Consider the following 108,996-nt stretch of genomic DNA (forward strand, 5'->3'; position numbering starts at 1 on the left):
GCGCGGCACTTTTGTTTTTAATGGAAAGTTCCACAGCAACGTTGTGATACATTCAGCCGAGCCTGAGGCCAATATACAACGTGGAACAGTGTGGCTTTGATTGATTGATTTATTAATTTGACATTTTGTTATGATGATACATTTCTGCACCATAGTTAAAACGGAAGGTCGGGATAACACAACAACAATAAAGCCACAGGGCTTATTTCCATTGTGGTCCCTAAATACAACATCATGAGCCCCAAAAATCACAGTAGTCCAAGAGTTTAATACATACAGTAAATGTGCTATGATTGGTGTCTGAGCCATTTTTTCCAGTTCCTTTTTAACCCTTTCTGTACTGCTAACAGACTTTAGAGTTCTGGGTAAGCGATTCCACAAGATGGTTCCAACATACAAAAAAGATTATTTTCCCACATTACCCCATACTCTTAGGGGCACAAAGTCTGTCTCTAGTAGAGTACGTATGGACCTCATGTTCAAGAACGATCCTGTGGATGTTACACAGCTGTAACTGAGTGACTCGATCTTGTGCTTTTAACCATCCAATCATATCAAAATGGATAGAGTCTAGGTGGGTTCTCGTGGAGAGATTCAAAATTATTCTTATTGCCTTGTTTTGTGAAGTTTGAAGTCGATGTTTCAGGTTCATTGTAAGGCCATGGTACCATGAGTCACAGGCATAATAGATATATATGGCTGGATTAAAGCACCTGCCAGAGTCAGCATGGTTTTTTCATCCAGGAATCTTGATACTCTGGCCAAAAAACTGATGCTTTGATTCACTTTCATAAGAACCTTTTGAGCCTGACCAACTCCTGACAAGTGGTGATCTAACACACAACCCAAATAACTCACTGAGTCTTTGGCATTGATTTCAGTGTCTCTAACTAAGACCTTAAAAGTAGATGTCTCTGTTAATTTAATCTTGGATCCAAACAAGATTGATTCAGTTTTCCCTAGGTGAAGTGATAACCTATTGTCAGACATCCACTTGCTAACATTCGTGAGTTCAGCACTAAGTGTAAACTTTGTTGCTTTCTCTTACTTTTTCCACTCTCCCTTGTTTGCATGTCACATAACTAGAGCATAACAGCAGCCTGTGTGTTACAGAATTGACTTTTATCTTATCAAATATAATTGCAAAAGCAATCATTCAGTCCTATGTGCAAGTGATACTTTACTCACCTTTCATTTTAATGTCTACAGTTTTTTTCTTTCACATCACACCCTCTGTTAAAAATGCTGGCATATTGGTACATATTGATACACCTGTAAGCCATCTTGAACAATGGCCACCATGTTGAATTTTCTGAGTGGCCAGTACCTTTTTCCAAAAGAGTGACCCTGTGTGCCAAATTTAATGCTTGAATCTCAGAGTGAATGATTCTGATTTAAAAAAAATGCCATTAATCTTCTGCACTAAATAAGTTGTTGTTGAGTTCAGTACTTTATTTGTCAGAATCTCTTCTGTGAGAAAAAACTCCCGCACACTGTCATCACTTGCAGAGGTTTTATTGAGCAACAATCACTTGCAGAGGTTTTATTGAGCAACAATAAAATATTGAGTCCTCACGTGTCACGTGAGGACGCTGATTGGTTCCGAGGTTATTTATACCGCCTCCTCCCTCACACACACCTTTAGAACCTGACGAAGGTCTCAGGACCGAAACGTTGCTCAATAAAACCTCTGCAAGTGATGACAGTGTGCGGGAGTTTTTTCTCACGTTACTCAACCCCCAGGTCTTCTCCTACGCACCTGTCCGTCCGTGCCGGTGTGCACAAGTTTCAGCCTGGTTCAGAATCTCTTCTGAAATTTTTCTTGCGTCCAAGACATTTGTTTCTCATGACAAAAAACATTACAAAATATAACACAATATAACAACAACCAAATATCAGACCAAATGTCACATCAGACAATAACAAAAACATTCAAAAAATGTAACAGAATATAACACGTGCTATGTAACATCAAAGTGGCTGCAGTGCAGTGCCTCCAAGTCACGAACAGCTAACGAACCCAACTGATTCAACATTTTAACAGACTGAGGAATGAAAGAGTTCCTCAGTCTGCTTAATCTAGCTAATCTAATCTAGACTCTATATCTCCTGTTGGATAGCAGCAACTGGTATGTGGACCTGCTGGTCGCGCTAGAGCAACGGTCAGGGGATCACAGGCGGTAACACTTGAAACATTGCAAAATGGAGAACTTCTAAGCCAGTTTGTGCCAAAGAGAAGAATTCAGCTTTCAGGCATCATCGGTTTCTGTTGTGTATGTATTTCAGTGTGTTGTCCGTAGAGCCCTGGCTGTAGTTTGATTACAAAAGTACAGTTTCTGTCCTAATCTTCAGATGCAGCAGAGCATGCAGCGTGGGGATACGCTGCACAGCTGATGCAATGTTCAGATCAGATTGGTTTTTGGTTTTTTTGGACTGGACAGAGTGAAAGCAGCTCTGCCGTATTTCCTCAGAACTGTAGCCTATGAATACACACACTGTGTAGGTTTCTGTGCTTCTTGTGGTTGAAGGCACAGTGAGTAGTGGGATTTTTTTTCTTTCTTCCATGCAACAAAAAAGGGGCTCCATTTATGACTGATGGAGGGGAAGCATGAATTTCTCACACAGCTCAGACTCAGACCTCAGACTTCACACAGTCAAAATATTGTGGGTTATGGTTTTAAGCAAGCAGACCTCAACAACCACAACAACCTCTGAGACCCGGTGTAGTCGGACACCGGTGTTTACACAATAAGTGCACATTTCTGCGTGTGAGAGCTGCGTGGTGTGAACCTGTGCTTCTGGTCTGACCACCGGGTGTTAACCGAGCTGATGGTCTCATGACATTTCTTCAGGGGCGTGATGAAAGGATTCTTTCATGTGTTTACAGGAGGTGGTTGATTTTGTGTTTCTGTGTGACAGTCCCTTATTTAGTCATGTTCTGAGAAATGATATTTGTGCTGCTCCATTCACCAAAGTGAGAGCTTTGCTAATTAGGCGTAATATGAGCTGGACTAACCCTATATGTGCCTAACCCTCTTGACTCAATATAGAAGCTCTTCCTTCTGTTCATTCACACAGGTTTATCATCAGACCGGGTGAGTAACGTTGAGCTCAACTTTTACTTTACTGCTTTGTTTTCATTTCTCCTACTAACTGCGCAGTTTTCCCAGATTTGACATCTTCAAATCTAAACACAACAGAAGAGAGGATAAATTAATTGTGAGGTGAAATAACTAAACATTTAAGACAATTTTGCAAATCCACAAAAAAAAAAAACATTGTTTACTTTTTTAAATGATTTTAAATGACATAACAGTGAATCATTTTAACATTTATTTAAATGCATCAGATTATTGTATAACTAATTAAGCCTGAAAAGTGTGTCAATATTTATTTTTGCAGTTACACACTCCAGCCTCTGTATTTGTGGGAATTTATTATGTTGAGATAAGATAAGCTTTATTGATAGCACAGTGTTAAATCTAACCTGCACAGTAGCAGCAGCAGCAGCAGCAGCAGCAGCAGCAGCAGCAGCAGAGGAACAGTTAAGTGGATGACTATAAAAACTGGAAACTGGAAATAGGAAGTCAGTGGGATTGGAAGAACTAAAAATACATATTACTCAGACAACCAGGGTTACTTAAATAACCTCAAGTTTTGTGAACAGCAGTGTTATGGTGGTAAACACAGGCATCCAGAGGAAAAATGTTAGAATAAAAAAAGTACAGAGCTGCAGATTCTGCTGCAGTAGCTATATAAGATGCCACTGTAAAAAATAATTTTAAAAAAACTGTGCAAACAAGAAAGACAAGTTAAAGGCATCCATCCAGACAGCCATGTTCAGTTATTCACAGCAGATGGCCCTCTGCCTCTGCATGCACACAAATGTGTTGGCATTGTTTTGCACAATTTATTACCCAAGTCTGCAAATTCCCACTTGGCAGATAACTGCAGCTTGTTTCCAGCCACTGACATAACGGAGACGGCTCAGCTGATTTGGTTTAGTTGTTAGCAACTGTGCTAATCTCAGTGACTCAAGCTGCTCCAGCCTCAGTGGAAAAATACAGCAAGGAAGTAGACCTTGGACCTTTGTCAGAGCCAAACCCTGTTTCAAGTGAGACATGATGCTCTGCAGACCAATCCAACAGTATTTAGGTCATAGAGGAGCCAAGGGAAACCATAGCGACTTTGTTTCTTACTCTGGCTCTGCTCATGACATGTTTGTGTAGAGATGCTGCGGTGCACCCGGCTGAGAGGAATACTGATCAGTTTGCTGTTGCTGTAAGCAACTCTCGGGGGAGGGGTAAGTGCTTCACTGTGCTTTTTTGTTTTACACCAGACTGCTAAATGCATGACTTCTCTTTCTGGCATGTGCTCCAATAAGTGCAAGCTTTCTGATAAACACCTGCTGGTGAAAACTTTCCATTCCTCATAATCCGGCAAAGCTTAAAGTTCAACAAACAAATAAATAAATAAAGCTTGTGAGCAGAGCCAAATAATCAGCTGAGTACTTTTGTCTCTGTGCATAACTCTGAGCTCCACAGGTTTGAAAGACCTCGTCCTATAAATGTGGAGGAGGTGGAAGGACATTTCTGGACAGGTTTCATCTGTGATTAATCTAGGTTTCTGCCTTTGATCATCATGTCAAGGGACTTCCTCAAAGGAAACAGCCTCGAGATGCCCAGTCAAGATAACAGGCTGGTGACCAAGACGACCAAGACGCAGCTGTTGGACCGTGGCCAATGGGCGAACAAGTTGGAGTTCCTGCTGGCTGTGGCAGGGACCCTGGTCGGGCTTGGAAACCTCTGGAGGTTTCCATATCTGTGCTACAAAAATGGGGGAGGTAAGCAGGATGCCAGCTCCAGGAACATTTTTTAATTTTTATAGGCATTTTACTTTTGCAATCATTCCGCACAAGTCAAGCAACTGCACATAATCAAAATGAAAAGCCAACAAATGTGGAAAAATAACCTTGACTCCTCAAGAGATTGCAGTCATAAGCCACTGTTTTTTTGTTTTTTGTTTTGTTTTTTTTCTCTGTTCTCAAATGCAGCTCACAGAACAAAAGAGACCATTGTTTGTGAGCTTGGGATAGTCACTCAGTCATTGATTAATATTAATAAAACATGATCACTTCCTTTACAGCTGTGCCTCCCATTACTGTTAAAGCAGTGATGTGTGATGTGACCAGAGACTGAGTTCTTTAAAATGAAAAGCACAAACAATCTTTTTTGTAAAATCTTTGTCAACTTTCACTGAATGTGTTTTTCTCCATCATGAACGACTGTGCTCGATGCGTCTCAGGTGAACCCTGAGAGAACAGTGTTGTTCTCTGATCGTCACACTCATCGTGTTTCAGGTGCTTTTCTGGTTCCGTACGTCTTGTTTCTGCTCGCCTGCGGCATCCCCATGTTCCTCCTGGAGACGGCCATGGGCCAGTTCACATCTCAGGGATGTATCACGTGCTGGAGGCACTTCTGCCCTTTGTTTGAAGGTCAGTGTAAACAGAGCAGTATTATGTAATTAGCAGATTAGTGTATAAAGATACTCCTTCATCCCCCTCAGATTTCACTGACACACCTCTGTCCAGTATGTACAAACAGATATCTGTGTCATGCCCTCCAGGGTTTTCAGGGTGAAGTGTAACAATTCATACTAGAGGAAACTCCATACCTGTGTGCACAATGAATGTGCCATTGCAAGGCTGATTAGATGTCACAATGAACACATTTTCGTCGATACATCTGTGTACTTAGTCAGCATAGGAAATAATAATGTCATAATAAAGTACTGGCAATGTAAGAATACATTAGTATGAGCATATCTCAGGTTTGGCATCGAAATGATAGAACTGATGACTATATATGAATACCTCTTGCTGCTCTGATACTGTAAATATGGCATTGCCTAATTTGACCATGACTTTTTTTTAATGTGCTTATCTGGAACTGGCGTCAGTCCAACTGGACGTTTTGCAGACTTGTTGGTTTGTTTAGACTTGAGAACAATGAGGAACTTGTAGCTCACTTCATGTAGATTCAGCTGTGATAATCAACACGTGTGTGTGTATTTTAAAGGGATATTTCAACATTTTGGCAAATTCGCCTACTGCCATAATCCCTATAGTTTTAGGAGTAGGTTTATTACCTTTAATTGTCGGTGCAAGCTGTTTTTAGATCGGCGGGGCAGAGACGTGAGCTCTGCATGGCGTGTGGTATTTTCGCCTTTCCCTCATCAAATACACAACCCAACAACTTCAAAATGCTCTGGTAGACAGGTTTTGACCTGCACATTCACCACACTATGAAATAATCATGGAATGTTACGAGACAGAGTTGTTTTCAAGGCAAATGTGTAGCCGGAACTACGTACATTCACGGCTGCTGGGCGGAGTGACTTCAAAAGTGCACGTAGTTCCGAGTATTTGCTTCATGTGTCATAATGTGACATAATTATACGTTATTATTTTATAGCTTGGCGAATGTGCAGGTTACAACTTGTCCACGAGAGTGTTTTGGTTGAGTTGTTGGATTGTGTATTAGTTTGATGAGGGAAATGTGGAAATACCATGAGCCTCTGTTGCGTTAGCTGAGGAACTTGCGTCTCTGCCCCACTGATCTAAAAACAGCTTGCACCGACAATTAAAGGTAATGAACCTACTGCTAAAACTATAGGGATCATGGCAATAGGCGAATTTGCCAAAATGTTGAAATATCCCTTTGAGGATTGTGGTAACAAATTATATTAAGTACTATTACACTATTAAGCCTTAGTTAAGCATTAATAAATACTGAATTCTTCATTTATAACTCATGAATACTCATTAGTATCTAGTTTATAAATACAGTTAGTGCTTATTGTTTATAAACTGCATACTAATGAGTATTCATGTGTTATAAATGATGAATTCAGTATTTAAAGCTTAACTAATGCTTAATAGTGTTATTGTAACGTGTTACCAGGACTGTTTTCACACCTGAGAATGGATGCTCCTGTTCACCAGCCCTGTTAGAATTGTATTTGGCATAGTCATTGTCAGACCAAACTCTGTACAGTCTTTTAATAAGTGTTCAGGAGTCTATTCAAATGAAAAAATACATTGCCTTTCCCCTGAGGGCCTGATACTTAACCTTAATGTGGATCAACACCTTCCCATTCATCGAAGGCATTCATGTAATTATGCTGTCACGCACAGCAATAAATATCACTAAACTGATGGACAGACTTTGATGTGCAGGTTACATATTCTCACTCAGGAATGAATTATGGTTATATGAGCTGTTGTCATCCACGATGAATGTGCAGAGCTTCAGTCTGTTTCCATGTATCAACGGGAGCCAGGGCTTATTAGAGGTATTACCAGTCCATTAACCTTAGTGGTAGCAGGTTTGCCAGCTGGCATAGTGAGAAGAAACTCTACACCTTCAGTTGGTGTTTAAAGATCACTGTGCCATGCTACTATGTACGTAGGCAAGTCTGTCCCTACAGCAGCTGACATAACACATTCTTCTCATGTGTGTCCCACTGATACTGTGTCTGTAAGAATATAAATATTATACACGCTGCATTACATATTATTCATTTTCTGTTTTTTTGTCAATAATCAACACCAGCTGCACCTTGTCTGTCTCCACAGGGATTGGTTACGCTACCCAGGTGGTGATTGCATACGCTGCCGTGTCCTACATTGTCATCCAGGCATGGGCCTTCTTCTACCTCTTCTCATCTTTCAGTGCGGAAGTCCCCTGGGCCAGCTGCAGAAACAGCTGGAACACAGGTAAGAAAAGTCGACAGATACAAAATCCAGGTCACTTATATCAACACAAATGCAGGAAGAGAGAAAAGGCCGGAGAGCTTGAATTTGAATCAATATATAAACATGAGAATTACCAATAAATTGCTTGTATTCTTCATTATTGATTGATAGCTCAAGTCACACAGCCATACAGTGTTATTCAAGAGATTCTTCACATCTCAATTTAGTGTAAAATGGTTCCTTAGAATATAAACTATCATCGTTTGTTTTGTTTTTCTTCTCAGAATCTTGTGTTGAATTTGATAAAACGAATGGATCCTCCAACTGGACAGCGAATGCAACAACACCAGCAACAGAATTCTGGGAGTAAGTATGATTCCTACTGTAGAATCTCATTGGAATACATTAAATGACCATGACCTTTGTACACTGTTTTATGTGATGGTGGCCTGATCAGTTAAAGTAACATGCTGTTACCACCACAAAACTAATGCCCATTCAGAATTGGTGGCATATTCTTGAATTGTATTTAAATGTTGCCTAGCTCAGAACTGCTCAGTATTTGTCCGTGGTCTCTAAAATAGGCTAACCCTTGTCTGTGCATGAGAAGCAACACACTCACACTCAGTGACGATTTGAATGACATTGTTTGTTTTGTTTAGTTTGTCTTCATTAAAGTAAATAGCCTAAAGATCTGAGAAAACAGCATAGGACTGTTTGGTCAGTAGAACAACATCTCTCTACCCTCTCTCTCTCTTTCTCTCTCTCACTCAGTCACTCACTACACACACACACACACACACACACACACACACACACACACACACACACACACACACACACAAAAAAAAAAAACCACACCATCAACATTATTATTATTAGAACATTAATATCACAAAAAATAAATAATCTGATCATAAAAAAACTGCATTTTCCTTAGTACTTAATTCATTGATGCACTATCCATGTTCTGTGTTTCTAAGAAACTTGTTCTGTTTACTATTGTGATCAAAACCTGAAGCTCAATGCTGATGCTTGCAAAAGACCTCTGGCTGGGATACATTGATAATTGATCATCTGGCGGCCGCGGCCTGCTTCATGTCAAATGACGGACTGGGGAGAGAGAGAGAGCGAGAGAGAGAGAGAGAGAGTGAGTGTGTGTGTGGAAAAGTGTCAGCGGGCGGAGCTCACGTTTTTCCAGACTGGCCCAGGGTGAGGATAAGGAAGTACCGGGAGGTGGAGTCACTTGAGTTAGGTGCCTTGTGACGTCAAGCTGCACAGCACTTCCAATTCGCCTGTTTCGAGACACGATCTCAAAAAAGTGTAGCAATCAATTAAGGGAGTGAGCAGACTTTTTTCACCTCCCGGCATCATAGGGAACACATAGAACCGCTGGATTTTGCATAATATGGGCCCTCTAACTTTGAAACGAGGCAAATGATTTTGGCAGACATATTGAGCCATGTTTCCAAAATAAAACCGAAATTATTGAAAAACATTGAACTGATTTAATATTTAGTGGATTAGGGTCAAAGGTCAAGGTCCATTATGACCTAAAACACACTTCTCTGCCTGTCAAAGGTCACAGAAATACGACCTGTTAGTGGAGACAAATAACCTGGAGATGGGAGTGATTTGTTTTTCTTAATGTAAACTGCACATGACAGAATGTAAATATGAGTGGGAAGGAAAACAACCAGAGGAGTAGGAGTTGGTAATTTATGTTTTTCCGTGTTATATGAATTGCAAATAGTGGTATGTATGAACAAGGTACAACATGATACAGTATGGATGGCATCTTAAACTGTGTCATTAATTCTTGACATCGTTGTATTGATGAATTCAGCTGTCCAAAATATCTCAGCCACTCATTTTCACTTGAACTGAAATGTTACTATTGCAAGAACCTTTGATTTTTAACCCCAGTCACACTACTCAGTCATTCCTTCTGATGGTTTCGTCTTGTAACTATTTTACCATTGGCTTTTCCCCCCCCAGGAGGCGAGTCCTGGGTATATCCAAGGGGATTGATGAGATTGGAAGCCTGAGGTGGGAGCTGGCGCTGTGTCTCTTACTGGCATGGATCCTGTGCTACTTCTGTGTTTGGAAAGGAGTGAGATCCACCGGAAAGGTAGAGCTCCTTCAATAGAGGCCAACACTGAATTCTTTGTATGTTTTTGATGAGTGGTTCTTGCATGAGGCTCATTGACCAGTGATACCTCTGCCAATGCAAGATTCTTTAAGATTAAGATTAACTTTATTGTCCCACAATGTGAGAAATTTGTTCTGGGCCATTTGCCCATGCTGTAGCCACCATGTAGTGTTTGTCGCAATGGGAATTTGCTTTAAATGTGAAATATTTCAAGTGCAATACCTTTCTAGAACTTTTACACTTTTCTTTGTTTAAGTTAAAATGCTATTAATAAGCTGGTGTCACACTAAAATGTAAGAAAAATCCACCAGGGATAAAAACTCATCATTATTCCACTTTTGTATGGTTCTGAGAAAAGTCTGACCAATTATATCATTTGGTCCGAATGATACGATTGGACGAGCGATCTGAATGTGCTATGTATGAACTGAAATACACCAGGTAGGTTTATGTTTGTCAAATAGGATGTTTTTTTTCTGCTCTGCATTAAAAGCAATAACCTGTCTTCACCTCCTGTCGACAGGTAGTTTACTTTACAGCCACATTCCCCTACGTCATGCTGGTGGTTCTGCTGGCTCGTGGGCTCACTCTGCCCGGAGCTATGAACGGCTTAGCCTTCTACCTCTATCCTGACCCAACAAGGTTGGTGGACCCTCAAGTAAGTAAAGACTCAACTATTTCGCACACAGTAGAAAAGCTGTCACCTCAGTCTGAAGCCCAAATACAGTAGATCTTTATAATACACACACATCAGCACTTTAACCCAAAAAACATTACTGATGTTAATGTTTTGGAATGTGCTCAGGTTTGGATGGACGCAGGCGCACAGGTTCTTTTCTCTTTTGGGATTTGTCAGGGGAGTTTGACCGCCCTGGGTAGCTACAATCAGTATAACAATGATTGTTACAAGTAAGTCTTCTCTGCTTTTTGTCCTTTGTGCTATATTTAAATGCATTTGTAAAGCAGATACTGTACAGAAGGCTGGTCTATAATGTTCTAGCCATGAGATTTTCTCTTGTTCTCTATTATGGTTTGGTTTTTTTCCAAGTAGAATCTCAGATATTGTGAAATGTGCACTACACGTCAATGGTCACGTGGCAAACTGGATGTCTTGTGACAACAAAAACCAGCAAGTTCTAACAATCCAGAACCTGCACAAGTTTCTCAACTATTTCCTACAGTGTAGTCAGGGCAACACGTGATTCAGGGAAACGACAAGATCGTAACATGATAAGGCACAGTAAATCCTATCGTCTAAGTTTTTTTGGCAGGCATTATTATTTAAAAAATGTAGACTTGTTTCAACCTGTAGATTGATAATAACTCTTCAGTTAACAGTCCTTCCACACCCATCGTCGGTTATCAAAACATAATTTTATTCCACTGTAAGATGGCGTTTTTCACACGCAGCTAGTTTACAGATTTTCTTATTGCCATTGTGTTTTCTGCTGAGTGGGACAAATTGCTGAACAGGGTTGGTGTTTGTTTTCTCAGAGACACGTTTGTGCTTTGTTTGGTGAACGGCGGCTCCAGTTTCGTGGCAGGGTTTGCGATCTTTTCTGTTTTGGGCTTCATGTCCTATGAGCAAGGACTTCCAATATCTGAAGTGGCAGCTTCTGGTAAAATCACCACTACACAACTACACTCAGAGCGCTACATTAGATACACCTCTCAGAGGAGTTACCCGTCACTTGGTGCATATTCGCTTTGTCTTGGTCCCAATTCTTTAATACCCATTAAATAATTCATGGTATACAAAAATGTGTCACAATTCAATTATCTTACACTTTTACTTAGATTTTCTACATCATACCAATAACTCCAGATTGGTCAGGCCATGATTAAAGTTTAAAGTGTTGCCCATATTTACAGTAGCTTGAATGTTTTACGACGAGTTGGTTTTAGAAACACGATTAAATGTTAAACTTTAACACTGCTTCTTCCTGATTGCAAGGATGAAATAATAACGCCATTTGAGTCAAATGATATAGTGCCTGCGAAGTGATTTCAAACAACTGTTTAATCCATACCAAGAATGTCCTGTGACAGGATTCATCAGGAGCAGCAAGAACAAGTCATAAATACAACAGTGACATCACATCAACTTTTAAATTGATGTGGTAAACATTTTAGAGAACCGTTGCTTCATTACAAACCCAGCAGGTGTGAATCCACTCTCTTTTAGCTCTGTTTTGGGCTACACCAGCTCCTCCACTGTGTTCACCGGCAAGTCTCTACTGTAACTCTGTGCAGCTGTAGCTTGGTGCTGAAGCGGTGGACACAATTTTTAGTTGAAAACAGATGTCAGCTGTGGCCCAAAACATTGCTGTTAGATGAGTGAGTGAACCAGAACTCAGTAAAACCAAGTGGAGCAGCAGATTCAGATGATTCAACACAACTACTACAGCACATTGTCATGTTGTTGTAGTATCGATTATAGCCCCTTTAAAAACAACTATCAAATTAGTTTGATGGTAAATAAATAAATAAAGAAAGAAAGACAAAACATGTGAGTGGAATGAATCATAGAACTGGCATTAAATGAGTGAACATGTGTCTTGATGCAGGACCTGGCTTAGCATTTATTGCTTATCCACGTGCAGTAGCCATGATGCCTTTACCTCAGCTGTGGGCCATATGCTTCTTCGTCATGGTCATCTTGTTGGGGGCAGATACACAGGTGAGATATTTGTATATAACATATTTGCATTCTTTAACAATTAATTATTAATGTAGCATCAGATTGCTCACATTCAGTTTGCTCATTTGTTTCTGGCAGTTTGTGAGCCTTGAGTGCCTGATGACCTCGGTGACGGACATGTTCCCCACTGTGTTTCGGAGAGCTTACCGTCGAGAGCTGCTGCTGCTTTGTCTCTGCACTGTCTGCTTCTTCCTCGGCCTCCTGCTCGTCACAGAGGTGAGAGATCCAGTCGGTGTCTCCCAGAACTTTTCATTTTCATGGTCGATTTGTTTGCACTGAATGAAAACTAGCCTAAAATGTTAGTCAGTTGCTGAGCAGGAGAGCAGCTAACTGAATTTGTACAAAGGTGTGTTGTTTTCGCGTTGATGTGCAGTAACAATGGAGCCTCTGTCTTCTTGCAGGGTGGCTTGTATTTCCTTCAACTCTTCGACCATTATGTGTGTAGTGGGAACAACCTTCTTCTACTTTCAGTGTGTCAGTCCATAGCAATTGGATGGATATATGGTGAGTCACAATGATTATCCTGCATTAATCAACAATATACCAATAGGTTTATTGTGTGCATGTTGGGATTCTATTAAGTCACAAGGCTCCATCCAGATATTCTACTACCGCCAACCAAAAATGTTTAAATTGTTTTGGTTGAGCTGTCAGTACCTACCATGGGAAAGTGAATGAGTGAAATGGACCATGAAAGAATATCCAGGAAGTATCAATCCTTAGTTCAAGAGTGCCAAGGTGAGGAGGGACAGTCACGGGTAGTTGCTCATAGAAAAACAAAGTTGGCACCTGTTGTCATGTCTGTGGCTGGTTGATATGAGTCAGAAACAAGCAGCCTGCCTAAACTGGATGGAATAACAACTAACTTCTTGCTGGATATGGAATGAAAGAGGGAGGAGGGACTCACTAACCATCGCTGGTGTGAAAGCTGGTTCAAGGGATATTTCAACATTTTGGCAAATTCGCCCATTGCCATAATCCCTATAGTTTTAGGAGTAGGTTCATTACCTTTAATTGTCGGTGCAAGTTGTTTTTAGATCGGCGGGGCAGAGACGTGAGCTGCGCGGTATTTTCATGTTTGCCTCTTCAAACTAAATACACAATCCAACGACTCCAAAACGCTCTCGTGGACAAGTTGTGACCTGCACATTCACCATGCTATGGAATAATAACGTATAATTATGTAACATTACGACACATGAAGCAAATATTTGGAACTACTTGCTTTTGAAATCACTCTGCCGACCAGCCGTGTCTAGAATGTAGTTCCGGCTATGAATTTGCCTTGAAAACAACTCTGTCTCATAACGTTACATTATTATTTCATAGCGTGGTGAATGAGCAGGTCATAACTTGTCCACAAGAGCGTTTTGGAGTTGTTGGATTGTGTATTTGATGAGTTTAATGAGGGAGAGGCGAAAGTACCACACGCCGTGCAGAGATTGTGTCTCTGCCCCGCCGATCTAAAAACAGCTTGCACCGACAATCAAAGGTAATGAACTTACCTACTCCTAAGACTATAGGGATTATGGCAATAGGCAAATTTGCCAAAATATTGAACTATCCCTTTAAGGGCTGAAACACTCAGTGAATGTTGGGTTCAGCCTGATGACACCTCCTAGCCAGAGGCTGGTAAACTCATGAGGTGATGGAAATTCACCCAGGTCCATGTGAGTACGCACTCACGGTGCAGAAAACGCCTGCCATCCCTCCTCCTTCACTGTTGTGTCTAGTGTATAGAGTGATAAATTTTGGAGGACAAGCCTCTATCAGTGTTGCGGCACCAGGAGAGCTGATCAGCAAGGTCTCAATTTAAAACATACAATACAGATTTATTTTCATTTATCAGGTCAGAAAGTATTTGTTAGCAAGATCTGGGGCTGATCTCAGCTGTAGGGTTTTTATGACAGGAAAGGAAAAAGATTTGGCTCAACTGTGACATAGTGAAGAGGGTCAGGTTGGGGGGGGGGGGGGTTCTGTGTCTGCTTGTGTGTTCTGTGCTTTGTGCTTATCCACACATTCTTGTTTGGGTATGAGATACCCACAGCATGACGGGCGTTGGCACCGGGCCGCCTGGATCAGATTTAAATCAGTCTGTAGTTCCAAAAGATATTGAAAATGTCCATAAATGGATCCTGTAGGTAAACTACACCAGCGTCGGCCCTGTGTCCAGGCCAAGCCAAGGGCTCTGCTAAAAGACTTGATTCTTCTCCCTTAGGTTGTATTAAGGCTCAGATGAATACATGTTTTCTTTCAGGATCTCAGAGCTCAGCTTTCCTTTAGAGAATTTTAGAAGATGCAGCGTTGAGTTCAGTTTGTCTCAAAGGGCTTTACACAGCATCATAACAACATCCTCTGGCCTTAGAGCCTCACATCCACTGAGGAAAAACTCCATAGAAAAAACAAAAAACAGGAGAAAGCTCAGGGTGAGAGACAGAGGAGGGATCCCTCACCCACTCACTGTCAGCTCCCTGATAGAGCCTTTTTGCCATTTTACCTGTTTTGTCATAGAGTCTGTAATCACAACAGTGTGTTTGGTGTAGGAGTATGTTTCTTCTGATATTTCTTGTGTTCTTTTGAACCTTAATACTAATGCTCCCAGAGCTGGTACTGTCTCAGATTTGACTGTCTTTGTACACCTTCACCAGTCAGAGAAGCCGTGTCTGTAACTGCTTTGTTTGTTATAATTCTGATTCATCATGTCTTTCAAATATATTCTTCATTATGCAGTTGGACTATAGATGTAACCCACTATTGCTTTTTGGAGGGTTAGGGTTAAAAAGTTCAGAAAAGAAAAAGAAAAGTGCACATAGCACTATACACGGTGGCCTGAGGCTGCCTGGGCATCCTGTATCTATTCAACATCATGAATTATATCAAATTGATTTATTAGAAATTTAAAAATAAAATAAAACAAATAAATAAAAATTCCCCCAATTTTATGTAAGTCCATTTAAGCATCTTGTAGATCTGCAAAAACTGTTAGTAGGAGCTAAAGGAGCTACGTCACAGCACTAGTTGTTCATTAGTTTGATAAGAAAGTCACAAACCAAACCTTCTGCAGCAGTTTAATCTAATAGTTCTGCCGAAGGAACGTAAAGCTGTGAAAAATAAACCAGTCATACCTGAGAGGAAGCTTCATGATACCAGCTGTGTTGAAATATAAACTGAAGCTATAATGCCCAAAGTGATTGACAGGTCTCTTAATAAAGGGACATGCTTGAAGAAGAGTCTGAGTTGAGTCTGAGTTGTTTTTTTGTTTGTTGATTTTATCTCCTCCCATGCAGAGTATAGGAAGTGATGTGTCAACCAATGAGTGCCAAGAATTTCCAGAAAGAAAAAAAAAACTGGATCTAGTGACACCATTACATGGTTTGTCCACCAGAGAGCACTGACACATTTACTTTACTTTTCAGCTACACCATGCCGTGTTCTGTTTGTCATAAGATCTTGAACACCAAAACTGAAGGTATTATTACAGCATGGATTTATGTTTATGCCATGTCAAATCTGTAATGATATTAATAAACACGGTTGCCCATGAAGTTGGAATAAAATATATATTTTTTACCTGATTGTAACAATGATTGATTGTTAACATGTATATTTTCTCAAAACTTTATTGACCAATCTCTTCTAAACATCACTAATCACTGTGAAAATTAAACCACAATTAGGAATGTGTCTGAAAACAAAATTATTCCAACTTTATTGGCAACCGTGTATTAATAATGATATTAAATAATGTTAAAAATCCAGTTCTGCTCAGCTCTGATTTATCCTCATCTTAGGAGGGGCGGTTTGCAGTTACTCTAAACACAGTGATTTACAAACCACTGTTTTATTCTAGGTTGAAAACTGCTAGCTTTGTTTTACTGTTGATTTCCATGGTGTTTGAACCCTGTAAGTTGTTTACTCATCAAAGTTACTTCCCCCTTACCCACTTTGCATTCCTTGTTTTTCACTTCTGCCCAGTACCTCCCTCCCTCCTGTGGTGCTTCAACAGTTGATTTTGAGTGGATATTTTGTCCTCACATGTTCACTTTATTCCCTCCATTTCTCCTGTTTAAGCTTGATGGATATCAGATCCTCTTGAGGAGGGGTGTTGTGTTTCTTTGGCACTTCCCTTGAATGAGAATGAACACAAAAGATCTAAGAGAGCTCCATACACTCACTTTATAAAAACACATCATTCATCCTGCCCCCTCTTCTTCGCCGCCCCACCTCTTAGCAAAGGGGGATTTAAATTCTGCCGCACGGGGGGTTTGAGGTTAGGGTGAGAAACTACTATATGACTGTGGTGTTATTAACCTCAGCAAAGCTACCTTATGTTAAATATAAGTGTAGCAACCACAACAGCTACAAGCAAACTACATATCTAGCCTAATTGTCAGGTTGAAACCTGATGAAGATCAAAAACAGATCTTTATCTCGACATGAAATATATTAATGTAGGTCGGAGTGAAGAGTGAAGAGGCTCATGACACAACTCCTAAAAACATCACTTATGATTTATATGCGTCACATTGCATAGGCTCAATTATAAATCTGCCATTTATTAAGGGTATTTTATTATGCCTAACAGAAACAACTATAAATCTAACAGGTCATAACTGTTTGTGAAGGTTATAAATGACACAATTTTGTTTATCTCTGTATATTTTTATAACCTACACAGTTTTCTAATTGAATATGAAGCCAACCACTTCACACTACAGGTCTACATTTGACTAATGCATGATGTTTGATCTGTAACCTAAAAGTACAGTATATGTTAATTTTGTCCAGTATGAATTTTATTTTCTATATTTATTTTTAATTTCCAGGTGCCGACCGTCTCTATGACAACATTGAAGATATGGTTGGTTATCGCCCATCGGGGGTAATGAAGCTTTGCTGGCTATACGTTACCCCTACTGTCTGTCTGGTGAGTGGCATAAGAAGAAGAAGTAGCAGTTTGATTTATTTTCTGTGCCTTTTTTTCTCATGAGTAACATCAGATTAATTGATGTTTGGAGTCTCCTTCTGATTCTGCCTCTCACTCATTGCTGTATGGAAATGTAGCAAGATGAGGAAGAGATGTGAGTAAAGTTGGGATTTCTTTGTTTAAAACTCCCACACACTGCCTTTACTTGCAAAAGGAAAGTACAGTGCCATGAAAAAGTATTTGCCCCCTTCCTGATTTCTTAGTTTTTCATGAACTAGCCTAACTGTGATAAACCTAATTCTTTGGAAAGCCGAGTTCAATTTCACTAGTCACACCCTGGCCGGATCACTGCCAGACCTGTTGAATCAAGAAATCACTTTAAAAAAACCCTGTTTGCATGAAGTGAAGGAGGTTAAAAGATCACAAAAGCCAAAACATTATGCCGCGATCTAAAGAAATTCAAGATAAAAAAAAACAATCATCACTCAAAACAATCATTGACAAAGACATTTCTAAAGCTTTGGGACTCCAGTGAACCACAGTGAGAGCCTCCATCCACTAATGGAGAAACCCAAGAGCATTTGACCTTTAGGTCACAAACTGCTGGCCGGACGTTCTCCTTCAGGATTTTTTGATAGAGACCTCTGAACTCTCCCAATTAACCCTACCCCTAACGATCAGCAAACAAATTCGGATATTAGATAAAGATAATATAACAAGTAAATATAAAATGCAGTTTTTAAATGATGATTCCATTTTTTAAGGGAAAAAAGCTTTCCAAACCTACCTGACCATATGTGAAAAGGTAATTGCCCCCTTTGTTAAATCAAGAACTAACTGTGATAAACCTTTTTTGTTTTTGTTTTTTTTTTAAAGCTGACATCAATTTAACTATCCACACCCTGACCTGATGACTGCCAGACCTGTCAAATCAAGAAATAACTTTAATAGAACCTGTTTGAGTGAAGTGAAGTAGGCTGTGTGATCTCAAAAAGCATCATGCCACTATCTAAAGATTTTTTTTTTTAAAAAGAGGAAAAACAAAAACATTGACACCAGTCAGGAATGTGTTACAAATACATCTCTAAAGCTTTGGAACTCCAGCGAACCACAGTGAGAGCCTTCATCCACTAATGGAGAAACCCAGGAGCATTTGACCTTTAGGTCACAAACTGATGGCCAGATGTGACCTCTGAACTCTCCCATAGATAGAGTCTTTGCCCTGTCTCTCTCTCTCTCTGTGGTTGAATCATGAACAATGACCTTAGCTGAGCCAAGCGAGGCCTGCAGGTCTTAAGAGGTTGTTCTGAGGTCTTTTGTGACCTCCTGGATGAGTTGCTGCTGCGCTTTTGGACTATTTTGGTAGGGCAGCCATGCCATCTTGGGAAGGTTTTCACCACTGTTCCAAGATTTCTGCATTTGTTCATAATGACTTTCACTGTGGTTCACTGGAGTCCCAAAGCTTTAGAAATGTCTTTGTAACACATTCCTGACTGATAGACAGTGATTTTGTTTTTGAATTTCTTTAGATAGCAGCATGATGCTTTTTGAGATCGCTCAGCCTACTTCACTTCACTCAAACAGGTTCTATTGAAGTTATTTCTTGATTCGACAGGTCTGGCAGTCGTCAGGTCAGGGTGTGGATATTCAGCTTTAAAAAATATATAAGGTTTATCACAGTTCATGATTTACAGTAACAAGGGGGGCAATTACCTTTTCACATATGGCCAGGTAGGTTTGGAAAAAACTACATTTTATATTTACTTGTTATTATCTTTATATCCAAATTTGTTTGATGATTGTAAACATTTAAGTGTGACAAATATGCAAAAAACTAAGAAATCAGAAGGGGGCAAATCTGAATCCTCAGCCAGACATTGTAACAATTTTTTTTTTTGTTTTTTTGAAAACTCTCATACTAAGTAAACAGTAATAAATAAATAACCATTTACATGTCATCCTATAATAATTTCAAATACAGTAGGCCTACATATTCTTACACGTATAAATAAACAAACTGTAGTAGGTCATATAATGTGTAAAATGGACCTCACTTACTGTGTGACCATGTATAGAAAACATGTGTGGAAAAAATATCTGGAGCATATAAACTGAGCGTGTAGATCCAATAGGCCTCCCGTTGTTTGTCTCTCATGGTTGCGAGTGGAAGAGTAGAATTTAACAAATGTGAATTCCAAAGCGTGTCCTGAGAATTTCATATGGACAACCAGACTACTGTGAGGTGTGACTCTTTATTATTTGGGGTGAAAACAGGTGTAATTTTACAGTGGAAATATTCCCCATTGTGAGCTGATGCAGAGAGAGAATCACATGTCATATGTCTCCCTGGTCCTTGTGGTGGAGTATATTTGAGGAAACATAAGAGAGGATATTTACATTGAGCAGAACTAATATTGGGAAAAGGACATGGGAGTAAAGAAAAAAAATAACACCGCTGAGCACATGGATAAGGAAATAAAGTTTAATGGGTTTTAGTCCCATTCAGTTCCAACACTACTGTAAAACTATAAAGCTGGTTCAACATTTCTAAAACGCATTCAGGTGCTGTCCATACACAGATTTCAAAAGAACTATATGAAAATAATATTTAATTGTGTTGTTGTTGTTGTCAGGGTACCTTCATCTTTTCATTGGTGAAGTATAGGCCTCTCAAGTTCAACAAAACCTACATCTACCCGACCTGGGCCTACGCTTTGGGCTGGTCCCTCGGGCTGTTCTGCGTTCTCCTGGTTCCTCTGTGGATCGTCTTTAAAGTTACACAGATGAAAGGGACGATAGGGCAGGTGAGTGTATTTATTACATGTGTGTGTATGAATTCTTGTCCATTTGTCCCTTTTACCCCTTAACGCCCACTGGCCTGTGGTGACATGTTACTGGGCCTGCCAGACCATGGACGGGCCACTGGGTGTTAAGGGGTTAATATTGCTCATTGCTAATACCGGTCATTTTCTAAGTAACGCTCTACAGCTCTAGGTCCCAGAGTGCGACTATAGGAAAACATCAGAGAAAAATATGTCCAGACCGGTCCTAGCTCTCCTCCTGCTAGCTGCGCTACGCTGCAGTTAAACAGCAAAGTAATGGGGGCAGTTCTTCTAACCTGACTTTGGCCTCTATATAATGCTCAAAGTATCACTAGAAATGCTTTGCAACATCCACCAGTTCCTTACCACACAACACTGACTGTGCATAACTCCGTTAATATGAGAGAGCAGTGCTACATGTGTGTTGTTTTGGGAGCGTGCCTATGTTCCCTCAGCCCTGTGTTCCCACTGGACTCTCTTTACCTATCTGGACTCTATCTATCTGGCCTGTCTAGCCTCTACCTGGTCTTTTTACTAAACTTAACCAACTCCTTTCTTCATTGCCTAAACCCAACCAATGGTGGGACCAAAGGGCTGTGGGAACATAGGGCCTAATTTTCAGTGAGAACAAAAGTTAGAAATGTGGGAACATAGGGCTGTGGGAACATAGGAATAGGGTTGCCAACCGTCCCGGATTGTGCGGGACGTCCCGGGATATAGCCGGTTTTGATTTGTCCCGGACGGGACAGCCAACGTCCCGCACTCCAATCACAGCCCTCCCTTACACGCGTGGCGTGGTGTGCAAGCCAGTTTGTTGGTGCATGCAGAAGCGCCAACTCCTCAAAAAAAAAAAAAAAGATCAGCGGATATGTGCTCTGTATGTGCGGCTCTGCGACGCGCTCATACAGAGAGAGCAGACATCGGAGCAGCATTGCCTCTGCTCACAAATTGCCGAAGCGAGTGCAGCTGCAGGGACGGACTGGACACCTGTGTGTTCTGGAGAAGAACGGCCGGTAGCCCAGGACGGCCGGCGGCTAATTTGTAGTCACTGTTTTCTTTTTTTTCTAAATACCCTAGAGCCTGTTTATCTGTGATCAGGGCCGGCCCAAGCCTTCATGGGGCCCTAAGGGGCCCTCTATTAATGTCAGGCTACTGATTTTTGATCATTTACACACCTAGCTACTACAAACTAGTGTTGTCACGATACCAACTACAAACTAATTAAAAATGTTCTAATCTGTTGTTACGGATCATCATCCTAGCCTGGAATTTTTTTAGCCATCTATGGTTTTTAATCTGAAATTATGTCAAATTCAGCCAAGTGCAGCCTGGGGTTGATTTACACTTAATATTCGAAGTGATAGGCCTAGCACAAGATATCATATGGGCCTACTAAAAGTAACAAAATAAACCAATAGCCAATGCATTTGCTGTAAACATGTCATAATTTGTCTTTGGTTTTAAACCCCCCCCCCCCACTGCCGCCGCCGCGAAAAAATGGAGAGTCAGATTGTTGGCAACCCTACATAGGAATGACCCCGTTTTGTATCACGTAGCTCTGTTTACTCTAGCTTCCAAGGTAGACCTTATAGTCAACTGTTGAGCTCAGGACTGTTTCATCAACAAAGACAAAAATGCGAGGAAAACATGGGTTTAGGTGGGAAAAAATGATATTGGATGGGGAAAAAGTATCAATATGAATATAAGTGCTTGTTTTCCCATCCAATATCTTTTTTTTTTCCTGAAAATGACTGGAATTCTGTAGAAAATGACCAGAATTCTCCTTTTACAGTACAGTAGCTTAAAAGTGTTATTTCCGTTTCATGGCCTTACATCTTACTGTGACTGTACTCTATCCAAGAGCAGATGGTGATGAGAAGGGAACAGTCCCAGGGTGAGACAGAGGCTGCCTCTGTTGTTTCACCTCATTAGCTGCAAGCTTCCAACAGTGGAGCACGTCCAAAATAGATGCAGTTTCTGAAGTAGTTGCTGTGGGATTGTTGGCTGTCACTGAACTACATTGCTGGCTGCAACAAAAAAAAGAGGCTGAGGCTGACTTTCATTGTTGGAAATGGCAGCAACTAATTTGGGTAACACTTTATAATAAGTACACACTATTAAGCATTAGTTAAGCATTAATAAATACTGAATTCTTCATTTATGAATACTCATTAGTGTGTAGTTTATACAGTTAGTGTTTATCAATGATGAGTAAAACATTTTTAACTGTGTTTATAAATACATTCATGTGTTATATATGATGAATTCAGTATTTAAAGCTTAATTAATGCTTAATAGTGTGTACTTATTATAAAGTGCCACCCTAATTTGTATTGTTAGGAATCCATCAAATGCACCATACTGCTGAATGACTTCAGATTTGCCACCTTTCAAACATTCTTAAAGTCTAAATCTTGTCCAGACATATAGCTATTTGTGAGTGCATGCATGCAAGTCCGTCTGTGGTTGCATGTCATACTCCTGTCGTGCTAGAAGCTAGAGGGCATGCACTTCTGAACAAGAGAACTCAAGTACAATACAAATCCTCTGTATAAGAGCTACAAGTGCTGTTGTCTAACAAGCAGCATCAGAAAGTTTGGAGCTTGAAAAAGAAGAGGTGGTGTATGTTTGAAGCCCTCCAGATGGAGGAGCTGATTAAGTAGATACAGCTGCACATGCCTCTGCGCTCAGCAAAATAACTCAATTTGACACTAATGACACTTAAAAATGTGAGAAACTAGAGGTTAGAGGCTAGGCCTGTCTAATTCAGGTGCTATTACGTAAAAAAAAAAAAAAAAAACGTGTGCCTGTAAGTGTTTGAGTGCATTTACACAGGGACATATTGTCCCACCCTTTTGACAGGTAAATCTCTGGACATGCTAAATACCAATATTATTGAAAAGCAGGGCCTGTAACCATGCAATTATTTTAATTTCTGCAAATAACTAACTACTGTAATACTCCAACACTGTTCAGATACTGAATTTACTTGCACGTGAGAAAGAAAAACTATTTTAAACAGTGGAACTTGAAAGTTTCTCTTTTTCCCCCTGGAAATTGTTCAAACTGTTATTAGCATTGACAGGTAATTATTACAGTAATATTGGACTACTCAATTATCCCACTAATCATCCATCCATCCATTCATCCATCCATCCATCAGTTGTGTGTATACCATTTTTACCGTGAGGGCTGGGGCCAATCCCAGCTGACATAGTGTGAAGGCAGAGTACTGGACAGGTCTATCACAGGGCCACATAGAGACACACTACACTACAGACACACTCACGTTCAGATCTACAGACCATTTAGAGTCTCCACCTACACAGATCAGGCCTAACATTCTGACCACCACTGTTCCTTCCTTGGACCACTTTAGATAGATCCTAACCACTGCAGCCCACAAGAGCTGCAGCTGTTCACATGAGAGACCCAGTCGTCCTTAGAGAACTGGATCAGATCTTTACACTGAACATTTTTCCTGCTTCTAACACATGAACTCTGAGGACAACATGTTCACCTGCTACTAACAGGTGTCATGATGGAGTGTTGTTCACTGTTACTGTATTCACTTCACCTGTCTGTGTCATAATGTTGGGCGCAGCTCTTTGGACTGTGAGTGGAAGAACCTGGAGAGAACACCCACAGACATGGGGAGAACATCTCCACCCTGGAAACACTTAGGTCTGCAGTTACAGTAATCATTAGTTTTTCTCAATTGCTAAAACACTAAACCCTGTTGTCTGAACCAAATTCTCAGTTGCCTGAACCCACTGATTGAACCAGTCACTCTTTTGGCAAAACCATCAGCACTTTTCACCTGTTTAGACACAACTTGCCAACACATTGTGATGCACCTGTGTTGCATAATGCTGAGCACAAGTGGCAAAAGTCAAACACAACTAAAGCACAGGTTTCACCGATTGAACACAACAACTCAAAATTGATCACACTTGTGTCCAATGATGTGAGGGAACATATATAAACCAGTTCAGGATGAAGTCCTGTGGCCTGATCCAGTGCAGAGAAATGATGCTGTGGCTGAGTTACTGTATGCACTACTGTATGTATCTATATTTTTGTACTTTATTTTTACGCAGGCCTACTGTATACTGTAGTACAAGTGCTAAATGCACAAGATTTCTGTTTTTTGTACTCTAACCCTTTTTTTTTTTTTTTACTGTGGTACTATGTACAAGTGCTACAGTAAATGCACAGGTTTTTTGTTTTGCAACATGCATTTATGGAGGGAAAGGAGGAGGAGAGGAAGAGGAGAAGGTGAGAGACGACAGGGTGAAGGAAGAGAGGATGAGGGAGGGAGGAATGAACTGGGAAGAAAAAAGAAGAAGGAAGGAAAAGGGGATGAAATGGACATGGGGAGGGAGCGAGGAGGGTGAAAGAAAGGAAAGGAGAGAAGTGTAAATGCACAGGTTTTTTGTTTTGCAACATGCATTTAGCCTACAGTGAACAATAAACATTTATCTCTTCAGCTTCATGTTATGTCCTGAGCATTGTGTTTTCTATTTTTCTATGTAGTGTTTAGTGGCTGCTCAGTAGTGTTTTTAATTTTGATTGATTTGGGGCACGATTTGACAACATAGTTCAGTTTTGAGCACAGATTGAACTGTTTTGAGGTGAAAGTTTGGTTTTGCAAGAAGAGTCTGATGTTTTGTGAATGTAGCTTGAAAATTGGCGTTTGTGTTCACAGTTTAGAGAAAACGAGAGCAGCTTTCAAGAAATGTGTCTTAGCAATCAAGAAAAACTTGTATTTTCACTATCAAATGATCTGACATCATTTTTTTTAGATTACAGTAATTGTAAAACCTGAAAAAGGAACATGCACAACAGATGTTTAGTTTGTCCCAAAATCCTCACCCTGTGAGAATGAACATGAAACAAAAAAACGGTGGTCCAATAGTTTCACAAGTGTGTGCAGCATGAAAAATGCAAGGAATTATGTTGTGTTGTGTTGTGTTGTGTTGTGTTGTGTTGTGTTGTGTTGAGGATGCAGGACTGAACTTGAGCAGGTCAAGCAGTGACTATGAGGGAGTGATGTATAGTGGCATCTTGCTCTAGAAATAAATCCAAACAGAGACGGACGGCTGTGGCTCAGGAGGTAGAGCTCGTCGTCCACCAACCGAGAGGTCAAAGGTTTGATTCCCAGCTCCCGGCTCCCCCATGTTGAAGTGTCCTTGGGCAAGACACTGAAGCCACACTTGCCCTCCCATTTACAGTATCATCGGATGTATGAATGTGTGTGTGAAGTGCTTTGAGTAGTCCAAGTGACTAGAAAAGCATTATATAAGTGCAAGTCCAATGTCTGTCTATTATATCTCACTGGTAGAGATGCCCACTTATACCTTTTCAAATATAAGATGCAATGATGGGAAGAATAACTTGTCACATGGGGTTAGCCTGAAGTGCTGATCTCCGGTTCAATTTAAAAAAGAAAGAAGAAGAACTTGTCTCATGAATGTGAGGGTTAAGTGACAAACTGAATCCATGGGTTTTAGAGGTGTGTCTGTAGATGACATCACTGTCGTGTTAGTTTAACTCAAGTTTTCCACACATAGTCAAAAACCGCAGCTTATTCCAGTGTGACTGCTGCTATGGAAGCAGAGGATCCAGGAAATATGGAAGTTGAAATTACAGAATCTCACAGCAACATACATTCGCAAGAAAAAGTATGTGAACCCTTAGGAATTTCTTAGTTTTCTGCATTAATTGGTCATTTAATGTGATCCGATCTACATCTATAAACAAACACACGTGCTTAACCTAATACCACACAAACAATTATAATATTTAATGTCTTTATTGAATATATCTTTTAAACATTCACAGTGCAGGTGGAAAAAGGATTTAATAAGTGGTTGAATCTCCTTTAACCTCAACCAAACGTTTCCTGTAGCTGCAGATCACAACTGATCAACACTCAGGGCCCTAGTTTCTTAGACCAGGTGAAGTCTAACATCAGCGCAGCTTCGCCACGTCAACGGGGTGTGGCCCAGGTCCATTTCGCAAGATTGGTGGGCCGCGCAGTCAGACTTAGACCAGCGCAGCCCCTCCCCTCGTCCCTCCCACCGGCGCAAACGGCAAAGAGGGAGGAGAGAGGGCGGGAGGGAGACAGGAGGAGGAGAAGTGGGATTAACACAGCCGATTCGGATCTTCACCAATCAAAGGAGCTCCTCTCCTCACCTTTAACTGCGCGGCGGGTGATGCGCGCTGCAAGTTTGTCATTTTATACTTGGACATGGACGGAGGAAACAGCGACGCCAGAGGCCGAACCTCTCCCAGGAGGAAACAGCTGTTTTGGTCCGGAGGTCCGAGCTCAGAGTGACCAATAATGAGTTTACTAATATACTTAACCAGGATTGATCTGATACACTGAGAACCCCTGCACAATGTAAGAAACAACAACTAATAAACTAATAAAGAAACTCACATTTATTCAAACCCTGTGTAAGCAAGATGAGAGGTGTAGGCTACACTAATCACAACATAAACAAACACCATGAAATCAGCGTAAAGGACGCTCTCTCTCTCTCTCTCTCTCTCTCTCTCTCTGTCCGTCTCTTTTTTTCTCTTTTTTTCCTGTGATAGAGATGCTGAGTATACTGTAGTAGGCTATATACTGACTATCTGATACCGAGGCTGTTGTGGTGGACTAAGAGAGATGAAGATTTGTGTTTTGTTTTTCATTACGGCTGCGTGATGCGGTCGCTCGCGCTAATGAATTAATAAGTAAATAAATAAATAAAGCTATCATCACAAGGGCAGAGTGGTATCTCAACACGGCAGCAAAATGCAGTCATCCACCCTCAGTCCTGCTTTTGGGACATCCACAGCTGCTTTTCAGTGCCAGTTCGTCCCTGCGTTAATTCAGGTGGAGTTTCCTTTACGCACTGACAGCCTTTGATCTCTGCTTTGATCTGACGTCAGATGTGACGGGACAGTCTATATAGATATAAATTCACGTGTTGATTCCATTAGTTGCATTAAATAGTGGTTATTGTGGATATTTATTGCATTGAAATGTGCCTGGAACTGTGGAGATCTGCCTGTGAGGTCTTGGTGACGTGTGTGCACTGCAGGTCAGTCAGCCAAACTTGCACTGCACCTGCTGCGCTTCGCCCTGCGCTGAGATTAGACCTGGTTGGAGGTGGCGAGCTTTCAGCGCAACCTCGGCGGGACATTTTCGCACAAAACTTCCACTGCACCAAGCTGAATCTGTGACGCCTCCCCCTGCTGCGCGGCCACGCCTATCTCAGCGCAGCGCGATCTGCCAATCTTCCAAACTGACTTTGCGCTAGGCTGCGCTGGTCGAAACTTGCATTAGACCAGCTGGGTTACCTTGGGCCACCTGCGCTGCGCCAAGAAACTAGGGCCCTCAGGATGAATTCTGGACCACTGGTCCTTATACTGCTTCAGCTCAGCCATGTTGTTATTATAGAGAGCCTAAGCGGAAGCAGGAAGTAACGTCGCCATGGGACCTCAACTCTTAAAAACTATCCATGCAAGTGAACGGGACTGAAAGTTTTATTTCGTGATCCGATTGAATTGTGCCATGAGAAAAAAATATGTCCTCTACCTGTTTAAAACATCACGTTTCATCCGGAAAAAAAGCAGTTTATCGTAAAACGGCAACAGAAGAATGTATTTAGTGTGACGACGCTCTACGGACTACAGGTCCCACAAAAAATACGTCACCAACTGACACGGGAAAGGGCGGCATTTGGTGTGTGACGTCACCTACGCGACTTGTAGTCTTTCTGGTTACAGATTCTTCCGAATTTTATTCTACAATAGTTTTACGATAAACTGCTGATTTCTCTTCATGAAATGTGATGTTTTAATCAGGTAGAGGTCATATTTTTTTCTCATGGCGCAATTCAATCGGATCACGAAATCCCATGGTGAACGTTACTTCCTGCTTCCGCTTAGGCTCTCTATAGGATGTCTGGTGTGAATGGCTCTCTGGAGGTCATTCCACAGCATCCCTATTGGATTCAGGTCTGGGCTCTGACTGGGCCGCTCCTAAAGGTGGATCTTCTTTTGTTGAAGCTACTCTAGATGATCTAGATAGTAGATTTACTTCAATGTTTAGGCTCATTGTCCGGCTGCATCACACAACTTCTACTGACTTTCAGCTGGTGGACAGCCACCCTGACATTATCCTGTAGGAAGCCTGGATAAACTCTGGAAGTCATTTTGCCCTTGATGAGGTCAAACTGTCCTACTGTATAGTCTACAAAACATTTTACCATTAGTGTTGTGGAGTGGCAAACTTCAGGCCTGCAATGGAAAGAAAAGCAATTAATGCAGAAAAATAGGAAATTCCAAAGGGTTCACATACTTTTTCTTACGACTGTAATAAACCAAACCAGTCTCACGCCAGGCAAGACAAGACATGATAGCCCTAAACTCACCATTGGCAAGCCAGAGGGAGAGCACCATGAAAGCATCTTTCTAGATATTTAATAATGATGAAAAGACAGGGGATCATCAGAGATATTACAACTCATTCTGAGGGTTTCTCAACCAAATCTCATAACCAAATCCATCAGGTGGTGGAGACATTTCAATTGAACCACACATGTGAACCTCATTATGGTGCCAGAAGATAGGTTGTGATAGTTACACAAGATATACTGTATGTGTAACAGACAGGGAGGAGCACTGAGCTGGGATATCCAATGCACTGCACTGTTGTGAACTGACCCATCGCTGTCTGACCACCCTGTCTCCACAGAACCTCAGGCAGCTTTGTCGTCCTGAAAACAAGACACACAACACAGCAAAGCAGCCTGAGCAGTGTCCTCTGAACCCAGACAACACGCTCACTCCTGCTGCCAACGACTACAAGGGAAGTGGTGGATCAGAGATGGAGATGCAGGTGTGAGGCACTCAATGTTTTTGACAATGTTTTAAATATCATTTATTTTTTACCTGTAGGTCATTTTTAAAGAATTTGTAATGAGCAATAAACTCTGCCAGGTGTCTACATCAGGGCTGCATCCTGCACACTAAGCACAGAGTCTTGTGTATGCTGAAACCAACACACAGAATAGAGAGGACAACGTTTATAAAGTTTTTAAAAATCTATTTTCAATTAAAGCCAACCTTTGATATGTATGATCAAGGTAAATCACTATCTTTATGTTTCTGTACTCCTGTTCCTGATTCCCTCATTAGCTCCTGGTATTTCCATATTTACTGTGCCTTTGATTCTGTATCCTTTCCTAGCTGCATATTTTTTTAGTTGTTAGATTTTAGTTGTTCCCTGATCCTTTTATCTTGTGTTCCTTTCCTGTCAATGACAACAGTACACACACTAACCTCACCTGTTGTTTGTCCTTGTCCAATTTCTGTCTGCCGAGCCTTACGTAATAAAGTTGAACTGTTTTGAACCAATGTCTCTGAGTTGTGCTCAACTCTTTAAGCCTGAGTTCTCTAGAATAGATGGACAGACAGACAGACAGACAGACAGACAGACAGACAGACAGACAGACAGACAGACAGACAGACAGACAGACAGACAGATAGATAGATAGATAGATAGATAGATAGATAGATAGATAGATAGATAGATAGATAGATAGATAGATAGATAGATAGAAGAAGAAGAAGATAAGTCATTCACAATAAGAATATTGTCATTCACACCATAAAACATGAGAAAGGAGACATGTAGTAGGCTGCTCAGGAATTTATGTAAATTTTTACTTCCTGCTTTGCTTGAGTGCAGACACTTCACTCCTTTGCTCTCCGCTTCACTCTCTCTTTTTTCCCCCCATTGCAATCTTTTCCTTTTGAAATTAATTTGTATTTTTTCCTGGATACCTACATATCACTGGGAGCTTAACTTATGATAGTTACTGGAGGCTACGACTGTTTTTAAAAAAACTGTTTTACCCTGAGAGTGTGGCTTATCAGCAGCACAACCCGGCACTGTCGTGACCGGGATTGAGGAGCTCAGCTAACAGAAGCTAATTAGCAGCAAGATGCCTCCTTTTTCCACGGAGGACTACCACAAACTGCTCCAGAAGATAGCAGTACTGGAAACAAAAATTCATCGGCTTGACGTGAACGTGGAGATAAATGGACAATATGGGAATGATACTAGGCTACTCTGCCGATATTCCAAAACAGTGAAAGGGAGCAGGCTAACACAAAGCTAACGGGCACAACCAAGGCACGGCAGGAGCCAGGTGTAAATGGGAGTAAATCAAACAGTCCTCCCTGGAACTCTCTTGGTGCAAAGCCAAAGTACCACAAAATACCCCCTTCAAACATGGGAAGATGATTATCAGGCAGAACCCAGCACCCGGAGATTGATTATGACACTGCACTGCCATCACACAGGAATGTCTAGATGGTCAGAGGGCCGTAATCCTCTGGTCTGAGGGCCGAAATCCTCCGGTCTGAGGGCCGTAAACCTCATGGAAATAATAATAATAAGGTTCAAGACCTTATTCTAGTGGTTTGAGTCCACTAGATTTAGCGGTAAAAGGGAAAAAATAGGATTCAAGTCCTTATTCTTGTGGTTCGGGACCACTAGACTTAGAAGTATATTTGTTTGTCTGTTTTAGGTCGGCTTAACAATTTTGAAAAAATAAGAGTAAATTAAAGTTGGAATCTGTTAAATGAAAATAAAATAAAAATCCAAATTTAGTAGTACTATTTTCATGGTAAATTAATTAGTAATTAAAGAAAAGTAACCTAAATTTGTCTGTTTAAAACAAAATCATAAGTTGGAATCTGTTAAATGAAAATAAAATAAAAATCCAAATTTAGTAGTACTATTTTCATGGTAAATTAATTAGTAATTAAAGAAAAGTAACCTAAATTTGTCTGTTTAAAACAAAATCATAATTTAATAGTGACATTTTTTCTTATTACTATTAAAGGAGTGATAGTGAGTAAAAAAGTAAAATCTAAATTTGATTTCTTTTAAATAAAATTGCAAACGTCTGAGATAATATAATCATGGGAGCAGAGAATAGTAAACCCTCTGGAGGTAATCCATCCGAAGGACCAGATTATGAGGCCCCAAATGTAAAGTACATGATGATTAACTATGGGAAAGAAGCCGTAGCCCAATTAGATCTGTGGGTCAGAGAATTAAAATTTCCAAGAACAGGAAGCCTGAGCGTTAAACAGCTAGAGGTTCTACAAATTAGATTACAACTAATAGAGGAAGCGCAACTAAATAATAAAAAGAAAAAAGAAAAGGAAATTGAGGTAGATTGGAAAGCTTTTGACATGTGGATGAAAGAGGCAAAGCGTAGGCAGGCTCCCAAAGAAGCTGCGCCCCAGTGTGTGAAGCTGGATCCGGACCTGGACTCTGCACCACCTGCATCTCGACAGCCACAGCAGCACCAACCTCCACCTCCACCTCCACCTCCACCTCCACCCGAGGATCAGCCTGCACCTAGCCCTCAACCCCACCTCAGCTCCGCAACGCAGTGGGGCCTGGGGTTCAAGAACAACACAGACTCGGCCACGGCCGAATCAGGAGCTGAGGGACACGTGACAGCCCCCATGATTGAAGTGGCCGCAGGAGATGGGCAAGTACAACTGGTGTACAGGCCCTGGACCGGGTCTGACCTGGCTGATGCCAGCACGCACCTGCCACAGATATCAGAGGGAGGCGAGAAGTTTGCCAAAGCAATCCTGACATTGGTGGACTCACACAGACCAACGATCGATGAACTGAGACGGCTGCTGTCAATGCACCTGAAAGAGGACTGGCACAAAATTGCCCCCACAGTGCGTGGGGCAGATAATCTGAAACTGAAAAATTGCGACATAGCACATATCGACAATAACGCATACATGGCAATTGTCAGACCGCTATGTGAAAAGTTCAAAGAGTTGTTTCCCGTTGTTGTGGACTGGGACAAAGCCGCCATTGACCAAGGGGTTAACGAGACTGTCGCTGCATACCTCCATAAGCTGAAAACAGCTATGGTAACTCACGGGGGCATGACACCAGACGAGGCGGAAGGAAAAACAGGTGGAAAGTTCAGATCACAGGTCACCTCTGCTTTTGTGAATGGATTGAGATATGAACTCCGCGACCATGTGCAAAAGGTTTTCTTGCCATGGCGACACGCAAGCCTGGAGGTGAACGCCAGCTATGCACAGGGGGCAGAGCAGAACTTCAATAAGGCCAAGGAGAAAAGGTTGAGGGCTCAGAAAAGGGCAGGGGATAAAAAAATGAATAACATCATGGCATCGCTGGCTGCAATTCAAGCAGTTCAAGTCCAGCAACAGAAGAGAGAGAATGAACGTGACCGCGGCCCCCACAAAAGTAGATGGCAAAACAGAGGCCGCGGACGCGGAACAGCGAGCCGTGACGAAGAAGACGAGGACCGTTGTTGGCGGTGTGGGAAGAAAGGACACTTGGTGCGGGATTGCCGAAAGCCCAAGAAGGAGGAAAATTGACTAGATGGTGAGAGCGAGAGTCAGGACGGATCTAGTGGAGACACTGAGCCGGCTGGGAGCATGCTGGAAACACGTGAGAGCACCAACACTAACACACACTGATACACAGACACATGCTGCACGCCGTAACACTGATACTGCCACTGATTCTAGTTAAGCAGCTGTGAACTTGATAATAAATAGCTTAAACTCAGCGCCATGTATCAGCAGACAGTTGGTGTGGGAGGGAAATTTTTTAAAAGATACAAAGCTCCACTAAAATGCATTTGATCCTAATTTGGGAAAATGTTCAAACATTCCTATGACAGAAGTCCAGTTTTAAATTGGTGAAAAAGGATTGTAATTGTTTGTTAGGTTTTGATTTGTACACTAGACGGGGTATAAGTGAGATAAGGGTAGAAAACTATCAATGTTTTTCCACCACCCCGACACACAAATCATGCTGGGGGAAAGTACCCTCCCCCTGCTCTGTTGTGCTGCAGCTCTGAGCACACACACACATTGACGTCACATGCCTGCGCTGCAGTACACACATACACTCCTATTATAACAGTAAGAGTATCACTGATGAAATAATGCTAGGCGGGGATTGTTTGAATACAAATAGGTTATTTTGAAATAATGTTAAATGTATTGCCTCAACAATCTGAACCACACATCTCATTGGTGAATCCTGCATGTACAAACCTGGATAATTGAGTACAGAAGCTAAATGCTTCCTTAAACTAGACGGCTACAGCTGATCCTCAGGTGCACTTTAAAGAAGTCCTGAGGGCAAATTGCACATTGTCGAATAATGATGTTGAAGTTGGAAATAAGATCATATTTTCTTTGACTATCCCAATTTTCACATAGACAAGAAACTGTTTAAATCTGTTAAACAGATCTCGGCATTAAAAGGTATTCTCAGTCGTCTCGGGGCAAGAAGTAAACATTACGTTTTTTTTTCTTTTCTTTTTTTCTGATTAATTAAAAAATTGTGAGCCTGTGGTTATGACAATTTTATCACACTACAGGCCCTGTTGTGACTACTATCCTCTCAGACATGATGCAAGTGAAGGCATTAGGCCTGTGTATGATGCTTTGTTGAAAGCTGGTGTGATTGTGCCATGTGCTGGTTCTCCAGTGAGAACCCCCATTTTTTCTGGTGCATAAGATTCGACCTGAGGGCGAGCCTGTGGAGTGGAGATTTGTGCAAGACCTGCAGGCTGTCAATGTTGCTGTGCAGGCCAGGGCGCCGATGGTACAGAATCCATACACTATTTTGTTTTGAATTCCAACACATAGTATATGACTTTTTTAGTTGTTGATCTTTCAAACGCTTTCATGTAGTTTGACAGTCAATTTTGGTTTTGCCTTGTTGTTTTTTGGTGGGACGCTGTATGCGTTCGCTCGTTTTGCGTGAGGGTCAGTGTGAATCTTCAACGATTCATAACTGTGCTCTGAGGGACAGACTGGAGACTCTGGAGCGGCCAGAGGGGAGTGTTTTGGTTGCAGAATGTTGATGGTATTTGGATTGCATGTGAGACCAGAGAGAGATGCATTAAAGCTGCTCTGGCTCTTTTCACCCACCTGGCTGAACAGGGGCACTAGGCCAGCCTGTCCAAACTGCAGTTTGATGCCACAGAGGTCACATTTTGGGTCACGTGATCTCAGCAGAGGAAAAATCCCTCTCATTCAAGAAGAAAATTTCAATTCGGAGAATCTCCAAACCTTTTAAAGAAACAGGTATTATGATTTTCTTTGGCCATGGCAAGCAAGCAGAAAATGGGTTGTTCATTGTGCAGTAATTTAGGCACCATTAGCAGCAATTGCTCATGGGAAAGGCCTAAAAGCTCAAACCCTGTCACTTAGATGTGACACTGACGACTGTGGACACTGACAAAAGTTTTTCAGTGACTTTAAAGTAGTAGTAGAAAAACCTCCGACACTTGGATTACCTGACTGCTCATGACTTGGACCATAACTGTTGACGAGAAGGGTGGGACTATGATTTCTGACAAATACTGTTTTAACCCTGTTTCTCTCCTGCCAACTGTTGAAGCTGGAAAGCCACATGACCATGTGACCATCATAATGTCTGTTTGCTCCCACAGGCTAGACTTAAAGGATACTCCACTCAGTATTTGTTGTACATTGTTCATTTTCAGGATGTTGAACACATTGGGGTGAATGGAGACAACTTCAATGGAACTTAAATGATCAGCATTAGATGTTGTTTTTAGATGAAATTCTGATGCCAAACGAACACCTTGTTGTGCTACAGTCCACATTAACGACATTGACCCCTTTCCTCTTTAGGTCTTACCAGGACGAATGCAGCTGCACATGTAGCTTCAAGGCTATTTCTTGTCTCACAAATGTTGTGTCAGTTGTTTTGTGTGTGGATGAATGATGTGGTATTGTGCATTCTCGTTGTTGTCTGTTTGTTTTTTCCTGTTGTTTGTTTTTCGTATAAATTTTACCAACAGGTGAAGGTTGCCCTACAGGGCCAGCAGACACAGAGCTGTGTGACCGCAGGTCAGGCGACTACATCGTGGTGAACGACCATGACATCCCTGTAAGCAGCTCGGGTGCGGCCTAAGGGTGGCGACCAGTTTCCTGCTGGTTATCTCCATCACCGCGTGGCTGTCGGTGCTGTTACTGAAGGACATCTACAACCGCAGGACGAGCAACAACGTCATGACAGATTCACCTCACCCAGACCACAAATCTACACCACATGCTTTGCACTCTGGTGAAGACATCTGCTGTTACTGTGAGTAACACAACATCGAGTGGGAGGACAACGTTGGATGCAGGGCAGTGATGAGAGCTGCAAGGGTGCTGACCAACGCAAGATGCCGTGCTTGCGCTGCCCTGTCACATGAGAAAGGTAACTCTGTGCCGTTGAACACCTCTTCCTAAAATTCTGGGGGCAATGATTGCTTTTACCCAGAAAGAAATGGCCCTGCACTCGTAGCTCACAACCCGACAGAGGAACGGCTGAGGATTCAACGCAACTGTTGTGAGTTACGAGGGGCTGAAGGGTTGTTCCTGGAATGTTTCCACAGTTGTTTTGAGAACAACTCCACTTTTCCCAAAGGACCACAAATCCTACTACTCAGAGAAGCGCAGTTTGTTCACTGTTACACCCAGAGAGCAGTCTCTGGGTACATCAGCACGTGGATAACCTGTGATGGCGACAGGTAATGTGGGACGACAACTTGGACATCTTCAGATGTGACCTGATATGGTCGCAGGTTTCAATTCTCATAAACATTGACTTTAGGATCACTCTCACTCTCACAAGAACTACAGAGTTGCAGGATGAGCTCCTTTAAGTTTCCATATTCAGTGTTGATAATTTTTCACATTGAGTGATGTAACCAATAAAGTTGTTTTTTTTATTATGTTTTCAGTTTAGGATAATCACAAAACACCATGTTTGGTTTTCATGCATTGCTATATGTGTGGGTTTGATGTTTTTGCTTATCTTTAACAGTAGTATTTTATCATTGCTTGTGATTTTGTTTCTACTGCTGGACATGACGGTGATTACTGAAAGTCTGAATTTCACAAACACAGTTTTGATATCTCTGATTGTTTCATGTTTTTGGTTATTCGTACCATTGGTGACATCAGTGGTGGACTGGAATGTAGAGTGGGTTTCCCCCCCTTCTGGGGAGGACGATGAGTTGCTTTAACTTTGTATTTTGCCTTAATCATTCCTCACTGATGTGCAACTTATGTTTTATGCGTGTTGTTCTGAACTGTATTGGAGCTGTCATGTCCTGTTGATGTATGAGAGGGAATCAAGCATTAGCCTTGTCACGAAGGGTTAACTCATGGAGAACTGTGTGCCAGGACATGTGAAAAGAACTGTTACATTTTGGTTTTTTTTATTATTAGTCTAATTACGCTTGTGTAATCAATGTTAGTGATTTCTACTTATAGTTGAACAACGATCATGGTTTTTGGAGATGTTTGATTTATCAGCTTACACCGTGTTATGATTTTAATCTTTTTCCTTACGTTTTTTAGTCTCACAGTTTGATTTGATTTGTTTTGTGTTATTCTGGGTCTTCTGCATATTATTTGAAGTAGATTAGTTTAGTATTGATTATGGGATTTTTCCTCATCATATTCGAGGTTTTTCCCCTTTTATCTTAAGTTAAGAGCAGCTAGACGGATGAGTCTTTTACCCTCCTCTTGTAAAGTGAGGGGAGGGGTTTTGGCTCTTCTGTGCCTGTGAGCTGGGGTCCTCTGCCTGGGGTCTGTAAACTCCCGAGTTGGAGACTGGGGGTGCTGGCGTTTGGCTGGTGCGGGGCAGGGCACCAAAGGTCATGGGGTAGTTCAGTACAAAATTTTCCTGTTTCTTGTTTGGTTTAGCATAAAAATGCTAAAAAGGGTGGAATGTAATGGGAAATTTTGGTATAGCATGTTATGTGCTTTAAGACTAAGGCACAAACATGTTATTCAGGTGAACATTCTTATGCTGACAATTTATGTGGCCTTATCAGGGGAAGCAATATCCACACAGAGCAGGCCCGAGGTCAGGACCTGAAGGATCTCTTTGACACAGTGCCTGTGGGGATTTACCACTCTCACTATCAGGGGGTGAAGCCAGGCATGGCGCCATATATTTTGTCTGTTCAAAGCTTTGTTGAACTATTCACCACTTTCCGTAGAACGCCGCTGGGCGTCGCCATGACACTCAATTCACCGACAAGTCGGTTTCGCACTTCTGTCTCACTTCAAGCAGAATGGAGCTAGCCTAGCAGTCTGTCTTAGAAGTGTTTTTATTATTATTACAAGTTCATAGAATGTCCTCCGGTACGACATGTGCTGTTGTTGGATGCACAAACAACTCAAGGAAAGTTAAAGATTTTATGAATGGAGCCTGTAACGACCATAAAGCCAATCGCAAGAGTTGTGGATGTCCGGTTGCTACGTTAGCGGCTAGCTGTTGCTACGTAAACAACCGACTTCCGGGGTGGTGTGACGCAATGGATCATGGGAAAATAAAGTGGTGAATAAGATAGCGTGTCTCTAAACTTCTTCAGCTCACTCACTCACTGACTGTTCTCCTGTTTGGTTGTGTGTGTGACTCCATTCATGAATGCCCTTTTATTAAAACTCAAGAAAGACAGCTGACGTGTCCAGTTATCCTTTTTTTAATACTTTGGTGAAGGAGCAACATTTTTTGCCACCACAACCTGCAACGTCATCATCTGCACCCCAACAAGTGAATTATCCACCAGCCCCAGCAACATCATCATCTTCACCCCAAGAAGTGGATTATACACCAGCCCCAACAACGTAATCATCTGCACCCCAACAAGTGGATTATCCACCAGCCCCATCAGCACAACACGAGGAGTCTCCCTTAGCCCCAAAAGCCCCAAAAGGGAGTCTCCCCCGGCCCCAACAGGAGACTCCCAACCAGAGGTTGCGCTAGACTTTTTCGTCGCCGGTCATTTTGACTGACGGGGTCATAAAAATTCCGTCATAATCTATTTTTACCGGTCACTTTAATTTTTTTAAAATGATAATAATGCCATATTCAATAGCATTCAATTTTAATTCATGTTTAATTCATATCAAGTCCAAACAAATTGAACAGAGAATGCTCCGGAGCAGAGTCTGCGTCAGAGCACATCTACCTGTGGGTCAGTCAGTGAATGCGGGGGTCACTTTCTGCCACTCAACATCTAAATACAACGTAAATACCTGATGATGACATCAGTTTTCTGTCAACAATCAACATGCTAACCCATGTGTTATACCAAAACATCCAAAGGAGCACGTTTTCACATAGACATCGCATAGTGCACTGGCGTTAGCGCTCTCTCTCTCTCTCTCTCTCTGTGCCTCTCATCTCTCTTTTACGCAGCACGCACGCAGCCACTGCGCATCACTGAAACAACTGAAGCTATAGACCACACAGCCAGATGCAGCACAAATTCAGACAGGACCAAACCCACTCAGCTTTACGTGTTATAAACAATGCCACGGCGGGCAGAATACATTAAAATAAGGCTTAACGTTACCTTTGGAAGAGTTGTGCGCGGCGAGTGTGTGAAACGGTGATGTCCTGCCCCCACTGCTCTACCTGTACCGAGACACACCTGTGTAGCTACAGCTACGTAACTTAACAGCTGACTACTGTCGGCCCCTCGGACACTGCAGCTGAATCTCGCCCGTTAAATCATTATCGACCGTCATATTTGCACTGACACGACTCCCATCAACATTTAATCCACTTGTAATGTTTGGAGTTTGAATACTGCGGGGAACAGCGTTGCCAGGTGGGAAATGTAGGATTATCGTACCAGAGGCATAAAATTATCGTATTTTGAGGGAAATTATCGTACACCTTTTATAACCAAAATAACAAGCCTATTGATGCACTATAGTCAAATATGCTGATGCACTATAGTCACTCTTGTGTATAATAGCGTCCTACAGGCACTCGCGGCTTTGTAACGTCAGTACGGAATGGATTAACGGCACCACATCACCCCCCCCCCCCCCCCCCCCCCCCCCCCCCCCCCCTCCTTTAACCATACATCCATGCTAACTAGTCGAGAAAAATAAAATGTTGGTCATCCAATCCTTGAAGGGACGTCAGAGCAAATAAACCTAATTATGATCACACAGTTTATTTTAGTGGTGGTAGATTTTTAGCTCTCCTGAAGCCACACATTAAAAACGACAACCAATTTGGTTGTAATTTGGTTGCAGGCGCACGCGCACGCGCGCGCACACACACACACGGACGGACAGATGGACGAACGAAATTTCAGAGTCATGATCAACATTACATGATGTCGAATAAACGTGCGGCGGTTTCGGACAAAAAAACAACAAGAACTCAGTGTGCAAGGGCCTTACTGTCTCCTTCAGGGGCTCTCATTTCATTTTCCCTGCTTTCTTCTGTTTTGAATTCCGCTCGCTTGACTTCTGGACCCGACCTGAACGTCTCATGGGGCGGGCGCAGCTGACCATTCAGCCAATCATGCTCGTTTTTCTGAGACAAACGCATGAACGTCACTCGTGATTGGCTGGAACCTTGTCACATGGGAACAGATGCCTTCAGGGTTCACAAAAAAAATCCGGCAGATAGTTGCGGCAGGCTGATTACAACCACACATTCACGAAATGGTCAAATTATCGTACATTTGGCCTTTTTTGGGATTATTGATCGTACATCGTACAGAGGGCCAAATTATCGTACAAATACGATAATTATCGTACACCTGGCAACACTGGCGGGGAAGCTTTCTGTCTTCTTCTCTGTTGTTGGTGTTATGTGTGGCAGCGCTACAGCGCCACACACAGGCCTGGAGGAGGTAGGCTACTACAGTGTTTTCTACTGAGCGCACCAGCCAGCTGTGAGGTTTTTTTTTTTTTTTAATCTAATTCTCACCATAGTGACTTTGAGACATTGTATATGTTTTATATCGTTATCCACCGCTCCATTTATTGATTATCCGCCGGCTTCATTGTAAACAAATGCACATGGCCAGACGGCCATGGCTGTGAATTGCAATCTGTCAAAATGACGGATGGCCTCAAAATCTTTCCGTCACCGTTTTAAAAAAACGGTCAATGACGGAAAATATCCGGTTAACGCGACCCCTGCTCCCAACATTCAACCCCTCGGACCCCAGCCCCCAACTCTCTTCATTAGGGTCCGGGCAGCGCAGCTGCCAGGACACTATTGTATTCCTAGGAATTCTTCTTCTTCTTCTTTCTTCTTCTTCCAAGGAAGTCATACTTCCCATGGGTGAAAACTCACCAAACTTCACAGAAACATCCAACCCCATGCCACATTCACTCAACTCCAAGGACATGTGCCCCCCCCCTCCTAGGGGGGGCACAATAAGCGTTTAAATTTTAAAACTTTAAAAATTCCTACCAAACCAACGGTAGATGCTACAGTGTTGAAACTTCACCACAATGTAGCCTCAATACTGCTGAAACTTTTGTCCACTTAAACTTTTTACAAATTATGAGGTCCATCACTCTGTTTTTTTCAATAACTGTAAAACTTTTAGAATGTATCTCCTCCCACAATTTTTGCTCAATTGACACCAAACTTGCTACAGAGCATCTCCAGACTGTCCTCCACAAAACTTGTTTCTCGGATTTTTGATTAAGCAAAAATTGAGCCTACAGTGCATGAAAACGTTTGACTGTAAACACTACTGTAAACATATACCATCAAATTCTTGATAAATACATTTTCAATCTTCCTGAAAAAAAAAAGACAATATTCTGGAGTCATGGTTGATGAAGTTTGGCAAATATCAGAATTTTATCTCAAAAACTGAATTTTTGAGAACATTTTGAATTCTGCTCTCATGGGAACAACTGCAGTCAACGTGAGAGTGGAATTTATAAACATCATATTTTCTCTTATGAAGCAAAACACTTATCATTAAAAAAAAATAACCAACATTTCCATGCTGTCAAGATGCAATTTATGTATTATCAGATTTTTGTTTAGATGACTGAATTTCTGAAATTTTGACCATTTCATCACAACAGCTGCCCGGGCACTGGCTCACCTGAGTGGATAAATGAAGCTACACAGCAGGTCTCACTACCAGCTAATTAGCTCAGCGAGTTAGGAGCTGGTTCTTGGTGTCAGAGGTTGTGAGTTCGAGACCCAGCAAGGGTGATGAAGATGATGATGACAGATCGATATGTCAGATGTCCTCAACATGAAATACAAGACAATTGTCCTAATTGTCGCGTCACAGAAAGCCTCTAAGTTTAAAAATCCAAATAGCTTGGACTGGACCATGTGCAAAGGCTCCTAACATCTCAGATTCATAGTAGATGTTTGACAAATACATATCATTATTTTACCTCAAAAACTGATTTTTCTTTTTACTGTGGTTTCAAATCTGCCTACACGACAGTGAATGGCTTACTCAATTTGTGAAGCCACTGTTGTATGCCACTTGTCAATTAGCTCAGTGCGATAGACAACAGTCTTTGGTTCCCAAGGTTGTGGGTTCAATCCTCAACTGATGCAAATTGAACATTATAAGGTCAACTGTCTTGTCTTCCTATTCTCCTGTTTGTTGCTCAGAATTGCCTAAATTTGCCCAAAAGTAGCCCGGACCCGACCCATCGCTGCGCAGCAGCTATAATCTAGTCTTGACTCCCCATTTCTGGATTTCCCTGACAGGATGAAGAGCCTCGTCACTACTGGAGTCCAACTAACACCACGCCAGGGTCTCATATTTTCCCCCATTAACCCCCCACATCGTCCACCCCCTCCCATTCCACCCCGTCAGAAACAACCCTCGACCAAAAGTCACCGAGCCCCCCCACCACCTTGAGTCTGAATGATATGTGCCGAGTCCAGGCTGCAATACTGATATTAAGAATGTTCTTTCCCAGGAAAAGTCAGGGCCCTATGGAGTTCAGGCAGCTTTCTCAATCCCTGTGGTGACGGGCAACAGAAAAGTGATCAAACTGGTGAGAAATAAAAAGGGTTCAATTAAATCTACCAATCTAGTGAGTATACTGTAGCTTGTCAACCTCGAAACTCACCAGTGTCTCCTGTTATCTCCACAAGGTTAGCTCTACTTAATATCAGATCACTAGCCAACAAATCCTTGTTAGTAAATAACATCATTATGACCTATAATCTAGACTTCTTACTTCTTAGTGAAACATGCTGACTGAATGTAGCTGTGCTACCATTCTCAATGAGGCTGCACCAACAAATTTCAGTTTTATGAATAAGTGGCACCAACAAATTTCAGTTTTATGAATAAGTGTCGAAGTGGTAAGAAAGGCCACGGACTTGGCTCTTTCTGATCATTTCTGTGTGTTTTTTGACTTACAGATAACTCCGAACTGTCAGTTACCCTCTGTATCTGTTAGGAAAAGGTACATTGAGAATACCAGTGTTAAAACTAAGATGACCCTGACCAGACAGAGAACACCATGGAGGAACACTTTGATGGTAAAGGCTCTGAAAACAGAATGCAGGAAAGCTGAGCGTAAATGGAGAAAAACTAAACTTCAAATCCACCATGACCTCTACAAACAGAGTCTTTGTAATTTTAACCATGGGTTATTCAAGGCTAGACAGCAACACTTTACTGAAATGATTAATAAGAACATCAACAACACTCGTGCTCTATTTGCTATGGTTGATACTGTAAGCTTACAGACATGCATGTCTGATGAAGGGCTGAGCCCGAAACGTTACTTCTTCTTGTGTGTGACAATAAATTGTCACAGGAGCAATTGCTGGTGTGCGGTCTTCTTCTTTTTCTACTTGCAATCCCTAAAATCACCTTGGAATAAATCAACTGTAATGTCAGAGTTTAATACAGTTGACCAAAAAACCTTAGAAGAAACAGTTCAGCATCTTAAAACATCGACATGTTGTATTGACACAATACCATCTGACTTTTTAAAAACTATTATAAGCTCTGTCCAAACAGATCTGCAGCAAATAAGCAAATAATAAATTGCTCACTTCAATCAGGCACGTTTCCTAAACCCCTGAAAGTAGCTGCCATCAAGCCACTCTTAAAAAAGAGAACATTGGATACTACCATTTTAACCAACTACAGACGCATCTCAAATCTTCCCTTTATAGCCAAGATCGTTGAGAAAGTGGTTTTTAATCAACTCAGCAACTTCTTGAACTCCAGTGGACTCTTTGACAAATTTCAATCAGGCTTCCGACCTCACCACAGTACAGAAACAGCTCTTATTAGAGTGTTAAATGACATAAGGTTGAACACTGACTCAGGCAAGGTGTCAGTTCTGGTCCTGTTGGATCTCAGTGCTGCGTTTGACACTGTGGATCACAGTATACTGCTGGACAGGTTGGAAATCTGGGCAGGACTCAGCGGGACAGTCCTAAAATGGTTCAGGTCCTACTTAGAGGAACGGAGTTATTTTGTGACCATTGGTAGTTATCAATCTGATCGAGCGGCTATGACATGTGGAGTTCCTCAGGGGTCAGTCCTTGGACCCCTTCTGTTTAACCTGTATATGCTGCCTTTGGGTCAAATTATACAGAATTCTAATGTCAACTATCATAGTTATGCAGATGACACAGATATATCTCGCACTGTCTCCAGATGACTGCAGTCCAGTAGAGTCTATGGGCCCTAGTTTCCTAGACCGAGCGAAGTCTAAGCACAGCGCAGCTTCGCCACGCCAACGAGGCGTGTCCAGGTCCATTTTGCAAGTTTGGTGGGAAGCGCAGTCCGATGCAGGCCAGCGCAGGCCCTCCCCTCGTCCCTCCTCCCGGCGCGAACAGCAAAGGGGGAGGAGACAGGGCGGGAGGGAGACAGGAGGAGGAGAGAAAGGCGTGAAGTGGGATTAACAGAGCCGATTCGGATCTTCACCAATCAAATGAGCTCCTCTCCTCACCTTTAACTGCGCGCGGGCGATGCGCACTGCAAGTTTGTCATTTTATACTTCGACATGGACGGAGGAGACAGCGACGCCAGAGGCTGAACCTCTCCCGGGAGGAAACAGGTGTTTTGGTCCGGAGGTCCGAGCTCAGAGTGACCAAATAATGAGTTTACTAATATCCTTAATCAGCAGAGATGGCAAAAGTACCCAGATTCTTTACTTGAGTAGAAGTAAAAGTACCTGTGTAAAAAACGACTTAAGTAAAAGTGAAAGTACTGATCCAAATATCTACTCAAGTAAAAGTAAAAAGTACAGGCTCTGAAATTTACTCAAAAGTATTATTAAAAGTAAAAAGTATTTCCATTGCACGATTCACTGCAAAGCAAATAACCACATGATAATTTATCTTGAATCCATTTCATCAATGTTATTGTTTAAACAAACATTGTTCACATAGCCTAAGTTTACCTGCCGGACACAAAATGTATCCTAATGTACTTCACTATGGTCAATTGTAGGCATTTGTATTGTACACTTCAGGTTTACACATCACACTTATGAACATTAAATTTTGGACCAGGATTGGCTTCTAAACTGTGGTGTTACAAATCATGCTCGTAGTCCCAATGTAATAATCTTGTGGATTGAGACACTTTAGGGGGGTTATTATTTATGGCCCTTTTTCAATAGCGCAACTCGGCTCAACACGTCTCTATTAGTTTTGTTTGTTTTTTTGTTGTTTGTTTTTTTTTGCTTTTCCACTAGAACTCAGCTCAAGTCGAACTGTAATTTTATTTTGCCGTACATTTATTTTGCCGTGGAAACCCTGATATATTAAAAAAAGTAACGAGCATTTTGGGGAAATGTAAGGAGTAGAAAGTACCGATATTTGCGTTAAAAATTTACTGAGTAAAAGTAAAAAGTTGTCAGAAAAATAAATACTTCTAAAAGTACAAAGTACCTGACAATTCTACTTAAGTACAGTAACGAAGCATTTGTACTTCCTTACTTGCCATCACTGTTAATTTTTCTCGATTGCTAAGACACATTTCTTGAAAGCTGCTCTCCTTTTCTCTAAACTGTGAACACAAACCCCAATTTTCAAGCTACATTCACGAAACCTCAGACTCTTCTTGCAAAACCAAACTTTCACATCAAAACAGTTCAATCTGTTCTCAAAACTGAACTATGTTGTCAAATCGTGCCCCGAGTCAATCAAAATTAAAAACACTACTGAGCAGTCACTAAACACTACCTAGAAAAATAGAAAACACAAAGCTCAGGAAATGAAGCTGTAGAAATAAATGTTTACTATTCACTGTAGGCTAAATGCATGTTGCAAAACAAAAAACCTGTGCATTTAGCACTTCTTTTTTTTTTTTTTTCCCTTTTTATTTATACCAACAAGAAAATGACAACGACAACAAGAAAATGACAACGACATAACACAAAATACAAACTAGAAAAAGCAAAAAGAGAAAGGAAAGAAAAAGAGGGAGAGAAAAGAAGAAGAAAAGTAAAAAATTAAAATGGTCTATTTAGATTGTGTGTGTGTGTGTGTGTGTGTGTGTGTGTGTGTGTGTGTGTGTGTGTGTGTGTGTGTGTGTGTGTGTGTGTGTGTGTGTGTGTGTCTGTACTCTGCCTGTAAAATGATGAGATTAGTGATAATGCTAATAGTTATGGAGATGACACCAACGATAATAGCCATGAAAACAGAAAGAATACAATTAATTCTACATAAACATCACACCAGTAACAAAAATACTTCAACATCTTCAACAAATTGTTGTGAGTAGGGAGAGTGGAAGAGGGGAGGGCTTAGGAGGTAAGTTTGCTAAATTTGAATGCAGACCAGGAGCCCTGCAGGCGGAGGCGGCCAGCAGCCACCCAACCCCAGGACCCTCGTTATCCCTCCGCCCCCGAACAACCGGTGGCAACGCCCTTTTTAACCCTCTCTCAATATATGGTGTGTTTGTGGTGCATTAAAAACAGAGGGATTGTGGTGCATTAAAAAAAGAGGAGAGGAGGGTTGTTGTTGTTGTTGTTTTTTTTTTCCCCATGTGTGTGTGTTTCTCCTTTTCCCCCTCTTTCTTTTAAAGTGGTGTGTGGTGTGAAGAGAGCACGGGGGGGCATTGCCCAACCGGCCGAAAGCTGAGGCGAGGGGAGGGTCCCGGGCCTAGGCAGACCACAAGCCGCCACCAAACCCGCAGAACAGCCGGGACTTGGGACACAGCCTGTATAGTATTACTATTAATAATAAAGTTGATAATATTGAGTTCTTAGAAGATTGAGATCATTAATAAAGAAAACGGTTACTCACCCTCACTCTCCCCTCTTCATGTTGTTGGCTATGGCAATAATATTAATAACAATGGGTATAGACACAGAGAAGGACAGAGAGCGGTGTAAACATAATCTAATATAATGGGTTATAACAGTATTTAAAATGACTAAGTAGAAGACAGAAAGATTAAATAACTAATGAATTAATAATAAATAAATAGAAATAGTTTATCAGAAACAAGGAAAGAAGGAGAGTGGAGAGAGGAAGTACAATAAAGAAGATTAAGTATAGAGTGTAAAAAAAAAGAAAAAAAACAAACAAAAAAAAACAAAAGGATTGCCATGATGATAATCATGTTACCACAAAAGAACAAGTTGTAAATGGTGTGTAAGTGTTTATGCGTGAGTGTGTGCGTGTATGCAGTACATGTTGAGGTAAGGAAGTCAGCCAAATGCAGAGGTGAGTTTGTTTGCGAATGTGGACCAGGTTCTATTGAAATGGTTAGTGTTGTTGTTCAGAGAAGCAACTATTTTTCCAGATGTGATGTGATCAATTAGCAGGTTCTTCCATTGTGGGATGTTTAATTGATTTCTATTTTTCCAGTGTAGGAGGATTGTCTTTTTGGCGATGATTAGGGCTGTGAACAATGTAGTTTTGGTGTGGTGGGTAAGTTGTATTGTTGATAAGTCTCCTAGGATGCATAACAGGGGTGATGTGGGGATGTGGCAGCCCAGTATGTGAGATAGATGAGTGGTGATTTGAATCCAGAATTGTTTAACAGGAGTGCAGTGCCAGAATGCATGCATGTAAGTGTCTGTAGTGTCCTGCGTGCAGTGAGTGCATTGATCTGATGTAGTGAAGCCCATTTTATGTAGTCTTTCACCCGTGTAGTGGTATCTGTGCATGACCTTGAATTGGATGAGTTGTAGGTTTGGGGTGTTACAATGGATGAAGGTGCTCTTGCTGATCTGAGTCCAGAAGTCAGCATTGGGACTGATGTTGAGTTCTTGTTCCCACTTGGTAACTGGCAGGGAAGTTGATATGTCTGTGCTATATAGGAATGTAGAGAGTAATTTATGGGGTCCGGGGATATTTAGGAAGTCTTTTATAACAGTATCTTGTGTTTTGGGTGTAGGTATATTAGTCAGTTTTGAGAGGATAGTGGATTTCAATTGGAGGTATTGAAGGTATTGATTGTTCCCAATGCCGAACTTCTGGACTAGGTGTTGAAAGTTTGTTATTTTGGTATCCTGGGTGATATGATGTAAGTGTGTGATGCCCTTTTCTTTCCATAATGTGAAGTGCAGTGGTTTCCTGTTTATTGTGAGGTCTGGGTTGTTCCAGATTGGTGAGCGGGGGGACGGTGTAACTGTGGAGCCTTTACTGAGGTGGGTGTTCCACCAAGCTGTCAGAGATGAGGCTATGGTGATGTTCTGGAAGCAGATGTTATGTTTGAAGGAGTTACTAATGAAAGGGAGATCAGATAAATTAATGTTATTACATAATGCCTGTTCGGTTTCTATCCAGTGTGAATCTGAGTCAGAGGGGGTGAGCCATTGTTTTAAGTATTTTAATTGACTTGCCGTGTGGTACTGTTCGAAATTTGGTGCTTCTAGTCCTCCATATAATTTGGGTTTCTGTAATGTTGATAATTTAATCCGAGGGGTTTTATTTTTCCAGTAAAAGTGCGTGATAGCTGAATTTAGAGCTTTGAACCAGGGTGGGTTTGGAAGAGTCGGGATCATGGAGAATAGATACAGTAGTTTATTTTGGGTAGGACTGACATTTTTATTGTTGAAATTCTTTCTAAGAGTGAGAGTGGTAGATTTGTCCAGCGGAGGAGGTCACTCTGTATGGATTTGAGTAGTGGGCTGTAGTTGAGGTTAAATAACTCTGACAGCTTGGTGGATATATGGATACCTAGGTATTTGATATTTCCTGTAGGTAGCTGAAACTGTGAGGTGAGGGCTGCCACATCCCCTTCATCCATGCAGAGAGGGAGAAGGGTGGATTTGGACAGGTTGAGAGAGTAGTTAGAGAGTGATGAGAAAGTCTGAATAACAGAAAGGTATTCTAACAGGGAGGGATATGGTTCCTGAAGAAGGAGTAATACGTCATCCGCATACAAAATTATTTTATGTTCTGTGGCTAATGATGTAATTCCTTTGATGTTTATATTTTGTCGTATGCTGGCTGCAAGTGGTTCAATGAAAATAGCAAAGAGTGATGGAGAGAGTGGACATCCCTGTCGTGTGCCGTTGTGAAGAGTGAATTGTTGTGAATGTAGACCGTTAGTGGTGATAGTGGCTGTCGGTGAAGTGTACAGTGCCCTAATCCAGTTTATGAATGACTCTCCGAACCCGAACCTCTGTAGAGTGACAAACAGAAATTTCCAGTTGACCCTGTCAAATGCCTTATGTGCGTCTAGGGAGAGGATTATGGTTTTAAGTTTCTTGTTTTGTGAATGTTGCATTAAGTTGAATAGCTTCCGAGTGTTGTGGGATGATTGTCTTCCTTTGATAAAACCTGTTTGATCTGGATGTATAATAGAGGTGATGACCTTCTCAATTCTATTTGTTAATGCTTTACTTATGATTTTTATATCTGTGTTGATCAGGGAGAGAGGGCGGTAGCTGGATGGAAGGGTTGGATCTTTGTCAGGTTTTAACAGTAGGGTGATTGAAGCTGTATTCATGGTGGAGGGTATTGTGTTAGTTTTGAAAATTTCATCTATCATTCTAAAGAATAGTGGAGAAACTGTAGACCAAAAATGTTTGTAGAACTCAGCAGGGAAGCCATCTGGACCGGGTGCCTTGTTATTTGGCATCTTATGGAGTGCATTATAGAATTGTTCTTCGGTTAATAATTGTTCCAGTGCATTAGATTGTTCCGATGTTAAATGGGGTAGATTAATGTTGTTCAGAAATTCGTAGATGTCATCAGTATTTGGGTTGTGAGGGGAAGTATACAAATCTTGATAATAATCTTTGAATACATTGTTGATATCTGAGGGATTGTAGTGTGGCTTCCCTGCTGAGTCCTTAATTACTGTTATGGTTGTTTTGTCTTTGTTTTGTTTGACCATCTTTGCCAGATAGGCCCTTGACCTATTGCTGCATTGTGTTGAATTCAGTCTAAGTCTTTCAATAAGAAATTTGTTTTTTTTGTTTAAAAGGTTATTTAATTCTATCTTGTGTTTCTGTAGTTCATTATAGATGCTTTCAGATGGATTAGCTGCGTGGAGATTTTCGAGTTCTTTGATTTTCTTTTCCAAATCATTTTCTAGTTCTGTATCCTTCCGTTTTTTGTAAGATGAATATGAAATTATTTTCCCTCTCGCATTTAGCACTTCTCTCCTTCACTTTCTTTCACCCTCCTCCCTCCCTCCCTTCCCACATCCATTTCATCCCCCCCTCCCTCATCCTCTCTTCCTTCACCCTGTCGTCTCTCATCTTCTCCTCTTCCTCTCCTCCTCCTCTCCCTCCATAAATGCATGTTGCAAAACAAAAAAACCTGTGCATTTAGCACTTGTACATAGTACTGTGTAAAAAAAAAAAAAAAAAGTACAAAAAACAGAAATCCTGTGCATTTTACACATAGCACTTGTACAGTACAAAAACAAACAGAAAAATTGTGCATTTAGCACTTGTATGCAGTAAGCCTACGTAAAAATAAAGTACAAAAATATACAAATGAGAAGTGCATAACTCAGCCACAGCATCATTTCTCCGTACTGGATCAGGCCACAGGACTTCATCCTGAACTGGCTTATATAGTATGTTCCCTCACATCATTGGACACAAGTGTTATCAATTTTGAGTTGTTGTGTTCAACCGGTGAAACTTGTGCTTTAGTTGTGTTTGACTTTTGCCACCTGTGCTCAGCATTATGCAACATAGGTGCATCACAATGAAAATGTGTTGGTAAGATGTGTCTAAACAGGTGAAAAGTGCTGATGGTTTTGCCAAAAGAGTGACTGATTCAATCAGTGGGTTCGAGCAACTGAGAATTTGGTTCAGACAACAGGGTTTAGTGTTTTAGCAATTGAGAAAAACTGTAATCAGGTTTGATCTGATACACTGAGAACCGCTGCCCAGTGTAAAAAACAACAACTAATAAACTAATAAAGAAACTCACATTTATTCAAACCCTGTGTAAGAAAGATGGAGGTGTACACTAATCACAACATAAACAAACACCATGCGTAACAGGGATGAAATCAGCGTAAAGGACGCTCTCTCTCTCTCTCTCTCTCTCTCTCTCTCTCTCTCTCTCTCTCTCTCTCTGTCCATCTCTCTCTTTTTTCTCTGTGATGAGAGATGCTGAGTATAGGCTTTATACTGACTATCTGATACCGAGGCTGTTGTGGTGGGCTAAGAAAGATGATGATTTGTGTTTTGTTTTTCGCTCGCCCGCTAATAAATTAATAAGTAAATAAATAAATAAAGCGGATCATCACAAAGGCACAGTGCGTATCTCAACACGGCAGTGACATGCAGTCATCCACCACCCTCAGTCCTGCTCTTGGGACATCCACAGCTGCTTTTCAGTGCCAGTTCGTCCCTGCTGTGTTAATTCAGGTGGAGTTTCCATTACGCGTGCCGACAGCCTTTGATCTCTGCTTTGATCTGACGTCAGATGTGACGGGACAGTCTATATAGATATAAATTCACGTGTTGATTCCATTAGTTGCATAAAATAGTGGTTATTGTGGATATTTATTGCGTTGAAATGTGCCTGGAACTGTGGAAACCTGCCGGTGAGGTCTTGGTGAGGTGTGTGCACTGCGTGCCGGTGAACCAATCTATCACTGCACCTGCTGCGCTTCGCCCTGCACTGAGAGTAGACCTGGTTTGAGCTGGCGAGCTTTCAGCGCACCCTCGGCGGGGCATTTTCGCACGAAACTTCCACTGCGCCAAGCTGAATCTGTGACGCCTCCCCCTGCTGCGCGGCCACACCTATCTCAGCGCAGCGCGATCTACAAATCTGCCAATCTGACCTTGCGATAGGCTGCGCTGGTCGAAACTTGCATTACACCGACTGCGCTACCTTGCGCCACCTGCGCTGCGCCACCAAACTAGGGCCCATTATGTCACTGTTTAGAACAAGTCAAAAATTGGATGAGCCAAAATTTCCTGAGGTAATTGTTTTTGGAAATAAAGAGAAGAGGGTTGCTGTCAGTAAACACCTTGAGTCACTGTCTTTAGAAACTAAAGACCAAGTCCGAAACCTTGGCGTGCTCAGATCTGACCTTCAACAGCCATATCAATGGCATCAGTCACCAAATCAGCCCTTTATCAACTTAAGAACATATCCAGAATTAAGGGTTTTATGTCTTAAACTGATCAGGAGAAGCTGATTCATGCTTTCATCTCCAGTAGACTTGACTACCGTAACGGTCTTCTGACTGGACTCCCCCAAAAAAGCATCAAACAGCTGCAGCTCATTCAGAACGCTGCAGCTCCAGTTTTAACCAGAACAAAGAGATCAGATGACATCAGAGAGAGACAGAGTATAAACCCAGTAGAGCTCTGAGATCTACGTACTCAGGTCAGATAGTAGAGCACAGAGTTCAAACCAGACATGGTGAAGCAGCATTTAGCTGTTATGCTGCACACAACTGGAACAAACTACCAACAGAACTGAAATCAGTTATTCTGTCTTATGCTTCTTTTTTAATGTTTTGTCTTTATGTAAAGCACATTGAGTTGCCTTGGTATGAAATGCGCTATATAAATAAAGATGCCTTGCCTTGCCTTGCCTAAAAGTTTATTTTGTGATATGAAGCTCTCCTGCCTCAGCTTGTCACCAATTTACCATTTTATCTGCATCCACACGAGGTGATTCAAACCTGGACTCCATGTAACTGTTCAGTCAATGTGACCTTTCAGATAACCTGTTTGGCAGGATGGGAGGACTCAAAACATTTAGGGCCGGATTTACTAAGATCCCAGATAGCGGGCGCTATATTGTTTGCTCCCGCTATAATATTGCGAGTTTGGTTAGTGCACGCAAAACAGGTGATCTACTAAGAGTAACCCGCTAAATGAAAACACGTGCAAACCGCAATATGTAAATGAGGGTTTTGCGTGTCGTAATCGTTTCCGTCATGGAGAGAGTGGACAGAGAGCTGGATGGACGAAGGGACAGAATGACATTTGATCCGATGCATACAATGACAGCACGTGTGTTCATCTCTCTCGCGCTCTGTTTAGATAAATAAACACAAATCGCTACAGGGCCCAACTCGTCATATAGTGACGAACAGGCAGCAGCTGCAGCGACAATCACACACCTGTAATATGTGTGTGCCGCCCATGATCGAGTGGATTAATAGAGAGCTCAGGTGGGACACACGGATCTAAACACTCTGACCACAGACCAGAGGGATCAAAGGCGGGTGAAGGCAGCGGTGACGTGTCTCAGTCCGGGACCGGGACTGAGAGACGGAGCTGAGCAGCCAGGTGAGAGGAGAGGAAAGGAGAGGAGAGGAGAGGAGCGCACTGCAGGACAGACGTGCCCCGTGCGTAACGGCGCGTAAAAGACTTTTAACACGGCTGAAAAACTATTACAGAATTACCCAGACGTGAGGAAATGCAGAGATGTAAGATCACGGGGCTCTGACAGGTATCAAATCAATAAACGCATACGTTTTGGCAAAGTTGTATCAGTTAGTACATGGTTTCAGACGTGGTAAATAAAGACGCAAAAACAGCCACCGCAATCTCTTCCTGGTTTGGTAAATCACATTGCACACGCTAAATAAATCTATTTGCATCTACTCCTCCCAGTATTTTGCACGTTCTGGCTGAAACGCCCAGATTTACATATTCATCAAGGCAAACACGCTAAATGGATCGCACGTGCTTTTCTGCCCGTGTGAGGGACGCAATCCTCGGTGCGTCCGGTTAGTAGATCAGGTTCCACATGTGTTTGCGCGTGCAATCACGTTTGCACACGTTTTAATACACGCAAACCTTTAGTAAATCCGGCCCATAATGTTATGAAAAGCCTCTATTGTATAGTAAAGTAATGACTTTATTCTGTTAAGTGCCTCGTGATAATGTGTGATAATGTGTATTATAGTGGTGCTTAAACCAACTTGCTCTGCCATTTAGTGCTTAGCATATATGTATATGTATATGTATACTGTTAGAATCTGACACCCCCCCCCCCCCATCAGTGTGGAAGGAAGAAAAGCTGAGTGGTTGCCTCTCCTCCACAAACTGGGACATTTTGTTTACGTGTGTGTGTGTGTGTGTGTGTGTGTGTGTGTGTGTGTGTGTGTGTGTGTGTGTGTGTGTGTGTGTGTGTGTGTGTGTGTGTGTGTGTGTGTGTGTGATTTAACAACTTTTGGGATTGTGTAATAAAACTAATGATAGAAAAAGGAAGTACAATAGTTTGTGAGATGGAAGAGCTGTGGATATCTGGTGCTATGTTTCTATGCTTTAATGTTGATATGTGGATATATGTCTTTTGTGTTCTGTCCTAAAAAACAAAACAAAAAAAACAACAACTAAAACTAAAAAACTAGTGAAGTCCCTGCTCCAACTAAGCCAGGTCATAAAGTTTGGTTGTTGCGTTCCATTAAAATCCCAGACATTATGAAACCCTTACCCACCCTTTTTGTGTTATAACCCAACTGCCGGTTACAAAACTTAAGTCCCCGTCCAGTTTCATAACTTATAAAGGAAACAACTGCAGTTTTACTCTTCGTCATTTTGCAGCTATATTTGTTACTGCAGATTTAATATATAAAACAGGATCAGTGTTTATATTGTGGATAAAGTAAATAAATGCAGCAGTAATAATCTAAAAATAGCCTCTAATCATAAATCTGCATGATGAACACTCATAGATAAACTCTGTTTCTGTTGTTGTCTAAATAAGTTTGTGAAGACAGGCGTTCTGCTCAGAGCAGTTTTTGGACACAGCCATTGGGACTTCAGAATCATATGAATCTTTAGGCCACTGGTGATAACTTTAATTGGATGTATGGTATGCTCTCGTGTGAAAGCTGAGGAACCCCATAAGCAACCAATGAGCTCCTACCTGCTAGAAGTGTCACTTTGCACTCCGTGGAGGGACCAAACATCTTGAAGTGCACCCTGCTGTGACCTTAAAATACTGAGCTGCACAGAAATAATCCTCTTGGAGCAGAACAGGGGGAGACGCACAACAGTGTTTTTCCAACAGCATTAAATAAGAGAGAGCTTTTAAACATTGAAGAGCCTAGTGCTCTTCAATGTTTATATATATATATATATATATGTATATATATATATATAGTTGTATATGTATATGTATATATATAATAATAATAAAGGTAAAGGTACTTTATTGGTCACATATACAGCTAGTATAATATATATATATAATATACTGTAGGCAACTTTGTGCTTTGAAGTCAAGACAGGACAGCGTACAACCATAAGCTTGCAGTGTCCTTATGTTGTGTAAGTGTTCTATCACAAAAGTGCTGTAATTACTGTAGATTACATGGATTTCTGATGCTGCCACGTCACTGTGTTATATGAATTTTTCCCATGGTATATGAGTTTGTTGGCTCCCTGCCAACAACATGGCGTGCCATGGGGCTGCTGTTAACTGGATTGACTCACTTTGATGAGTCCTTATATTACACAGTGTGCCTTCAAAAATGTGTGAATTTGATTTAGTGTTGCTGTCCCCTCAAGCTATGTTGTTCAGAAGTTTGAAACCATACTGTATGTTCACTTCTAAAAGTGACCAGCATATAAATACACTATAACTGCATTCAAAAGGCAGGTTGTTATTTAGCTGACCAATGGAAAACAAGATATAAGACTATGCACATAGGAAATCACACGTTCATTGGCATGTTTTATTGTACAGCAGACTAGTTAAGACTGACAGGCTAAATGTGTATTCGTGACCCTGTAAAATGAATTTGCCTTGGGTAAAGCAATGCGTTTTCTAGTCATCAGTCATTCATACCTTGTGTGAGCCAAAGAGCAGTGTTCTCAAAGCCTTTCAATACCATGTCCAAAAAGGAATTAGTCACACTGAATAGTTGCTGGCAGAAAACCTGTTTGCACGTCTAGAGGTCCCCCTTGTGGCTAAAATACCTTGCAATTTTATAACTTAGGTAACCCCACAAAAATCAGCCTCAGAATATAACAAGCCAGTCAATCCAGATATGAGTGGATCTACGCCAGACTTTCCAGTGGATCACTTCTACCCCAGTGGTGTATGGCAGACGCTCTGTGCAGGCTGAGCCATCTCCCTCCAGAGATGACTTCACAAACAGCAGAGGAGCGTGGAAAGTGGGGTAGTAAAAAGGAGTTCATCCTGTCTGCTGCTGGTGCTATTATTGGACTGGGAAATGTATGGAGATTTCCATATCTGTGCTACAAAAATGGTGGCGGTGAGTATTCCTGTTTATTGTTTCCTCAGGTTAATATAGCTATGTGATGTAAGTGTGGGATGAACTTTTGACAACTTTCACGTGATATAAGCTGGATAGCCTGATGGTAAATTGTTGGGATATTCTTTTTTTTTTATCTACCAAGGCAGAATTATTAGATGTTTTTTGCTTCATAATATGTGAAAATATAATAACAACAACAACAACAAAAAATCACAGTGAACAAAGGACAATGCACAGTATAGACTGATGAATTATTCAACCTTATTCAAGCTCTGCTTTCTATTTTAATGTCCATTTTCTGTCACATAACCTTTCTGTCTGTGTCTCCCTCTGCTTCACATGTGATGATCAAGGATCTGACAAGTTATGAGAGCCTATACAAATATGTTCTGCCAGTGTTTGTACAAGAGCAGAGTCACATTCTTCGCTGAATCCCTCCAATTTTATATTCTTACAAAACTCCATTGTCGCTGAGTCCTGATTTCACATCTCCAGTTATTTATACATGAGCACCTTTTACACAAGATGGTGAAGTTAATGTGGTTCAACCGTGCTACATTAACTTGAAAGAACAGAACCTGTCTGACGTGTCTCAATCTGTTTACTTGATGGCGGATACATTTTTTAAATTTTTTTTAATTTTGTTTCTGGCCCATCCTTTACATGATGACTGTACAGACTGAACAGACACATATATAAATACAACAACAATGTTGGCAAGCATGAAATAAAACAATGCAGGTGGAGTCTTCTCAGGGACAAGTTGAGGACATGTCATTGTGTCATCCATAATTTTACAAAATACCACCACAGTTTTGTCTTTTTTCATGTCATAGAAATAAAGATAATTCATAGCTCCGGTTTTCTGTTCCTAACGCTGCAGAGCGGTGCCAATCTTATCATTTTGAACCATATTTTGCCTCCATCACTCCTGTCTAAAGCGTTGTACACGTCTATTTCAAAGGCATACAGCAAAAGTTGGCCTATGCCAAACGGTGATGCCTAACTCATGTAATGTGTCCTCTTAAAAGGTCACGTCCTATATTTCCGATGTCATAATTACAGGTCTGGATTTCTCTGCAGCTCTCTGGCTCAAATCCACATTATGTAAAGACAACACTTGTCAACAGAGATATCTCAGCTGTAGATATCAATCATATTTGGTCTTGGAAAGGCTACTTTTGAAATGTAATTGGTTGCAGATTACTTAGTATTGAGTAATTACAACAAGTTTTAATTCTTTCATCTGTTGGTGCATCTTGAGCCTCGTTAATCAGAGATGAGCCACAGGAAGGCTTTCCTGCTCTGCTAAAAGATGCAAAGCAACAGAAAGCATGTGATATAGCCTATCACACTCCAAGAAATGATACAAACAACCTACGTGATCACCGCGACTTATCTACTACATACACTTGCAGGTGCCTTTTTCTTTCCTTACACCCTGTTCCTTGTGACCTGTGGCATCCCCCTGTTCATACTGGAAACAGCCTTGGGCCAGTACACCAGTCTGGGGGGAATCATGTGCTGGAGGAGGGTCTGCCCCTTGTTTGAAGGTGAGGTCCAATGCACCTGCCAGCACTGAGATAACAAGAGGGAGTTAGAAATACTAAGGGAACTGATTGTTAACAATTTTATATCATTTTATTTTGGTTCCAGGGATGGGATACGCCAGTCAAATAATCATTTTCTATGGATGTATCAGCTACATCGTGATCTTAGCCTGGGCTTTTCTTTACTTTTTCTCATCCTTCTCTGGAGAGTTGCCATGGGTCACCTGTAATAACACATGGAATACAGGTAAATTCATTTTTAAAAATCCTGGTATTAAAGCAGAAGTAAGCGGAATGTTTGTGTTAATATAAGTCTTAAATAGTTATATCTTCCGACAGCAATCACTTATATAGAGTGTTTGGTCTGAAACACGGGTCTGTCAGTCACTCTGCTGTGCTGTAAGCCGAGGAGAAAACTTCTTGTATACTTCCTTGTATCCTACAAGCTTTATCCAATGAGGAGAGAGAACGGCATAAAGGGGCGGTCCTCTCTGTGTGTGCAGCCAAGGGATGCGCCTGAATGTGGTGACGTAGGGACGAGTACCAATAGATCCATGACGAGGGCGGGAACTGCTATCTTTAACTTTAATATCATATCATTAACAAAATGTGGCAATTTTGATTGTACAGGTATGGTGTTGTTTCTGCTGGGCAAATATGCCTGACGCGCCTCCTACAGCGCCTTGGGTCAGCTGCAGGGTCATCAGCCGGGGACCACCGCTCATTGGAGTTTCGCTCTCTTTAACCCCGGAACGCCTCCTGGTGGCGGAGCGGTGGCAGGGACGTCTCCCTGCCACCCCCTGCAGCTGACCCATCTCATTGCCTTGACCCCCAGTTCTTATCCCTCCTCCTCAGCCACAGCCAGAAGCTTCCTTTCTCAGCTTCCTCGGCGAGGGCCTTGGTTTCCCTTCTGAGCTTAGCTCCCGTCGTTCCCACATCTCGCAGCAGCCTTGTTGTTGATGTGCTGACGTAGCCCCGACAGCCTACTTCCACCGGGTAGATGGTGGCAGACCAGCCTGCCTCTCTGCACTCGGCGGCCAGGTCTGCATACTTGGCTGCTTTCCTCTCATAGGCGGCCTGGATTCCCTCCTCCCAGGGGATGGTGAGCTCTATGAGCATCGCAGCCTTGGTAGCAGCAGACCACAGCACGATGTCTGGCCGGAGTGTCGTGGTGGTGATCTCCCGGGGGAACTGCAGCTGTCTCCCGATGTCGGCCCTCATGCTCCAGTCCCTTGCCTGAGACAGGACGCTCCGGGGGCCTCGTCGGCTGGTGTCTCCACTGCTCTCCCCTGGCCTCACGAACCTGACCGGAAGCCTTTTGGCTGTGGGCTGGTTGTTGGCATCTTGTCTGCAGCTCTCTAGGACTTCGGCCAGCTTCGTCAGCACTTGGTCATGCCGCCATCTGTAGCGCCCTTGCGTCAGTGCGGCCTTGCAACCCGACAGCAAGTGCTGTAGGCTGGCGTTGGGTGCGCTGCAGAGGGGACAGCTCTCCTCCTTGCCAAACCACTGGTGGAGGTTTCTGGGGCATGGGAGGGTGTCGTAGGTTGCCCTGAGCAGAAAGCTGATTCTGGCTTGTGGCATCTTCCACAGGTCGGCCCAGCTGAGGGGTCTCTTGATGGTGCCTTCCCAAGTGGTCCACCTTCCCTGGCGACCTTGTGACACGGCTTTGATGGTATACTGCTCCTGGTTCGCCCTTGACACCTCTTCCACAACCATGGCTTTCCTTTCCCTCTTCGTGGCCTTGGACCAGAGACGCGGGGCATCTCCCCATCCCAGCCCCGCTCTCCCTACTTGCGTCCTGCCCACTATCTCCTGGTGTTGGAGCCTGCCAATGGCCCTGGCAACCTCTGGGCCTGCTTGCCACTTCCGACCTGTTCGGGTGGGGACAAGTGCATTCCTCACAGCAGGATCCGAGGATTCCTTCAACTCGAGAACCACCCTGGCCTTCTCCTGCTTGTATCCCAGGGTGATGGACTGGATGGGCAACTGCAGTGATGTTGCGCCAAACAAGCCTGTGTCGGAGAAGCCTCGCGGTAGCCCTAGCCACTTCCGAATGTAGGAGTTGGCCAGCCTGTCCAACCCGTTGACTGTGGAGGATGGAATCTCGCACATCTTCAGCGGCCACATGACCCTCTGGTACAATGTGAAATTGTAGCACCACAGCTTGTACTTTCCGGGGAGCTGGCTCTTGTTGATGCTCGCCAGGCCTTCCGAGAGTTGCTTCCGTGCCGCCTTGCCTGCATGCCTGTCCGACAGATCTGCATTGTACTGCCTCCCTAGGCTCTGGATGGAATGGTTGGCCAGCAGGGGGATTGGCTCGCCTCCTGCGACGAAGATGGTACTGTCGTTCCTGTTGCCTTTACGCAGAGAGAGGCTTCTTGACTTGGATGGTTTTATTTTCATCCTTGCCCATGTCACCAGCTCATCCAGCCTCTTCAGGCACCTTCTTGTGCATGGGGCTGTCTGCAGCACCACGGTGACATCATCCATGTAGCTTCGGAGTGGCGGAAGCCTCTGTCCTGACTGCAGCCTGATTCCTCCTACGGTCTGACGGGCTCCGCGGAGGATGATTTCAAACGCTGCAACAAACAGGACTGGGGAGATGGAACACCCCATGGCGATGCCAACTTCCAGACGCTGCCATCCTGTCGTAAAATCCTGCAGGCTGAAGCACATCTGGAAGTCCCTGAAGTAGCTGGTTACCAGGTTGTTGATGGACTCAGGGACGTGGAAGAACTCCAATGCAAACTGGATGAGCTTGTGAGGGACGGATCCATACGCATTGGCGAGGTCAAGCCACACCACATGAAGGTCGCTCTTTTCCTGCTTGGCCCTCTGGATCTGCCCCCAAATCATAGAAGAATGTTCCACGCATCCTGGGAAACCTGGCACTCCGGCTTTTTGGCAGCTGGTGTCGATATAGCCGTTCTCAGTGAGGTAAGTTGTTAGTCTCCTGGCCATGACTCCAAAGAAGACCTTTCCCTCGACATTTAGCAGTGCAATGCTCCTGAACTGCTCGATGTTGCGGGACTCCTGCTCCTTCGGAATAAACACCGCCACAGCTCGTTGCCACTCCGATGGTATGAGTTGGTTCTTCCATGCTGTGCTCATGAGTTTCCACAGGCATTTCAGCACTTGGGGGCAGTTCTTGTAAAGCTTGTAGGGGATTCCGTTCGGCCCAGGAGCTGATGCTGACCTCGCTTTCTTGACGACTGCTCTTACCTCGCTCAGCCGGGGAGGGGAGCTGTCGAACTGTGTGGTTGGAGGAGGTGGAGGGGGGATGTATCCCGGCGATCCTAAGGGAACGTTCCTCTTTGGGTCGCTGTACTGACCCCTGATGTGCTGCTCAATCTCCTCCTTGGTGGCTTCCAACCTCCCGCTTCTCTTCTCCTCCAGAAGTTGACGGGCATGCTTGAAGGGATTCCTCATGAAGCTAGCTCTTTCTTTCTCCTTTCTTTTCCTGCGTTTTCGAATACGTTCCGCTCTTCGCATGCAGGCCAGCTTACCTCTCACTTCATTCCACAGCGCCTTCAGGCCTTGCCTTTCTTCCTCTGGTGCTTTTCTCCATCTCCTGCGGAGCTGGCGCCGATTCTGCACCAGGGCATCAATCTCGGCCTCCCTCCTCCCCTTCCTCGGAGGGGCGTTGTGCTGCTTCTTCGTGAGTGTTCCTAATCTCGCTTTGCACTCTTCGTACAGGATATCTCCAAGAAGGTTGAGTTTCTTGTCCACTCTACCGCGTAGCGAGTGCTCAAGCACGAGACTGAGGTCTGAGTCCAGCTTCTGCCATGTTGTTACCTCGCTTGCTTTAGGCCACTTGATGGTGCTCCTTCTTCCTGGCTCCCTCTTCTCTGTTTGCTGGGTGGCTGGGGGGCTGAAAGGTCTCACTTCTGCCTGCTCACATGCCAGGGGGGCACTGCTTGTCACAGGGGGCTCTTCCTCCTCCTTCTCCACACCATCAACAACGTTAGGACCCTCGGCTCTGTGGTTCTCTCCCCGGCTGGGGGTCCTGCTTGTCTTATCTGCCGGAGCAGTGCAAGGATGTTGAATGCCTTTCTTCTCACTCTCCTTCTTCTTTCGCCCCTGATGGATCCGCAGGCCCCTGTATGTGGTCACTTTCCCCCACCCACACCTGCACAACCTGAAGGTCTTCATCTCGTTGTCTATGTCCGTTCCGTTCGTTTCCGTGTAGTCAGTCCTGTTGGGCCCATCTTCCATCCCGCCTCTCGGAGGGCCCTCGGGTTGTTTCTTCTTATTCGTTTTCGTAGTTAAGGTTGGGTGTCTCCTGGTTAGGAGTCTAGTGGGTTGGGTAACTAGCCGCCCACTCCCGGTACAGACTTTCCTGCTGTCATCCAGACTTTCCTGGAAGTCCTCCAGTCTTTCCTGGATGTCACCTGCCCTTTCTCAGGTGTCACTGGTTGCCCAGAAATCAGTTTGATTGTACAGGTATGGTGTTGTTTCTGCTGGGCAAATATGCCTGACGCGCCTCCTACAGCGCCTTGGGTCAGCTGCAGGGTCATCAGCCGGGGACCACCGCTCATTGGAGTTTCGCTCTCTTTAACCCCGGAACGCCTCCTGGTGGCGGAGCGGTGGCAGGGACGTCTCCCTGCCACCCCCTGCAGCTGACCCATCTCATTGCCTTGACCCCCAGTTCTTATCCCTCCTCCTCAGCCACAGCCAGAAGCTTCCTTTCTCAGCTTCCTCGGCGAGGGCCTTGGTTTCCCTTCTGAGCTTAGCTCCCGTCGTTCCCACATCTCGCAGCAGCCTTGTTGTTGATGTGCTGACGTAGCCCCGACAGCCTACTTCCACCGGGTAGATGGTGGCAGACCAGCCTGCCTCTCTGCACTCGGCGGCCAGGTCTGCATACTTGGCTGCTTTCCTCTCATAGGCGGCCTGGATTCCCTCCTCCCAGGGGATGGTGAGCTCTATGAGCATCGCAGCCTTGGTAGCAGCAGACCACAGCACGATGTCTGGCCGGAGTGTCGTGGTGGTGATCTCCCGGGGGAACTGCAGCTGTCTCCCGATGTCGGCCCTCATGCTCCAGTCCCTTGCCTGAGACAGGACGCTCCGGGGGCCTCGTCGGCTGGTGTCTCCACTGCTCTCCCCTGGCCTCGCGAACCTGACCGGAAGCCTTTTGGCTGTGGGCTGGTTGTTGGCATCTTGTCTGCAGCTCTCTAGGACTTCGGCCAGCTTCGTCAGCACTTGGTCATGCCGCCATCTGTAGCGCCCTTGCGTCAGTGCGGCCTTGCAACCCGACAGCAAGTGCTGTAGGCTGGCGTTGGGTGCGCTGCAGAGGGGACAGCTCTCCTCCTTGCCAAACCACTGGTGGAGGTTTCTGGGGCATGGGAGGGTGTCGTAGGTTGCCCTGAGCAGAAAGCTGATTCTGGCTTGTGGCATCTTCCACAGGTCGGCCCAGCTGAGGGGTCTCTTGATGGTGCCTTCCCAAGTGGTCCACCTTCCCTGGCGACCTTGTGACACGGCTTTGATGGTATACTGCTCCTGGTTCGCCCTTGACACCTCTTCCACAACCATGGCTTTCCTTTCCCTCTTCGTGGCCTTGGACCAGAGACGCGGGGCATCTCCCCATCCCAGCCCCGCTCTCCCTACTTGCGTCCTGCCCACTATCTCCTGGTGTTGGAGCCTGCCAATGGCCCTGGCAACCTCTGGGCCTGCTTGCCACTTCCGACCTGTTCGGGTGGGGACAAGTGCATTCCTCACAGCAGGATCCGAGGATTCCTTCAACTCGAGAACCACCCTGGCCTTCTCCTGCTTGTATCCCAGGGTGATGGACTGGATGGGCAACTGCAGTGATGTTGCGCCAAACAAGCCTGTGTCGGAGAAGCCTCGCGGTAGCCCTAGCCACTTCCGAATGTAGGAGTTGGCCAGCCTGTCCAACCCGTTGACTGTGGAGGATGGAATCTCGCAACACTTTAGTTGAAATCCCTCAATGTAACATTTTAGACAGTACAAAGACATTTATAAGAATGTAGTTGTACACAGATTTATGAGACAATAAAGTTATTACTTGTAACAATATAAACTATATGCAGAGGAGATATCATAATTACTAACAACCTTAATACCACTTTACAACTTTAAATCTGTAGGCCTACATGCTATCCAAAACAATAACTGAAATTGACCTGAATGTATCACTTAATCACATGATCTACCAATGTTCAGCATAAGTTTTCATCTTAACTGTGTTTAACAACAGTTTGTTCTGTTTCAGATGCCTGTGTGGTGTTAAACAACTATAATACTACTACGAACTGGGCCTCGTCTGCAAATTCATCGTCATCTGTTAGAGAATTCTGGCAGTAAGTGTTATATTACTGATATTCAATATGAGTGAGTTACAGATTATCAGTGGATAATAAGGTAAACTAGAAAATTTCCTCTGGGAAATTTTGATAGGGCCACGGGAGCTACTGCCCGGGTTGCCATCTCTGTCAACATGGGAATCAAACCCACAACCTTATAGTCAAGACAGAGCTCATCAGACAGACATGATCATCTTTCACTGAGCACTGATATTGAGGAGTTGTAATCAGATTACATTACCTGTGTGTGTGTGTGTGTGTGTGTGTGTGTGTGTGTGTGTGTGTGTGTGTGTGTGTGTGTGTGTGTGTGTGTGTGTGTGTGTGTGTGTGTGTCTGTGTGTGTGCCTGCACATGTATGTGTGTGGTAGAGGAGTGCGTGCGCATGTGTGTATTGGTGAGTGTGGTTGTGTTTGACAGAGACTTCAGGCCTGCAATGGAAAGAAAAGCAATTAATGCAGAAAAATAGAAAATTCCAAAGGGGTCACATACTTTTTCTTACGACTGTAATGAACCAAACCAGTCTCAGGCCAGGCAAGACAGGACAGGAGTCAGGGGTCAGCAGTAGATTGTGGCCCTATTCTGCGTAGTCTTTACACACTGATTCCGATCAAATCACACGTTTTGATATATAATTTGTAGAACGAGTAGCGAATCAAAATTTGGTCCGGAAGAGAAATAAAAAGAAGAAATCCACACAATAACAATAGTGGCTCGGTGTGTTTGCCCTGTGGCCCTAAGGAAACCTCTGCTTTTGAAAAGTGTGATCAAATCTATAACTAGAGAATGCATTTCCTGAAGGAAATATGTGTGAATGCTGAATGCCATTACTGAAGCAATGCTGAATTAAGTGAAGAAACTGTTGAAGCAATGTTGAGAAGGCTGATGCTAAAGCTGAAACATAAAACTTGAAGGATGAGAGATTAATGTCTTTCCCGATGGAAATTAGCTCTGCTGCTACAATCTGGCACATTTACGTGTTTTTATATGTTCATTAATGTGCACTGTCCCACCCAAATAAACAAATAAAGTAAAGTAAAATGTAAGAAAGAGGCTCATTTTGTATTAAATGGCTGGAAGTTACTGAAATTGTGGAAGATCAGTGTGAAGAAATTGAAAAGTTGAAATCTACCTACTCAAATGGTATTAAATAGTTGGAAGGTGCCTGAATATTTTTAAAACATTTCACCAATAAAAAATAAAAATAAAAAAAGAGAGAGAGAGAGAGAGAGAGAGAATGGATTGACACACATGTTGTGAGCTGCATCCTTGGTGTGGGGCTGTTTTTTTTAAACATGTTAAAGTCCCCCTCCCGCGACCCTTTTCGGAGCAGCTCATTAGCAATGCACCTCTGGAGGGTGGGCGGAGACTGCGCTGCTCTGCACCCGCCCAGCCACCGCCCAGCCACCGCCCAGCCACCGCCCAGCCACCTCCTTGCACCCCACCCCCCGCTTGCTGACAGCTGGACATTGTACAATTACCGATTCAGCGCATTTAGCGTAAAACTCCACACTGGGATTCAATCCCAGACTGGAACATAGTCCTTGCTCACAGTACAAGCTGCTCTACCAGGTGAGCTATACCTGTTATACCTTGACAGCTACACCGAGCTGCCAAGCCTTTCACCTCTGAGCCAGAGGCAGAGCGGGGCGGGAGCTTGTAGCACTAGTGCCCTCCCCTGGGGTTGTGACACGTCAGCTCCAGTCTCCCTGAAACTGCCAGTTTGCATCTGCCATTGGTTCACAGCAATTTGAAGGCAGAAAAACTCAGAAATGCAATTTTGCACTTCCTTTTCTGCCACAGGAATGCCACAGTAACATGTGAAAAACACGGGAGGGGGAGTGCCCAATTAAGACACAATACAAGCTACACCTGGGGGAGAATAATTGAAAGCACCTGTGTACTGCAGGTGTGAAGGGTCTTTCATTGTGCACTCACCAAATATAGTTGCTGATATTTAACATCATCATATGTTAACAGATGGACTTTGAATTGGATATTCAACTAATACCACAGTACCAGAGCTGGTGCCTAATGATTTTTTTTTTTTTTTTAGTTTGTAGAGAATGTGGTTACTTGCTGCCTGTTTTAAGATCTCTCCACACTGATACACACACAGTGACTGCATCTGTAGGAATTGAATATTGTGGGGTTAATTATCATTATGATTTTTATGATTATCATTACTGGTAGTAGTCGTATTAGCAGTAGTACAATAGTCACTGCATTCTGCTTCATGATACATTTCCTGCTGTCTTGTTGAACCCAAACATGACACTTGAAGATGTTTGGGCGTTTACAATAGATTGCATCAAATAATTGGTTCAAATGTACTGAAAATACTTCTGTTTTTACAGACGGCGGGTGTTGAATATATCCACCGGGATAGAGACCATGGGAAACATACGATGGGACCTTTCTTTGTGCCTTCTTCTGTCCTGGATCATTTGCTACTTCTGTGTTTGGAAGGGAGTGAGATCCACGGGAAAGGTAGGCCTGTGAGCAGGTTGTTTGTCATGAAAAATCAACCATGCTCAGACAGAATTTATTCAAATTTCACTCAAATGGCCAATGGATTCAAGGTTGAACCGTCTGGACCTTTATAGTCAAAAGTTAAAAGTCATAAATCACCTGGGGGTGCACTGCTCGGTGGTCGATTAATGAGTGAGCATGTCATTCCCCAAAAAGCCCCAAAAAATGCAATAAAAAAAAATGCACCTCAATCTATGCTAATTCTGACAAAATTTCACAAAAATATAAAAGGATAAAATGAGTAAGTGCTGACATTTAATATGCAAAATTTCAACATGTTCTGGCCACATTGTAGCCTAACAAAAGAGAAAGATTTTGGACAACTAGAGTTGGTGACTGTAGTCACTGTAGTGATACCGAACCGACTGGCTGGTGGAGGAAAACAATTGTGGAGCGGTGGTTGTCAGAGTTGGCTCCACTGAACGACATGCAACCACATGCAACAAACTCTCACCTGCTACTTGCTCTCAAGCGACGAGCGTTGAAAGGCTCAATTATGATAAATGTTTCTCACTATGTTGTCAAAACTGGCAGTAGGCCAGGAAGAAATGGTCACAGCCACCTTTGAAACAGCAGATCAGTGGACTGAGCAGGACTGGTGTGTGGCCTGTGATTCTGGGCAAGTCAAGTGAACGCATTGCCTGGCAAACTTCAGGGATCCTGGGTGTCTGTGACTCATGCGTTGTCATTCCTGTTCCCCAAAGACACAGCTGTGTGACCTACATGTCTCCATTATGTGCTTTGTTTTTATTTTTTTAGTTGAGCAGCACACCTTGATGGAACATGTCATAAAAAACTCCTTATTCCTGTCACACCTGTACCAAAGCATAACCTGAAGGGAGTATGCGACCTCTGCATGACTTCATATCATTTACACTGATCAGGCCTAACAGTCTGAGCACCTGCCCTAATATCGTGTTGGTCCCTTTTGCTGCCGAATACACAACAAATTGCGCTGCACTGTGTGTTCTGACAGCTTTCTATCAGAAGCAGCATGAACTTTTTTGTTTGAGCAACAGTATCTGGTCTGTTGGATGGGAGCACATGGGCCAGCCTTCTCTCCCCACGTGTATCAATGAGCCTGTGGCCGCTTCACCACTCTTCCTTCCTTGGACCACTTTTTTATTTATTTTTTTATCATACTTTTTTATTGTTTCCTTTTAAAGCAATGACAAATCAAATGATAATTACAAGCATTGTGTACTTCTAATATAACAAAAATTACATAAAAATATTATGGAAGAGATATTCAACACATGGGCGTAAAAAAGCAAAAGCAGGTAAACCAGGAACATAAAAAATAATAGTAATAATAAAAGATAGACAAATAAATAGAATAAAATGAAAGTCAATAAATTTGTTTAAAAATCAAAACTCCAAAAATCCATATGGACTATATGCTCAATATGCAAAAATCAGCATTAGATGAGATTTAACAAAGCCGTAGAGAAGACCATGTTTTACATCCTTGGACTTCTGATAGATCCTGACCACTGCAGACCGGGAACAGCCCACAAGAGCTGCAGCTGTTCACATGAGAGATCCAGTCATCCTTATCTTTACACTGAACATTTTTCCTGCTTCTAACACACCAACTCTGAGGACAACATGTTCACCTGCTGCCTAATACTATATCCACCCACTAACAGGAGCCATGATGAAGTGTTATTCACTGTTATTCATGTCACCTAATACAGTGTTTTTCAACCTTATGGTCAGGAGGACCCCACGTGGGGCCGCCTGGAATGTCTAGTAATTGAGTAAAAAAAAAAAAAGATTTCTGATAAAAATAATTTTGTAACTAATTATTATTCTTTTTAAAATGATTATTAAAAACACGACACACACTCTGAAACAACTGTATTCGATACTTTCACTTTCTTGAATATAAAACGAGTTCAAATAAAATGCAGCCTATAAAAATATCTGAGCTTGCACATCTTGATTGAAGGGTTGCCAGAAATGTGTGATGTCAAGATGGGGTCATGAGCCAAAAAAGGTTGGTAATAGGTGTATTATGATTTGTCTCTAAGGGTTTTTCTGCTTTAATCTAGGCCGCCTACTTCACAGCCACGTTTCCCTTCATCATGCTGATCGTGCTGTTTCTCAGAGGGATGACCCTTCCTGGAGCCCTCCATGGCATCAAGTACTACCTATATCCCAACGCCTCACGGCTCGCCGACCCACAGGTGTCATTCAGCCTACAGTCTCCTTTGCACCAGACTAGTGTATAGCTGAAATAACTGTTAGAAAGTAAAGCATTTTTTCACTGGTTTGTAGGTTTGGATGGACGCTGGAACACAAGTATTTTACTCCTACGCCATATGTTTGGGATGTCTGACTACACTGGGGAGCTACAACAAGTACGACAACAACTGTTACAGGTGGGTAGTTAATCATTGTGTATCGTCATCCAAATGGTTTGCCACTAAATGTAGTTTTGCAAAAGTAGGACATAATGTAGGCTATAATCTGTAATACTGCTGTGTGGAACAAAAACACATCAAATCAAATCTTGATTTCATTGTCAAGTTTTGTAATCTGTGCATCTATTAATATTCCATCCTGGCTGACTTAAAAACATTTTCATTTCATTGTTTGGATTTGCATACACTAAACCTACTGTGCCTTATTTTTCTGCAACATGGTAATCCCTATACGTTCTCATTCTGTTATCAATCTTGCCAAGGTTGCGTTACCCAGAAATACTGACCAACAGCGTTGTGTCTGGTTTGCAGAGACTCCTTCTTTCTTTGCTTGTTGAACAGTGGGACCAGCTTTATATCTGGCTTCGCCATCTTCTCAGTTCTGGGCTACATGTCAGTAAAACAAGGTGTTGATATTTCTACAGTTGCTGAGTCAGGTACGATCATCATCAATTTAAAGGAGAATTCCAGCCATTTTTGACCCGTAAATCGTTGTCCTGATGGTCACCCAGTGTTGGGGGGAGCAAAAAACGTGACTAAAATGGATGCAGGCAAACCGGAGTTACACCATGGATACCTGGCGCTTGGGATAGCGACAATGCTAACGCATGGGGGCAATTCTTTCAACCACAACAAACACTCAAAAAACAATCAAATATCTATGGTACATGACTGGAATCCTAATGACACACCACTGAATTGATATAGTGTACAGTATAAACAGTATAAACTTTGTGTTTTTGCATGTAGTCCCTCACCTCAGACAGCCGAACTCTGAAACGTCCTGGAAAGACATTACTATTCGATTGCAGAGCGCCTGCTCTCCCCGCCACAGAAACAAACACTTTTTCCTTGTTGTGATTATTTCTTTACAAAAATAAACAGTCAGAGATATTGTGGACATTACCACCACTTTGTAAAGAAATCATCACAACAAGGAAAAAGTGTTTGTTTCTGTGGCGGGGAGAGTAGGCGCTCTGTGATTGGATAGTAATGTCTTTCCAGGATGTTTCAGTTCGGCTATCTGAGGTGAGTGACTACATGCAAAAACACAAAGTTTATACTGTTTATACTGTACTGTTTATACTGTACTGTAATGAGTTCAGTGGTGTCTAAGGAGTCAAGTCATGTACCATAGATATTTGATTGTTTTTTGAGTGTTTGTTGTGGTGTAACTCCAGTTTCACCTGCATAAATTTTAGTCACGTTTTTTGCTCCCCCCAACACTGGGTGACCATCAGGACAACGATTTAGGGGTCAAAAATGACTGGAATTCTCCTTTAAGTGACTGCATTAAAATAGACCCTGGAAGCAGTGACTTACTCAGTTTCTCTTTCTAGGCCCTGGTCTCGTCTTCATAGTTTACCCACAGGCTGTGACCCTTTTGCCGTGCCCACAGGTCTGGTCCGTGTGCTTCTTCACCATGATCATCTTGTTAGGCATAGACGGTCAGGTGAGCAGCAGTTGCTTCTTTTCTCCCACAAAACATCCTGCAGTGCTTTTCCTACACTAACTTGTATCTCTGTCATGCTCCAGTTTATCGGGCTGGAGAGCATCATGACCTCTATTACAGATGTCTTCCCCTCCCAGATTAGAAAAGGATACCGCAGAGAGCTCCTCCTGATGTTCATCTGTACTCTAAGTTATTTACTTGGACTGTTTCTGGTATCGGAGGTGAGCTTTGACAACTAGATACAATGTACGTCACGTAACAAATCATTGGAGCAATCAACAGCTTCATTTAATACCCAGCACACAGTACACACAGGAGCATGAATTAGTATGAGTTCTTTTTTTTTAATTAGTAAAAGTAAAATGAAGATTAAAAAAAATAATGCCATGAATAGTCTTTATTTATGGATTAACTTTATCTAAAATTCAGTCAACAGAAGAAACCTAAATGTGTGACCATGCTTTATTGAAATAGTTATTTTTGACACTGGCTGTAAATTTTGGGTCATTGTCATGCTGCAGAATAAATTTGGGATTGATCAGAGGTCTCTCAGATGGTACTGCATAATAGATAAGAATCTAGAAATCTGAAGTCCTTAAAGGGATAGTTCAACATTTTGGCAAATTCACCTATTGCCATGATCCCTATAGTTTTAGGAGTAGGGGTTTTGGAGTTGTTGGATTGTGTATTTGATGAGTTTGATGAGGGAAATGCGAAAGTACCATAAAGTATGGCTCGTGCCTCTGCCCCGCCGATCTAAAAACAGCTTTCACCAATATTGCCTATTGCCATAGGGATTATGGCAATAGGTGAATTGGCCAAAATGTTGAACTATCCCTTTAAAATGTTAGTACAGTACTATACTGCGCATCCACATATGCATAACATATCCCAGCACATCCAGGCCAGTTTGAGTGCACATTAATTAAAACATTCCTAATTTTGCATCTTGCAGAAAAAAAAGAAAATTACTATGAGTTCTGTAGAAAACTGAAAGGTGAAATCCTCATCAATTCCTTTGTTTGTTTTAATTCTAGGCCGGTGCATACATTCTGCAGATCTTTGATCACTATGTATGCAGTGGTCCCACTCTGCTTCTGATGGCAATCCTCCAGTCAGTGGCCATTGGATGGATTTATGGTAAGACATGGCTACCAGTGTTCTGTGCTGTGCTACATTATCTTAAGACCAATTTTCAATCCTAGCCTATAAAACAATGCTAATGCCCAATTCCATTATTAACTCTAAGGGGCTGAAGTTAAAGATGTCTGTGTGTATCTTTATTCCACAAAACAACTACTACTAACCAAAAAAAATGTTCCAGCTCATAAACATTTTGGAAAAACAATCTCCTGAACTCAAGAGGCAAAAGGTTTGGAAACGCATACATTTCCTTTAAGATTAATTTGTAATCTAATAAGAAACTAGGGTCACAAGTCAAGCTCATTATTTCTCTATGCAACCACAGCTAATTAATAAGGCTGGTGGGCCTCAAGGCGAAACTCTGCTATTGAGAATTAGGTCCAAGTGCATTATACATCAAACATCACAGATAATACAGTAAATGTACATACAGGTACTTATGCAGAAGAGTAGCAAGATGTTAGCTTTAGATAGTTGGTTCAATGTCTAGCTGTGTTTTGTTAAGCCAAAACTAAGGACTGAAAAACTTAGAAGCCACATATAAAGGCCAAACCAGGGTGTTTGTTTAGGGTTCATGTGATGTGTTTGTCTCAGGTGCTGAGCGTTTCTCTGACAACATTAAGGACATGATTGGGTATAAGCCTCTATCACTGATCAAGTACTGCTGGCTTTATACCACCCCTCTAATTTGCAGTGTAAGTGTCTTTAGCAGTAGAGGATCCATTACATTTATATGAATATTTTTTTCATCTTGATCCCATATACCTGTGATTTGTTCCCTTTTTCAGGGCACACTTGCATTTTTGATGTTGCAATACATGCCCCTGAGGTTCAACAACTCCTATGTGTATCCATGGTGGGCCTACTGCATCGGCTGGTTCCTGTCCATGTCTTCTCTAATTATGATTCCTGTCATCATGATCTCCAAACTGGCCAAGGAAAAGGGTACTCTCTGGCAGGTCAGTGATGTTGTTAGTGGGTGATATGCAATTCATTTCAACTACAAAGATTTGAATTTGTATACTTCACCTATTTGTGTTGCTGGTGCAAGCTGTGTTAATGCGGGCTATATACTTTAACAATATCAATACCTTTCCCTAGCGCCTCAAGAAAAGCTCCCGGCCTGCAGATGACCTGCCAGTCAAGGAGAAGGAAAGTGTCAATGTGGCACTGCAAGTCAAGGATGATGGAAGAAATATCAATATTCAATGAATTGCAAGTCCTGAAAATAACTTTAATTGTTTGATTTTAAGATCTTTGTAGGGCAGGTGACTTACATACTGTATATATTTATATGGTGTGGTGTTACGTATGGTGGTGAGGTTACCAATCTGAATACAGTACATATCAAAGTCGAATAGTTTATGTTTTTTGGGGTTTGTTATTATTAATATTATAATTTTTTTTACATATAATTTTATATTTGAAATAGTTACAGATGTGTAATTTCTACAACCCAGATTTGAAATACCTCCAAATCTAAAGCACTACAGTGTTTTTGTATGCTTTAGTGTGTTGTCCAGGACACAGAACCAACAACTGGCAGGGCATTGTAGACAGTAAAGTACTGTTAGCAACTGTTAATGTAATATGCAATTTAAATTGACTAATAATGTCTTTATGATATAGTATAATCCATAACTGTGCATGAAATCTCCCCTACACTCTCTGCTCCCTGCTCGCTCCTCTGCGTAACAGTTGCCCCAGAATAGTTGAAGAATAAGAGTAAAAGAATAAAAGAACAACTATGCAAATGAGAGTAAAATATATTTTTGTTAAAATGTCTGAACATTTGTTTTGATCGTGAAATATCGAATCAATCAAATCCTGTCTGCCTGTGTTGTTTAATCAAATTCAGTCAAATTCTGATTGGTGCAGCAATACAGTATGTACAGTGTGTACTGCTGTGCAAGTAACCTTGGTTTTTTATTGAAAAACTTTAGACAGGATTTATTAGCTGAAGTAGCCACTCAGAAGATTTTTCCATTTTCTATTTTGGCGCCATCCAAGTTGCAACCGTTGGCAGATGTGGTTCAGCTTGCAACTGTGAGCTGATTGATATCAGGGAGCTGATTCAGACTATGGGTTGTTCCATTATGTAGGCTAATAATTTGAATTAACACATTATTACATTAAGTCTAATTTTGGTAGATAATTTGTATATTAGTATAGTTGCTTAAACAGATTCCACACTTTCCACAACTCATTGTCATTTCTATATGGTACATACAGTAGTGGAAGTCAGACTTGTATTAGGTTAGCTTAGTGTCTCTGACAGCATCTCACTTCCAGCCAACAAGTAGTTCACCACACACATGCACGAGAATGTTGTTTTCAGTCTTTGGTTATATTTGGCCCGTGTTTCTTTGTTCTCCGCAGTCTCCTTGTTTTATTAACTGGAAAGGCCTGAATAGCAGCCGGTCTCCTATTATAACAGACTGAACCATTCATGTGATTCCATCTGTGAAACTCTCCATAGCTCACGACACCACAGCATCAACATGATCTACAACATCAGCAGAGTTTACTTCATATTGTACTGATGTAAACTCAAACTGAAACCACTAAAAACATCAATTACACTGGTGTGATCCTTCTAAATGTTTTCTACATCATTTTTAAAAGCACAGAGGTACATATTAGGTCAAAAGAATATACATCCTCAGGCTGTCAAAATGACTGTTAAACTACTTGTCACTTGAATTTTAATACAAATCCTTTTGTGCCTTAAAAACGACTTTTACTTTTCTATCTACATAGTATTTTTTGTTTTTTATGTTCTTTTGTACTCCTCTACTAGAAATGTTTTTTGATATATTTTTTGTCTTTATACAAGTTGACATTTGTATAATAAAATACATAAGGCAATAAAGATGTTTCATTTTTATCATTTTTTAATGTGAGTTAGAGTAAAGCAATATGTGGGCACATCAATAAATGATTCATCATGAATTACTGCTGAGAATTAATGGGGGGTCTCTTACAAAAATATTTTGGACATCACCTCAGACTCACCCTGGAACACACACTGTTCTATTTTTGGCAGCATTATGAATCATAAATGACTTGACAGGGTAAATTAATGGCACAGATAAAGGGTAGGCATTTATAAGCTTAAAGCAGATATCATCGGCACGGCCGTTTCGGCTAATGCTGTGTTCAAGGCAGGCTTTTGAAACCGTAAGTTACAGCTTCAAGTCACAACTACGACTTGGTAGCGTTCCAGGTAACCCGTAGCTCGTGTTTTTACCGTCCTGTTGTCTGTGAAAGTTCCCTATAACGGCCACTCGTAACTTCCGACCCGTGAACTCGTACCAGATCGAACTGGTATGACTTCACAGGAAGGAAAAACACAAAGTACGAGTTTCCTTGAACGCACCATGAGTTAGCAGCCCCCGCCCTTGTCAGGCATCAATTGGTCCTCGTGCTACGTCACCACATTCACGCGCATCCCTTGGCTGCACACACAGCCCTTCATGCCGTTCTCTCTCCTCATTGGATAACACTTGTATCCCACAAGGAAAATTTTCTCCTCGGGTTACAGCAGAGCAGAGTGACGGAGAGACTCGTGTTTAGGCTGAAATACTTCATGTAAGTGATTGCTGACGGAAAAGAGGACTATTTAGGACTTATATTAACAAAAACATTCCACTGATATCTGCTTTAACAGCTTCTTTTTCGAACTTCGAAATAATATGAAATCCTGTGTCTATGTCCTATGTCCTCATAATTAGATGAACTAAACTATTTTATAAACTTAGAATTTAAGTAGAGAAAATAGAAAATGTAATTCTTTATAAACTACTAATAAAACATATTTACTCATTTGATTTGAATTACTTATCATGCACTCATTTATTATTTTCAGTAAAATACCTAGAGTATAATACTGCAGAAAAAATTATGCTGTGCCATTAGTCTCTACAATATACTTTAGACTTATAGACTTATAAGTGATACTTATCACTTATTTAGAATGAGTGCTGCATCATTTTGATCTATTCCATAGTTTACCAGTGTCAAATTCATGAAAAAAAACAACTAATCATCATATTTATAAATTTATCAGGAATTTATTTTAAAAAAATTACAAACCATTGATACAAAAAAAATCTACAGCATCTTAATTGGGTACAGTGGCTCTAAGAATTTTGATATCATCCATTGGACGGTCTTGACCATTTGTCTCCACCATCCCAATCCGGTTCAGCACTCCCATGCCCTGGTATACTCTTCCAAAAATACTGTGCTTTCCATCCAGCCACTGGGTGGGTCCCAGAGTCAGAAAGAACTGGCTTCCATTGGTGTCTGGTCCTGCATTGGCCATGGCCAGAATACCAGCACCTAAACAAACACAAAAAAGAAATAAGAAACTTGAAAATTGTGACTTGCTATCACTTTTAAGCAGGACATTGATATAAAATAGTAACACACTCACACATCAGTAACACTGTGTTGGTTACTTAAAACCAGACTTCAAGAAAATCAGAAAAAGTAGCCAAGAAAGAGCCTTTATTTTTAAAGGGATAGTTCACCCAAAATTCAAATTTCACTCATTTTCTATTCATCCTCATGTCGACTAAGGGCTGGGAGAAGTTTCAGAGGCCTCCGTGCCTTCTCGGAATTACAGGGGGGCTCGGTGCAGCACTGCATGTCCATATGACGGTGGCGAACGGGGCTCACTTTTCTGACACAGGCAGAGCAGTGAACTGAGACACTGGGAGCTTCCGCTACAAACAAGCTTAAAATATAGACTTATTTAATTTTTTTCGGAACAATTTCTCATGTCGGGGCTTCAATACAAGAGGGACATTACAGACGAGCAGAATTGAGGTATTTGGATGTTTTTTGGTGTGTCTTTTTGGACAAAGAAAAGTGAGCCCCGCTGTAACTCTGAGAAGGCACGGAGGACCTCTCCCAACAGTCGACATGGGGGTGAGTAGAAAATTAGTGAAATTTGAATTTTGGGTGAACTATCACTTTAAGCCTAAATTCTCACCCACATTTACCACCTTCTGATCAACTGCTATTCTCCACTGTGATTGATTACCTGTGAATTTCAGTTCTGGGTTCAGCTCATCTTCAAACTGTTTACCAAATATGGAGGCACCACCACGACCTGTTGGGAATACAGAGATCACAATTTACTCTCAACTGAGAAAACTGAAAAAGACATTAGGGCTGCATCTAACAATTATTTAAGTCTTTATTTCCGCAGCAGTTAAATCTGAAAGTAGCAACACATTGAAACAGGGTAGAATTTGCCATAATTTTGGAAACGCACCATGACAGAAATATCACTACTTTTAACATGGATATTTCCATTTTTTGTGACTGTGTAATTTGGCGTTACATAGATAAATAGGCCTGTCACAATTATCACATAATTGCCTGATCGCAATCATTTGAGCTGACCACAATTTTGCGTAATCATTTCAATGATTTCCACTCATCTAAAAACAGCTGGATCAAACTAACAGAAATGATATATTTCCATCACTATTTCCACATAATTTCCACCATCTGAGGTTTTATTAATGACATCATCATGTTGCGCCCCCTTCTGCTTCTGTGGTTTAATGACACATGAGTGGAGTGCCAAACTGTTTATCTGGTAGCGCTTCATTTCTATTATTCAAGGCCCATTTCAATGAGCATCTGTTGATATCAGCACATGGATTTAGTTGCAAAGCCAATAAAGGGCCCCACTTCTTTATAAGGCCACATATTGATATGATATATATGTGCAGCCTCATGGGTGTGAATTAACTCTACTGGTTAGCACTGACTAGAAGCAGTTAAAAGGATGTGTACCAATTGACCTAGAACTATCAACACAGATTAGCATAAATGTAAGGTTGTTATGTAAAGCAAGGGAATCTGGCTCAAACCATGACAAATGAGTGATAGACAATGGTAGGTGCACAGTCACAGTGGTGACATAATCACCTGTCCCAGTAGGATCTCCACCCTGCACCATGAAGTCTTTGATTATTCTGTGAAACTTGGTGTTGGTGTAGTATCCCCTCCTCGCCAGCTCTGCAAAGTTTTTGCAGGTCTTGGGAGCGTGTCTCCAGTACAGCTCCACCACCACCGTCCCCATCCTGCAACACAGTCAGCAATGTGGTCAAGCAGGCTGGTAGTTTACAGGACACATTCACACCAAGCCAACAAAAAACCAAAGCAGAGAACCAGAGTTTACAGGTTTCGTTGGCCCTGGCAGAAATCAGGCATCAACGCTAAAGGGATATTTCAACATTTTGTCAAATTTTCCTATTGCCACAATCCCTATAGTTTTATAGGAGTAGGTCGTAGTTATAAGTAATTGGTATTTCCATGTTTCTCTCAAACTAAATACACAATCCAGCAACTTCAAAACACTCTTCTGGACAAGTTGTGACCTGCACATTCACCACGCTATGAAATAATAATGGAACATTATTAGACGGAGTTGTTTTTGAGGTAAATGCGTAGTCGAAACTACATTTGTTGTTGTATTGTTGTTGTTACTGTTGATGTCTTTTCCTGTGCTGTCTTGTGTTTTTAACTGGACCCAGAGTCTGTATTAATAAATTATCTATCTATCTATCTCAGATAGTATTTGCTTCATGTGTGTAATGTTACATAATCATACATTAATATTTCATAGCGTGGTGAATGTGCAGGTCACAACTTGTCCACGAGAGTGTTTTGGAGTTGTTGGATTGTGTATTAGTTTGATGAGGGAAACGTGGAAATACCATGCACCTTGCGTCTCTCCCCCGCCGATCTCAAAACAGCTTGCACCGACAATTAAAGGTAATGGACCTACTGCTAAAACTGTAGGGATTATGGAAATTTGCAAAAATGTTGAAACATCCCTTTAATAAACCAGACGAGCCAGAGACCAGGCTAACACCAGCAGCTAGCCAGCAGACTTCATGTTACTCAACTGGGAGCTAGCTAGCAGAGTTAGCATTCAGGGAGTTGAATAAAAACTCACGTCGTCTCAAAAGAAACTGTTGGCGGCTGCCAGGTGTCCGGAGGTATTCCTGACATTGTCACTACAAACTGTGAACTCCACTCGTGTCCAAACAAACCGTAGTCGTCAAATGAGAAGGCAGCAATTCACCAGAGCAGCAGCAGCACATTCATTCAAAACACGGGGACGTTTCTTCCTCTGTGGCTGCCGCTCATTTCCTCTGCAGGCAACAGGAAGGCTGCGACTCATGGCTGCCTCCTGCTGGTCTGACACTTTCCCTGCCATTATTTTTGTAATAAAACAACTGACTGCCATTTCACTAATCCGATGTATTACCAAAGATACTCTATTTACCTTCTTTGGTATTACTGAACACTTGAGGCTCATCAGTTGTATCGACCAAAATAAGTGAAATTGAATGAATTAATGAAATTCTTCATGTGTAAGTAAGAATAGATTATCCTATTGTCATTGTCACATACATGTACAACGAAAAAAATAAAAATGCCAAACCAGACGGTAAATAAAAAGAGACTGTAAATTAGCATAAAAAAAGAATAGCTAGAAGTAAAACAAATAAAATAAAAATAAAAAACAACCTTTTTTTTAATCAACAAATGTTGCAAAATGCTATTCTTCATTATTTTTTATTGTGCATGGGACTTTACAGATTACAATGATTAGTTGTGTGGTATTGTATCTGATAGCCTCTCAGTTCTGATAAAATGCATTTTTCTTTGTAAACATAATGTATTGGAAATCTATATTATGAATAAAAAGAGAGAGTGGAATTAGCAGAGGTTAGGAGTAAAGAAATAAACTAACGGAAAAGAAATTGTCAGATAGGCTACTCAATAAAATATATCAAAAATGGAATCAAGAACACCAGGCCATAGTTTGAGTGTTGTCTGGTGTAAGTTACATTAAAAACTGAGCGCACAGATAAACACAGGCGACTTTTGCAGGGTAAATAAATCACAGCGGCTCCTGAGCCAGACTCCAGTCCAGTGGGCGGCGGTGCTGCAGCTGTAAACTGGTTTGCCAACAGCCCATAATACCAGAGAAGAGGAAGGAGATCTAGGAAGAAGGAACTTAGGAACTTCCCTCTACTTAACTTACATCTTCTCCGGTGAACACCAAGGTACTGTCTGTCACTTATTTATCCTGTCTCCGCCCTTGTTGTCATGTAGATAAGTCATTAATTTGTGCTCAACATGGTTGTCAACAGAGTTTCGTTGCAGTTTTGGATGAAGACTTAACTGTGTTCACTTCAGTTAGCTGGTTAGCTAACTTAACCTGTTCAAACCCACGCTGCACGGTCAACGAGCGCTGTCACATTTTCATAGTAGATGTTCATACTCTATTTTATTGTTTAAAGACCCACGTATTTGACTTAGATAATGATCATGTAACAGTTGTAGTTGCGTGACTGATCCTAATACTTTAGTGAAAACTCCTCAGACTCTCAGTCATGCAGTGATTTTACAAACAGTCAATAATATGAACATAGTAAAACTTTGAATTGACTCTCCCCTCTAGAGTTTGGAAGATAAACCAAATATATCCAGTATGATTTAAATTCTTCTGCAAATGGTCGATGAGCTGACAGACAAATGGATTTACCTTTGGGGATTAATAAAGTAATTCATATTTATGTTTTACTAATTCTTTATTTCAGATACATAGTGACAATTAAGAAAATTAAAAGACAGAGAAAGAATTGGGAGGAAGTACATTGTGCAGTACCATAAGTTACCATTGCCATTAATAATACATTTCATATATTGATGTTGTACGGCTGCCAATTGTATAGTAGATTCATTGTCTTTTTGTTTAAATCTAATGTCATACCACTTCAGGCCAGTTCTAAATAACTGTAATCTCTCAGCCATTGTACATTGAATTGAAATCTATCTATCTATCTATCTATCTATCTATCTATCTATCTATCTATCTATCTATCTATCTATCTATCTATCTACCTATCTAGCTGTCGTGCAGCTCAGTCTGCAAAAAGAGTCAATGTGTTGCTTAGTTAGTATGCTTGTTTATCTGGCAAGTAAATGAGAGAGAAGGATTATTGGGGATATCATGTCCCGTGGTTCATGGCAGATCTGTCGTTTCTATGACAGAAATTCAGTCATGACTGGTACAACCTAGAAATCCACATACATTTCACAACGGCAACAGAAGCTAGCTACAATAACAACCAGTTTAAGCTTGCTTCAACAGATGCAGTCATTTCTACATCCATACTGTCATGTGATTAATCAGATGAGGACTCTAATCCAATTAGGATGGTAGCATGTCTGTTAGCACTCCTAAGCTTGCAGCCAGGTCAGGATATTTTTGTGAGTAAGCTTCAAGGACGAAAGAGAGTAAAGGAGGTACGCCAGACGTATTTCACTAGTAAGGAAATAGATGTTTTGATAGCTTTGAGTTTAGATGTGTAGATATGCATGTGTAAATTTTTATTTGACTGCAGTCCATGTTTGTGTAGAAACCCCCAGATAGTAACAATTTAAATTTGTCTCATCTCAAGGTCCAGCACCATGTCTATTGTCAAGATCCACGCTCGAGAGATCTTTGACTCTCGTGGAAACCCCACAGTAGAGGTCGACCTTTACACTGACAAAGGTATGTCCAGATGTCCTAAATTTCTACTTTAATTTTCTGAATTATTGTCAATGTGCCTCTATAAGACCACTGATATCATCCAGTAATATGCTAAAGTTAATGGTAATTGTTGCGTTACTTTGATTACAGTGTGTTAATCGGTATTTTTTTATTTAATTTGGTATTTTGTAAATGTTTCCTGTCCATTCCCCAGGCTTGTTTAGAGCTGCTGTACCAAGTGGAGCCTCTACTGGAATCTACGAAGCCTTGGAGCTCAGGGACAATGACAAGTCCCGCTACCTTGGCAAAGGTTTGTACATCATCTTTCTTTTCTTTAAAGACAGGTGTGGTTTCCATGTTAATACATCTTTACCACAATTGAAGCTATTGTTATTACCATTATTTATAATAATCTACAGATTGACACCCAGGTCAATTTAAAGGAAGAACACTATATTTTACACTCATTTTCTCCATCCTTTACTCTCTATTCTCTCCCTCTTCTTCTTTGCCAGATGTGAAAGGGTTAGTGAGTTTCAATTGCCTGTCCTTCCTAATTTAAACATAAACATCTGTCCATGTGACACTACAACAACTGATTACTCTGCCACTTAATAACATGAATGCTTTTGGAAACTGGGCAGATATGATGCGCATGGTAAAGTGCCTGTGAAAGCATGCTCTCTCACCCCAGTGCTGCAAATACAAGGGATTGAATAAAAGCAATGAAACAGTATCTAAATCCTTTTTTTTTTTTTTTTTAAGATCAACATTGGTGCATGGTTTGACACATGTCTTTCAGAATGAAGTTGCATGTGTTGAAAAATATGTGGATTTAGGACTGTACAGTATTTGTCAAAATAATTTGCAAAAATAATCACAATGATCATCTTTCTATTGCAGGAGTCTCACAGGCCGTAGATCACATCAATTCAACTATTGCACCTGCACTTGTTGGCAAAGTAAGGACATTATCCCCGTGCTCTCTTTTTACTTGTGGTCATAAAGTTTTCTTAATCATTGTAATACTAATGCTAATGAGCCCTAACTTCTCCTCCTTGTCGCTCCAGGATCTGTCTGTGGTTGAGCAAGAGACAATTGACCAGATGATGATTGACATGGATGGCACAGAGAACAAATGTAAGTGACAACTTTTATCCTGACTTGTGAATAGAGTAACATGTGTTTTCCCCCCCATGACACCAAAAAGGGCTACTAGGATTGGGTCAGGTCCTGTGGTGCTGTCTGGGGTCAGTTAGAGGGTCTGAAACACAGGTTCATATCAGCCTCCAAATGAAAATTCAGAGAATATGAGATTTTGGGAAGAGGCCTCTGGAAGTTCTAACGGATAGAATAGAATCAGATAGAGCTACGCACAACATAGAAAAGATGAATGTTCCCAAATAAACAGCAGTTTGTTAATCTGATTTCACATGTGATTAACAGCTATAAATTCAACATGTAACTCAAAGAAGCTAATTCAGCCTATTAAAGGGACATTTCGACATTTTGGCAAATTCACCTATTGCCATAATCCCTATAGTCATAGCAGTAGGTTCGTTACCTTTAATTGTCGGTGCAAGCTGTTTTTCGATCGGCGGGGCAGAGATACAAGCTGCTCAGCTAACGCTATGGAGGCTAATGGGATTTCCGAGTTTCCCTCATCAAACTCATAAAATACACAATCCAACAATGCCAAAATGCTCTGGTGGACAAGTTGTGACCTGCACATTCACCACGCTATGAAATAATAACGGGACGTTACGAGACGGAGTTGTTTTCGAGGCAAATGCGTAGCCGGAACTACACACAGAGTGGCGAATGTGCACATCACAACTTGTCCATTTGAGTGTTTTGGAGTTGTTGGATTGTGTATTTAGTTTGATGAGGGAAACGTGGAAATACCATGAGCCTTAGTTGCGTCGGCTGAGCAGCTTGCGTCTCTGCCCCGCCGATCTAAAACCAGCTTGCACCGACAGGTAATGAACCTACTCCTAAAACTATAGTGATTATAAATGTTTATAAATGTTGAAATATCCCTTTTAAAGTGATGCCAGGACAAGGCCAAATAATAACTGGGGTTATTATTTATGAACAATGTGTCACCATCCTCAAATCAGAGTTGTAGGAATCTCTCTGTGCAAACACATTGTGTGACTGCAGCAGTTGTCTGGATCTCTTTCTGTCTCTGGTTGTAAATTTGATGTTTTATGTTCTTCAAACAGCCAAATTTGGTGCCAATGCCATCCTGGGTGTGTCTCTGGCTGTCTGCAAGGCCGGCGCAGCAGAGAAAGGAGTCCCCCTCTATCGTCACATTGCTGACCTCGCCGGAAACCCCGAGGTCATCCTGCCTGTGCCGGTGAGGATCTATGCACCACATAAATACGTTTTTTTTTTCTTCCCCATTTTCATTATAATACAATTCACCTACTGTAGTTGATTGTGATGACAGCCACCTCTCACTTCTCCCCTCTCCACCTGCACCAGGCCTTCAATGTGATCAACGGCGGCTCTCATGCGGGCAACAAGCTGGCCATGCAGGAGTTCATGATCTTGCCCGTTGGCGCGAGCACCTTCAAAGAGGCCATGCGCATCGGAGCCGAGGTCTACCACAACCTGAAAAACGTCATCAAGAAGAAGTATGGACAGGACGCCACCAACGTGGGTGACGAAGGTGGTTTTGCTCCAAACATCCTGGAAAACCAGGAAGGTAAACATTAAGGATACAGACTAGGGATGTCACGATTACTTGTTTTCACAATTAATCGCGGTATAAAATGCCACAATTATTTAATTGTAAAGGTTCCTAAATACCGTCACTTTCCAAAAAAGATTATGTCGGAACCACACGGAATGTAAACAAAGTTACGCAAAAATTATGAACGATATGAATCATTACCTGCGGGATAACCACCTTGCTTTGTACCCCAGAGTAAAGGTAAATACACAGTAACTGGGTTAAATTATGTTAATGTAAATTTACCTAATGTAACACTGGACTGGTAGGAATTTAAATGTAAGTGCCTCATTTGTAATAAAATAAAAGATTTTAAAAATCTTCAAACATTTGAATACTTAAAACATTTTCTCTTAAGGATTAATAATTGCTAAAATAATTTGTTTATATAATTGGTAATGCAATTATATTTTGACTATATTTGATTTTACACATTCATAGTGTTCATAAAATTATTGAATATAATAATCAGAATAATCGTGATAATTATGATTATTTCTCTGACAGTAATCGTACCAAGAAAATTTATAATCATGACATCCCTAATACAGACAACCTACAGCACTTGATAGTCCTTTTATCAGTAAAAAAAACTGGATGCTCATATTTACTGTTTCATCCTGTAGCTTTGGAGTTGATAAAGGAGGCCATTGCCAAAGCCGGCTATACAGACGAGGTGGTGATTGGCATGGATGTGGCAGCATCAGAATTCTACAGGGACGGAAAATACGACCTGGACTTCAAGTCTCCTGACGACCCGGGCCGTTACATCACTCCTGACGAGCTGGCTGATCTCTACAAGAGCTTTGTAAAGGATTATCCAGGTAACGCCTTCTCTTTTTACACATTGTTTATCACAGGGAGGGCTATGGCACACAATGCAGTGATGATGCCCACACCACCTCAGGCTCACGAAGCAAAGGGATGCAGGTGTTGGGTAATGTGTTCTTCCTTTAAGAGGATACTGTTGTCAACACTCCACTGTAAAACATCAATGCAGCACCCGACAGCAGTAACTCCGCTGTGGAGGTGAATGTCTTTACTTTGATTTTGCCTCCTCATTATTGATGATCAGTTGAATATATAAAGTAATGAAAAAACAGTGGCAGGTTCGCTTGCTTGCACTAAAAGGTGTCACTCAGGAAGGGAAAGTTGAAAATACCATACACCTCCATAGTGTTAGCTGAGCAGCTCGCGTCTCTGCCCCGCCGATCTAAAAGCAGCTTGCACCAACAATTAAAGGTAATGAACCTACTCCTAAGACTAAAGGGATTATGGCAATAGGCGAATTTGCCAAAATGTTGAACTATCCCTTTAAGAATATGTCAAAAATGTTAGTTGGATATCTGCAGATACTGATGTTTGTTTTCATAGCAACACATGTAGAGAGTAACTTATAAACAGGTCCATGGCTGTGACTTCATCACCTTTATAGTCTACAGGAAATCTAAAAGCCAGATATTTATTTAAATCTTCATCTGTGTGTTTAGCAGCAGCCTTTTGGGGTTTTGACTTTTGATGGAAACTGGTGATCACAGCTCGAATGTAATCACCAAGGTTTAACTGTGAAATGAGGAATGTCTGCATATTTTCCCCCACAGTTGTTTCCATCGAGGATCCCTTCGACCAGGACGACTGGGCAGCCTGGACCAACTTCACCGACACCACAGACATCCAGATCGTTGGAGACGACCTGACGGTGACCAATCCCACTCGCATCAGCAAGGCTGTGGAGGAGAAAGCCTGTAACTGTCTGCTGCTGAAAGTCAATCAAATCGGCTCAGTCACCGAGTCCATGAGAGCGTAAGTCCATGTCCATGCCACCCACACCTGACCTGAGCTCATCGTAGTGCCACTAAAATGGCCAGAATGTGACAAGCAAAATAAAATAACCTCTCCTTTCAGCTCAAAACATGCAAACACGGACTCAATGTCATATTTAATTGAAAAAAAAACCTGCCATTTTACTCAGGTACTCAAGATTATGTGACTAGGCTTTCTGCACAGCTCCACTACTTTCTGAACTTAAACAAGCTCCTTTATTTCCTGTCTAACACTATTGGACAAACTGGTTAATCCAGGTGTGTCTGACTCTGACCTCAGTCACAACAATGGTCAGATACACCTGGACTAATCAGTTTGTCCAATAATGTAAGACAGGAAATAAAGGAGCTTGTTTAAAGCAGAAGTAAGTGGTCCGGTCGTTTTCGCTAATGCTGCGTTCCAGGCAGGCTTTTGAAATCGTAAATTACAGCTTCAAGTCACGACTTACGACTTTGTAGCGTTCCAGGCAACCCACTCGTGTTTTTCCGACCTGTTTTACCGGTGAAAGTCACTATAACGGCCACTCGTAACTTCCGACCGGTGAACTCGTACCAGATCGAACTGGTACGAGTTCACGGTCGGAAAAATACGAATTTCCTTGAACGCACCATAACAGTCCTCGTCCCTACGTCGCCACATTCACGGCGTCCCTTGGCTGCACACACAGCCCTGCATGCCGTTCTCTCTCCTCATTGGATAAAAACTGTAGGATACGATAAATGTTTTCTCCTCGGCTCAGAGCAGAGCAGAGTGACTGACAGACCCGTGTTTCAGACCAAACACTCTATGTAAGTGATTGCTGTCGGAAGATATAACTATTTAAGACTTATATTAACACAAATATATCACTTTCTTCTGCTTTAAGTTCAGGAAGTAGTGGAGCTGTGCAGAAAGCCTATGGGCCTGTCCCAATATGCACACTCAATCACACTTACACACTTGGGCACTTGGTGTGCATGGGCTTAGTGTCAATGCGTAAGTGTGTCCCATTTCTCCAACGACCGAAAGTGTAGCGCGCTTGATTTGCACTTTACCCACACTTAAAAGGACAACGAGGAGTTTCTATTTGGTTATAAAAAAGTCTCACGTTAATGTGGATGAATCTACGTTACCCACACTTGTTAATGGGCCCAATTTCGATAAATATATCGTTTTGTCTCTATCGTTATTTTGTTATTATTAGTGGTGGCGGAAATGCTGGTCGAGCCGACCAGCGTTTCTTTACTTTCGGTTTCGTGGCGAGTCATGAGAATAACGCCGCCGAATCGCCGTTTATGGTCGGAACTACGACGGTATGCGATCGTCTTCGAACCTCTGACTTTAATTCTTGATGAATGAAAACATGAGTCTGTCTTGCGCCGGTCAAAGAAATGTACGGTGCGCGCGGAGGCTCATAAATGTAGTGTGAAAACGCTTCGCTTTTCCAAAACTCCTCGTTGTCCCTTTAAGGTAAGACCGCATCCGAGTGGTATTTGGCCAAGTATAAATCCCACAATGCACCACGGTGAAGTCCGCCGTCACCGGGAGCCACAAGTCACGTTCAGGAAATGCGACTGAATTAATCTCAATAAAATGAAATTAACTTTCTATCTCATAATTATGACTTTTTAATGTCATATTTTATATTCATCATGCTCTGTTCATGTTTTTATTTTATGTTTTTCGTTTTTCTTGTTTGTTTTATTTACTTACGGAGTTGGGCTTACACATTTATGATTTGAATCTTGCGCATAGAGACACTTTTGGTGTAGATGAGACTGTGATCCAGCAGCACTGTTGATTAAAACTGTTGCTGTGCTGTGTGTTTGTGTGTGTCATAGTTATGCTAGTGTGCGCAATGGCACAGGCTGCACTTGTCAAGTGTGTCCCGATTGCTTTTAAATCTCCCCTCACACGCTTGGCCACTTAATCCATGCTTGCACACTATATGCAAATATACGTTCCGCCGGCAAAACGTCACCAAAGTGTGTGCGTAACCAAGCGCACTGAGCCAAGTGTGGAGAAATGGGACAGGCCCACTATCTAGGAGTTGATGACCTCTCAGCAAAATGTCCACCCTCCTCCTCCTCCTCCTCCTCCTCACAGGTGTAAGATGGCCCAGGAGAACGGCTGGGGTGTGATGGTCAGCCATCGCTCTGGGGAAACCGAGGACACCTTCATAGCAGATCTGGTGGTCGGCCTGTGCACTGGACAGGTACATTCTGATGGTTTGAAGTGCATCAGTTTCATGATCAGTTTTGTTGAAATTGTGTGGCTGTAATTTGTGTTGAACATTAGTTTATTATCCTATCCTCATTATGTTAGAAGTAGCGACAGGAACATATTACTATTTGCCCATTGTGTCGAAGATGATGACATCATCCAGAGTATAAATACAACAGATCCAACAGAAATGGATTTACACAATATTATATTATATACTGTATATGTGACATCATTGCATACATCTTTTCAGATCAAGACTGGGGCTCCTTGTCGCTCGGAGCGTTTGGCCAAATACAACCAGATTCTTCGGTAAGTTATTCTCTCGCATACACAAATTTTGTCACAATTGTGCCATTTAAATAAATGAATATGCTATACCTTTTCTTTGCTAAATTAAACCACAGCTACCACACTTTTCTGCGCTGATTCAAACATTTTATATTGTTTCATCTGTTTCAGTCAGTGCATTGATCTCACTTTGTAGCTGTGTTGTGTTTTCTATTTGACTCTACAGTATAACACTATAGAGCTTCAAATGGATAATTTAGGTTATTAGAGGTGGGGTTGAGTGAGGTAGTCATGTGTATTACCTGCAGAAGATTTGTTAAACATGCTGCCAGTCAGAAGAGACAGCAGGGAATGTTTCATGTACAATATGTTTAATCTTGCAGTCAAATGTTTTCTTTCCTTTGGAACTGGATTGTTCTCAACTGCACATGTGCACCTATAGTGCTGATGTATTATGCTACAGATGCAGGTGATAACTGGCTGTTCACTGATGGGAACATACATCACACTGACTGTGCATAACAACCTCACACATCCCCACTCTGTAATCTGAATGATCCCATTTGAAATTAAACCAGTCACACAATCATTTACATAAAGCAAACAACCTTCCTGCTGTAAAATAAAACATAAACTAACTGTTTTTTTTTTCTTTCATTGTAGAATTGAAGAGGATTTGGGAGACAAGGCTCGCTTTGCTGGCAAGAACTTCAGAAAACCAGTGATTGAGTGAATAACTGAAAAAGATGACTTCACATACTAATGGATTCACTCATACAAATGTATGAAAACACACTGGGAAATAATAGAATACAATCAAGAAATGATAACTAATGTAGGCCTGTTCACATACCAACAGTGGTGGTAATACATGTGTAGAAAGAACTGTAGTTGTTGGAACTGTGATGCTTTACAAGCAGGTGTTCAACGTTTTTTTTTAATTTGGAGTAAAATAATAGATATGACTGTAACTTGAGAGATATTTATTGGTAGCACTGACTAATTACAATCACAACAGCAGCACTTGGAAACGTGAATAATAAAAAAGAAAAGTTTTCTTAGTGACAGAATCTTTTGTGATTATTTGTTATTTAGCTGTTGTGGGATTTGTGGGGTTGAATGAGGGAAATCTTTGGCTTTGCACATCTAGAAGTGACAGTTGTTCCCATTCTGAAAGGCACTTCTGTTTATTTCATGGCTCTCCTAACATAAATTGTTGATCCTTAAATGCACAGGTGAGTGTTTTTCTAAACTAAAAACCAGTCATTTCAGTTTGTGTGTGATTCAGTGCTAGACACATTTTTATTTATCATTATAGCAAAAGGAGGCATCTGATCCCTGGAGTGCAACATCAAAGGTTCTCAGTCCAAATCTGTTTTATATATTGTCTATGCAGTATCAAGTAGAACAGCTGTATTTCACAGCACCATTTCTTTTCAGTGCAGTAATCTAAATTACCATAGTTGACAAGATTTTACATTTCAAAAAAATGTACCATAGAGGAAGCATGGGAAATGTCAGTCTCATTTGCTTCTCATGGGAAAAAAGATCCATATCAAAAACATTAGTTTGTTTTGTTCTGATTTCACAACCTAACTCAAGACTTTCTAAATATTTAATTTGAAAATTAAACAGCTTGCATGTTTTTTGTTAATATCCCCAAATTATCTCATGGACTGAAGACTGTCTCCTACAGATTAATGTCAACTAAAATGTATATTAATAATTAATATATATTATAGTGTTTTTGATTAATATTGTATTATGCATAATACTTATTAGATATTCAGTATGTATTTATCCTTTTTTTGGTAGAGTTTCCACTTTTGTAGCTTTAAGCGCATAGTTGAGGAACTTAAGTAAATCTTTTTTTTTTAAGTGAACAATTCAATATTGAATTATGTATAATCGTTATAGCAATAATATTTACACACTAGTAATAACACAAAACATGATTTATTTATTTTTATCCAGCATGTGGGATTATTATTATTCATAATACTATTGTTGTTATTAGTATTTGTGTTTATAAGATGAGTGTTGTGCTTGTTAATGACATCTGACTGAATCCCTATTTAAAAATGGTGGAACAAAATGTCTAAATGCTTTAATCTACAAGTGCTGCATGTTAATCCTTAATCAGTGGGGAATAATAGAACTGAAAGTATATTACTGTATTAACAACTGTTTCTTTTCCTGCACCTCAGTGCTACAGTGGTAATGAAGTGTGTTGTGTCGGCGGTAGGTTAATGTAATGGCTTACATAATGCCGTTGATGACCCACAGCGGTACACTGTGTGCCGTGTTTTTTGATTCATGGACGCCTGTGCAGCAGCAGCAGCAGCAGCAGCAGCTGGTGATGAGCAGCTCCCAGTGGCTGCTGCCGCTGCTGATCCGCGGCACATGCTCAGTTATGTACACCAGACAACTTTGAAGGCTTAGCTGTGGCTGCTGAGGTCATTGCACTGGAAAAAAAAAAAAAACTAGACTGACTCCCTCCACTACACCGCCTCCATTTTGAATAGCCATGTAATAGGGGGTTCGCATAGTTTGTGTGTGTATCGCCCACTGCGCTGCGTAGTGTCAACAAGCCACATCCAAACATCCTTCGACATGGACGACCTGTTCAGTCCGCGGAGGTAACTTGATTAACTTACCCTTTACCTTTGTGTTTTAGTCGGGTGTGTATTAAATGTGTGTTTCGGTGCTTTGTAGCGCTACTTTGAGAGACGTTTGTGTGAAATAGTCGGAATGTCAGTGGTCACGAAGTTCGTGTGTGGCTAACCAGCTAGCCAAATAACAGCGTAATGTTACAGTGTCGTTAGCAGCTAGCAACACCTCCAGGAAAACGCTTATTTATTTGCTTTGATGTCGCCGACGGCGATTTGTGCGGCTATTGTAAATAACGCCAGTAAAGCAGATTAGCCGTGTGCATCGCTACAGAGATTGAGTCGCTGTCGCTACACGAACGAATGTCAACGACACGCCGTGCATGCTAATATTGGTATTTATTATTGATTGCATATTTCAACGAGGGTTAACGAGCCCAGGCGCAGCAGTCGCCCGGCCACTGGCAACTTGTTATGAGCTCTAAAGTAGCACACACTGTTCTCGTAATGGTGACCGTAAAAATTAGCAGCTCGTGTATGATTGATTGACAGTCTTGTGCGGTGGTTAGCGTCGGATTTCATTCATGTAATATAAGGAAACGTCGCAGGTCGCAGCTGAGATTGGTTCCCAGCGTTGGAGGGGCGGGATGTTGTTGTGCTGCTGAAATCACGGAGCTCTGGGAGGAGAGGAGGAGAGCTGCTCTGACAACACACAACTTCGCTCCCCGCTCATCGATTATGTGTCTGTTTACAGGCTGTGCAGCGATAATTACCTGGTAATTGACAGGTGATACGCAGCAGGCTGAGCACTTTTGACTTTGCTTTTTCGTGACACTAAACACTTTGCTGATGCCACGACTGTAATCGGAGGTGCACAGATGTACTGCACATTAGAAACTTAGGATGTTTTCTTTATCAATGTATTTTTCCAGGAGCCTGAACAGCACACAGGGCGAGATCAGAGTGGGGCCAAGTCATCAGGTAATCCCTGCTACAGTTCAAATAATATCATGTATTATATTTGAATAAAATTTGCTGGTTTATTTTGTGTTATTTAGGTAAAGACATATATATTTTTCTTTTTATCCTAGAGCCCAATGTAACACCTTTGTGTTGCAAACAAATTGCAAGAGCTTCAACAGTGTCTAAAACAATAATTTGATTATTGAAATTGTTCCAGATCAAATTTATGTGACTGCTCTTGTGCAGTGTTGCCTTATTATTTGCATGTGGTATTGTTAGGCTAGTTGTGTAAATGTGTGTCATGTGGGAAATTATCAGCTGAAACAGATAGGAAACAGATCCTATCATGTACTCTTACAAAACACCTACCAAATCTTTTTATCAAACACATAATCACACATTGTGATAACAGCAAACTGGTAAATCACTGCTGAATAATTGTTTTGCAATTTCTTATGAAGAAATTTTGCGAATGTTTAAATGAAAAATAAGCATTTGGATTATTGTTGTGTATTTCTGGCTAAACAGAAACACTAACAGTGTGCACAGCTTTTGTCCTCTTGAGGAAGTGTCAGTGTTTACTACTAGCTCCTGTCTCCTCTTGGGTTTCCCTGCAGGCCAAGCTCCCAGAGCTGCAGCCGCGGCCGGCTCCTGGTTTACAGAGCCAGACAGAGAGTGAGGAGCTGATGTGGACGCCAGGGGTCAATGACTGTGACCTGCTCATGTACCTCCGAGCTGCAAGGTCAGTGTTTACACTTTATAGCTTCAGCTCTGACAGTCTACTGTCGTGTATGAAGGCTAGTACCTTTGCAATAGTAGACAAAAATATTTCATAAGAATGAGAAGGTAAGATTCAAGATTGGATTATTGATAACTATTACAATTAAGCATTACAAATACACAGTTGCATAACAAATATTGCTTAAGGTTTATCAAAATTGATAGAATTTTAAGTTAAACTCTGATAATTTACTTTTATGTGCAGACATGTCCTTAACAGACATGCAGCAGGTATTAACTGCTTTTAACTGGAACTGTGTAGCTGCTGTTGTTCAATGCAGTGGTGGCATAGCTGTAAAGAAATAGAGAAGTGAAAACCAGGTGTGGCTCTATTAAAGATGGCTGACCGACCTTTTCACAAGGTAGTAAGACAAGTGTTACAGATGGGGAAGTACAGTATATGCAAAACAAAACCAGTTTTGGTCTGGTCACATGCATGGCAGTGTGGTTACGCTCCTGACTTAACAAGCTGCAATAAATTGTAACCAGGTCTGGGTATCTGTTATCCGGTAATTACCAGACTTTGACTGGTAAAATCTGCCGAAGTCCGGTATTTTTTAACCTCTCCAGTCAAAATGCATAATTTGAAAATATTGAAAATAGGCAATTTCCACATGTCAACAAAAAACTGAATCTTATTTTTTATGAATGTGTAGGCCTATGTGGAACAAAACTTTTTTTTTTCTCACACGGTTGCCTACTAAACTTGTCGCATGTGTTTCTCTGACAAAGCATGCACCACGCAGCAGCGGGAGAGATCGGACATGTCCAAACAAGCAAATCTTAAAAACTATTTTCTGAAACCAAACAGGTCTAAGGAGAAGGATTATAATGAGTTTTTATTGCATCTATAGCTATTTATAGCGAACTGCCATTATTTCATTTCAAGTTTGCAGCACGCCGCGTTATTAAAATGGCATGAGCCAGTCCATGTGTTTTTTGTTTGTTACATGGGATTAGGCTATATGTGCCAGTTATGCAGGGCAGTCCCCGTGAAGGAAGGTGAGACGATAAACAGACGGCTGCCGCTAAAAAAGAGAAAGAAAGACGGCGCTGCGCTCTCCAGCCGGTTCAACTGTAATTCACCTGCAGCTGTAGCAGCGTGTGTGTGTTTTATGACATTGGCAAGAAAAAGAAAAAAAACATTGTTTCAGACACTCATCAGTTAACAGTTATTAACTGGTTAACGAGCGTCAGTTATCGATTATAAAATATATTCAGAATGCACATCCCTATTTTCAATCAAAACATTATAAATTGACATGCCTTGATATCATTCTTATAGCCTACATATCATTTATCATTTTAAGCTCAATAAATTCAGATGATGACCGGAATTTCAAACATTTGTCTGGTAAATTGAAAACCTGCCGGTCACGTTGTCCGGTGCCAATTTTTTCTAGCAGAAACCCTGACCAGGTCAGACATAGTTTATGTCTAGGGATGGGTATCTAAACTGTTGTAATGTAAACAACAGCTAATTCTTCAAATCCTGAAGTATGGATGAGAACCATTGTTGTCAGTTCTGCTGTCAGAAATGAATAAAATAGACTTCCTGTTCGTTACTGTGACATAACAGTTCCAGCACACATTTTATCTCACCGACTCTTTGTTTGATAAAGACATTCATCCATGAATGATGCATTTTCTCTCGTCCCAGCCAGAAGAGAGACCTCTCTTTGTCTTGCTCTCGCTTCCTCTCTGTCTCTCTCTCTCTGACCCTGTGTGTGAGGAGCAGGGCAGCTCTGTTTTATACGCTTATAGCACACACACACACACACAGCTCTGAATGTCCACGGCAGAGTGAGCTAAACGTTGTGAAGCGTGGTTAAGTCTTCTTTTGTATCTAAGAGCTGAAACATGAGCGATCTGAGGAAACGTCCAGTCAAAGTCCATCATATACAGCAGCAGAACCAAACACATCCCTTTTTCATCACGGTAATCATGTTTATTTCATTCAGGGCTTCCAACACGTTTCTCCATTGTCAGCCTTTGTGTTAATTGAATTTTTAAAAAAAGTGTTTAAACATAACCTGGTTATTGACCTGATTTCTCAAAAGTGGGGCAAGGGAATAGAAGAGAGACATGGTTAACACTGCTGCAGAGACCGAGGACTGTATTGATGACAATTTCAGAAACATCCCTGGGAATCAGATTAACATTGAACCAGGAAAGCGTAAAACACAGTTTGACTAATGATTGTATCTGACATCAGATCTGTGTTGTGTGTATGTTTCCAGGAGCATGGCGGCGTTTGCAGGGATGTGTGACGGTGGATCCACAGAGGACGGATGTTTAGCAGCCTCCCGCGATGACACCACCCTCAACGCCCTCAACATGGTGTGGAGCAAATTAATCCTACTCATTCATTCCCCATTTATTTTAAAGACCCCCTAAACCAAAAATGCCCTTTTTGAAATTATTAACATGTCAATTTAGTGTGTGGGCTCTGCTACAAGGCATTTCAGCAGCAAAATTGCTAATCCACGCCATAACAGAGCTTTTTAGACTTGAAAATGCAGTTTCAAAACCAGAGTCTGAAAAAACTGGATTCAGTTTTTCAAATTGGAGTCAGTTTTCATGCGTCACGAAACTAGCAACCAATCCAAGTGATTTTGTTGTTCACTGTGATGTGATCTACTTACACAGCTAGATGTTCAAGTTGTTATCATTAGTTGCCGTGGCCCAGAGGTTTAGTCGCCACCTTTAATGCGGTAGACCAGGGTTTGAACCCCCCTGGAATAATGATGCATTTGCATACTCATGAATATTCATAGAATCTGGATTTTTCAATGAGGGAGAAATAGTAGCCCTGTTTTTAGCCTATTTGGGAGCTTTTTTAAACAACTTTTTTGTGGGAAAGCAATTTTAATCAAAAAATAGTCATAGCAGAGCATTTTTTTTTACAAACTTTAAAATGCCTCTTTAGGGGTACTTTAAACAACAGCGATATCGTATTTCAGGTTTACAAACACGTTTTTTTTCTTCTCTCTATTCCAGCTACATGCAAGTCATTATGATGCAGCAAAAGCTCTTCAGCGACTGGTCAAGAAGCCTCTGCCAAAGCTCATTGAGAAATGCTGGTCGGAGGGTGATGTGGTGAGACGTCTTTTGCTTGTAACACAGCACTGAAGGTCAGTGCTGATAGTGTGTTTGTTTGTCACTTGTAGTTTGTGCTGGGGAGTGTATATAAAATACTTTTTATTGAAGAATGTACAAAAGAGTATACATCATATCCATCATTTCCCCCCTTTTCTACCCTTCCTGCATAGTGAAGGCATACAAACACAAATTCACTTATACATGTGCAAGGAGGTAAGGAGAAATGAAAATATTGATGATTAAATGGGGGGGAAATGTGTCTTATGTATTAGAAATAAACTGAACATAGTCAGCTGTGCAGTTTGTAAATAAATGAACAGATTAGATCTTTCACAGTTATTGGCTGCTATTAAAACAGTGATGGCAGTAAAACAGCGTTTTGAAAACCCACTTCCTCAAAAAGCTTATCAGTCAAGTACCTTCATGTTGGGTTTGACAAATGCTGCCGTCCTTAGTGTATCAGGGACAGGAAGAGCAGCCACAAGAACTTCCTCCTTCTGAACACCTCCAAAGAGATGGTCATCAGCGTTTGGAGGTCCAGGCCCGCTCCTCAGCGAGACAGTGTTAAGATTTGTCGCATATACATGAATACTTAGTTGGACTGGACTGGTCCCTGAACATGGAGGCCACTGGAAGGAGCTGCGCCAGCTCTTTCTCAGGAGGTTCTTCAGACTGTACGGCACCTCAGCCAAAGGAGGGGGCTCATTGAGAGAGAGCTAAACTTTAAATATCCTCCTGTCCGGTACAGCATCCTAAATGTAATGTTATCTAATCACACTTTCCATCCCTTTTCTCCACAGAAACATTTCATCAAAGGCCTGAGACAATATGGAAAGAATTTTTTCCGCATCCGGAAAGACTTTCTACCCAGCAAGAAGACTGTAATTCAACCTCTTGTTTTTATATATCACAGACCAATTTGTAAAACATACACTGATTCACAGGTGTGACTCCTGTCATTCCTGAAAGTCTTGTCTGCTTTATCACCAGGGAGAGCTGATCACTTTCTATTACCACTGGAAGAAAACTCCCGAGGCCGCAGGAACAAGAGCCTATCGACAGCAACGCCGGCAGCCGTCCTCTCGCAAGGCCAAGACTCGCTCCGCTGCCGCTCCAGTAAACACTCCGTCGAGAAATTATTCAGGTGAGCAGAAACGATGAACCTCAGACGTGCCTCGCTGTTGTGCGTAGTAGCGTCTTATCTAAACTGATCTTCTCCTTTGCAGTGGACGTGAGTTCTGCCAGCGAGGATGATCTTGATAGTGAAGACAGCGAACAGGACATCAAAAGCTGCAGCCACTGTGGTTCAACAAGTGAGTACAAGAGCGTGTGGTTTATCAGCCTGGGCAGCGTGCAGTGGTTTATTTATGTAAGACAAGTGTTTAGTGTGGTGGAAAACTTGTTTGGAGTACAACCATGTCTAATAATGTGATGGTTGAAAGTAACACTTGATTGATTGATTGATTGATTGATTGATTGATTGATTGATTGATTGATTGATTGATTGATTGATTGATTGATTGATTGAGGAAAAGAAAGACAAATAATTTCTTCTATTAACACTTAACATCTTGATTTACATGTGTAAAAAGGAGTATGTACCTAGAAGTGTCTATTTCTAAGTATATTATATACAGTATATACCGGTATTATGGGAAGGGAAGAATTAGGGTGCTTTCACACAGGAATTTTTAAAAATTTTAGTTCTCAGAGTTTCATTTTAACAATTAGGAGTGTAAATATGTGTAAGTACATAATATATACATGTATTGTATTTCTTAAAGTAACATTGCGGAGTTTTTCGGCCTTAAAATAATGTTTCCAGACTCATTGCAATGGTAGAAAAATGGTTAATAGGATGAATGGTGCTGCCGCCGCAGCCTGAGCCGGGTCGCGTCGGCTGAAACTGCACTATGTAACTTCCCTGCACGGGTACGAAATAGAGGCTGACATTTTATCGGGATTCCCGCGGGACACGGGATTCGAGAGTCAATTTATTTTGAATCACGTGATCGGGACGTGACGGGAAAAAATGTAAACGGGAGTGAACGGGACCGGGAGTCAAAGCGCGACATTCAAAGAAGCACAAGCCAGGCAGTGCTACGGATGGTGCGCTCAAAACGGTCCAAAAGTTTTAAGTGTGTGGACTGATGCACACTGCACAAATCAACATACCGGTAGGGAAACGTTTTCGGCCAGTCAGACTGACTCAGAGGAGTCAGCTGATGCGGCGGCGGCGGCGTAATCTCCACCTCGCATTAAACAGCTGATGCACACTGCACACCCTCAGTGATCACTGTCGTGGCTACGTAGCGGTGTGTAACCTGTGTAAATCAACATACCGGTAGGCAATTAAACGTTTTCCGCCAGTCAGAGGAGTCCGTTGATGCGGCGGCGGCGTAATCTCCACCTCGCATTAAACAGGTGATGCACACAAGCGAAATATAAAGAAAGAAAAAGAGAAAGAGGGAGAGAGAAAGGACGAGGAGGGCATTCATTATCGCTAATTGAAATAACAAAACAAGACGGTAGACGTGTTGACGCCACATCTACCGTCTTGTTTTGTCTGTCATCCAGCCTGCAGTGCGCTGAGAAGGGGGGGGGGGGGGGATCTGTGTCTGTCAACACAATCGTTTAGGCATGATGACTGTGTTCATAGAAAAAATTAGGAACAGGACGGGTTCGGGAGTGATTTATTCGGGATTTGAACGGGACAGGATTTTTTTTGGACTTTGTCACGGGACCGGGACGGGACGGGAATTTTTTTGCGGGAGCGGGACGGGACGGGATTGAAAAAACACTCCCGTGTCAGCCTCTAGTACGAAACACTGCCCCCCCTCCTCCCCCCTCCCCTCTGCGTCGAGGGAGAGACGTGGTGGGTAAAAGCGAAACTACGGTTCTCCTCCGGTCGTCGTCGCCGTTGTCGCCGCCGCCGTTGTCGCCGCCGTTGTCGCCGCCGCCGCCCCCCCTCCCCCGACCACCCGCCACACAGTCTCCTTGCAAACATGTGGGAAATACTGTCGTTTATTAATGGGAATAAACGCTGGATGCGCTCGCTGTTAAGTTTCGTTTTCGCTTTTCCCCCCAGACGATAGCGCTTCTCAACCAGATGGTGGAAGCACTGCGCTGAAACTCCGCAATGTTGCTTTAATGTCGCAATATACTGTATATTGCAGAAATAAATATATCAGGGGAAGACGTACAGTAGACACACGCACATCATGTTACCAGGTGCTGAGTCCAAAAAACATGATCAAAAAGAGAGAAAGAGACTCGCAACACTGTAACTGCTCCCAATAAAAAAATTGAACTTTATTCTGTCATAATATAAAGCGGACAACGTTTCATCAGGTCACTCGGGAAAAGAAATATATCGCAATGTTAATATTGTGCAGCCTTAATATACAGTGTATGTACAGCTATATATACACACACACACAGTTGATTGTTTCTATACAATATATAAATGCAATTCATATAGATATACCTATTTATGCCATAATATCTCTGTATTAACTTTGTCTGATATATAAACACATATGCATATCCGTATAAATACAAACACACACTTACACCAAGGTCATTTTTCTCCAACAGGTTCTAAAGATTGGCACCAAGGTGGAAGAGATAACCCGTTGCTGTGCACGTCTTGTCGCAACTATGAAAACAAACATGGATGTCTGCCAGCAGCCCCAAAATCTGGAGGTGCTCCGTTCATGTTCAAACCTGTGAAAGAGGAAGAGGAGGTGAACAGCAAGCACGCCATGAGAACACGGCGGAGCAGAGCACCTGTAAGCCTGAAGCTGGCAGATCAGCCACACTGTCGTCTTTGTTGCTATGGACAGCTACTAGCGGATGTTTGTGCAGATGTCAGATTTGAGTGTGTTTTTCCACGGTTTTGCCGGGGAAAATATTTTGTAAATGATGACAAACATTTTTCCCCCTTGCCTGCATTTTAACACTATCAACCTGTGGCTGTTTCCACAGCAGCTGTCGTCTTTAAGAAGCGGCCACAGGAGGCTCACAGGCTCCCCCACCAGTGAGGAGCAGCAGTCCAGTAACCAGCCCTCCCCCAGCGGAGTGACCTCCAGCTCTCTGAGATCGTCCTCTACCGACAATAAGAATGAATCTACTAAGAGGACGAACAAGGTAAACATGATCCACACTAACATCCATGTACCAGTATGACGTTGTTGTTTGAGACCAGCTTGAGTCTCTGAGCATGTACACTATCCTTTAAAAGATGCTATTTGGTTGCAGTAGTCCGTGTACAGTCCATGAGGTTTGTGCTCATAGTCATGAGTCATAATCATCATCTTCCATCAGTAATAAACAGTGCTGTGTAAATCTCAAATTGTATCCACAGAAGGTAAAAGAGGAAGTAACGTCACCAAAGACAACCAAACGTGTACGGGAGAGTCCTGCTCAGGAGACTGAAAAGGTTTCGTCTAAAAGGCCCAAGACACAGGTGAGGGGCTGACATTTCAAATTCATAGTTTATTGTCCCTGAGGGGAAATTCATTTCCACAGTTAGTTAAAAGAATAGTTCAACATTTTGGCAAATTTGCCTATTGCCATAATCCCTATAGTCATACGGGTATAGGTTAAAGGGATAGTTCACCCTAGAATGATATTTCGCTCATTATCTACTCACCCTCATGTTGACTAAGGGCTGGAAGAATTTTCAGAGTCCACCGTCCCTTCTCTGAGTTACAGGGGGTCTTGGCGTAGCAGTGCATTTCAATGCAACGGTTGCAAAGGGACACCAGAGCTCTTCGTAAAAAAACACACACAAAAAAACATCCAAATACCTCCATGATGCTCGTATGTAATGTCCGTCTTGTGCTGAAGCCCCAAATTGCGTAATTGTCCCGAAAAAAATTAAATAAGTCTATATTTTAAGCTTGTTTGTAGCGGAAGCTTCTCGAAGCTCCTCTTCCTGGTCCGTCCAAATCTCGCGTGATTCGCAGTAACCGCACTGACGCCGGCGCAAATCACGCGAGATTTGGACGGACCAGGAAGAGGAGCTTCGAGAAGCTTCCGCTACAAACAAGCTTAAAATATAGACTTAATTTTTAATTTTTTTCGGGACAATTACACAATTTGGGGCTTCAGCACAAGACGGACATTACATACGAGCATCATGGAGGTATTTGGATGTTTTTTTGTGTGTGTTTTTTTACGAAGAGCTCTGGTGTCCCTTTGCAACCGTTGCATTGAAATGCACTGCTACGCCAAGACCCCCTGTAACTCAGAGAAGGGACGGTGGACTCTGAAAATTCTTCCAGCCCTTAGTCAACATGAGGGTGAGTAGATAATGAGCGAAATATCATTCTAGGGTGAACTATCCCTTTAATTACCTTTAATATCAGTGCAAGCTGTTTTTAGATCGGCGGGGCAGGGACGCGAGCTGCTCAGCTAACGCAATGGAGGCTCGTGGTATTTTCGATTTAGTGACGCATTGGCACTACGGCTCAGAACAAACATAGCTATACAAACAGAATTCAATTTTTTTTTTTAAATGAGAACATTCGAAGGTGGAAACTGGCGTTCGAACGTGTGCCGTGATGCAACTTAACGTCGTGCGTCACAACGTTCGGGGGAGTAAACACGTTGATAAAACAAACACTTGTTGTTGTGCGAGACGTAGAGTGCAGCTTCAAATTTACGAGCAGAGTTTTTTGAAGTGCTCGTATATTCGGCTGGGGTGGTGCACCTACGTGTTTGCACACTTTTTAAAATGTTTTTAATCAACCCCTCTGCAGACCACTTGCGTGCCGATCACGGATCAACTGATCCGTTGCACCACCACTTATAATATTTCGATTTCTCTTCTTGAAGTTTTATACTGAGTTGGTAAAACCTAAGTGTGTTGCAAATGTTACATAACAGATTTGGTTGGAATGCCCTTTAGTGGACGTGGGACGTGATGATAATCTGGTTTAGGTTATAATAAGTAAGTAAGTACAACTTTATTTATCATAGTACGCGTACACAGAGTGCTGAAAAAAAACACTCAATCACACAAACAGTATAAAACACATTTGGAACCCAAACCGTTTAGATATGTACAATGTACAGTGGTAAATCAGCAGTGGGAAAAAACTCCTATCAATTAAAGGCTTGTCTGTATAGATAATGACCTAAAAAAGAACATTAAAAATTCAAATATTTAACATAAGAAGCGTTAGAAATTCAAATCTGATTTTGGGGGAGGATCAACAACCCCAGTCGGCACCACATGATCCAGATGTGTTTGCTCTCCCAGGAACCCCAGGGCTCCCGGTCGGAGGGAGAGGCCGAGAACGAGGAGGAGAGCTCTTCAGAAAGCCGCAGCGCTCAGGACGACGGCAGCAGCGACACCAAAGACATCGACCAGGACAACCGCAGCTCCTCCCCCAGCATCCCCAGCCCCCAGCAGGGCAACGAGAGCGACTCGGACTCGTCGGCTCAGCCCAACGGAGTCCCGTCGGAGCCCGCCGCCGCGCTGGCCGACACGCCGGCACAGCAGCAGCAGCCCCCCCCCTCACAGGGTCCCAACATCACTCCTCAGCACTCGGCCGATCCGGCTCACAGCCCCCCTCCTCCCTCTCCGGACCCCCCGCAGCCGGCCGCGGGTCAGGCCCCCGTCACGGGGGGTCAGAGCGGCCGACCGCAGCCCGCCCCCCACTCGCTCTCCGCCCCCCCCCCTCTGCCGGCGGCCCTGGGTCCAGACTCACCTCTTCTTCCGGCGTTTCAGGTCCCACCCGCTCTCAACCCGGCGCAGCGACCCCCACCCTTCTTCAGGGAGTCGCAGCTCCCTCAGCCTCCTCTGTCTGGTCCACAAATCAAGCCCCCCCCCACCACCCCCATCCCACCGTCACACAAACAGCTACCACACCAGTCCGCCACCCCGTTCCCCCAAATGCCCTCCAACCTCCCCCCTCCGCCTGCTCTGAAGCCCCTCACCTCTCTGCCCAACCAGCACCCTCCAGGCGCCCCCCCTCCCCCCCTGCAGCTCATGCCACAGCCGTTGCCCATGCAGTCGCTCCCCACCCAACTCCCAGTCATCTCTCAGGTGCCCACCCACCACGGAAAAAGCGTCACTTTGTCTCACCCCCCCGCCACCGCCGCTGCAGCAGCGTCGCACCCCCTCACCTCGGTAACTTCTTCTTCTATGGGCCCGGTCCCGAGCCTCCAGCCATCCTTCCTGCCTCTCCCTCTGAGACCCTCCCCCACCAGCACAGCGGGGGGGTCACACATTCAGATCAAAGAGGAGCCACTGGACGAGATGGAAGAGGCAGAGAGCCCGCCGTCTCCCCCCAGGAGCCCCTCGCCAGAGCCCACCGTCGTCAACGTGGCCAGCCACGCCAGCCAGTCTGCACGGTGAGACAACTCAGCTTCGCATCACTACTTAACACAACATCTGACTGAAGCAGCCTGTGTGCATAACGTACAGCCTGAACTGCACTACAAAGCCCGTCAAACTGTTGTCTGTCTGTTTGTTGTTGCCACCATATTGATTTTATGTTAAACTTGTTTTAACTTCAGCTCTCATTTGGTGCTTGAAATGTCATTCGAACTGACTATAGACATGATGTTCAAAATAGGGTTGGGTGGTATCCGAATGTTGATATTGTTAAACCTCCACATTCTACCATGGTATATGGTATTACCTTGGCCAATGTCACCAAAGTGTCATTCAGAAAGGAAATAGCCACCAAACACCACATAAGAATACTGAAACAATAACTAAACATGTACATTACCAACATGAACAACTTTTATTAACAACAAATAGCTTCTAACAAAATGTGGACGGCGCTGCTTCTCCAGCAGCTGCACAGAGGAGCTCTGCTGCTCCTCTCTCCTCAGCTGCTGTTTGGCTGCACGTCGTCTCTATAACATGAGTTCAGCATCAGAAGGTCGAACCTCCATCGGAGCGCTGATCAGCTGATCACACCGGATGTGGCGCTGCTCAGATGTAGCAGCGTCTCTATGTGTTTTTATAACATATGCAAAAAAAAGTCGGCACAAGCCTACAAGACACACATGATAACCATGGCAATATAGTGCCTTAAATCTAGTCAAGGTTTTTGCAGAAGTTGAGTTTCTTCTTTTCCTCCATCTCTTCTCTGAAGCATCACGTGACCACGTCACATCCATCAACTTTATCAAACATCTTCCCAAAGTAAAACATGATGCTATTGGAGCAAAACTGAAAACTCAACCACACACATGTAGATGCCGGACATACACTTATTATTTAGGCTGAAAAATGAATTGTATTTAGTAGGTAATATATCAGGGCCCTATATGAGTGCACTGCAAGTCTTTTTTTAATGATGATAATGAAACTGATACTGTTGCTATTTTAAGATACCGTCGTATACCTTATTACACTGCATCAAATGCAGGTGGAAGTGACTTCATATTCATCACAATGTAAATCAGTGTGAGGGGAAAAAAACAACAATGAAAGTCATCTTCTTCTGCACAGTTCACAATCTCTCCTCTGCCATGTTGTGTGAACGAAATCTGAGACAGTATTGTTTTCTCCTTCAGGTTTATCAAACACTTGGATCGTGGCTACAACTCCTGCGCCAGAACAGACTTCTTCTTCACTCCTCTGTCATCGTCTAAGCTGGCCAAGAAAAGAGAGGAGGCGGTGGAGAAGTCGAGGAGAGAGGCCGAACTCAGCGCTCGACAGGAGCGAGAGCGGGAGAAGGACAGAGAGCGAGAGAGGGAGAGGGAGGCGGACAGAAATTCTGTGAGTGAAACGTTCTTTGATTCTTTTTCTCCAAACGCCTCTCCGCCCGTTATCTCACGCTCCGTCTCTTGCCTCCAGAGAGCCAGCAGCTCCTCTCACGACAGTCGGATGAGCGAGGTCCAGATGACGGCCCAGAGCCACGGGCGCCCCTCCTTCGAGCAACCGCCCACCACCGTAGCCGCCGTGCCCCCGTACATCGGCCCCGACACGCCCGCGCTCCGCACCCTGAGCGAATACGCCCGACCGCACGTCATGTCCCCCACCAACCGGAATCATCCTTTCTACGTGTCCCTGAGCCCCGGCGACCCCCTGCTGGCCTACCACATGCCGGGCCTGTACAGCGCCGAGCCCAGCCTGAGAGAGCGCGAGCTCCGGAACCTCAGAGAGAGAGAGCTCCGCGAGAGGATGAAGCCCGGCTTCGAGATGAAGCCCCCCGACCTGGAAACCTTGCACCCCTCGGCCAACCCCATGGAGCACTTTGCCAGGCACGGCGCTCTGGGTCTGCCCCACATACCCGGGCCCCCCCACCCGTTCGCGCAATTCCATCCCGGGCTGAACCACCTGGAGCGGGAGAGGATGGCGCTGGCCGGACCCCAGCTGCGCCCGGAGCTGAACTACGCCGAGCGCCTCACCGCCGAGAGGCTCCACGCCGAGAGGATGGCCTCCGTGGCCACCGACCCCGCCGCCAGGCTGCAGATGCTCAACGTGACGCCGCATCATCACCAGCACTCTCACATCCACTCGCACCTCCACCTGCACCAGCAGGACCCACTGGGCCAAGGTGAGATCGGACTCGTGTTGTTCAGAAGTGAGTCAGCAGTGAAACATCTGGTGGTGGGAAGTTGAGTTTAATTTCCATCTTATTTCTTCACACAGGTTCAAGTCCTCACCCTTTGGTGGACCCTTTGACCACAGGACCACGTTTGGCCCGATTCCCCTTCCCCGGTGGCCCCATCCCCAACGCTTTACTCAGCGACCTTCCACATGATCATGAGATGCTGCGTCACCCATTGTTTGGTATGTAAAGTGACATGCTGACACTAAATGATTCTTCTAGCAGTTGATATTTTCTTTAAAGAATTACTTAATGTTTCTGTGCTACTTAAAAAGGTAGAGTCTGGAGGTTTGTTCGTTGCAGTTTGTAAACAAAACATTCAAACTAGGCCGCTCCTCTCGGGCTCAACTGTGCAGCCTCCTCCTTGACAGCAGCAGCAGCAGCAGCAGTTGTCAGGACCACAAAGAACAGGAAATAAAGTCTGAATGAAGCGCTCAAGCGGCCACCAATGTGGGTGACCCGGCCGTCACCCACATTGGGAGCCTCAAGAATTATGCTGTAATGAGTAAGAGGGCCGCTGTGCTGAGCTGGGGTGAGCTGGGAACCGGGTGCTAGCGATGGATGCTATCATCTCCGTGGCACCGCTACTTCACGACACAATCGGACCCCGTAAACAGTAAAGTTAATCTCTTGTTTATGACAGATACGACTACACACAATACACACATCGTAACACGTGTATGGTAATCCATCGATCCACTGATTGATTATCAAAGGCTTCAAATGCATGGCAAAACAGCGGCCGTGACCAGTCTTGCAGATTCGCTAAATGATGCAATTATAAATTGATGAAAGTCGTATTTTGATCAACATTATGTTTCAAATTAATTATTTCACTCGTAAACCGTGTAATAAGCGGGATAATGTATAGCTGGTCGGTTGTTAACCCCCTTCAGGTTGTATGAAACCGTTCCATACACTCTGTCTGGGTTGATTCTCCATAAGCGCTTTGGGTATCGTGAAAAGCGCTATATAAATGTAAATTATTATTATTATTATTATTATTATAACAACCTCCGAACTATACATTATCCCTTACATATATATAGTTTTAATATTTTTTAATGCAAGAAAGTAACCATATAGATCCCCAGAATGTGACGATGATGATCTCTGTTCCTTCTATAGGAGCTGCATACCCACGAGAGCTGCAGGGTCCAATTCCACAGATGTCTGCTGCTCACCAGCTCCAAGCCATGCACGCTCAGTCTGCAGAGCTGCAGAGGATGGCAATGGAGCAGCAGTGGCTGCACGGGCACCACCTGCATGGAGGCCCCCTACCAAGTCAGGAAGATTACTACAGGTGAGGCCTTTTCAATGGTGCATCAAACAAATACTTTTTGAAGATTACTGTCAGTCTTCCCCCTCAAAGATACTGTTAGTACAAGATAAAGCCTAACATCAGTCTTACTCTGTTTGGCTCATTTGCAGTAAAAACTTTGAAAAAAAAGTAACTTTTACTCTTCAGGAATTAATTTCTGTAACTGTAAAACAAATGAAGCACTGAATATAATCGATCAATCAATGTTTATTTCTATAGCCTTTTACAACAGCCCAAAGGGTGACCAAAGTGCTTTACAATAAAAAACAATAAATTAAAGCAGATATCAGTGGAATGTTTTTGTTAATATAAGTCCTAAATAGTCCTATTTTCCGTCAGCAATCACTTACATGAAGTATTTCAGCCTAAACACGAGTCTCTCCGTCACTCTGCTCTGCTGTAACCCGAGGAGAAAATTTTCCTTGTGGGATACAAGTGTTATCCAATGAGGGGAGAGAACGGCATGAAGGGCTGTGTGTGCAGCCAAGGGATGCGCGTGAATGTGGTGACGTAGCACGAGGACCAATTGATGCCTGACAAGGGCGGGGGCTGCTAACTCATGGTGCGTTCAAGGAAACTCGTACTTTGTGTTTTTCCTTCCTGTGAAGTCATACCAGTTCGATCTGGTACGAGTTCACGGGTCGGAAGTTACGAGTGGCCGTTATAGGGAACTTTCACAGACAACAGGACGGTAAAAACACGAGCTACGGGTTACCTGGAACGCTACCAAGTCGTAGTTGTGACTTGAAGCTGTAACTTACGGTTTCAAAAGCCTGCCTTGAACACAGCATTAGCCGAAACGGCCGTGCCGCTGTTATCTGCTTTAAGTTTAAAAAGTGTATAGTAGGCTTGCTTAATAATTCCTTGTCTTAATCCATTACATTATATTTTCAATGTCAAAGCTCCAAACAGCCCACACCACATCTCTTGATTTAGGTGCACCATCATTTTGTTACCACATTGTGTTAGAAACTTAAAAGAAATTAAGAGTAATAAACAAAATAACATCATAATGTACCAAAAAAGAAAACATCAGTTTTTAGTGTGAAGAGCTTCTCTCGAAATTTACTCTTATTTCAAAATCACAAGTTTTCTGCTCTTCAGATGACCAACCGTCCTCCTCCCTCGCTCTCATTAAAGCTCTATGTTGCTGTTGCAGCTCTGTGGTTTTTGGTTGTGGTTGTGTAATGGTTTGTAACCAACATTGCACTCACTGTTGCTCAGATCATGTAAACTGTGACAACACACTGCACAATGTTTACTCATGTTTGTTTGTGTCTTTTGAAGCCGTCTGAAGAAAGAAGGTGACAAGCCATCTTGAGTGTCAGGTGGTGCATGCCCTGAGACCCTACACTTATACTCGATAGAATACTGTGTACCTTTGAGACTGTAAGAGAATATTTGTGTGTCAATGTTTTTTCTTTTAATATATTTTAGAAGATACTTTGTGGATCTTTATGTGCATTCCTCCTTCAGCACTTAATGGGACTGTCAAAGTCTGTCTGAGATTTTCATATCACTTAAGACTTTATACTAGTTTTTCTTATCAAAACAATGAACAATCTCACTCGTTCACGTGAGATTTAAAGTGACAGATTTTCTCTAACTAACTGTAAAACTGTTTGATATGCAGTGATTTAACCTTGCTTAAAATACAGCTCTTATAACTGATATGAAAACAGACTGACTTTGGTGTTAAGATGAAATATACCTATGATGATTTCTAAATGATTTCCTTGTACAGAATGACCTTTAAATCAGTGTTTAAATGATTGTAATGACCTAGCATGACGCAGTCTTCAGTTTCCACCAAACTAGAGTAGCAAGTTGCATTGTGGTGTTTAGACTCTGAAAGTGTAGTAGAGGTTGGTTTTACCCCTAAATCTGCTAAATATTTGTCTAAATCCTAAAGTTTTATATATCAAGATATCTTTTCACAGTATAACCGAAGCTTTTATTCACTCATTTTTAAGATTGTAAATATTACATGGCTCACATTATTCTATATGAATGAGTACTATTGATATAACAGTAGATGTGAACACCTGACCCCCTGATTCAGCACGATAGCAGTAAATCATAAGCTAAAAGCAGTATATAGCACTATAGGTGAGGTAAGGATTAATTGGACCATGATCTGTCACTACAGACAGAACCTTTTATTGGAACAATTCATTTTGATGACAAAATGTTTTTTTTCTTTTGACATTACAATGAAATTTTAAAAATAACTGCTCCAAAAATTCAATATTTATGTGATATATCAAAGTGTATCCATTGCATATTTATTTCAATAAATATTTCTGCAGTGACACCTTATCTACTGTGCATGTGGAGTTCTTCTATGTGGAGATGGAACAACTTAAAGGGATATTTCAACATTTTGACAAATTCGCCATAATCCCTATAGTCTCTAGCAGAGCAGAGACGTGAGCTGCTCAGGGCTATGCTATGGAGGCTAATGGAATTTCTTGGTTTCCCTCATCAAACTCATCAAATACACAATCCCACAACTCCAAAACGCACATTCACCACGCTATGAGATAGTAATGGAACGTACGAGACAGAGTTGTTTTTAAGATAAATGCAAAGCTGGTGTTGTGCCGAAAAGAGACTACTTGCCGAAAAACTGCCTCAGACGGAAACACGCATCAATGGTTTTGCATGAATTTACCTCAAAAACAACTCAGTCTCGTAAC

The 108,996-nt window shown here is 42.3% G+C and overlaps 5 protein-coding genes across 13 annotated transcripts; 4 read left to right on the forward strand and 1 right to left on the reverse strand.

Moving 5' to 3' along the window:
- Positions 1-2,654: 2,654 nt before the first annotated feature.
- On the forward strand, positions 2,655-29,767 carry LOC146987863 (sodium- and chloride-dependent GABA transporter 2-like). Of its 6 annotated transcripts, none has more exons than XM_085777285.1 (16): positions 2,655-3,095; positions 4,230-4,303; positions 4,650-4,843; positions 5,360-5,494; positions 7,637-7,777; positions 8,041-8,122; positions 9,755-9,887; positions 10,432-10,566; positions 10,714-10,817; positions 11,403-11,527; positions 12,476-12,588; positions 12,688-12,825; positions 13,011-13,113; positions 17,436-17,536; positions 20,170-20,340; positions 29,111-29,767. In XM_085777285.1, the coding sequence occupies exons 3-16, from the start codon at positions 4,678-4,680 to the stop codon at positions 29,258-29,260; spliced, it is 1,797 nt and encodes a 598-aa protein (XP_085633411.1). In that variant the 5' UTR covers positions 2,655-3,095; positions 4,230-4,303; positions 4,650-4,677; the 3' UTR covers positions 29,261-29,767. The 6 variants fall into 6 exon arrangements, with proteins under 6 accessions (XP_085633411.1, XP_085633406.1, XP_085633408.1 ...); XM_085777280.1 differs by having other exon boundaries at positions 2,895-3,095; positions 4,664-4,843; XM_085777282.1 differs by lacking the exon at positions 4,230-4,303 and having other exon boundaries at positions 3,072-3,095.
- A 25,927-nt stretch (positions 29,768-55,694) lies between these two features.
- Positions 55,695-72,653, forward strand: LOC146987864 (sodium- and chloride-dependent GABA transporter 2-like). The gene is made up of 14 exons (XM_085777286.1): positions 55,695-55,883; positions 57,305-57,439; positions 57,543-57,683; positions 63,666-63,753; positions 66,111-66,243; positions 68,340-68,474; positions 68,566-68,669; positions 69,024-69,148; positions 70,052-70,164; positions 70,248-70,385; positions 71,202-71,304; positions 71,902-72,002; positions 72,096-72,266; positions 72,409-72,653. Exons 1-14 carry the CDS (start codon positions 55,709-55,711, stop codon positions 72,517-72,519), a joined length of 1,773 nt encoding a protein of 590 aa, XP_085633412.1. The 5' UTR covers positions 55,695-55,708; the 3' UTR covers positions 72,520-72,653.
- Positions 72,654-75,360: 2,707 nt separating this feature from the next.
- ppil1 (peptidylprolyl isomerase (cyclophilin)-like 1) lies at positions 75,361-78,482 on the reverse strand. The gene is made up of 4 exons (XM_085777287.1): positions 78,290-78,482; positions 77,257-77,411; positions 76,358-76,426; positions 75,361-75,651 (listed from the first exon to the last, which is right to left on the reverse strand). Exons 1-4 carry the CDS (start codon positions 78,343-78,345, stop codon positions 75,431-75,433), a joined length of 501 nt encoding a protein of 166 aa, XP_085633413.1. The 5' UTR covers positions 78,346-78,482; the 3' UTR covers positions 75,361-75,430.
- An 845-nt stretch (positions 78,483-79,327) lies between these two features.
- Positions 79,328-89,008, forward strand: eno1b (enolase 1b, (alpha)). Of its 3 annotated transcripts, none has more exons than XM_085777288.1 (12): positions 79,328-79,409; positions 80,811-80,905; positions 81,099-81,194; positions 81,788-81,846; positions 81,955-82,024; positions 83,110-83,243; positions 83,372-83,594; positions 84,248-84,445; positions 85,223-85,424; positions 87,531-87,639; positions 87,901-87,959; positions 88,602-89,008. In XM_085777288.1, the coding sequence occupies exons 2-12, from the start codon at positions 80,821-80,823 to the stop codon at positions 88,669-88,671; spliced, it is 1,305 nt and encodes a 434-aa protein (XP_085633414.1). In that variant the 5' UTR covers positions 79,328-79,409; positions 80,811-80,820; the 3' UTR covers positions 88,672-89,008. The 3 variants fall into 3 exon arrangements, with proteins under 3 accessions (XP_085633414.1, XP_085633415.1, XP_085633416.1); XM_085777289.1 differs by lacking the exon at positions 79,328-79,409 and adding an exon at positions 80,520-80,655; XM_085777290.1 differs by lacking the exon at positions 79,328-79,409 and adding an exon at positions 80,654-80,677.
- A 1,238-nt stretch (positions 89,009-90,246) lies between these two features.
- On the forward strand, positions 90,247-108,616 carry rereb (arginine-glutamic acid dipeptide (RE) repeats b). Of its 2 annotated transcripts, none has more exons than XM_085777291.1 (17): positions 90,247-90,577; positions 91,480-91,528; positions 92,128-92,252; positions 94,531-94,630; positions 95,291-95,389; positions 96,193-96,273; positions 96,383-96,536; positions 96,619-96,705; positions 98,990-99,183; positions 99,380-99,541; positions 99,759-99,860; positions 101,661-102,757; positions 103,937-104,141; positions 104,220-104,922; positions 105,018-105,158; positions 106,105-106,279; positions 107,585-108,616. In XM_085777291.1, exons 1-17 carry the CDS (start codon positions 90,552-90,554, stop codon positions 107,616-107,618), a joined length of 3,534 nt encoding a protein of 1,177 aa, XP_085633417.1. In that variant the 5' UTR covers positions 90,247-90,551; the 3' UTR covers positions 107,619-108,616. The 2 variants fall into 2 exon arrangements, with proteins under 2 accessions (XP_085633417.1, XP_085633419.1); XM_085777293.1 differs by having other exon boundaries at positions 90,336-90,577; positions 99,383-99,541.
- The last annotated feature ends 380 nt before the right edge of the window (positions 108,617-108,996 follow it).

This window comes from Trachurus japonicus, chromosome 5, assembly GCF_045865225.1.
Source record: "Trachurus japonicus isolate A0001 chromosome 5, Traja_1.0".
NCBI classification, from domain to species: Eukaryota; Metazoa; Chordata; class Actinopteri; order Carangiformes; family Carangidae; genus Trachurus; species Trachurus japonicus.

Coding starts and splice junctions, on each gene's coding strand:
- eno1b (XM_085777288.1), top strand. CDS start 80,821: ATGTCTATTGTCAAGATCCACGCTCGAGAGATCTTTGACTCTCGTGGA. Junction 83,244..83,371: donor AGGTCATCCTGCCTGTGCCG/GTGAGGATCTAT, acceptor CACCTGCACCAG/GCCTTCAATGTGATCAACGG. Junction 87,960..88,601: donor AAATACAACCAGATTCTTCG/GTAAGTTATTCT, acceptor CTTTCATTGTAG/AATTGAAGAGGATTTGGGAG.
- LOC146987864 (XM_085777286.1), top strand. CDS start 55,709: ATGGCAGACGCTCTGTGCAGGCTGAGCCATCTCCCTCCAGAGATGACT. Junction 63,754..66,110: donor TCTGTTAGAGAATTCTGGCA/GTAAGTGTTATA, acceptor CTGTTTTTACAG/ACGGCGGGTGTTGAATATAT. Junction 71,305..71,901: donor GGCCATTGGATGGATTTATG/GTAAGACATGGC, acceptor TGTTTGTCTCAG/GTGCTGAGCGTTTCTCTGAC.
- rereb (XM_085777291.1), top strand. CDS start 90,552: ATGGACGACCTGTTCAGTCCGCGGAG. Junction 99,542..99,758: donor CTACTAAGAGGACGAACAAG/GTAAACATGATC, acceptor TTGTATCCACAG/AAGGTAAAAGAGGAAGTAAC. Junction 99,861..101,660: donor CTAAAAGGCCCAAGACACAG/GTGAGGGGCTGA, acceptor TTGCTCTCCCAG/GAACCCCAGGGCTCCCGGTC.
- LOC146987863 (XM_085777280.1), top strand. CDS start 3,022: ATGTGCCTAACCCTCTTGACTCAATATAGAAGCTCTTCCTTCTGTTCA. Junction 7,778..8,040: donor CAGAAACAGCTGGAACACAG/GTAAGAAAAGTC, acceptor TTTTCTTCTCAG/AATCTTGTGTTGAATTTGAT. Junction 11,528..12,475: donor ATCTGAAGTGGCAGCTTCTG/GTAAAATCACCA, acceptor GTCTTGATGCAG/GACCTGGCTTAGCATTTATT.
- ppil1 (XM_085777287.1), bottom strand. CDS start 78,345: ATGTCAGGAATACCTCCGGACACCTGGCAGCCGCCAACAGTTTCTTTT. Junction 76,427..77,256: donor TGGAGATCCTACTGGGACAG/GTGATTATGTCA, acceptor TATTCCCAACAG/GTCGTGGTGGTGCCTCCATA. Junction 75,652..76,357: donor CCCAGAACTGAAATTCACAG/GTAATCAATCAC, acceptor GTGTTTGTTTAG/GTGCTGGTATTCTGGCCATG.